At 38.8% G+C, this 141964-nt stretch overlaps 12 protein-coding genes and 1 pseudogene across 14 annotated transcripts in view; 7 read left to right on the plus strand and 6 right to left on the minus strand.

The window, feature by feature from the left end:
* Window positions 1–3480: 3480 nt before the first annotated feature.
* On the minus strand, window positions 3481–7365 carry LOC145464881 (uncharacterized). The gene is made up of 4 exons (XM_081448682.1): window positions 6568–7365; window positions 5169–5390; window positions 4032–4149; window positions 3481–3744 (listed from the first exon to the last, which is right to left on the minus strand). The coding sequence occupies exons 1-4, from the start codon at window positions 7101–7103 to the stop codon at window positions 3487–3489; spliced, it is 1134 nt and encodes a 377-aa protein (XP_081304808.1). The 5' UTR covers window positions 7104–7365; the 3' UTR covers window positions 3481–3486.
* A 1271-nt stretch (window positions 7366–8636) lies between these two features.
* Window positions 8637–23724, plus strand: LOC145465618 (coiled-coil domain-containing protein 102A-like). Of its 2 annotated transcripts, XM_081449398.1 has the most exons (10): window positions 8637–8921; window positions 9094–10203; window positions 14658–14766; window positions 15531–15653; window positions 16187–16297; window positions 17296–17394; window positions 19203–19259; window positions 20952–21065; window positions 22056–22159; window positions 23117–23724. In XM_081449398.1, exons 2-10 carry the CDS (start codon window positions 9437–9439, stop codon window positions 23271–23273), a joined length of 1641 nt encoding a protein of 546 aa, XP_081305524.1. In that variant the 5' UTR covers window positions 8637–8921; window positions 9094–9436; the 3' UTR covers window positions 23274–23724. The 2 variants fall into 2 exon arrangements, with proteins under 2 accessions (XP_081305524.1, XP_081305523.1); XM_081449397.1 differs by having other exon boundaries at window positions 8637–10203.
* A 3496-nt stretch (window positions 23725–27220) lies between these two features.
* LOC145464937 (uncharacterized) lies at window positions 27221–49110 on the plus strand. The gene is made up of 5 exons (XM_081448748.1): window positions 27221–27813; window positions 33485–35037; window positions 42137–42185; window positions 42794–42946; window positions 44745–49110. The coding sequence occupies exons 1-5, from the start codon at window positions 27543–27545 to the stop codon at window positions 44990–44992; spliced, it is 2274 nt and encodes a 757-aa protein (XP_081304874.1). The 5' UTR covers window positions 27221–27542; the 3' UTR covers window positions 44993–49110.
* Window positions 49111–50308: 1198 nt separating this feature from the next.
* LOC145465619 (uncharacterized) lies at window positions 50309–55142 on the plus strand. The gene is made up of 4 exons (XM_081449399.1): window positions 50309–50933; window positions 52527–52707; window positions 53030–53078; window positions 53670–55142. Exons 1-4 carry the CDS (start codon window positions 50384–50386, stop codon window positions 54156–54158), a joined length of 1269 nt encoding a protein of 422 aa, XP_081305525.1. The 5' UTR covers window positions 50309–50383; the 3' UTR covers window positions 54159–55142.
* A 936-nt stretch (window positions 55143–56078) lies between these two features.
* LOC145465622 (NADH dehydrogenase (ubiquinone) complex I, assembly factor 6-like) lies at window positions 56079–64747 on the minus strand. The gene is made up of 10 exons (XM_081449402.1): window positions 63048–64747; window positions 62848–62947; window positions 61529–61609; window positions 61101–61142; window positions 60862–60918; window positions 60639–60741; window positions 59882–60015; window positions 58950–59051; window positions 57094–57150; window positions 56079–56743 (listed from the first exon to the last, which is right to left on the minus strand). The coding sequence occupies exons 1-10, from the start codon at window positions 63170–63172 to the stop codon at window positions 56618–56620; spliced, it is 927 nt and encodes a 308-aa protein (XP_081305528.1). The 5' UTR covers window positions 63173–64747; the 3' UTR covers window positions 56079–56617.
* Window positions 64748–65308: 561 nt separating this feature from the next.
* LOC145465620 (dihydroorotate dehydrogenase (quinone), mitochondrial-like) lies at window positions 65309–72360 on the minus strand. The gene is made up of 8 exons (XM_081449400.1): window positions 71918–72360; window positions 70742–70981; window positions 70094–70293; window positions 68534–68795; window positions 67583–67702; window positions 67138–67291; window positions 66706–66865; window positions 65309–66596 (listed from the first exon to the last, which is right to left on the minus strand). The coding sequence occupies exons 1-8, from the start codon at window positions 71918–71920 to the stop codon at window positions 66536–66538; spliced, it is 1200 nt and encodes a 399-aa protein (XP_081305526.1). The 5' UTR covers window positions 71921–72360; the 3' UTR covers window positions 65309–66535.
* Window positions 72361–72659: 299 nt separating this feature from the next.
* LOC145465614 (ATPase WRNIP1-like) lies at window positions 72660–78569 on the minus strand. The gene is made up of 6 exons (XM_081449393.1): window positions 77811–78569; window positions 76976–77170; window positions 76158–76396; window positions 75316–75782; window positions 74319–74398; window positions 72660–73677 (listed from the first exon to the last, which is right to left on the minus strand). The coding sequence occupies exons 1-6, from the start codon at window positions 78474–78476 to the stop codon at window positions 73381–73383; spliced, it is 1944 nt and encodes a 647-aa protein (XP_081305519.1). The 5' UTR covers window positions 78477–78569; the 3' UTR covers window positions 72660–73380.
* A 53-nt stretch (window positions 78570–78622) lies between these two features.
* LOC145465623 (protein SYS1 homolog) lies at window positions 78623–82971 on the plus strand. Its single transcript, XM_081449403.1, has 4 exons — window positions 78623–78791; window positions 78875–78942; window positions 80589–80628; window positions 81189–82971. The coding sequence occupies exons 1-4, from the start codon at window positions 78630–78632 to the stop codon at window positions 81387–81389; spliced, it is 471 nt and encodes a 156-aa protein (XP_081305529.1). The 5' UTR covers window positions 78623–78629; the 3' UTR covers window positions 81390–82971.
* A 384-nt stretch (window positions 82972–83355) lies between these two features.
* LOC145465613 (uncharacterized) lies at window positions 83356–109546 on the minus strand. 2 transcript variants are annotated; one of them, XM_081449392.1, is made up of 24 exons: window positions 108778–109545; window positions 106124–106210; window positions 105502–105641; window positions 105128–105253; window positions 103815–103937; window positions 102949–103117; window positions 101079–101174; window positions 100813–100925; window positions 99911–99965; window positions 99605–99675; window positions 98809–98910; window positions 96332–96409; window positions 95031–95146; window positions 92824–92898; window positions 92151–92250; window positions 91929–92060; window positions 91014–91382; window positions 90666–90737; window positions 90422–90517; window positions 89792–89854; window positions 89299–89373; window positions 87547–87606; window positions 87084–87141; window positions 83356–85134 (listed from the first exon to the last, which is right to left on the minus strand). In XM_081449392.1, the coding sequence occupies exons 1-24, from the start codon at window positions 109160–109162 to the stop codon at window positions 85112–85114; spliced, it is 2784 nt and encodes a 927-aa protein (XP_081305518.1). In that variant the 5' UTR covers window positions 109163–109545; the 3' UTR covers window positions 83356–85111. The 2 variants fall into 2 exon arrangements, with proteins under 2 accessions (XP_081305518.1, XP_081305517.1); XM_081449391.1 differs by lacking the exon at window positions 83356–85134 and having other exon boundaries at window positions 86829–87141; window positions 108778–109546.
* Window positions 109547–116922: 7376 nt separating this feature from the next.
* Window positions 116923–119899, plus strand: LOC145465591 (protein C19orf12 homolog pseudogene; annotated as a pseudogene).
* A 1592-nt stretch (window positions 119900–121491) lies between these two features.
* Window positions 121492–122677, plus strand: LOC145464879 (protein C19orf12 homolog). The gene has a single exon (XM_081448678.1). It carries the CDS (start codon window positions 121824–121826, stop codon window positions 122244–122246), a length of 423 nt encoding a protein of 140 aa, XP_081304804.1. The 5' UTR covers window positions 121492–121823; the 3' UTR covers window positions 122247–122677.
* Window positions 122678–124325: 1648 nt separating this feature from the next.
* Window positions 124326–133131, minus strand: LOC145464877 (N-acetylglucosamine-1-phosphodiester alpha-N-acetylglucosaminidase-like). The gene is made up of 8 exons (XM_081448677.1): window positions 132276–133131; window positions 130455–130583; window positions 130053–130252; window positions 129856–129903; window positions 129347–129475; window positions 128576–128707; window positions 128010–128115; window positions 124326–127198 (listed from the first exon to the last, which is right to left on the minus strand). The coding sequence occupies exons 1-8, from the start codon at window positions 133085–133087 to the stop codon at window positions 127024–127026; spliced, it is 1731 nt and encodes a 576-aa protein (XP_081304803.1). The 5' UTR covers window positions 133088–133131; the 3' UTR covers window positions 124326–127023.
* Window positions 133132–133175: 44 nt separating this feature from the next.
* LOC145464876 (E3 ubiquitin-protein ligase TRAF7-like) overlaps window positions 133176–141964 on the plus strand; it is a 10079-nt gene continuing 1290 nt past the window's right edge. The window contains exons 1-10 of the mRNA XM_081448676.1: window positions 133176–133740; window positions 134889–134992; window positions 136394–136497; window positions 136983–137255; window positions 138059–138203; window positions 139351–139455; window positions 139547–139624; window positions 140316–140402; window positions 141066–141201; window positions 141721–141869. Coding sequence (XP_081304802.1) covers window positions 133263–133740; window positions 134889–134992; window positions 136394–136497; window positions 136983–137255; window positions 138059–138203; window positions 139351–139455; window positions 139547–139624; window positions 140316–140402; window positions 141066–141201; window positions 141721–141869 — 1659 coding nt within the window. The 5' untranslated portion in view covers window positions 133176–133262. The remainder of the gene's footprint in view (window positions 133741–134888; window positions 134993–136393; window positions 136498–136982; window positions 137256–138058; window positions 138204–139350; window positions 139456–139546; window positions 139625–140315; window positions 140403–141065; window positions 141202–141720; window positions 141870–141964) is intronic.

Raw genomic sequence — 141964 nt, forward strand, 5'->3', positions numbered from 1 at the left:
GTAAGTAGTATAGGGCGATGACACAGGTCTTTACAGCGTCCTTGCGTTTTGTATTGACTCTTTGACACTGTTTTCAGTACTCGTTGTCAAAAAGACGTTTTCACTTACTTATCTAGCATCTGATAACCGAGGTATTGCATAGTACAAGTTACATAAAAGGAAAACTGACTACATGAACTTCAAACCCCAGAGATCCAGAGATATCGCTCCCGTTTTGTGAGGCGTAGGACAGTTGTACCATTCATGGCTTGGCACAGCATAGCTTTTTAATCTGGCATGCCCCCGGTTAGAGGGTCATTCTGTGGGATATCAACCATGCAAAAATTACCATTTGTCATTATAGAGTAGATACCTCCCAGAGAACGAATAAAAATGAATTTAAGGAAAGCTTGGACCTTTAAAGGGTATTATAGCAGCCATAAAGTAGGAGAGGAACTTTTTCTCGTTTTAGGATTTGTTCTCAGCCTATTAATAATTTAAGGAATTAACATTTACAAAGCAAGAGATTCGTTTCCTTTAGAACTTCCTTTCAAACTTTATGAAGATCATTCCTTTCACATTCATTTGGAAGCGTTCCCACGTCATTTAAACTAGGGTAAAACAATTAAATACTACTCGGGCAAATTATATTGCCTTTGGTAAAATGAATAAAAGAAGCATTCATTGATTGAAAATATGTAATAAATTACGTCTTTCACCCTCCCTTTATAGACGTTCAACTCTGAATTTACTCGATGGTACCTTTCCGAGGCTCGTGGCTACATAGTTACATGCTCGCAAACGCGCATTGCAAGTGACCTATGTGCGTACGGCGCCGTGCGGACAATAACATGACAAAAATGAAAAGTTTTTAGCTTTTCGAGGTATGTGGCCCCGCCTTCTGGCACCTTCGGCGAACAAAGCACATTTCCTAAAAGAATTTCTAACACCAGATGCATGCAAATGTTCGCCAGTAAGAACAAAATGGAACAGAATCGCTTGCTTGTTTCCATGAATTTAAAGCTTTGACTGAAGAAATAAATTCTTGAAAAACGCCCATCTTAGCCTGAGAACAGGCTCCGGCTGGAAGCAGATCTCTGGGCTGGAAGGGCCGAGAAGGAAATGGTTTCCTCCCGCTTTCTCATCTGCCCATCCTCAACAAGAGAGCCTGTTTTCGACTAGAGAGAGCCTACCATTGGTTGGGTCAGCTTGCCTGAAATCCTTTATCCCTTTTCAGCCACAAGCTGCTCCATTTTTTTATGTCTTTCCGAGACATTGAGATAATTTGTTTTTTAGCGCAAAGGCGGTCGGGCTGGTCACTTAATTCGCCTTGATTTTGTACTGACTATCACTTTCATCAACTGGATCATGATGTTTGATTACATCTATACGTTGACTGGAATGACTGAAAAACCTTTCTAGGATAGTCATGACATAAATCTCGTAGAGAATGCTTCGGAGTATTTTTTTTCAACGGCTTAAGCAACTGTAAACAACTACAATAACCAGACCGCTACAAGATGTTGCCTTTGTGGAATGTCCCCAGATGATTGTATTTGTGCTAAGCGACCTCGATTGATTTGGTTAAAAAACTGTACTAGTTGATCAATCGGTAGAATAAAACGGCAGGGGCCACGAGCACAAAACGATTACAACCACAGGAAACATGAAAAGAGCTTGAAATTACCACCCACAGGATTTATTGAGTAAGATAATCTACACCACGAAATTGTCTTCTGAATATAATTTTTTTTATTTCCACCATTATATTAAATTTTACTTTATTTTATTAAGATTCCTTGTTGCCATGCGTCTGTTCAGTAATAGATCACAGAAAGACATCATAATGTGGTAAAAGCATCACTATTCAGTGACACAGTCGGCCATCGTCTCGTGTGTCACCATAGTTAACTATGGTGTCACTGATGTTCTTACCACATTTTGATATCATCTCTGATCTTTTACTGAACAGACGCACGGCAACATGGAATCTACTTGTTTTGTAAAATAAAGAAACCAAAAAAGAATGTTACTGATGTCATCTATACGTCTGTCATCCAATTGATCATAAGGCTTACTGGCTTCCTGGGCTTTGTTGCCTTTAACATTGATATTTTGAAAATACATTTATACATGGAGAAAAAAAAAATATAACAAACAAACACACAAACAAACAAACAAACAAAGAAATCACTAAGAACCAATCAAAATGTGAGAAGAACTTGACTTATAAAATTTAATTTAATTTTAATTTAATTTAAAACAGTTTCATGGCTAGTTACAACAGAAATGAAGTGAGATATAAACATACTTGACAACAATAATATAATCTAATAATAATACTGGTAATATAATCTGATTTTTTCAAAGTAAGCTTTTCTGTTATTTCTATGTTATTATTATTATTATTTTTATTATTATTATCATTATTATTATTATTATTATGAGAGTGGTTTTCAATTGAGTGTCGTAAAACTAAAACCAAACCAATTACTTACCAATTAGACTACTCAGTCAATCTCAAACCGTAGTAAAACCAAAACCAAAGCCAAAGTAATTGTCTAATTACTTTTGACACTCAATTGAAAACCGCTCTATTATTATTATTATTATTATTATTATTACTATTATTATTACTATTATTATTATTTTTTGGGGGGGGTTTACAAAATCAGATTCCTATGACACATATCTCTAAGGACATTTGCAATTATATAACAAAAAGATTTCAGCATTAGAGAGGTTTTCAATTGAGTGTCTAAAGTAATTAGGGAATTACTTTGGTCTTGGTTTTACTATGGTTTGAGATTGGAAGTGTAGTCTTATTGGTAAGTAATTGGTTTGGTTTTGGTTTTACGACAATCAATTGATAACCACTTGAAGATATATCAATAAATTCACAGATTCATCAATAAAACCAACAATCAAAACCATTTTTCTCCTCTGAAATTTGATACAAGTTGCCACGTTGGTGAGCTATGATCACAACAATGTGCATCTTTAATAATGAAGGTGGAGATAAATTTGTTACTGCTGACAGTGCAATAAACAGTAAACATCCCAGAAATTTAACACACCAACCACATTTACAATGACACAAAAGACTGAAGTTCTGCTGATGGAGAAAGGAACTTTAAGTCACTGCTGCTTGACGAAGTTGTTAAGTAAGTCAAACTTCTACTAATGGCTCTCATCTCATCCCTCATCATGCTCTGCAGGACAACTAAGGCAATCTACTAATGGCTACCTCCCCACAATGGCAACCTCTCTGCAGCGGCCACATGATTTCGTCCCAGTTTAGAGATCTGCTCTTGACCTGCTAACAGCAGCCACCTCCCCACAATAGGCAGTTAACTTTGTACGTGGGGTGGCCTTTGTACAGAAGTTTGACTGTATAGCCGAAGCCCTGTGCACTGCAACATAAGTTGGCATTAAATGACGACAACCAGCATGCACACCCCACATGGTTGCAACAGAAAATGTACACCCAACTTGCAGAGAGTGTTGTCATGGCAAACTGGCTCGTACAATCCGTAAATGCACACTGTTTTCCCTGTGTTCCTCCAAGTGTGACGTACAGGATACTAAAGATCCCTGCCAGGGCCACGGACCCGACATTAGCCTATTCATGGGCCAGTAGCCAATCAAAGCATTTTTGCCATGTCCAGTTGTTTTTCGTTGGACCAGGTCTATTCTTTGCACATGCATGTTCTGACGCACCTCAGATTCGGACAACAGGCAGGACCAGATGCGAATTTCCCTTACCTTGGCAGAAAAACAAAATAAATTCAATCATACCTCTAGTGAGCCATCTTACTGAATCTTTAAGAAAATTAAAAATAGGAAACTGTGTCTTTCCGAGCTCATTTATTGTTAGCATTCACACATTTATCTTGTCTGTTCCAAAACAATCTTAGAATCTGGGACAGACTGAAGAATCTAAAAATTTATTACACGTTTCATTAGGCCTAAAGGACCCTTTACACAGGTGATTTTTGGAGCAATTTATGTTGTGATTTCCACTACGATGTTTGTCAAAATATAGATCTCACCATGCCATGAAAGGGATACCATCCAGTATGACCACGAGGCATGGCATCATCTCCCCAAGGAGTACATGTCCCATAGCTGATAACACCGTTACCAATTTGACTATACTTCATGTAATATCTGAAAAATATGGACATATTATAAGTTGCATGTTATACACCACATAAAACACTGTCCAGTAGATGAGCTTTGACAAAAGTGACTACATTATCCGTCTGGTCCCGGTTGTTCGAAGGCTGGATAATGTGATCCACTGGATAAATCATTGTTGAGTGGATAAGTGTTAACACACAAAGTGTTGTTCCAGTTTTAGTACACATAGTTAGATATGGACCCAACATATATTTTCTTGTAGCAGTTATATCAAGTTGTTACTAACCACTTATTAACCGAGAGTGAGGTCTTTACGGGAAAATATCAGACTGATACCTTGCTGTATTGACCGAGCAATAACGAGGTCAATACAGCAAGGCTGAGGTTTGAGATTTTCCCGTGAAGACCGAATGTTCAAGGTTAATAAGTTGTTTATTATATGGCTTATTGCTTTGTTTTTGCAAGCCGGTAATCAGCCCATGAGCATTACGGGAGAATAATGCCCTAGAATTAGCCAATCAGAGCCCACGTTATATCGGCTACAAACACAAGCCATATAATAATAAGTAATAATAACATAATAATAATAATAATAATAATAATAAACAAATTACATTGCACCTTTTAGCATGCAATGATCAAAGGCGCATCACATCATAAATTCCAAAACTTATATCAAATTTTTAAAAGGTAGTTTAAAAAGGCATGTTTTGAGTAAGGATTTAAAATGTAGGAGAAGAAAAAGTAAGAAGAAAGGTTAAATCTACAGTTATGCAGTTGTGCTCTGTGGTAGGATTGTCACTCGGAAAACAACAGGAGTAATTTCTACCCCCTCCCAGAAGATAAGCAAAAAAAAGAAAAACCCAACCCACTTTACAAAGTAAAGGTCCAAAATTGTTCAGTGATACATCTTATTCACCTAAAAATGTCCAATCATATAAAATTTAACAGAATATTATCTTGACATTAAACAAGTATGTGGAGGTCACCAGTAAGGAATTTCTTTTATATGCAACCATACTGCACTTAAAAGGTCAAAATCACACCTGTGAAGCTCATGCCCAATTCCAAAATTTATTGAGCAAACAACTCGTCCATCAACAAACATGCATTGCCAATCTGAAGATGCTGTTAATGCAATGTGGTGCCACTGTCCATCATTGATGGAAGGTCCTTTCATGAACTTGTAAGGTTCCAAGGAGCCTCTGATGCAGCCATCAGGACCTACATGAAGTATCTGCCAGTGATAGTTAGGCCACCTGTTTGAACTGAGCAGGAAAACAACAAGGTAAAGACAAAGTCACATTCATTGACCAACTTAAGGTGAAGATGGCTTGATTTATTTGGCCAAATTGTTAATCTGTCTGCTGATGGAGCAAGATGCGATCATGCACTATAATCACAAGCTCTTGGCGGAAAATGACCTCACCACCAGACAATCTACTGGATAGTACCACTATAGCAACGTCTAGACACACAAGAACTGTTATAGGTCTTACAGATCACCTTTCGTCCCATGTACCATCCCAGAATGGGATAATCTAGCCCAGTATATTCAGTATGCTTCACTTTTCAGTTCACTTTTAGCCATAACCACTGGGGATATTGGGCAGGATATTCAGAGTGCTACCCCTGCTTAATGCTTTAAATTCAAAGCCTCTCTTATATGATACCTAAATGTTAAAGATGATTTCCAGTCTGTATTGTGCATTCTCAAGAGTTTGTGTTTGTGTTTTCTGTTTTGTTTCATGTAAGACATTACAAAATGTAGACATCTCGCAACTACTTACATGAAGTAAATTCAAAGTTTCAAAGCAACCACCATTATGGATACGAAGCCGTAGAAGCTTTTTGCTTCGTTCTTTCTTATATCACTTGATGAAGCAACTTCGCAGCTGTAAAAATTAATGAGGCTGTTGGAAGAAAAAAATTTTAAAGGTCTCAAAGATAAGGTATGTGGTTCGTAACGAATAACATTAATTCGCATTCGATCGAGTGAGCTGTTATAATGTTTATAAACATTAGGATTCTGAGACTGTGCAGTACGGACTGGAAATCATCTTTAATGACCTAATTATATTTAAAGGTCACTTCTGCAATTGTGATTAAGAAACTGCTAACTGTGTCCCTGTGCGTAAAATCCCATTTGGGAGTTTCTGCACAGTAGAGATTTAGATTTAGAAGCTTGTTCAGTTGGAGGGCCATGATATGGCATAAAAAGAACTTCTTTTCTTGTGAGACACAGGTAGTTCTTGTGATTTGCTACTCTTGCATGGTTGGTAGCAAATTACAGTGCAGCATTTTTTTCACCTGGGCCACTTGTAGTGCTAGTCATTTAATAAAGTCATTTTATACCTCTATGAAGATGTACAATACTTGACAATACCTGTGTACTTCAAAAATTTCAACAAACCTACCCTACCCCCCTAAGGATGTGACATTTACCTTACTGATTCGCTCTGACATCCAATAATTATCCCGTCGGGTTTTCTCTTGTTCAGTTTGACCCAAATTTCCACACTCTGTTTAGTCGGAGCGCGATCATCAAATCGAACCCCGTTGAAGCTTATCATGACACTTCTAGCCGCTCTTGGATTTGCCACAAACTCCGCACATAATCTTTCTCCTGCAATGCTAGAAAATCCATTGAAATTTCTGTTCTGAAATGAAAGAGCATGACTTGCTTTGAGATACAACTTCTTCCAGAATCCTTGCTCCACATCAAAGTTTTCACTTTCGTCCTTCGAGGCCATGACGTGATGAAAAGCTGAACACTGTGAACCTTGCGGGAGGTGCAAAAGATGGTTGCTGTCGCCCTTAAAACGTCTTCTCCAAATAACATTTTGGTTTGTTACATCATACAGTCTTCTACACGTGCATCCTAAGTTGAGAATATCTTGAATAGCCGCGAGGTATCCAATCGTATGAAGCCAGATTTCCTCGGGAAGGTTGCAAAATTCCTCTACATCACTTTGCGCCATGTTGTGTTTACGTTGCCTCGATTTGATGCGGCCACAAACCGGAAATGAAAGAGAAGGAGATATCCATGTAAAGGAATGACATTATGAAAGTGAAAAGAATGAAATCGTTTAGGTAAGGAAAATTATAGCAACATTCCTTCAAAGTGTTCGGGATCTGTTACAGAGACACTTAAAAGAACAAGAGCTTAACCAATTTTAGAAAGAAATCGTAGGTTTACAAGTGGATTTGAAACCGATCCAAGTTTTATCTTGTCTTTTCTGTCTTAATGGAGTGTTTGGTCTCACTTCCATTCCACAAGAGTCACTGCTGACGAAATCCGATAGGGGATCGAGTAATTTTGGTTTTCTGTGGACAAAAACCTAGAACCAGAATAATTTTAAGTGATAATTTTAAGACAATTTCTCATGGTATCTCGAGAAAATAAATTTTAAAAATCAGAGAAATTGTGCAACACAGGTAAAATTTCATTCTCAGTTTTATTTCAACAGTACTTTCAAGTGTTTCATATAAACTTCAAAATTTGTTTTCGACCTTTGGACTTCTTAAATTTTCATTGGCTATATTTTTAATGCGAAGTTCAGGACAGTGGTCATACATTCATGGAGGTATTTTTCGACAATAATTTTTTCTGATTTTTAAGCTTACCTCAATGGTTGTAAGTCATGTTATAATATGAGTAAATGTCAAGCATGACCCGTCGGCTACTGATATAGACAGTTCCCGCTAATACAACGTCTATAAAATAAGGGGCACCCAACGGCATAATTCGGTAAAATGTCTGCTCGAATGGAATGTTTCTTAAAAATTTCGAAATTATTTGCTGAGCGATGCTCTAGACTTTCCGAAGTTTTTTGGAAACAGGCGTAAGTTTCCTTAAAATTTTCGGAATTGATGTGCTCACTTTTTGTCAGTGTCCCATAATTTTCGGACCTCTTTTTTTGTTAGCTAAAATTTTCGTCTGTCGTAATTATCCTAAAAGCTGCTGAAATTTTCGGTGATTACCAGGGGTCATCAGGAACGCACGTCAACCGAGCACCCCTGTCTGTCTTTCGGTCTGTAAGAGAGAGCGTATAATTTACATCCTCTAACGTTTTCGGATAAATAGGTTTTACACCTATAATATTCGGACGAACATTTATATTGCCTTGTATATTTGCAAAATTTTGATAGGCACCCGTATAAAGAAAACACTTCGCCTAAAATTTCTAGGGAAAATATGGCTTCTTCCTGTCCTCAAACTTTCGACAAGACCCATCAGGATCTATAGCTAAAACTCTCGGATGAACATGACAAAAAAGGACCGTAGAACTTTCGAAACAACCATGCATAGTTCCACTAAAATATTCGAACAGATAAATATTTTTAGAGCAGTTCCAAACAAACTAAACAGGCTTCTAGAACATATAGAAATCTATTTTAGACCCTTCTGACGTAATTGGTAATTTGGAAAGATTCAGTCTCTTTGGGTGCCCCTGTAAAATATGTTTTAAAAATATCAGGTCAGGGGCATAAAAGCTAACTCTTTTGGCTCTTTTCGACACCGGAAGCAACATCATTAAAGATTCAATTAAGCGAACACCTTGAAAAAGCGAATGCTGTGTGCATGTACAGCTGTTTGGGAAGTGGAGTCAATTACTGTAATCATCAGAATCTAATCAAACTGACATGTCTTCGCGCCCAAAGGCCGTCAAAACAGGCACTTCACTTCCGGTGTGTAGTTGCAGTTGATTGACATGTCTCCCAAAAGCCAGTCACAAATTTTGTAAAATGGCGGCTTACGGACCTTACGTGAAACACAGCCGTCTGTGACCTTCTAGGTCAGTTCATGTTTAGTGAAACCGTTAATTACTTTAGTAGTCGCGGCCTTCAAAAACACAGTTATACTGTAAGCTCTGCATGTGAGAAAGTTCAATAAGTTTGAAATTTGTGAGAGAATATCGCAGTGTCCGTCTACAATATGCGTGAAGGTTTGAGATGGTTATCTTGCAGATTCTAACAAGTGACAGGAGAGCAATTTATAGCGGTAACACCGAATGTGATTTAATGCATCTGGATGTGATATGAAGTTAATGATCTGAGGCGATCTGCACTTTGGCTTTTATTGCTGGCTCATTATTGTGACTTGAAATCCGTCAAGTTTGGTAGTCGTTCGATCCACGCTTGTGAATGAAGTTGTCCCTTAAAGTTGAACTTACAGAATATTGGAGATCAATCGATCTGTTTGAATTACAGATTTATCACAGGTGAATCAAGGAGCAGAAGTTTCTTACTTCACTGGAAGCATCTTTGCACTAGAATTCTTCATCTCTTTCGGAGGCGCACTTTACTCAAGATGAATGCAAACCCAAACATCCAAGTTCAGGCTGTAAATCCAACCAGACAAGAGAAAAAATCTTCAAGTGATCTCCCTCTAGATTTCACAGAAACAGAAGATCTGGATGCCAGAGATGAGCTAAGGGAGCGAGAGCTCGAAGAAGCTCGAGCCAGGGCGAGTCAAATGGAGAAGACAATGCGATGGTGGTCGGACTGTACAGCAAACTGGCGTGAAAAATGGGGCAAAGTTCGCGCTGAGAGGAACAAAGCTAGGGAAGAGAACCGACAGCTAAAACTTAAGCTTGAAGCTGCAGTGAAAGAAATTTCAAACTTAAAGCGTGAAAGGATTGCAGCGCAAGAAGTTCAAGTTAAACTGGAAAAGGAAAACGAGAAACTCGAAAGGGAATTGAAGAAAGACAAGCGTTCGATTCCGTCCGCTCGCGTCGAACCTTCGCTGAAAGGGGAGTCGCCCGATTTTGTGGACGGTGGACTTAAAAATTCCAGCGTTTATGAAACTACAGTGCCCAAATTAGGAGCCGAGAAACAGTTTATTGAACAAATACTTCAAAAGAACGAGTATTACGAGGGTCAAGGTGACGATGCAAATTCGTTTGAAAGAAGTCATTCGGTTCCCGCTGACGAACGGAAAGGAAGCCGGCCAAATGCCAGAAAACAGAAATCCCATGATCATGGTGAAAAGCAGGTTGATGTGGAGAGCTCGCAGCAATTTGTTCTAATGCGATTAAAGCTTGAACAAACGGAGAAACTGCTTTCTGAGGAGAGAAGGTGAGTCACAGATATTCCTATTTTGTTATTATTATTACAACAGGAAATTAACAATTTACACATTCCTTTGCAAGGTGTAATCCTCATAAGCCTGTTAAAATTCAGCTTAGAACCAGACTGCATTATTTATAAGAGCAACATACATTTATTATATATCACTAAAAAGTACTTCGGTGTAAGTTCTGGAATATCCTTTGGTAAACAAAATAAATTTTAATAATTTGTTGATTTAGTAATTTAAAATGATTATATTTTTCAATTCTATTGTACATGCTGGGCTAAAGAATGCTCATTATTTTAGAAATTTATTGTTGAAGAAGAAAGCATTTCAGTCTTTTGTAACCTCTGTTATTTGGTCTAGATGTAACAAAAGACAGGAGTTTTTACAGACAAGTAATTACATATAGTCACAACAACCATTTTATTGTGTCATATTCATTTAGCAAAACTTAGCTTCTCTCTGGGAGATATTTGGAATATATATTTTTTCTTATTATAACCAAATAGCAGGTTGAAATCCTCATCGGCTATTAGAGTGTTCAGTAATCGAAGACTAGAGCAATTTATATTTGTTATTTTTTCCATTAAGGTCTAGATAACAGCAGACACGTAAAGATTTTAAGGAAAATGACCAATTTTTTAAGTTTACAAGACATGTTTCGACAGAACTTCTGTCATCTTCAGTTGAATGATTACAAAGCAAGTTGAATAATAAGTAGACAAAAATGCTAATTAAGACAAATAGTAACAAGAGAACGTGAAAAGGTGTACATTAAAAGAATAATTTTAGATTTACATGGTGTAGTTGCTGATTGAGGCAAGGTAGTTCTTTTTGAGTATGGATAGCCTCCTTTATCTTAAGTTGAAAGCTGGTAGTGGTGTGATCTAAAATATGAAAGCAGTCTGTTGAACACAATGAGCGACAATGTTCAGAATTCTGAAGATGTTTGAAAATGTGAGAGGCCTTATCAACAGCTAAGTGCTCACGTACGCGTGTGGAAGAATGTCGGGTGGTTTCGCAGACATAACAGGCATTACAGCCCGCACATGTAAACTATAAACCACATGTGAACGAAGCCCACCGGGGATAGGGTCTTTCACACCAAAAAGGTTACCTATCTTAAAGGAAGAAAAAAAAGAAGAAAAAAAAAAGAAGAAAAAACTCGACATTCTCAAATTTGGATTAACACATTCCATCCGTCCACCAAAAATAAACGAGTCAGATGTCTTCACATGCTTTGAGCTTATCAATCACACCATGGCAAAGAACTTGAGGGACACCAAGCAAGCAGGAAAACTTGTTGCAGACCTTTCTCATTTAGCCCATTCTTATGTCTCTTCATACCGTCCAACAACTGCTGACCTCAAGAAACTCAGAGTTCTTAAGGAGCTAAAGAAGAAAAAAACATTGTCATTTTAAAACCAGACAAAGGTAATGGTGTGGTCGTCTTGGACTGAACAGATTATGACCAAGGTATCCTTAAAATCATCAATGACACTTCCAAATTCTGGCCCATCAAGGAAGATCCAACTTTACTGAGAGAAGGTAGACTGCAGTGACTTCTCCGAAAGTTGAAGAAAGATGGTCACCTTGCCAACGAAGTGTACGAAAACATCTATCCCAAAGGCTCTCAACCAGCAAGAATTTATGGCCTCCCTAAAATGCACAAGGATTTTGCACCTAACTCAACTCCGCCATTTCGCCCAATTGTGTCTTCTATTGGAGCCTACAATTATAACCAGGCCAAATATCTATGCGATCTTTTGGTGCCGCACATTCCAACTGAACACTGTGCTACAGACAATTTTACTTTTGTACAGGACATTCAATCTTTATCTATGTTTGGTAAATTTATGGTTTCCTTTGATGTGGAAAGTCTCTTTACTAACATACCTCTTGAGGAATGTATTGACCTGGCGGTCAATTACATTTCCGAGGGCAATCCCGACCTTAAGTTAAGTAAACCTGAACTTAGAAGCCTTTTCACTGTAGCAACCGCCCAGACCCATTTCTTATTTAACGGTTCTTTCTATGACCAAGTTGACGGTGTGGCCATGGGGTCTCCCCTTGCTCCCGTATTAGCCAATCTTTTTATGGGGCATCATGAAAAACTATGGTTGGAAATTTTCAATGCTCTAAAATTTTATTTTATCGTAGGTATGTTGACGACACGTTTTGTTTGTTTCACTTGGAGCACGATGCTGTTATATTTTTTGACTACATTAACTCGAGGCACCCCAACATAAGGTTTACTATGGAAAAAGAACTTAATCACAAATTACCCTTTCTAGATGTTCTTATTGATAATAGTGACACTAATTCTTTCCTAACTAGGGTTTACCGTAAGAAAACCTTTACTGGGTTATTAACTAATTATTTTAGCTTCACCTCGTACTCGTACAAAGTAGGTCTCATTAGGACTCTTGTTGACAGGGCCTACAAGATCAACAACACTTGGTTGGGGTTACACGAGGATATAACCAAGCTTACTGAAATTCTCAAAAAGAACCTTTTCCCTGCCCATTTAATTGAAAAAGTGGTTAACCGTTACATCACTGGGACCCATAGCAATCATTGTCCCCGTGGCTACCCCCTTACCACCTCGCCCACGTTTTACTTTAAGCTGCCGTACATAGGCCATTTTTCTGTCATCACTCAGAAGAAGATTCGACACTTAATCAAGCGCTATTGTAATGATTTAGACATCAAATTAGTTTTTTCTTCCTTTAAGATAGGTAACCTTTTTGGTGCGAAAGACCCTATCCCCGGCGGGCTTTGTTCACATGTGGTTTATAAGTTTACATGTGCAGGCTGTAATGCCTGTTATGTCGGCGAAACCACCCGACATTTTTCCACACACGTACGTGAGAACTTAGCCGTTGATAAGGCCTCTCACATTTTCAAACATCTTCAGAATTCTGAACATTGTCGTTCATTGTGTTCAACAGACTGCTTTCATATTTTAGATCACGCCACTACCAGCTTTCAACTCAAGATAAAGGAGGCTATCCATATTCAAAAAGAACTACCTTGCCTCAATCAGCAATTACACCATGTAAATCTAAAATTATTCTTTTAATGTACACCTTTTCACGTTCTCTTGTTACTAATTGTCTTAATTAGCATTTTTGTCTACTTATTATTCAACTTGCTTTGTAATCATTCAACTGAAGATGACAGAAGTTCTGTCGAAACATGTCTTGTAAACTTAAAAAATTGGTCGTTTTCCTTAAAATTTTACCATTAAATACAAAGCATACTTTTTCGAAGCAACACCACATGTGCTGTGGTGAAACTAAAAGAAAAGACTGAACATGAACTGTCATACAGAGTTATAGTTTGTATGATTTTTTCCGAGGGGAAGTGGGAAGCGGCAGGTATGTGTGGCTCTGAAGGATATGATTTCTGATTTTGTCTGAAAAAGGGTATAGAGATGGACCAACAAGGTCTGAAATAGCGTATGTTTTTCACTCTGGCTTGGCACTGGGTATTTTGTTAATACAAGCAACTATCTTTTCTTCCGCACCAACATTGGCAAATATGTAGCCCTTTTTCAAATGTTTACACAGATGGAACCTATTTCTGCTTAGTTGTCGTCATTTATTAGAGCCGTGGACTAATTTTGGATCATGTGTATTAAAGGCATCCCTGGTCGAGTGTCGATCGATACCCTCAGTGGATACTCCATAACATCTTGATGGTGTTGTTCAATGTCTCAATCAATACTTAGTCATCACAAGATTGACACTTGATTGACATCTTGATGGACACTTGCTCAACACTCAATTGACAGTTGGTCAATAGTTGGCAGAATGTCGACAGACTCATATATATCGATTGACACTCCATGTCTTATCTGTGAAAATAAGTCCACTGTCAACGGAGTGTTTACTGAGTATCAATGTAGATGTAGATCAAGTATTGATTGAGATGTTAATGACTGTCGATTGAGGGAAGGGGATTTTTTTGTCCTCAAGGAGTACAAAAGCAATTATATTATTGTTAACTTGATGATAACTAGACACTGATGAAAGAGAGCACTGTCATTCCTTTATGGTCAGCCTTAAAATTTTTTGAGCATGGGGATATGGAATTTGGAAGATGAACTTGTGCTACCATCAATCTTAGCAGACCTCTCCAGAAACATTAGTTTACTTCAGTGGGTTCAAAAGGTCACATCTGTGGGTTGTGATTGGTAGATTTTGATCCCCTATGATTTATTTATTTCTTTATTTCAAGGTTATTTAGTTGTCATCATAATTATGATTAATGGCAGCCAAAAATGTATTCATTTGTTAGGTTTTGAAATTTGGGTTTGCATGTTATGTAAAGGGGTGGTAAGAATACAGTAACAATTTTTTTTCTTTGGGTAAATACTGTATACCTGTCACAAGTTGAATAGCCCTAGCCTGCTGCCACATGCTAATTTAGTGTTCCTTTGTTCTCCTAATAGTACCAAACAAAATCTCCTGGAAGAATTAGATGGCATTCAGTCAGACCTCACTGCTTTGAAGCTGAAAAATGAAGAGCTTAAAGTTAATCAACAAGATTATTCCCAGGAGGTTTGTTCAATCTATATGTGTTATTTGCTGGGCAAAATGCTCAGAGAAAAAATGGTTCCTGATGTCTTGAGTATGACCAGAGCCTGAATACAGACGACAGAGTCCTGTATATACAGTGGAACCCTGTCTTACGGTGACCTTGGTATTACTTTGCGGTGGTGTTATCACGTAACATTTCTTGTCTCACAATGTTTTTGCCCTTCTGCCCCCTTGATTTTAGTCTGCAGTAATACTTAGAGTTTGATTGACTAACCATTGCACCCAGAATCATCAAAAGGTCCTGCTTTTAGCACTGGTTGCAGCCATTGTGTTATTTCCTTGGACAACTCAGTTCTTTACCTTGGAGGTTAAATGAGTACCAAGACAAACTTTAAGGGAAGACATGTATTTACAAAATAGGGGTAATCTACTATGACATCCTCCCATCTAGGGGAGCAGTATCTACTCCTAGTCATCCACTACAGAAACTTTGCTATGATAGTGCAGGTCATAAGGTAAAGGTAAAGTCTCTATACAAGCCAAGTGGCCCATCAGGCCGGCGCTTGTTGCAGGTTTTCTGTAGCATGAAGTGACTCGGAGTATTTCTACTCCTCCCTGGATAGGATGCTAGTCCATCGCAGGGTTATCCCAGGCTTCAAATCTGTGGTATCCATTTATACACCTGGGTAGAGAGAGGCACTGTCTTGCCCAAGAACACAACACAATGTCCCCGGCCAGGGTTCAAACTTGGACTGCAAACTTAACCTTCATTACTTAATTTGCAGCTCTCAAGGCTCAGGAGCAGACATGAAAAAGAAGTTGGAGAGCTTAATGCAGACTTAGAAGATGCTTATAATTCGACAAACAGTTCTGCAAACACTCGCAAAATCAATGAACTAAGAGGGGAGGTAAGTGGCAAGACTGGGTATATAGATTTATTTTGTCTATAATTGTGAAAAAATCTGGTTCTTTCTCAAAGTTAAATACCTTTGAACATGCGGCAACAGGAATGGCCATCAACTTCAATATAAACTTTGTGTCATGTAGTAGACACCTGGGTAGCAATGGAAACGTTTCTTAAAATCTTCAGGTCTACATAGTTTTGCTATCCCAAGATTATGATGTGTCACTTAACTATCATTATAGTATTCTGGACATTTTCAGGTGAAAATGTTACAAACAACACCCAAAATGTAGAGAATGTCAATTATTATAATGCCCAAAATGGTCCTTTGCACCTTCCATCAGTTTTAATGTTGAGTACTCCTTGGGGTTTGTGAATTGCAAATTAAAGGTATTGAGCTATTAATACTTTTGATTAACTTGCTCATGTATTCACATGATATCGATCTCTTGTGGCTGAATTTAAGATCCATCAAATGAATACAATTAACACTTAGCATTGATTGCACTCATCTTTCTGCGTCCTGTGATTTTCAAGATTGAAAGATTGCAAGCTGAGAACACACAGGAGTGGAGTAAACGTGATAAGTTGGAAAGTGACAAGTTGGCCTTGGAAAGGGAGAACAAGAAGTTGAGACTGCAAATTGAGGTACTGTGATTCAGTTGCCTGAGAATACAGACATCTTTGTTTACATGCTCAGAGCTTCCATGTAAAAGATGTCTGTAAGTTGACACATTGCAGTATATCCTGGGTTGGCAGCGTCTCAGTTTTGAATTTTCACACAACAAGAGGTGCTATTTGAATCACTGCAGAGCTTCTATGATCAGTATTTCAAGTTGAGTCTTTATCCCTTGAGGTAAGGTACAGTCTGTATATGAGCCAAGTGGCCAATCAGGCAGGTGCTTATCCCAGTTTCAATAATATGAAGTGACTAGGAGTATTTCTACTTCCTCTTTGGATGGGATGCTAGTCTATTACAGGGTTATCCCCAGGATTAAATCTGGCAGTGCCCATTTCTACACCTGGATGGAGAGAGTTAAGCATCTTAGAAAACAGAGAAAGACTTGCAGGCTCAATTTTCATTTTGTCAACTGCTGATGCTATGTACTGCATCTGCATCTGCGAAAACATGTGGCATGATCGCATCAGCTGCTTTGATCAGGATGTCCTTTGATAATGTCAATACTTTGGAAAAACAACCAAATATGAGCAGGAAGAGGGAAATGATTCCTTTCAGCCTTCATGACAGTCGAAGAGGCCTTAGTTTTCATTTGTACTTGGATTTTCTGCATATGCTGACAACCACAACTACAGACATCATGTACTGGGAGACTGGTCACGTGAAAATAATAAAAAAGTAATATTTCCATTTATTTGCTGTTCAGTTGCCATTCTTTCTGATTGAACAGGCAAGCAAAATTTTGCCAGGGCTAATATGTCATCTAGCATACTTGCTTGACTAGGAGAAAAAAACAATATGGATCCCTGTTCTTTGCATCTCAAGTGCCATTGTCACCAAGAAAATAATATTGACTTACATGCAAGCTAGGCCAAGCTGATCTGACTACTGCATAACCTTTATTATCAACAGAATCCCTCTTAAGAGTTAACAAATTATGTTAATTTAGCTGTTGTTTTGTTTGTAGGACTTGTCATCTCAGTTGAGTGACTCAAGCAAATCATCTAAGGGTTTATTAAGTGCTGATGTCAAACAATTACAGACCCAACTCGACGAGAGGAACAGGGTAAGTTAGAGACTGTCAGTCAGTACGCAGGTAGTGGAAGAACATGGCTTTTAACCCAAGTCACAAGTTTCAGCTGAAGATGTAATCCTCAAAAATAGCATGCATGTATTAATTATCATTTGCTTTAATTAGGAACTACCAGACAGTATAACAAGCCTCATCTGAATACTGGCTTATGATACTCTGTCAACTTTGACAACCCTCGATGGTTGAAAAAAAAATGGAGGATCAGTCTTTTAATTTCGTTTCTCCCTATAATGGCCTAACAGTGAGGCTATGCTTGAAAGTGGTACCTTTTTCAGGCTTCAGGTGTATAAAAGGGTAGGGATTTCAGAAGTTTAGGTAAATGAAAGGGTAGGGAAATCTGTCATTTAGTCATTTTCAAGGGCCTTTAAGTAAAATATTTCAAACAGATGCACCTTGTGGTGTATCATTTAATTTATTACGCACTACATGAAAATGACAAGAAGATTTCGTTTTTTGGCGACTTATTCATAATACAGGTCAGTTATGATAGTATCAGTGTGAGAGGGGTTATTTTTTCAATTAAAGATATAAGAAAGGGGTACCTTTTCTGTCAAAATAGTAAGGGGTTGGACCTTGGGGCAGAGCCCTGGGGTGGGGGGGGGGAGGGTACTTTGGGAATTTCTTGGTGGGGATGTGCCGCTGGGACCCTGGAACCCTTAGCCTATACCAGAGCTAGTTCAGCTAAATTTTGCTAACCTATACTAAAGTAAACTCCCCAAATCCCCCCATCTATGGACACTGTTGAGGCTGATTTGCGTAAAGTTAAACTTGCCGATTTGTTTTTTTTTATATTTTTGAGTGGCAATTTCTGGTTTTCTTACTCTAGATAAAATCTTCAACCAACTGGTCAGTTTTGTGAAAAATGATACCCTATTCTAGACCCAAACGCTCTGATTTATATACCCTATCCTAGAGTAAACTGCTTGAAAACCATACCCTTCACAGCGGCACATACCTATATAGCCCATATATGGCAGTCCCCCCCTCCCCCCCGGGGGGGGTGGGTGCAGAGCCTCTCAGTATAAAACTTTATAGAGTAACCCCTGCACCTATTGTAGAGCTGAAGGAGTTCTCAATTTGCTTAGCAAACTGGGGGGTTTTAGTCAGTATTTTAGAGTGGATGTCTAAGTACCATGTCTTCGTGGAAAAAGTTATGATATTATTAATAAATGACTTCAAAGTCTTATAAATCTCAAGTAGATGGAGTGCAAAGACAACCTGTTTTAGAACCTGGCCTTCAGGCAATAATTGACTATCCCAAAAGTCATCTGACTCTCCCTCCCAAATGTCTTTAAAGACATTTTCTTCAAGAAACTCCACTTGCCCTCCAGACAAGCAAAGGACTGCAATATCCACTAGCCCTGGATTTTCTGTGTGCACTGGGGAATTGGTGACTTTTCTTTGTACATACATACCACTCATCAGGTTTCACTTATGATACACTCTGTACTTCTACAAGCTCCTATCACCTCATGATGAAACTAACTGAGCTATCAAGATTGAGTCCCTCTTATGTACATGTAAATTATTTAGAAATATGTTAACTCTGATACACTGAAGGTGTTCAACAACCTTGTTTCAGTGCCTGTATAAATATTCTTCCTGCCTGTACGAACTTGACTGGCCTTGTTTATGTTAGCTGGTGCTGGTTTTCCAAAAGATAGTGTATTTTCTTCTGCCAACACTTATCCTCTGGATAGCAATTTGTGTGGTGGATAGCCTGATCTACATTTTGAACAAACGGGCCCTGCTTTATACCACATGTCATTCATCTTTCACAGGAGCAGCAAGAACTGAAGTATGCCTACAACAAAGTCAGAAAGCAGCTTCAGGAGAAGGTATTTTACACATAGTCTAGAAATTATTTTGACTCTTAAATGGTTGGAGGCTAGGAATTAGGTGATTTTCCCCACCACTGACCAAACATCAAGGGACTTATACTGCATTTTAAAGTACATCAAGTTAAAGAATTATTACATTGTACAAATTGTATTTCAAAATATGTTTTTCATGTGATGGGAAGAAAAAATAGGTAAGAAAAGGTAAAGTACATGTTGGGCCAAGTGGTCGATATTGCTGGAGCTTATCCTGGTTTCCAAAGCGCTAAAAGGCTAGGAGTTTTAAAACTTCTTGGATGGGATGCTAGTCCATCGCAGGGTTACCCACAGCATTAAATTTGCCACTACCCATTTATATACCTGGGTGAAGAGAGACCCTGTGAGAGTGAAGTATATTGCCCAAGAACACAATGCAATGAACCCAGACCACTTGAACTATTTGAACCCAGACTTCTTGATCCAAAGACTAGCACACTGACCATTAGGCGACTGTGGAGAAACGATCTTACTTAAGGCGGAATTGTGTGAGTTGTTAGTTTTGCAAACATTTGATCCAATTGGTTTATCTCATTCCACAATGACAGCCACTGCTTGCTGTTCTAGCATTGTTAGTGTTATACACTATCTTTCCACGCGGTATTTTAAATGTCATGTCATGTGACCAAGGACGGCAGTTATTTTTCAGGTAGCGCCAATTGTCCCTCTTTATTGCAAAAGTGAAACTTTACTGTGGCTGCATAGCTTTTAGAATTACACACAGGTCGGTTCAACAAATATCATCTGCTGTTTTCAATCTACAGTAGTGTGTTTGTCAGGGTTCAGATGTATTGCTTCTCCTTAGCGGCTTGTTTATTTCTTGCCGTAATTGTGTCTGTAAGAGAGACCAGAAAGTTCCCAAGTTAGTGGCTATAATACTCCGCAAATTGTAAATTTGTAACAAAAGAACCAGGAAAGTGCTCAAATATTGCTGCAGACTCCGTGGCACCTAATGAAAAGCGCAAATTAATTTAATCAGTCTTTGAGGAGACTCATTCAGATTGGCCAAGTAGCGCTGTTTATTTTCAATACTTTTCGTTGAAACGCTTCTCAGCCATCAATATCGTTGCGTGTTAATTTTCGAATTGTTTTATTGTTAACAACAAAGGTGGCAACAGAAAAAGAAAGTGGTATTTCGTGACTATCTGATAATTAAATTAGTTCTTGTTCATCGGTAAAAATTTGCATTTTTAGTAAAACAACATCATTTCTGCTCTGTTTCTTCGTCACTACACCAGATATTTAACGTTCTTTCATTTATCTCCAAAAAACAAGCACATCTTCCATGTGTTGGAGAAAACAAGGGTTTCATATTACATGCCTTTGCGAGGAAAACAAAAGTATCAAGTTACAAACTTGGCGTGAAGAGCTAAATTGCCACATTTGCTGCTTCAACATATTATTGAATTTAAAATGAACGAAAATCAACGTAAAACACCAGTAGTAATTAATTTGTTCGTAATTTTTGAACCTTGAATGAAAATACAATCTTGAAACATACACACTGCAAAGGGGAAAAGCCCTAGCAGACTAACAAGGTAGACACAAACCGGAAGTGAACCAAGCATGGGTGAGTACTTATGGGACTACCGTGCCAGAGCTATCAATTGCGCTCTGCGCTATCTGAGATTGTCTCACTAGTTATTTTCTTTCAAGGCTGAGGAACTTAGCCACTCCAGAAAGCGTGTTGAGCAGCATGAAAATGAAGTTAGAAAACTACGAACAAGAGTGGAGGAGCTGAAAGTAGATTTATCAAAAGCTGAAGATGAGGTATGTCTAACATTAACAAGCAAACCTTCTTTGATAGTTTGAAAGAAATGACAATAGATCATGTTTGCTGTAGGTAGTGTTGGCTGACGCTATGGGCCAAGCCGATATATTGACCGACACTCGGCAGATATGTCGGCAGAGTATCAATTAACACTCGTCTGATACATGGCTGATATATTGGCTGGCAGTCGGTTGAGAATCAGTTGAGTATCAGTCGGATGTCAATCAAGTATCAGTCGATATGCTGGCTGTTACCCGACCGACAGTTAACCCACACACACATCAGCTGATGTATCAACGGATTCTGAACAAACACTCAACAAACGCTCAACCAGCACTCAACCAATACTCACTCAAATGACACTTGGTTGGTTGTTGGCTGACCGATTAGATATATCAGCCATGTATTGGTCCATACTTGGCCGATACAAGGCCGGTATAAGGCTGATACTTGGCCGACATATTGACTGAGTGTCTGTCGATATATCAGTTGATAGTGTTGACCGACACTACCTACAGTAAACATGATCCATGATTATTACTAATGACTGAAAGTAAATTATTGTAGCATTCACAACTGAGAGATGGGTATAAATTTGTGTGTTACAAATGTGTTATCACCATTTTGAAGAAGCCAGACTGCAATTAAGTAGCCCTGTTTCCCTGCCTTACTTTACATGCTACACCCTTAGTTTTAGTTTCAGAAATTTGATGACATAAAATGCACAAAAACATAAGTTGTGTGACACAAGTGAAGTAATTAAATGTTCCTTGTGCAAGGTGCAAGTGAGGTTAGACTTCACCATCTTCAAAGGGAAAACTACTATCCCTCAACCATTCCAAGAACTGGACATGACTTGTTCTACAGAAGTTGAAGTCCTGTTTTCTTGAAGATTAGTTTAGTGCAAAACTACCTATGATGAAAGATGCCCTAAGTCCTGACCATTGGTCCAAGTTCATTAACTGAATGATTTATTTTTACCATTCTAGCTGGACTCACAAACAAGCAATTTAAGAAAACTGCAGCGCAATCTGGATGAGCAAACGGAGCGTGCAGATAGCTACAAAGTTCAAATAGAACACTTAAATTCAAGGTAGGTAGAAATGGACCATAAGACGTACAAATGGGTCTAAACACCCCACTTAATTGGAGGCTTACTTAAGACAGTACCTTTTGACAGACAAGATCTCTTAACTCCTGGCATTGCAACTTATTCACAAAAGATTGAGGGGCAGTTATGCTTTTCAGGTGTTAGCGTACCCAAATTCAAATTTAGCCAATCAGAAGCCTTGACTATTACCCTGATTCGTCGTGATGTTAAAGCCACTCATGCAATATCCTAGGTCACTTTCAAGTAATAATGAGCACTTTTTGAATCTAGAAACACTTTACAACCTATGGGGTACTTCTTTTGGAGGACTACTGTTCCCAGAGTTATTTAGGGTGAAGCTTTGCAGTCTTTCAGCTTGCATAAAATGAAGATTACTTAGGTCATGTTCACTGCAGGTAGTGTTGGTCGACACTGTCAAGCGATATATTGACCGACACTCAGTTCATATGTCAGACAAGTATCGGCCTTCTATCGGTCAAGTGTTGACCAATATACAGCTGATATATATCGGCCGACAATATATATCGGCCAGCAGTCAGTCGAGTGTTGGTTGAGTATCAATTGAAGCTAATTGAGGTGTTAGTCGAGTTTTGGTTGGGTATCAATCGAGATGTTGCAGATATGTTTGTCGGTCAAGCGTTGGTCAAGTGACAGTCAACAACAGTTGTTGGTCGAGTGATGGTCAACAACAGTCGGCCGATACTTGATCAACATTCAACTGATACTCAACCAACACTCGACTGACTATCAGCTGATATATCAGCCTTGCATTGGCCGAGTGTCGACCGATGCTTGGGCCAACATATCGACTGAGTATTGTTCAATATATCAGTCCATAGTGTCGGCCAACTCTACCCACAGTAAGCGTGATACGAATGCCTTAGGTGTTTGTAAGATGATGAATAATAAATGGTATACTATTTTTTGGTTATTTGTCAGATTACGAGCTGGAGGAGGTGCAGCCCCCACTCTGAATTCAAGATATAATGGAGGCAGAAAATCCTCCCTGCAACTGTCATCAGATGATAGTGAAGAGGAAACATCATTTCAGTATAAACACCAAAACATCAAGCGAGGTAGCAATGGAGCCTGTTAAACATCCAACTACTTTTAAGCTTGCCAAGAGGATGATATAGTCGTCTGTGACACTGGAAGTCCAAAAGGTTGTGTTGCTTTGAGTAGCTGTCATGTGTGATGATGCAACAGGAACTGAATCGCCACCAGCAGCACTTAATAACTAGTCTTCACAGCTTCATAGCACAGTAGTGGTGTGTTCACACAGACATTACCTTTTTAGCCAAATTCTGTTTTCTGAAGTTTGTTTTCGAATGGTAAAATGCAAGTACAGCCAAGCTAAGGTGACCACCATTAGTTTTTAATTAGTAAAATCTCAAGAGTTGAACATACTAGAGAAATTCTCGGGGAGGGGCCTCCCATATAGCCTGCGAATGCAGACGTATTTCCGGCTGTCACTTGTCTCCGCCAAAAATAACGTCTGTGAACCCGAGCCAGGAAATGATTTCTGTGACGTAATGACTTTGTTTCTCCTTGGCCAATCAGATTCCATGATAGAATGAAACTCAAGTGCTCCTCGCAGCGAATACCTCGCGCAGTAGTTCTGGGGCTACTTGAGCTAAACTGTGATTGGCTTAAAATTCCTACCTCACAGAAATCGTTTCCTGGCTCGGGTTTGCAGACATTATTTTCGCTAGGGACAAGCGACAGCCGGAAATACGTCTGCATTTGCAGGCATCCTCCCATATAAAAAGACGGGATTGCTTGTTGTACCTTTTAGGGGTTAAAAACACAGTTTTGGTACCTCTTAGGGTGTCCAGCCTCAAAAGGTCCACAGTGGCAGCTTTTGCAGTACCTTTCAGGGTATTATAGCCAATTATTATATGGCTAGCTCCGCGAGCGGGCAAGATGAATCAAATCCTGCGTTGTGATTGGCTACCCGAGCGGGCAAGATGGAGCAATCTTGCCCGCTCGGGAGTACCGGCCGTGTCCCGCAAGAAAAATTTCCCCGAAAGCCATATAATAAATCCTTTATTGACCAAGCTTGTTTGGTCAAAATGTCTGGATATTGGCCTCGTTCTGTTTTTTGCGAGTTTATGGACCTCGACTCCGTCTCGGTCCATAAACTCGCAAAAAAAGAACTTGGCCAATATCCAGCCATCTTGACCTCACACTTGGTCAATAACCCATATAACATATATGACAGGAGATGATGTGTTGTTTTGGGAATTGGTACCTCTTAGGCATAAAAAACATTTCAAGCCACACCCAAAAAACAGGATCTTGGTACCTCTTAGGAATTGTTTTCAAAATTTCAGACAAGCACCCCCGCCCTTATTATATGGGAGTCTCCCCCTCGGGGAGGAATTATGCAAGAAAATCAGTTACACATGAAAAGCAACAAACAAAAGCAATTGCCCCTGACAACTTCATCACTGTGCAGACGACCAGGAACTGTCTTTCACAAAGTGTTTAAGTAACTACTGTGTGCGCTTTGATTGTGTAAGTCAGAGTTCATTAACGAGCTAGAAAACATGTTCCTGTCATGCACATGCTACATCTTGAGTTATAATGCATGTGTCCTACATCACAAGTTTGAGCATGCACATTTTCTTGGACATTGCAAAAAGGAAACATTTGACTTGCTCCTTGTGTATTGTTGAGCTAAGCACTTCTTAATTTTTAAGAACATACAATGAGAAATGCAAGAAGCTCTTGGTTGTTCCATGCTTCTCTATGCACTTCTCTTCTCCATGCACTCCTGCATTATCATTTCCTTTCAATTTTTTGGTGTACATATCATTGATAGAGCACTGGCATGACAATTTTACATTAAGGTGCCATGTTTACTTGCCTGCATTTCAAAGGTGACATAGTTTTATATTTGCACCTTACAATTTTAGCGGCCAATAAGAATAATTGTGTTAACATTAACCAGTGGCCAATCTTTTGTACACTACTCTGAGGTAACTGTCTTAGTTGTAGCACAGTTTGCAAAGTCACAGTATCAAATGTAGTACACATAAGTGTTCAGCCTAGTCCAATGATACACGCTCATACTCTTGGCCTGAGCAAGTTCATCAGAATTGTAATTTTCTTGTTGTTTGTTGCTGGCAGATGTAAATTATTTATATGTTTCAGCCCTGTTCGTAGGGACTTCATATGGAGGACAGAAAGTGTCTGTATTGACAAGGTCGGTGTTTTCATAAGCGTCTTAATCTAAGAGAACGTGTAGCAACCGAACCAAAGTTCTAGCAGTCATAATAACAAGGTTTCTGTATGAATTGAGAATCCATAAAGTACCGTAGGTTTTGTCAGTCGTAACCCAGTATCAGCTCTAAAAGTAAGGTTCAGCAAGTATTTATCAATAAATTCTTCTAGAAAGCAAACTATGGCAAATATGTGCAAGACCTGTGAGTAGAAATGTTTTGATTACCTAGGACCAGCTTGGGAAAACTGTTTTAAGTCCTGCTATGCTTTTGGCAAATCTGTGCCAACAATGTGCAGGATGAATGAAACTGATTTGCCACATAAATTTTTCCTGTTTACCTTTTTTATACACATTTCCTTTACAAGTTGGAGCCACAAATTAGGCTGAGAGATCGTGGCATGTAAATTAGCCAAAAAGCATTTTCGGACACCAACACTTAAAGAAACAGCGCTGGTACCGGTAATCCAGAATCTGAGGTTTGCTTCCCATTAGAAGGATGTGTCAAAAAGATAATTTACATTATTTTTCCACTTTTTACACTTGTATATCAGTGATTCACACATACCTGTAATTAGGCAAATGTTGTCCCAAACCTTATCTTTTAATTCCATATTTATATTTTGTACACTAACCCACATACAGTGGCTGAAAACGATCACATGAAATTGTGTTTTGGGTGCAGAAATGAAAGCCATGATTTTCATTTTTATATTTAATACACTAGATTTCTATTGTTATCCTTTTGAGCCACTTTACATATTTTAATCACTATATTTTTTTTAAGTTTGGAAATAAAAGTTATAACAAAAGATCATTAACATTTGTCTCGTTAAAACGTGTGAATAGCCAGTGTAAACAGTGTATCAGTAAATGTTTGGCTAGAACACTCTGCTATAGTTAATTGAAGTTTGTCTTTGGGAAAGCTTAGTAATTCTCGGTACTTGTACTTTGAAATTGTCTACTTGGCAGGTCACAGCTGTCTTTAACTTTCAATATTATTATATGGCCCCCTTTAGCTTAAATCCCAAATTTGAAATATCTGTCCATGGCACTTAATAAACTGGAGGAAATATGGTAGATAACACATTAACCTGTGTTAATTATGAATTTACACATTGTTTATGAGGGTTGAATGATGATTAGAGCGGAAGCCTTAGTTTTCTAACGCTATACACTTCATGAGTGAATGTCATGACAAGGGCAGATGGTGGCTGGTACCTTGGCGTTGCAAAATTAATAGGGCGTGACTTGGGCTTCGCTCTCGGAAAGGGTAACAAGGAGCAGCGAAGTAGACTACCACTCTTAGAAACCAAGGGCAAATAGTGTTAATATTTAGCTAGGCACTACAAAGACATTATGCAGCATTCTGAGCTTGACTTCTTGGGTGATCGCTGATGAACGAGGCCTTATTTACCATGATCTTGTATAAATCGAGAGCTCATAATCCAGGACAATCCAGCTGTCTTTATAACAGAGTTCTGACTAAATTTCCGTCAAATAAAAATATACCCAAATTTTTATCAGCATGAGCAATGACAGAAAAATCACGCGCTTATTGTCACGCTCATCGGTTTATTGAAGAGTCGCTGAACAGGGGTCACATAACAGACATTTAACAGACAATTTCCTTTCTTTAGCAATTCCCCTCGGAAACAACGAAATGATACCAACAGAAAAACTCTTCCCCATATACCACAGAAGAAATCGTTACACCCCTTTCATTTTATGTGTGAACTTGTGAGGGGTTACAAGGGTTACACTGTGCATGTCGCTGTACCAGACGATTTTGGCGCGAAAATTTATATTTGCCAGGGGATTTGCCCGGGAATTCTCTATCGAACGAACGCAGTACAATGGTACCGAAACCAGCACAGAAGCAGAAGAAACTGTTAGTCAGTAAAACGATAAGCGAAAGCGAAAAAAAACGGTGGCGAACAGGGAAAAACTTGGTTAGCTGAAGCTGATAAGCGATCAGTGAAAACGAAAAAGTTTTGACGACGGAGCTGGCGTCCTGGCGCGGTTACCAAGCACGCTAGAGAGCAACGGCTTTTGTTTGATGGAAGCTAATGGCGGACATTTTCTGTAACAGGCCGAAGAGTGAGATCTAGTGGTGTCAAAAGTTGAAATTTATTGTACAAGATGGCTCGGAAAACGTGCACGCCGTTCTGCGACAAGAGGAAGAACTGTCCAAAGCACCATGATCTGCTCCTTGCCGTTGTAAGCTGCTCGGACATGAGAGATAAGCGCGGGAATATGTCTGAGTTCGAAGAGACGGTGAAGTGTTTTCTGAAGAAAGGCTGGAAGCGAGAAGATGAAATCCCTGATCCTGTCAAGAACTATCGGTTTCCTCTGCTACACTGGGCGGGAGTGCTGGGAAAATGCAGAGCCATGGAATGGATGATCAAGAATGGTAGGTGTCAAGCCTGCTAGAAGTGATTGTTTGCTTTTAGTTTTAAGTCTTTAAACTTATTGAAGATATGAAACTTAATCTAAGCTTATAAATGTTTGATATTTAACTTGTGTGGTATTGCTCTTTGGGTGAAGATTAAGGTAAGGTAACATTAAGGTAACACCAAGGTAGCAGGAGTTACAGAGTCTGAAACGTACGCCACCTTGGACCCTCCAATCTTATTTTGAAGTTTGTGTGCCACTTGTGTGGCACACAAATCTCAAAACATGAACTTACTGAAAACACTGCAAACCGAAAGCTACAACACTTCATGCCACAGGACTTTAAGGTGGAACCTTGACCATTTTTGCAAATATCATGAGAGACATTTTTTTCACCCCAGGGACAGTGAGCCGGTAGGCTGGGGGGCTTTAGCCCCCCCCCCCCCAACCCCCAATTTCAAGCTAAGAATACATAAAATAATAATTTCACAAATATTTCCAGACCCCCTACAAGTTAGCACCTCTGGCGCTCCCTTGTAAGCCCCCCCCTCTCAATTCAAAATACGCTCCACCATCCCTGAACCTGTGCAGGCTCGTGTGGGTCAGTAGATGCCAGTTGTTGTCAGGCCCCCCTTTCCCCTTGTAACACATAGGGAATTTCCTGGAAAAATGGAGAAAGAAGGGTTTGATACAGTTACAGCCAGGTGGCACAGAAGATCCCTAGGTTATGAATGTTTTCTGATACTATGAAAGACAATACCAGTAAAATAGCGTCACCTGGTTGGGCCTTAAACAATTATTATCATAAGTGGTTATGATGTTTTGGATCATGTGTACTTTAGGCACCCACTGCCAGTGTCCACTGATGTTGCTAACCACCACTTGATCAACGTGTGGGTTGACAGTTGGTTGAAATGAGGTTAAGAGTCTGTTTTCAGTTGGTCCATATGTTGGTCAGGTCAAATTTATGCTAAACTTGACAGACCTGCTCCCGAGAACTGCTTGACATGAAAAAAATGACAAACAATTGTACTTCATGCATTCATACTACCTGATACTTTGGCCTTTCAAACAACCTTTTATTTGGGGTACAAAGAAAAATAAGCTAAGCATGACAAACAAATTGTTCAAATTGAACATAGTATTGCTAAGAATCCCAAATGGCTGGAGACAAACCAGTTCGCTATTTGCAAGCACTGCCAAGGATTTGAACTCAGGACTACCCTGGTCGGAGTGGAACTTGACCTGGGGACCATTGGATTGTGAGTCCGATGTGCTGACCACTCAGTCACGCTGCATCCTTCTTCACTTACTGTAATTGTAAGGTGGGAAGCTTACGATCAGTTGAAGTTTATACTTTCAATGACAACAGGGTTTCTGCTTGTCCTAGGAGGTGTTCCTGAATAAAAATAGATTAAAGGTTTCTGTGGCGTAGCTTTCTTTGTGTGCAAACCTTGATTTCTTTTTCTCAAGATATTCTTAACATCTTTTTTCCACTTGTGGCAGTCAGGCAGAAAATGACTTTTTCTCACCTCCTCTTACTTAGTTAATCTCAGGGTTTGCTGAAATATCTGTCTGACTGTCTGGAAAAAGCAGACATTTGATTTTGACAAGTAAATCTTTGGCAAGGCTTGTACTAAAAAATCCTTGTTGTGCTGAGTAGCACATAAGGCCATTAAAAAGGAATGTCAGTTCTCTCTGTCAGACGACCACCGCCTTATTTGGCATCAAGTCAGGCCTGCCACTAAGGGCTAAGTAGAAGGAAACCTTAGTGCTCAAGATGTGTTGATAACTGCAGCAACATCTTTTTTCCACTTGTGGCAGTCAGGCAGAAAATGACTTTTTCTCACCTCCTCTTACTTAGTTAATCTCAGGGTTTGCTGAAATATCTGTCTGACTGTCTGGAAAAAGCAGACATTTGATTTTGACAAGTAAATCTTTGGCAAGGCTTGTACTAAAAAATCCTTGTTGTGCTGAGTAGCACATAAGGCCATTAAAAAGGAATGTCAGTTCTCTCTGTCAGACGACCACCGCCTTATTTGGCATCAAGTCAGGCCTGCCACTAAGGGCTAAGTAGAAGGAAACCTTAGTGCTCAAGATGTGTTGATAACTGCAGCAAAGCCAGAAAACAATAATAATGTTATCTGTGATAAGAAGGTACATGTCTTGCAACAGGTTCCGATAAACATTCAGGCATGGCATCACAATATTGTAGACCTTGTCCTTCATTTAGAGTGCTTACTGTGAAATTCAGTGATATATAACCCTATAAAATGTTAAACCTTAATCTTATGTCTCATATGGGAAGCATAAGGTTCATTTGCATTGCAGGGTTGCCTCCAGCATTAAATTTGCCAGTACCCATTTGTACACCTGGGTGGAGAGAGGCACTGTGAGTAAAGTGTCTTGCCCAGGAACAAAACACATTGTTCCTGGCCAGGGCTCAAACCTGGACCGCTGGAACCAGAGTCGTCTACCCTAACCCTGAGGCCACCTCATTTCCACAGTAGGTTAGAAGACTAGTGTTAAACGTAAATGGCAAAATGTACAAATATCACAAACCGGTCCTTGATCAGAGTTCATCATTGGTGTTTCAGTGCAAAGGAAGAACCATCAATAAACATTTTCATGCTTTCTTCTGTCTTGATTGAACACTGTGAACTCCAATTAAGCTATAGAAAACTAATAAAAACAATCCTCAATAACTTTTGGCCATTTTGCATTTTATACTTTTTTGGGACAGTCTTTCTCAAAATAGCTGTAGACCAACTAGCAGCTGCATTTACAGAGTATTGGCCAACATGTATTGGTCGTGTCTTTTGACAGTCTTCTTGCTCCTTCTGGTGCATGGGCCAACAATGGTGTTTTTCAAGCTTCCCCCAGCCTGAGCTAGCCTCTCCAGCTACATCCAGGTATACCTGATTGTCTTCATATCCTATGTGTGATCCTTTTGTCACATGGTTCTTGGCCTGTCTCTCTTATGTTGACCCTGTGTATTCTACTTGTAGGACCTGACATTCAGTTAATGCTAGATGCTGGGTTTTACATTATGTGGCCCAGCCATTGCCATCTCCTCTGGAAAATCTCTTCATCGACTGGAACTTGTTCTGCTCTTTGCAGATAGTCTCTAGCCAGAGGATTCTTTGGATTTTGCACAACCTCTTGTTTATTACATGTAGATTCTGGATCTTTCTGGGTCTTTTTCAGATGCCCAGATTTCCCACGTCTCTGCTCCATGTAGTTATACTGGCTTCGCTTTTGACTGTTGTTGGTCAATATTCAACTTTGTTGTAATTATGGCAAGGTAGTCGTACAGTAAACGCAGGCATTCTGATTGATTTTTCCTTAGTCACAAATTTGCCATATGCACCGTTTCATCATAAGCAGTATATGGCCCATGAGCCATATGATAAACCACTTAAACCTAACTTGCTCAGGCCATACTGGGAAATATTGGCCCTTGGTTAATTTTGTCAGACTGAGTGCAGTGAGGTCCGTACTGCCCCGAGCTTGGGCCAATATTCCTCAGAATGGCCCTCGTGCTCTGTTAGGTTGATATGTCTCAACCAACATATCAACTGACTCTTGACTGCATTTCCACCTGACATGTTGACTGAGTAGCCATCCTTGGTATCTGTCAACACTCTGCTCGGGGGTCTTTTAAGTACACAATTTATTTTTTTTCATTTTGACTGACTTAAATGTGAAGAAATGTTCCTTTCAACACTTACCTTTGCACTTCCCTTTCCCTGTTACTCTTTGGACACTGACATTTCTAGTGTATTCAGAAGAAATAACCAAAGTAAAGGAGAATGAGGAACCAAGTCTCTGTTTCCATTTAATGTGAAAAGGTAACAAAAAGTTGCCAGTTTTCTCTAACTGTGATTAAATTTTCATCCCTTGAATTTTTAGATGTATATAGAATTTCACAAAAGATTAAAAATGCTGTTTACCATTTGCAAATATCTGCATTTGTTCGGGAGATATTTAGCTTTGAAAAAGGTGTAAAATATGCAGGCGAGAAGACTGATGATGTCATACACTTAACCCAATATTCCATCAGGTATATAGATACAAATATCTTGGTCAATTTGTAGCAGAGACCATTGAAACTTGGTAGGCTGAGAGTTCTACAGGCAACACACCTTAGCTATAGCACGTTCTGTTCCCATGGCAACTCACTCTTTTCCAGTCCCCACCAACCAGATTTGGAAATTTAAGTGATTTTCAGCTTGAGAAACAAGGCTACAAACTTGACCTACAATTATGGACAAATTGTGTTGGAAAATGCCAAAAACATAAAATCATAACCATAATACCTACAGAATAAGTGTCAGCACCCCATTCCCCCTTTCAGTGTTGAAAAATGGTAAAATGCAAAATTTGTGTTAGATCAAAGTGTTTTGGCAACATTGTACAGGGGTGGGGAGGGGCAAAAATCTTGTGTATAGAATGAATCTTTTTCCAACCCTTGTGACCAAGGTTGTAGATTATTTGTATGGTTGCTGGATCATGCAGATGAGGCACCACTGGTAAATATCAAAATGGAATGCCAAAGGTGGCCAGAAAAGTCTTTAACATCGGGTAAGTCTGGAACCTGTGTATGTTGCTGTGGTAACAAAACTGTCAACATGGCTCGAAATTGCGACTCACTGGTCGTGAGCAAAAATTGAGTGTTGGCAACCAGACATTAAGAACCGGTCACCAGTGGGCGACTCACCTTTTCTTCTGTCAACCTTTGAACCTCAATGGAAAATCAACCTTACTTGTGGATGAAAGATACAATTTATACAAATAGACACAACTAAACAAACCTGTGATTCTTCAGTCACTGAATAGATTGCCATTTTGTTTCAGCAGCTTCTCAATGAAGAGATATCATGGGTGAATTAGACAATGTGTGCATGGAGCCTGGTACAACTAACAACAATGTGGTAGAGCAGGGGCCTAAATCCAATATGTCAGTCGCCTGCACACGCCAAAAAATTATGTAGACATGAAACTAGATGAGGAAAAGGAGGAAACATGAGATCGTTACTGAAGCTGCTTTTACACTGATTATTATTCCTTATTTTGTTGCTGTGTTCTTCCTTTTAAATTTTACTGTTGGATAAGCTTCTTTCTATGTAAACTTAGAATAATGTCAAAGATTGTTTACTTCAGGAAAATACTGAACAAGGAGAAAATCAGTGAAAAAAATGGCGACCCAAAATTACAATCTGGTGACGAAAATTTTAGGATTAGTCGCCACTTGGCTCATAAACAAAAAAGTTAATTTCGAGCCCTGTCAAGCTCCTGTTGTGGAGCACATTTAGTAGAATCTCACTGCAAAGATTTAAACACTTTTGATGCAAATTGGCTGAAATATCTTTCTTCATCATATTGATCAAAATTTGGTTGAGTTTATGATGTCATTACTTGGCCAATTTGCATATAATCCCTGGAATGAAAAGAGACATTTGAAAACAGTAAACAGCATTTTTCTTCTCAAACATACTACTCATTTATGCTTTAAAATGGCTGAGATAGGAAAGATGTGAATTTCATCATAGTAGGACTTTAAAACTGTTTACAATATTTTAAAAAACACATCAGAAAGCTATAACGGCATGAGCATATCCACAGGACCTAAATAGTACAAGCTGTGGACTGAAAAGGTTAAGATTAATGTCTTTTTATAACTTTTGTAGGTTTCAGTACCACAGTTCGCTCATCAGACACTCAAGAAACTGCTCTGCATCGATGTGTTCTCTGTTTACACTATACTAAAATACGACGTCTTAAGGAAAAGATTAGGCAGATGATAAACTTGCTGCAAGATTGTCTGCCACTCCAGGATAAGGCCTTGCAAACACCTCTTCATGCAGCTGCAACAAAGCTTATAACTGGCAATAAGTCAGACTATTATGAGGAGTGCTTAGGGCAAATGGTGGCAAAAGCAGCACAAATGCCTGCAAAGACGGCAGAAATATTGAATGCCAGGGACTTGCATGGCAACACAGCACTACATTATCTTGCACAAAATGAGATTGGGTTGGTCTCCCTTCGTGCCATAGTTGATGCGGGAGGAGACATATCAGTAAGGAATAAAAAGAAATTGACCCCCCTGAATATAGCAATGAATAATGGTTGCACACGTGTCATTAAGACCCTGTCAACTGCTGAGAAAAACTCCCGGCATTCTTCGCGTTATGACAGTAGCATTTACACCACTGATAGTCCTCCTGAGTCACCAGTGAATCCTGAAAGACTTGAGAATTCCCAGAAGAAGCAGATCCATGTTGAACATTCTTACAGTCTTCCCAAGGGCACTTCCTCACTTGACACAGATGGCTCAGCCCTAGGGTGCACAGAAGACTCTTCTTTTAGTACCACTGAAGAAGAAGCTTCTGATGAGGTACCTTTTGGTGTCACTGAAGATGAGGTGCCTACTGGTTCTTCTGAGGAGGCCCATACAGACAAACCAAGTGATGTTCCCTCTAGTGACATAGATGATCCCTCTTCTTGTGTGACAAGTGATTCTCCTGCTGATGTTACAGGTGATGGCCCATCTGGTGTCAAAGATGATGCCCGATGTGGTGCCACAGATGACACGCCTGGTGTTGCCAACAATTCTCCTTCTAGTGACACAGAAAGTGCCCCTTCTGAGGTTGGAGATGAGTCCTTTTCCAGTGACACAGATAGAGACCCTTTTGGTGTCCCAGATAATGCCCTTGCTTGTGTCCCAGATAATGCCTCGGCTGGAGTCCCAGATACTGCCCCTGGTGGTGTTACAGATAATGCCTCGGTTGGTGTCCCAGATAATGTCCCTGCTGGTGTCCCAGATAATGCCCCTGCTGTTGTTACAGATACTGCCCCTGCTGGTGTTACAGATAATGCACCGTCTGGTGTCCCAGATAATGGCCCAGCTGGTGTTCCAGATAATGCCCCTGCTGATGTCCCAGATGATGCCCCTGCTGGTGCTACAGATGAAGCCTCTTCTGTTATTACAGATAATGGCCTTTCTGGTATTGGGGATGTTCCTTCTGGTAATTTAAACACCATTGTGGAGACCCCACCAGCAGCTTGCCATGACCCATACGAGGAAAGTGATACTGCCTTGTCAGATTATAGAGAGGAGATCCCTTCAGATAATGAAAGTGAACTGGCAGATCACTATCCAGCATGTGCTATTGGTGTTCAGACTCCAGGAATACATCCATACTCTTGTATTGTCCACATCAAGCAAGAGATGGTATCTCCAGTAAGTGGAATTTGTTTCTTTTTTCTATTTAATGCACCTACAGCCATTAAGTGGGCCAATTCCAAGTTGCTTTTGCCTCTGTTTTGAAACAAGTCTTGGTGCACAACCTTTTAAATGAAAATATGATTTTCTTGCATGTTCATTGTCTTACGAATTAAGAGAAAAGAGCAACTTGGAAAGGGTTTATTGGGATGGGAATATGGCTAGATAGGTTTATATCACACAATATACCAGATCCTAGAGATGTCAGATGAAAGGCTGTATGACAGCATTGTATTGTTGCCATGTTGGTCTCCAATGAATGTTCTCCATCATATTTCACATGATGGAAGTATGAATACATGGTACATGTTATTTTCTTGTATTTTGGACAAGCGGTAACTAATATATAGATTTAGGCCAGCCTAAAAGCATAGCTCCTGGGCCGGGTTGTTCAAAGCCGGATTGAGCTAACCCAGAAAAAGGGAGAATTTTGATTTGAGTTTTGTAACTTTGCGGTGGGGTTTCTGTATATTGTTTGGCCTTCTGTTTTGAGTTTTAATAATCACCATATACACAAAACAAAACAGCAAAAAACATTTGTACAGAAGAAAAAGTTATAATTCGATAAACTTTAATCCTGGGTTAGCGTAAACCGGCTTCCGAACAATCCTGCCCTGTTTCCAACAAGCTAACCCAATATGAGCCTGTGATCCAATCGATAACCAGCACTTGGTCAGCGGTCAACTTCAAAAACACACGTGACCTCGAGGAGCTGTAAACTTGAGCCCGCGATATGGTCACGTGATACTGGTCAGCAGATACCTTGATTTGACAGGTGTCAATTGGTCATAACATGGATTTCCAATATCAAGGAAGTACACGGTAAACCAAGGCTGCATGTCTCTGTCAACCTATTATTTTGAGTATGGCCACCATGCTGGGGAACTCCGGCGTTGTCGTCGTCGTCGTGCGTACGCGCCCACGAGCAATACCGCTAGCCACTATAACCATGAGAAAATGAACTCGTGGGTTTCCTTTTCCTTCCTATATGAGTATGGGGCTCCGCTTGGCGGCCCTTTGGGCTGCCGTAGCTCCGCTATGATCAGATGTACTAGCATGAAAGTCATCCTTTCTTGTCCATTCTCAAACTCATTAATAATTCATCAAGTTAAAACAAAAAATCACAACCATGAAGAAGGTTTGGATACCTGGTCTCAATTAGCACAGATTTTGATGGCAATACTTACCCATTTACTCCTTAGTTTTTGTTTAGATATTGAGAAGATATATCAAACACTCAAGACAGTGTTTCATTGGCTATCCCAACACCTCAAATTTTGTGAAAATACTCTGCTGCAGTCTCTTCTCGGTGTCTGGATATCTGGGTGAAACACTGTCTCTCATGCTTCATGTAAATGATTATTATTACTTCCAAATTTCTTAGTAGCAGGATTAATGAGAAATGTTCTCCCAAAAAGCAGGTTTAAACAGAGAGATACATTTGTGTGTGTGTGGGTATCATTTTTCAATAATTTCAATATTTTTCAAGTCGAGAAACTGTAAATGTTCTTTTGTTTAGTCTTCTTTGGAATTTAATTAGCCATTTGCATAACATGTTCCTCCAAAACTTTGGAAAAAGGAAAAAAATTTGCCATTTTGGAGATGATCTCTAGCCACTGCACACTAATGGTTGATAGTGTAGAATTACTCAGCCAATCAGATTGCAGCATTTACATCAGTGTTCAAGAAGAATTCTACTAATAAAAGTGAATTACAGTTGAACCTCAATTATCTGGACTCGTTGGGACTAGACAAAATAGTCCGGACAATTGAGGGTTTGGATAATCAAGAATATAAATATTAGTGAAGAACAAAACAATTTAAATAAAGCAACATTTAATTGTGAAACAACACTTTTACAAATTGCTTGGAAAACAATATGGTCTACTGTACATCTTCAACCACTCAACTCTGAGCTAATCAAAACTCAATCGAGTGTTCTTCATTAGTTACGATGTGTGCGAGTGCTGCTTTTGCTCTTGAAAAGCAAAACAAACTTGCTTTTGACTGCACTTTTCAATGCTATAGTTTTAAAAAGAATATTGCTATGGATCTTGATCGTGAGTAATAAATATTCATGATAAAATTGGGACTAGAGAAAAAGTCCCAATAATCGAGAAATCTGGATAATCGATGTATGGATAATCAAGGTTCGACTGTAGTAGAATTCTACTAGTATAGCAAATCAAATGCTGCAATCTGATTGGCTGAGCTACTTAAATCATAGGCTCACATTTACTTATGAACACACTGAAGTTCTGATACAACAACGGAGGTTGCCAGAAGATAGCATTCTGTCCTAATAGTGTTGAGTAGATAATACTTTTAATTAAGGCAAGATGGCATGGGAACGTAAATTGGCAGCTTTCATGAAAAGGGTCTATGGGCACAAGTTTAAATACCATAATTGTATTTTTTTCAAAATGAGGACATTTATTGGGGCTTCTTTTATACAGATGTATTGGTGTATTTACTAGGGTTGTGTTCTACTGCTGTGCTGATGGATTGGTGATAGACAATAGTATACTTACAGTCTAGTTATAAATGGATTTCCTAAATTCATGTTTGTGAATTTTAGTAAAAGATTCATTCTCTAAATGGGCAGTAAAACTGGAAAGTGATATAGTAAGAGAAAACAACATGACTCTCAGGAGTAAGGCAGTTGTCACTTGTCTTGGCTTTCTGGTTACTCTGTGAAGCTGGTGGGACTTTTTTAATTTCCTTGAGCACAAGTATTTTTTTTTAAATTTCTTTGAGCAGCTCTTTGTCACAGTCTTAGAATGCTGGCTACTTTTAATCACCTTGGTTGACCAAAATTTTGTTAGCCAATAAATGAAGTTATGTATAGCTCTAAAAATCTCTCTATCTCTATTTACCTGGTCCATGCTTCAATAATGTGAGTGAGAGAGAAAGTTCAACAGGTTGTAGATAGTTGTTTCTGCAATGCTGTTGTTCAATTCAAAACATATATAGCTTGATACCAACATTCTTCCCCAGGGGGCATACCCCAGGTATTTTAAACAATTTCTTTACCCTGGGAGTATGGAATTTCATGTCCATGGTTGTTCATGGGCAGCTTTCTTCACAACGTTGTGGCTCAAAAGTGTTGTGCTGTGTTAGAAGGTGAATAAAAAGTTTTGCCTGTGAAAATTTAAGGAACCTTGGTCTATTGAAATGGAGGAGGGAAGGGGTGACTGGTGGGATTTATGAGGGTTTTGCAAAGAAATACGGCTTCAGATAGAGAGTGGAGTCATTATATACCAGAGAGGTTATCAAATTCCACTAGTCACTCTACCCCATAAAAAATGGAAAGGTGCCTGTGTGTTTGAGAGTGAGTTTTTATCTTTTCAATTGCCAAGAGAGACCATTTTTGCCTGGGAATGGGAATTTGACTCAGCAAAAATTCAAAACATCAAATGCTTGGGGGTTGTCCAGCTGGGAGGGGAATGTTGAATTTTAGAATTGACTGGTACATTACTTTCAATTTTGTTGACTTGAACTGGACAACAAATGAGCATACAAGGTATACCTGGTGGCTCAAGTGAACCCATTGAACCTCATTACCAACCCTTGAACCCAACTTGTTGGCCATATCTTCACGACAGGCTCATTAACTAGTTTACAGACCTGCCACACAGTGACACACTCTATGAAACTAGCTAATGCACCCTTGCACTATTAATAGTCTGTTCAGCTATAAACTGGGTCATCTTATGATGTGGCTATACTAGTAACTACAGCGTTGATTATTGAGTGTCTCAGGTAACGAGCATTTGGGGGCATGGCAGTTTGGTCTATTGATTTTAGAAAAATTGGTTTTTGACACGCCATTCACATTCCAGACTCTTTTTTACAGCGACTGGCATGAGGCAAGTCCAAAGATCACATTGAACAGATTAAAAACTAACCTCTATAATGTGCATTTTGTGCGAATAAGCAAATGGGTAAAAATAAATTCAGGTATAAATCAAAAATTAATTGACTTGTATGATGTGATCAATATCTTACCATCAATAAATCATTATGGGTCAGATCAGGTGAGATTGAACTGCATTGACGTACTGATACTGGAATTGTAACGCTTGTATTCTGTTTACTTTACATTTTATTTATAGCATTAGAGCAAATGATCATGTTATTCGAAGGCAAACCAAATAACCCAGAACTGATTCGAGTTGACTGGTTTTAGATTCCTCTGCTATTACCTCACGGGGGGGTTTCTCCCTTATATGGGCTATATATATATATATAGGTGTGTGCGACCCCAAAGGGCTTTTGGTCATAAATAGAGTATCAGTTTTGGCCATTTTGGTCAGAAATAGAGTATGGTTCCCAAAACCCGCTTCCCAAAATCCTTACGCTATTTATGACCAAAATCTGCAATTTTCCCTACTCTATTTATGACCAGACCAAAAACTTGATACCCTATTTATGACCGTTGCGTCTGACACAGTTGCCCTAAACATAATTTTTGAAGGGGTTTTGTTTATGGTTTTATCGATAATGAAGAAAAAGTAGCTTCTCAGCAACATACCCAATTCAAGACTAGAGTACGAAAACCATACCCTATTTAAGATCAAAATGGCCAAAATCAATACCCTATTTATGTACAAAATGGCTGAAAAACCATACCCTTTGGGGCCGCACATACCTATATAGCCCATATAAGGGAGTACCCCCCCCCCCTCCATAGGTTTAATATTGGTCTGAACTGGGGAACTAATTATAAGGCAGGTCTGAAACAGGGTATTGACGTAAGAGTCGGGTCATAAATAGGGTAGGGAAAATCGCAGACTTTGGTCTTAAATAGGGAAAGGGTTTTGGGGGGCGGGCTGTACACCCTCACGCAATTTTTCTGGGAGTACCCACCCCGGATGCTATCACTGTAATTTCAAAACAAGAAATGAGGTAACTATAAACAACAGATCAGTTTAGCTTAAAGCTGGCTTTATTTAACACAGAGCCGCGTAAACGTTCCTGAAATGGTATTATAACTGTGACAGTCTGTTTTAGGAAAGTATTTTTGATAAAGGGTCGTAAATACCTAAGTCCCAAAAAACTAAAATCAAGCCTAACATAAGAAAAATAACAATGCACACTTCCTGAGAATAAGAGAACAGGTATAAATAACAAAACTCAATTGCCAGTCAGGGTCCGAACGGGCCAGATCAAGTCAGATCGAATCGTTTTTGTAAAAATACCGGAAGTGAAATGCGCTCCTGTTTACGTTAGCCATAGTTTAGTGAACTGGAGGTGGACCAAGGTGGGTACAATACAAATCGCTGTTTCGACACGGGTACCCTTTGTGGATCAATGACTTTCATTTTGAAAGGTGATCGAGGAGACAATGCGGTTTATACAAATCAAAGGCCCTTTCGGATAGCGTCGTATCAATTGTGTTAGAGTGCAAAGAAATCCACTGCAGAACCAAAGTGTAACGCCACTTCAACTGTCATACAACTGCCATGACGGTTTCATGTCGCAAAAAACGCGGGAAACTTGTCGTTCCCAGTCCTCGCCCTATACTACAAGATGGTGGACGCACAGCAGTAAGTGTGATGAAGAATGAATATTTATCAGTTTACTATTTACAAAACATTTATTCACGATTGCTTTACCTCAGTTTAGAAGCTTTCTGTCTTGAGAGCCGCCGTGTTTTCTCTACTAGGCAGATTCCGAGCCCTGAGAGGGACAATCTGAAATCGATTTGCTTTGACACGAACTGTCCGTGCAACCGACACCATGAGCCCATCATCATAAAAGTAAGCTTGTAAGATTGCGTTAAAACGACCGTTGAGATAGTGAACGCTCGTTTATAAGCTTACGTTCAAAATCTTTTGTTATGCTTTGTGCAGCGAAGATTGAACCTCTTGCTGCCATGCAACACAGTTTGAAGTTCTCTTTACACGTGAGGGTCCATTCGCTTGTGAACCGAGCGTTTTATATGTGATTGAAAATGCTTCCTCGGCAAGTGTTGGTCGGCGGGTTAATAAAAGCAACCGTTAAACGCCGGTAAACTTTTCATATTTTTGAAGTTCATAAAGTTCGTCGTCCAAGAGCGACTTGTTTTTGACGTGAGATTTTCTACCCATTCAATATTACCGAAGACTGATTTTAATAAGAATGCAGACTTTCAGAATGGCTCGAGCAGAAGTCGAGTCATGCATGGCAGGAAGCCTCACTGGTCAGAAACTGTGAACAAAGTGACACTCAAGCTGTTGCAAGGTCTTTTCAATACTGCAAAATGCAGGATCAGGTTTTAATTGAATTGAATCGAGGGGAGTGTAAATTGAATTGAACTTCATAATATAAAGAGAGTGTAAAATTAATATAAACTTTAAAAATAAATGGGGACAGACCTGGAGTTGATGAAGCCTTCACGTAAGTGATGCATTCTGAATAAAATTGATAAATATATCATAACCAAATGCAAAATACTTGTAATACTTAATAACTTGGGTGACAGACTGATAGAGTCACACAGCTGCCAATCTACAGCTATAGGCTGGAAAATATCAGGAAATAAGTAAGACAAACCAAGAGATCTCTGTTGAAACCCAGAGCCCCAATAAAAACACAGGAATACTATAAAAAGTCACTGTTGTAAATAAAGGAAAAACAGCTGCTAGGTTGTGCTAATTTACCACGATGATACCATCACGATTATCTACTGGGAGATGCTTGGCAGAATCTGAAACCAGCTGACCTGGCAGGTCTGGGGAGGTGACATGTAAGAGATCTTGCTGAAACCTTAGATCAGATATGCTGCTTGTCTTTACTTCTTCAAGAGGGCCAATTTCAGTAGATTAAAATTTCAACTTGGCTCCAAGGCTTAGGTGAATAAATTAAAATGCTGCAATATTATTTTATTATTCATCCCTCAACCTTAATTATGTGATTTCTTTTGTTGTTTCCCTAAGCTCTGGAGCCAAGTTAGAATTTTAACATACTGAAACTGGCCTCTTGAAAATGGGTCCTCAATTTGTGTGATATGTGGCCTAAGCACAGGTTTGTGTGTTTCTGGTCGTCAGTGTAACATTTTTTTTCTCTTCAATAGTGTGAAAAGTGCAGACAGGAATCCATGGGTGAAATCACATCCTCGCGAGGTATATATTGATCTAAAATACCACCCTAACTGTTTGAGCCCTTTTCTATTGATGTAGTCTACTTTCTCATTATGAAACAAGAAGTGTCTACTACCCATAATTTGCCATATAACATTTGGGTGTATGTATCTGACATATTACCCTTGTGAGCAAAATGGTGACTGAAAGGTTTGCATGCTTGAATCCATATCAAAAGCTTGGGTTAATTTCTAATAAGTAAACCCTCCTTGGGGTGGGTCAGTGGATGTTTTTTTGGAACCACAATGTTGCAAGTGTCCATTGAAATGTGAAACAAAGGTTATGTACAATCTGAAGTTGGTACCTTCTGAGACTGAGATTTTGAGATCTATTAGAGGGTGCATTCCTTTGGGGTGATCTGGATCAGGATCAGTGATCAAAGATCACTCAGGTCATGATGTATCAAAAAAGCCAACAAATCCATAATGAGAGTGAATTTATCAGTTCCTTTGATGCACCATGATCTGAGTGATCTTGGATCACTAATTCTGATCCAGATCACCCCAAAGGAATGCACCATAAATGTGCAGCTTGGTGAGATAGGAGTTGATAACACTGTTTAATGCTACCTCACACTTCTATCATTTTAGAACTGCTTCATAATGGAACTACCAATGACTTCGCAAGCTCAGTTGTTAATTTGTTAAAGGGAGCAGGGCTGCTAGGAAACTTAGCAGAGATTGCAGAGAAGAAAAGAGCCCAAGATGAACATGTGCTAACAGATAAGCTGGAAATGGTTAAAGGTATATAGTAATCTGAGTGTGCAATCTTGCTGTCTGGTTTCTTAACTAAAGCAAACAAGGTCTGTAAATTTTCAGCCTTGTTTTGTACAAATTAAATCAAATTACTTAATAATAGACAATATTATGTTTTTGTTTTGGCAATTTTTTGAAGCACCCTGAAACAGATTCCAGTCCTAGGTTAATAGGCCATTTCCGAGTTACCTTTTGCCTCTGTTTCAAAATGAACCATCGTGCAAAATCTTTGATACTGAAATGAGTTTGATTTATGTGAAAATGGTAATTTTACTTGTAAAATGGAGTTAACAACTTAAAGCATTACAAGGATATCACACATGTGTATCATTCCTTTAGTCATGCTATACTGCAACTCAGTGTTTGACTAGGTTTAACAACTGTCAACACTTGTGGTTAAGTCATGAAAGACATTTACATAAGCAGACATTGCTCTTCGATGTGTGTGAGATAAACATTACTCTGTCCTTGGAACTACAATAACAATTACATTCGACAAGAATAATTGTGATCTATTAATTTCTTTGCCCTATATGCTTGATCCCGGTTTGCGTGTCAGAATGCAGGCAGCCTAAACAAAACTCTATTATTATGTGTAATGGATACAAGATAAACGATATGAAGTTATCATTTATAATTACTGCTTGCCTGTTCTCATACCGAACAATGCCTTGTGTTGTCGTGACTCTCACTTGTGCAAGTAGCTAGTTTGTGATTTGTCTGTATTTTCCCCACGGCCATTATCAATAAGCAGCTGGACTACAGGGTTGGGTGCACACCTGCCACTTAGCTTTGCACGTAGCAGACTGGGTGGGACCCTGACCCCACCTCAGGCTTATATCTATCTGGGTGTGGCATGCGCCACACTTGTTGGCTAATCCCTTATTTCCAGGTGTGGCACACGCCACACTTGTTGGCTCATCCATCACATGCGGGGTGTGTTGCTACCACCCCTATTATCATGTACCTATTTACAGGGTGTGTTGCTGCCACCCTTAGATTTGCCAGGGAGTACCCAACAACCTTAGTCCCTTTTACTGCCAAATGGTTGTCAACTTTATTGTGTACTTATGTAAGCGTCTGAAGTTGTTGATGAACATGTATGCAGAACACATTTCCATATGAATGGTTTTGCATGAAGACTTGTTTTTACAAAGAGGCAGAACAGCTGTCAAACTCACCAGAGCCAGCTTTGTTATTTGTGTGGCACTATTAGGATATGTGACTATGGGAGGTCACCTGTGTTTTCATATCACACTATACTTGTGAGCTTATCTATACAAATTAGTTGTGACTTATGACTCTCTGAATCCCTGATTGACTTTGTGTTGTCCTGATTTTTGTCATGAATATCAAAGTAATCCTGAACATCTTGATCCAAGGCAAGTGCAAAATATTGCTGGTTATATGTAAGAATGAACATTTCACAATAAAAACGTGATTTAAATGAGCATAGAAAATGTATGATTCATCATTAATCATTTAAAGTTTTAAACATGTACTTTTTCCTTCAAGGTACAACACAGTTGGTATAATTTTTATCAAGTCTTAACCTTTCCAATGAGAGGAGACAAAAGTTCAAATCAGGGGTTCTGTGGACAAAAGGAACTCAGAACTCCTTTGACAGTTTTATTATTAATTGAATGGCATAATTCAATACCTGATGGCAGAACATGCAACTGCAACCCATTTCAGTAACCCAGCTCAATCTGACGGCAGACTGAAAATGTTGCTCTTGGATAAGCTTGAAAGGATCCTGAAGGAAGGAATTATTTTTACCTTGTAGAAACAAACAATGAACTGGAAAGCAGCGAGAAGGAGATTGAAGAGAAAAAGAGTAAAATCAAGGAAATGCTACTTGAAGTAGAAGAATTAAGGAAGCAGGTGAAGAGAAAAGCAGAAGAAAGAGAAGAACTGTTCACCAAGAGAAAGCGTCTCAATGATGAATGCAATATACTACAGAAAAAGCTTCACTGTTGTGACAGCTTGTTAAAAGTTGTTCCCAAAGTTGATGCAGACACCTCAAACAGCTAACAAGGTGAAAAGACCAGAAACACCTCAAGGTCCTAACTACAGCAAGCACATCACCACTGTTTATAGATCTAGATAGTCCCCAAGTCCCTCTCTTTTTTTTTTTGTTGTTGTTGTTTTTTGCAACATACAATGGCCATTCATTGATTTTTGTATATTTTGTCTTTAAATTGCACAAAGCGCTGTTTAGACTTTAAGGTCATTCCTCACATTTGCATCGCGCATCCTTACTGCGCATAATTTATGGCGTCATTAGCGTGCGCTCGTGCTCGCACACATTGGAAACATGACGGATTTGCCTTGATATTGAGCTCTGTCAGTTGAAAAATGGCTCTGGCTCACCAACGAGCACGGGCACCCCAATTTTTTTCCACGCATTGTAGTCAACTAATCATAAGCTTTGCGTGAGAAAAGACTGATCTAATTTCTATTGCTGAAAATTGAATAAATAAGAAAAATAGCAGATACACGGTGGCCTTTTCTATTTGGCAGTCGGTAACCACGTCAAGAAATTTAGTTCAAATTTTTAACCAAGGATTTAGCTTTCTGTCTGAATCAAACTTAAAACGTTTATTTGTGTCCAAAACAATGTATTGACTGTAGTTTAATGCGCATTCTTATGAGCCCGGGCTCACAAACATGTTACAATTACTGGGAATGCGTTCTTATAATAAGCATTAAACAATGCCAAAATGGGGCATTTTCAATGCCTCACTGCTCCTTAATGAGCATGGGCACCCCCCTTTTTTATTTCAAAATTGAAGTTATCATATGATAAATATTCAGTGGACAAAGTTTGAACAAGAATCTATTGTCACTTTTATTTCAGAGGAATTACCTTAAGGTGACATTGATTAACAATAGTACTCATAGTCACTAGTAAATCCTACTATCTCAAAGGTTCACTTGAATTGTGTTCTTGTAAGAAAGTTTGCAAGTATAAATAAATGAATTTGGTAGTAGGCATTTCAACATTTTAATTCATTAATGAACCCTTTAATTTAAAATTTAGACTAGGAGTGATCAAAGTACACAACAATGAGACAAGTAGCAGAGTATTAATTTTTTACTGTAGAGATCATACTTTAAATAATGTAGAAACAAGTCTTATCTGTTTGACATGTATTTTAATACCTGATTAATGCAAGAAACCAAGAACAGAGACACTTCACCTTGCACCAGGGTGCATTCTGCACGACTCCTACACCGAAGATACACCAAAACTTTTTATATTCCACACCACAGGCCTGGCAAGCGGTCATGCAAAATCCCACTTCAAAGAGTGCTATATCACCACCCAAATGTGGGGTGGTAAAATTTGATCTCAAATCAGGGGTGTAGTGTGCATTTTTGTGGGGTATGCACAGACTAGAAACTTTATCGAGAGCTGGTGCAAGCTGCTAGGGACATTTTTATGTTTAAAGGCTCAGAAATGCCATTTCCAACGTTTTCATGTGAACAATTTCATAATTTAAAACTTGGGAAAACATTACGTGTATACGACTGCACTGTATGCCAAAAACTCCAATCGCACGCTGGTAAGCCGCAAAATATTAAAGGCCACGCCAAAGAACTTCAGTGTAACCTACTCTGAATGCTCCCTGGCAGTTGTGCAGGGCTATTTTGCTTGTTTATAGTTTGGAAAATGTTTTCTTTTAAGTGGTGTTTTTGTTTTTCCTCCTACCATGAGCAAACAGCCTACAGGTAGATGATAAGAAAACCATCTCATCAACTTTTATCAGTTCAAGATTGTTAAGGCCATAATTGGTGACTCAGACTAGAATCAACTTGGGTGTGTAAATAATACAGTTAAAAAGTTGAACATTGTAAAGTTATCAGTAATTTTATCTGCCTGTACTCAATCGTATGTGAGCAGTGTTAAGAGCATTGTACATGTACGTTATAGTCATGTAAGAACATAAGTTTAATAACAAGAGAAAATCATTTTCTTAATATACCAGCTCTCAGAATTTGTTATTGAATGATAAGTATGACAAACAGTATCGGGCTTGGAGGGTGGTTATATTGCGACCAAAGGTGTAACAACAGAGGTCAAGAACCACTTATTTGTTTGTATGTAACATGGAAAATTTCTGTTCATATTTTAAATGAAAGATTTTCATTCCTCAAGGGAGATCAGAAATAATTTGTGTATTTGGAAAGGTAATGATGTACATTTTTATTTTTTTAGCACACGGCGTTATAAGAAGTAGCAGTTTCTGTATGCTGTATTTTTTTAATGCAATAGTACAGGGAGAGATCACTACTAACAGTGCATGAGACACCTCTAGCAAATACATAGTGTATATATATGATATAAAGTTTTATAAAAAGTACAGGTTGTACTCATTTTATGAACTCTACCAGATCATCCTTTTTGAGAATGGCAATTATATATTTATATTTTTGTTTAAAAAGAAAAGACTGAATTGTTTTGTTTGGTTACAGACCAAAATGCTATTGGCAATCTGGAACAACAAGAAAATGATGTTTCCTGTGTTCTTCTAACTTCTCAGAACTCTGCAGTGATATGATCTGGAGAACTTTGTTTTCAACTTCACTGAAAACATGATGCTAAGAAACTCTTTTGATTTAGATTAATACTTATGTTTTGATCTATAGACAAATATGCAGAGCTCTTTTGTAGAAGAAAATGTCAAGATTATGCTCTGTATCCTAGACACTCGTCATGGGATTTTATAAATGAGCATTTGTAAACTAGTTCCTGTAGTCTTGCAAGTTGGAATAAGAGGCTCAAGTCCTGTAACAAATTTGATATTAAGTATTTTTTCTATTTTACATTTAACCCTGTAAATAGAATTGGGACTTGTTTAGAAAATGTACCCTCAAGGAGGCGTAATAGAGCTATCTATTTGACAATAAGTTCAAGAGTTAGCCTTTGCAAATAGGTGCATTATGAAAGTTGAGGATGTTGTGACAAATGAATTTATTATCAGCTGATTGTCACTGATTCTTTCAGTTTATTTAACTATATTGTTTAATATTTTGCTGATGTTACTTGTATTTAATCTTACTATGTGCCTCACAGAAAGTTTATTCAAATAATTATCCCAAAAGATAAGTACAGAAAGTACAGGACGGTGGACCTTGCTAATTTGAACTCGGTTAATTTGAATTCCCCATTATTTCGAACTCGAAACTATTCCCCTTGGATTTGCTCAGCAGTCGCCCCAGAGAGTTTGAAAAAGCAGGATTCAACTGTAGTTTTGTATTCACTAATTATAATAGAATGGTGTAAAATATTGTGAACTACAGTAGTCTTTTAATATTGCTCCCTATTATGTCAGTTATGATATATTCACATCTATATATTAGCATTTGAGGTCTTGTTTTAGTATCTATCATTATAAGAGAGCCTTACAGATAACTGCTTTGTTTTTCATATGCCTTAATACATTGTAAAGGTATTAAAAAAGAATTTACAATTGGTGGCAATTAATGAAAAGGGTCTATTCTTAACTCCATTATCGATGCACCATTCTGGTAGCAAAATTGAACAGAGTTCACTCCACCTGAGAGATATTTTAAATGGGATGATTCACAGGACTTGTTTTGATCTGTTAATTACTAGTGGATGAAACATCACAAATGCTCAGGAAAACAGATTTTCAAGTTCACTTGAAAGACTAGTTGCTCTTTACATGTATGCTTGTGTTATGGCTTTTGTTGCGAGTTGTGTTCAAATTGTACTAATACAATCGCTGTAAGGAGTCTAAGGAAACTTGCAAGTGGAATGAAAAAGTTAGTTTAGAGGTAAAAGTGGTATTAGTAAATATGGTTTTTTTGTTTTGCCCTTTTGAAACCAAAAAAATTGATTGAATAGTGTGGTTTGAGTTTTTCTGTTATTATTCAGGGTAGCACCCAATCAATATGGCCTGATAGCTAGCCTAGCAATGGGCTAGCTATTAGGCCACCCATTCTGGGTTGGAAGGTGAAATTTGAGGTAAACGGCCTTATGGAATCCAGCTGTGGATGAGGCACAGTGTTTTGGGGTGCTTGCATGACTGCAGATCAAGTGATGCAGGTTAGAGCCCAGACCATGGTCATTGTGTTGTATTCTTGGACAAGACCCTGCTTCTCTTTACCCAGGATCAGCTATAAATGAGTTACAGCAAAAATATAAAAGCTGGGTGTAGGAACGTTCTAGAAAAGCGTCCAGTCGGGGTGGCCTATTTAATCATTGGCATGGCAGTTGGGCTGCTAGGATCAACTGCAGACTTTCTGTGCGAGTCCTACCATGCCATTGGACTCCACAGATGGTTGGAAAATAAGCTTATGGTTCACTCAGAAGGTAGAAGGTCACTGTTAAAGCCAGGTACTTTCCACCTCCTTCTCCAGGAGGTGGAAAACTGATGTCAGTTGTTATTGGGGTGGCCCATTGACACCATAAGGGAGGGGTGTATGGGTCATTGACCAAGTGTGAGGTCAAGATGGCTGGATATTGGCCAAGTTCTTTTATTTGCGTGCTTATGGACCGAGATGGAGTCGAGGTCCATAAACTCGCAAAAAAAGAACGAGGCCAATATCCAGCCATCTTGGCTGAACAAGCTTGGTCAATAAAGGATTTATTATATGGCTTTTGGGGAAATTTTTCTTGCGGGACACGGCAGGTAGTCCCAAGCGGGCAAGATAGCCCCATCTTGCCCGCTTGCGTAGCCAATCACAGCGCTGGATTTGATTCATCTTGCCAGCTCACAGAGCTAGCCATATAATAAAGGGGGGGTATTGCCTTGACGTTGTGGTCAACCTAGAAGTCAGCAAGAGACACATCTGGTCTTTATAACATGGCTTGAAAAGTAGCACCCTTGAAAGATTTGTGCTGTGTTTGAGGGTAAATAAAAGTTTTGATCATGAACTTTAACCAATAATATTACATTTTCATGGTATATAAAAATAGTACTTGGGACACAGTGGAGTTAGTTCAAAGTCGGTGTTTGAAAATAAATGTTTTTCTTTTCCACTTCTCATTTTTGCCATGTATGTCCCGGGGGTAGGGGCATTTGATCGGCTAATACGACCCTTCGGTGGGGCATTAATTTGAACACCATTTTGTAAATGTGAGCGACGAAAAATTATGTTAAAAGCCGGAGTTGGGGGAGGGGGTGTCCAGGGGGATGCTGAAGTTTTTAATTGACTAGTTTATATATTAACGTTGCTCCCAGTGATAGAGTTTTGTTTTTGTTGTACTGATAAAACTTATTTTAACCTGTAGTTTTTTTTTCTCAGTGTAAAATTAGTTTTTATTTGTAAAGTAAAATTGAAACCCGGAAAAAGGAACTGTGGCTCAAAGAAAAATACAAATTTCCCCGAAACCCCAAATCCCTTAGCCCCAGCTCCCACTTCTCCTCTACTCCGTTTCCCATTCAAAACAATATGGCGGACGACGACAGTGGAAGTTGTATGCTTGAGCAAGCTTCGTCTGTCTTTGCAGAACAGCGTGATGAAGCTGCCAACAAAGCCGATGAAGGTTGTAAAAAGGTGTTTAACTTCGAACTTTCGCGTGAGACGTGTTTGATGTGTGGACTTGAACATGATAGCCCAGAATTTGGACCATACTGCGCGATATGCCACGACTTTTTGTACCCGAATGTGTTGCTTGTTTGCGAAAGAGAAACCGAAAGCATGGATTTTGCAACGTCTGGAGAAACTACATCGTCAGAATGTACAGTGTCTGAGAGCAAAGAAAGTGCTGTTTGCTGTGAAGGTGTTCCAGAATCAGAAGATAGCGGTTGTGAGAGTGAAAGTGAAACTACTTCAGCAAACGATTCTGCTGACCGGCTTGACTCCACTTCAATGTCAAGATACAAACTTCCGTATTTATCACTTTATGAACGGGTCAGATCCCCGAACTGCATAGCTAAACGGCTCGCAAATGAGCTAAATTTCGTCGAAGAAGATTTGTTTGGGACATTACCTCCAGAAAGTGAGTAACTTTAAAAATCGGTCAGTGTTAAAATTATGCAGACTAAGGACCAGAAAACTGCAGACCGGGGGTGAAATTCAGGCTGAGGGTAAAATGCAGACTGCAGACTTTTTAATATCGGGTAGTTATCGAGTGCTCACCGTATTAGAACAGGATTGTTCAGGCTAATTGTAGTGAAAGTCTGCACTCTGGTTAGCCTGGATAACACTCCAGTTATACTGAAGATCACTCCGGTTAGCCTGAATATGATTCAGGCTAATCTAAGGGCCGATTTACACAATACGACTTTGTCGCATGCGACAAGTTTATGACAGGCCTCCAACATGATTTGCTTTGTGTAAATCAAACCTACAACTGGCTTATGACTGTTGTTTATGTCAAAAAATTGTAGTAGGATTTCAAAACATGTTTTAAAATGCTGCGACAATCGTAGCCGAAATCAATAGAAAATGACGTATATTTTGTGACAAATTTCCACTGAGTGGGGGACGAAGGAGAAGTTTTCTTGCACAAAATGGTAGATGAAGTTGTTGACTGATTCACATGAAGTCGTTTCTCGAAAAGTACTGAATGGATTAAAACGAAAAACATCTTGTTAGAAAGTTTTTTCAAAGCGCAGGACGGCCAGGACAGCTAAAATATTTGTTTATCGTTTGTTAGAACTTTCACTGTGTAAATCCCGGTGCAAACTTTTGCATATTTAATTTTGTAACTGAAAATGTCGTGCGTGTGTAAATGGTCTTAAGCCATGCTGTGTTGTAGGCCTGTCGTAAGCTTGTTGCATGCGTCAAAGTCATACTGTGTAGATTGGCCCCAAATAATGCTTCATTTAGCCTGTTTACAGTTAGCTCTCAATGATAGAAATGGTAGCATGCTTCAGTTAAAAAAACTGTAGTCTGCATTTTACCCTCTGTCTGCATTTTACCCCAGGTCTGTGTTTTACACTAACTGTGTAAAAAATAATGCTGACAAACTATTGGTCTTTGTTATTTTTATATGACCTACTTACTGTACCACCATTCGGCATATACTGGTTCATGAGCGTTTATGTAACCTGTTCCAGGTTTTCAGTTAGTTGGCAGAGGGGTAAGGGTGGGAGCATCAGTGGAAAAAACAGTTTGAGAATTACTTGACATTTTAGAATAAAATAAAAGTTAATGCCACTAAGCAAGACCGAATTGAGCCTGCATCAAGCCTTGTCATCTCCGCAACCCCATACCACATGTGACTCCCGTATTTGGTTTATGTCAATTAGGCATGCTTTTTGCCTTGTGAATCTTCGTGGTCAACCTATTCTTAGAAAGCTGCAAAGTTGGAAAGAGTGGCACCGTACTTGGCCACCAAGTGTGAACATAATCTAACTGCCCTTGGGTCTCTGATGATGGTTCACACTGATTAGCAATGATTTGTAATGAGGTTGGTGGCTTTCAGATGATGTGATGGGGCCATTTTATGCTGTAGTGTAGAATATTGTTGCCAAGCTAAAGTGAAACGTCAAATGCTAAGAGTTTTATCTTTAACAAGTTCCTTTTTGGTTGGTGATCGATGTATCATTATGTTCAGACTTGTTAACTGAAGTTCTTTTTGTTCCAGTACTCCTCATGATATTTTCCTTTTTGGATGATATATCACTGTGTATGGTGGGGCAAGTTTGTCAGTGGTGGCACGAATTAGCAGGCGAAAGTGACGAGTGGAAGAAGCATGTACTTGCCAGGTGGCCTTTGTTTACACCGGACAATTCTATCAAATCATGGCAGAAACTCTACATAAAGATGTAAGTGATCAGAGTTAATTTATCACGGGTAGTATTATTTTACAATGTGTTCTATTTGTGGGGCGTAGTAGAAGAAAACTCTTTTCATGTTTATTTCCTTGTTAAAGGGACACTATCATAAGCTTGACTTTGAAAAGTGAAAACCCAAGTACATTAATTTTGTTCATTCTTGGGAACCTAAAACTAAATGAAGTTTTATTAGAAATCACTAAATAAGGGTACTGAAGCCATGAAGTGACTGTTATAATGGGTTGCATGTGCACTGGGTTGTGATACCAAATAATTTGTTGACAAGCTCATTCTGTTTGTAACAATCTACTAGGTTAGAAGGTGTCACCTGCAGAAGGTGTTTTGAACAAGGATGTGTTCAAGTAAGTACAGTTGTAAACCTTGACAGTATATCTTACTTAGGAAACAAAAAACACCTACATACTGATGCATGCACACTACAGTACAACATGGCACTGCAGCAACTTCTGCCTTCTTGCGGCTTCTTGCAATTAGATTTTCAACTTCTTGCGCCTTCTTGCGGTTGGACTTTCAACTTCTTGCGTTTCGAATGTTCTTGCGGGTAAACCGCAAAAACACAACAATTTTACTTCTTGCAGTGGCTTGCGTGTTCTTGCGGTGCAAGAACTTCTTGCATGTGATTTATTTTTGGGCTGTACTTTTAGTTTGTGTTTATTAGGAAGTGCAGGTATACAGTCACTTTGAAGTTTAACAGGGACATCTAGTTAACAGATGTTTAGTACCAAACAAAATTGTAGTTATATTATTCAAAAATGTTATTTAAAAGGGTGGTTTATATGAATGGACCAGCTCACTAGAAATTCTTTGCATTTTATGCTGTGACATTCAAGTTAAATATACCAACTCCTGCAATACTGTTTTTCTTTTGCATCAAATTTAACATTGGACTCCCTCAACTTAATTTTACTAAAATCACATTGATTTCTTTGCAGCATTCTCCTGAAGACAACCTTGTTAACACATGGAGGAACAAAAGACTAAAAAGTGAACTGAAAGGACTGCTCATGGATCCCCCAGAGGGTATCCGGGCGTGTCCATTAGACAATAGTTTATCCTATTGGCAAGCGTCAATTAAGGGCCCTCCTGAATGTCCTTATGAGGGGGGCTTGTTCTTTCTTCACCTGGAAATTCCTAAAAGTTACCCCATGAGGCCACCCATTCCCAAATTCGTCACAAGAATTTTCCATCCCAATGTCAGTTACCACGGTGATATTGGTATGGATATGCTGAGGCACAACTGGAGTCTGGCGCTTACAATACCCAAGGTGTTGGTCAGCATTCAATCACTGTTGACAGATCCGTATTGTGAAATATCTATGGAACCTGAAATTGCTCAGTTATGTGACAGTGACAGAGAAGAATTTGATAGGATAGCCAGGGAATGGACTGTAAAATATGCACAAATGTATATGACTTGTTGATTTACAAAAATCAATGTCCAGTCACTTAAATAGCCCCTATGCGTGATGACATCAGACTAGTTAAAATCACCACCAAGCCTCGGTTTTAAAAACGCAAATTTTAAATTTTATCACGAACTAATTCACAAAGCAGCAATGATGAAAAGACTACCCACATGAAAACAACACTAGGGCAACAAAGGTTTGAGAAAATGTTGCGCAAACGAGTCTTGGTGGTGAATTTTGAGCATGTTATGTAATCACGCATAAGACCTATTGGCAAATTTCTTTGTTAGTGAAGAGTGAGTCAATTCTTGTCATATTTTTTATGCGGGTATTTGTGATTCCACCTGAATTCAAAGGTGCAATCTGATAATTTTTTTCAAACATGTGATATTGTTAGTCAAACTACAGACTATGAGTAGTCGGTAACTTCTTGCAGGCTAGGAAAAGAAAGAGACTGCTCGCAGTCTAGTCAAACTAGTCAGAGCTTATTTACTGAGCAACAAGGTCAATACTTTCCTTTACTCACTTTCAATCAGGTGGCATGATTTTAATAGAATACCATAACAGAAGATAGCCAGGAAAATAGTTATTTCCATTTGATGTTTACACCTGATTTTACAAGTCGGTATGTGTGAAAAATGTACTTTTAAAATAGTATCAGTTATACTGAACAATATTAAATTTATCTGATCAGAATCTCAACTTACCGGTAGGTAGAACAAGCTTAGAACAAAAGGGAAAAGTACCAAATCAGATCCAATAATAAGGTTTTTTCCCTGGGGAGGAATCCAATGTGAAAATATCAAGGATGCTTGTCGTCTTGCTTAGGGTTGTAAATCACGTATTCTGGTCTCCTTTAGGGGTTTAATACAAATTTTCTGACAAGCACCCGTAACCTTTTCACATGGGGCTCCCCCCTTGTTTTTAGACTATTTTGATAGCAACAAAAATATTGTGTTTAGTTAGATTCCAGAATGAAATGGGCTTGTGAAATGTAATGATTTAATTCAGAAATGCACCAGTTCAATTGAGGAGTTACATGTAACTCACAGGGAAAAATTTGACTGTGTTAACTGACAATATGTTTTCTAAAAAAAATAGCCAGTATTCATTAGCTGCAAATATTTGACTAGCAAAATTCAATTTAGTACAAAGAAATTATGTTCTAATACAGCTTTGTAGACATCTTGTGTGCAGGTAAAGTAGGGGAACTGAGCACAAATCATACAACAAAGTTAATTAAATGTACTTTTTTGAGAGGTTAAGTGAATTTGCCTGAGATACCAGTATTAAAGGGACTAGAGTTTCATGGTTCGGCACATGTCTGTATTATTTATTCGCCTGTACACGCTTTTTGGCACAAGCCCAGTTTTCCATTGTTTATGAACCAATAGTAAACAAGTTACCTAATTTCCAAACAGCCATAAAATCATCAACCATAGAATAAATCATATGGGTCAACACTAAATTCAACAGTTGACAGCATAGGTAAAATCCACTGAAATCTTCTCAGAATTTTGGTCATCAGTCATTCTGCCACATGACTGAACTACATCTGAATGGAGTTTTTAAAGCGATAACACCGATAAGAAGCAAACAAAAGTATTTAGATTTAGAGACATGCGCCGAACAGTGAAACCCTCCCTTAAATGATTGCTCAGGGTCCAGTTAGACAGTACCACTTTCCTACATGTACCAAGTATACAATAGAAGAAATTGTTGTGTGTAAATCAACCATATAACCTGCTTACAATATTATTGTTGTGTGTGACAAGAAAAATGTTGTAGGATGTTCAAACATGGTTTCACGCCCCACAACAATCAAAATGTCATTAAATCTTGTAATTTGAATGAATTGCATGACACAAGCAGCGCACACTACAAAAGTTGTATATGACAACATTTAAATTGGCTAAGGATGAGTTGTCTGTCTGTATCTCCTCATGGAGAATTGGGCATTAATTTTAATTTACTAGGTAAAGGAAGATCTTTTGATATGAAAGGTGAAAATATGATAATAAAAAAGTTCCTGTTCAGATATTGTTGCGAGACATTTTTGTAGTAAATATTCCTGTATATCCTTCTCTACACTTCACTTCTTGCGATTCTGTATCCATACATTTGCACCCAATAACCATGGCAGTGAAGTAGTATCATGTCTTGCTCCCATCCAATTTTGGAGATTTTACAGATTAATGTTAAACAAGTACTTCCTATTTCCACAACACCCACAATAATTGCAGTACTCAGTGATTTCATGTTCCAAAGAATTGATTGAAGACCTTGCAGTCTTTTTTCCAGCTGTGAATAAACTATTGCTCCCATATATTGAATATGATTGGTTTGATGTCAAACTGTGTGCAGTGATTTGACATGCTTCAACCATACCCCTCTTCCTTCTGTCTTTTGCAGCCTTTCATCCTGTGTCTATGTCTCTTGTTCAATAGTGTCACTTATTTCTTAATTTGAAGTTGTTAAAACCCTGTCCATGCATGTTTTAACAAAAGAAATGGCAACAAGTGATTTCGTTCTCTCAGACTGGGATCAAAGATATTGAAGTCTGCTTGTTGAATCTTTGTCAGATATGTCTGACATGAAACCTAAAAAGTAAGAATTATTAAGATGCTGTGAGGGAACGGTAAAATGACAAATGACATCATTTGATACCTACAGCTGTCTAACTCTAGAACCTCTGAAACCTTTACTTGAAGTAACATTTTGGACATTTTTGCAGGGTTTGCTTGGGAAATGTTTTCTTTTAATATATTACATTTCCCTGGTCTTAGCAGTTGTAAGTTAAAAATGTTGCAGTACAAAGCCCTTGTTGGTCAAATGAGAAATGCCCTAAGCAGTGGCCTTAATAAGTTATTATGTAAATGTGCATGGCTGAATTTTCATGCCCCACAAAGTACACACGCTAATTTGTAACTAGTACAGATTGTCAACTCACTATTGGCAAAAATGCTCTTGATGCAGCTTTTGGGGCCTTTGACATCAATGACTGTGCCTTAAAGAAAACAATAATAAAAAAATATAGATTTAGCCAAGCCTAAAAGCGGAGCTCCTGAATGATTAAATAATTAACCATAAATGAAAAGAGGATATTTTCCCCTGGATTAGAAACTCAAAAAATGATCAATGGTGAGCATATGATTGTTCAGTGTGTAGTCTCACTATTTTTTCTAGTTACATCTTAACAAACCATACCTAATGAGTATACCCAAGATTGTAGAAATTATGCATACAACATATCAGGGACCTTCCAAGAGATGACTGTGCAAGGAGTATGTCGGAAGAAAAGTCAACAATGCATCAGGGTTTAATTTACGCCAAAATTTTGCCTTTGCATGTACTTCCTCCCTCTCCCCCAGAGTAATAACTTGGCTTGAGCTCGCAATCCAATCAAAAACCCAGATCCTGGTCAGCTGTGAACTTCAAAACAACACGCAACCTCAATTAACTCTTGACTTGAGCTCACAATATGGTTACGTGATACTGGTCAGTGGAAACCTTGTTTTGACAACTGTCAATTGTAACATGGATGTCCAACATCAAAGATGTACCTATTGTAATGTTACTCTTATTTTTCAAGTTATGGGGCTTGGCATACGGATAGATGGAGGCCAGACGTACATACGGACAGTCATGTGACCAAAATTTTTGAGATCAATTGGTTATCAAATTTTCTAAGGTATGGGGCTCCGCTATGAATTGCAGGTCATTCTTGACCTGTAAAGATCTCTTTAGAAGCAGGAGACAAACACAGAAAACTCAAAAATATTAATGCAACCGCTTGCATACTACTAGCCATTGCATCTCTGTCAGTAAATACCATAATGCCCTCAGTTCAACATGAGCCTCATTTCTAATTCACACTACCCCTTGAGTGCCATTTTTTAATAAACGCCTCCTCCCAATAAGGACCTCCCAGTGAAAGGGATATTTAAGACATCGAGAAAGAATAGACTGATTAGAGGAACAAATTATCATGTCTGCTTGCTCATCTGAACATAGTATTGAACATTATGACTACCAGAGCTTCTATTGTTACTGCAGTTCTCGAGGTAAAATATCGATTGTTTTTCATTTAAGTATTGTGTCACATTAAGATGTGTATGTTCAAAAGAAATACATGTAGGTACCTAACCCTTAAATTAGCACCCCGTCTCCAATAAGTGCCCTACAAAGAGCTACCAATCAATTAGTGCCCTGAGTGCTAAATCGAATTGTTACAGTGGGTGTAACAAAGTGGTACACATACAGAGAACTTTTACAGTTGTTGTACGCATACATGTAAACATGGCCAACAGGCGTTCTTTACTTTGTGTTCCAGAATGTGGTGCACAGCCATAACACTCACCCCTTGCACATGTAGGTGTGGAGGGTTCACTTGAAAACAGTCAACACTGCTGTTATTCAAATCTTGGTAATTGGAAAGTCAAGTCTGCACACAAGCCAAGTGGCCCATCAGGCCAGTGCTTATCTCTGGTTTCTGTAGCATAAAGTGACTAGGAATATTTCCTCTCCCCCTGCCCTGCTCCCGCCCCCCCCCCCCCCCCCAAATGAGCTGCTAGTCCATCACAGGGTTATTCCCCTGCATATTTTACATTTGCCAGTACGTATTTATACACCTGGGTGGAGAGAGGCACTGTGAGAGTGAAGTGTATTGACCAAGAACACAACACAATGACCCCAGCCTGGGCTCTAACCCAGACCACTCAATCCAGAATTGAGTGCACTAATCATGAGGCCACTGTGCCTCCTGCAGATCTTGGTGAATGTTACATGTAAATCTAAAATACGTACTGTTGAGAGATGAGAGTGTGCTAAGCTGGCCAGATCATAAGCAACATCTTTCACTGGCTGAGTTGTCTTTCCTCTGATAATATCCTCCTGAGATACACCATACTAAGCAAAAACAAAACATAATTTATCACCTGAGAACAAATTATGTAGATTTCAGTGTGCACTTAAATGTAAAAAGGTAAAGTCTGCCTTGGACCAAGTGAGCCATACCACAAAGTGGTTTCCATAGCATTGAGCAACCAGGATCACTATCTTTATTCCCCCCTCGATGGGATGCTAGTCCCTCGCAGGATTATTCCCCAGCATTAAATTTGCCAGTACCAATTATAAACAATTATTGGATGAGGTTTTTGTGATATCCAGAATAATCAAGGTCGAGGTAGGGGTTATCAGCCAAAGCTGAAGGCTGAGGCTGTTTTATTATACATTGAACAAAAAAAATGGAAGTTATGTTTTTGCTTCTTCACGGGCGGCAAGCAACACAAAGCATGAACTTGATATGATTACCCGTGACCTTGAGTGTCCTTGACATGATTGTGGTATAATCTGCAGAGATGACGTCACAGGCGCTGATTTCGAAAATTCACTGTACGCTCTCGACCAATCAGAAAAGAGATAGTGAGTTCAATGTATAATAATACACCTTACTGGAGAGAGGCAAAGAGAGTGTGAGAGTAAAGTGTCAATTAATTACCCATCCACCCAAATTAAAGCCAGACTGCCACAACAAAACGTTAGGTGGCGTGGTGGCCTAAATGGATCAACATGCTCATGGTCATGCATCACTGCAGCTCAGTCAAAAAATCAATGATGTCGCTAAGATTTGAAACATGCAGAAATTCTTTGCCCCGGGTGGGTACTAAAACCATATCATATGCACCCAGCTTCCACATTTTAATCTACATCTTATAATTTTAAAACTGATATTTCACCTTGATCATAACGTTATTGGGCATGTAAACTTTTCCTTTGTTACCATGGAAGGGTGTAGCCCTCAGTAATGTTACAACACCTATGGCTTTCCCAAGATGACTTGCAGCATGGTCTGCTTGTACATCTTTAACCCCTGAAGGATAAATATGACAATTTGTGACCACTGAATTACCAAACTACTCTTACACTGCTGGTGTCTCTGTGGTTCATTTTTCTTGGGTAGAAGGTTTGGGTGAATCTGCAATTTGATTGGTCATGGTGGCAAAAATTAATCACACCATTGATCTCAGACATCTGTTGAAATGGCTTTTTTTCAGGCCGTTTCACCTACTGCTGGTTTCATTCACAGGATTTAAAAAAGTGATCACCTGATGGCAAACATCTCTTGGTGCAGATGGCCACAGTTTGCAGCACAGCTGTTGCAAACTCCTCAAAAAATACCAAGTTCTAAGCAAATCTTATCCATGCGATGAATTTTGCATCTGTTGAACTCTTCTCTGAAACATATCTTGGATGTATCTTGCTAGAAAGTACAAAACTCAACAAACTTGTAAGCAAACAGTGAAGCAACTTCTTCAACAGCAGAGATTCACTCATTACACGATCATAACATTTGTCATCAGCGGGGCGTGCAAAAAAAAGTCATTTCAACAGACAAACTTATCATCTCGTATTCCATTCAAATAAAGGAATAACAATCATGTTAAATTTATAAAACTAAATGTATTGATACTTAACAACAAAAAAGATGGTTACCAAGACATTCTAAGATAAGATACAACACAGATGACACTGTGTTTTCACTATGTTCCTCCAAAGCATTTGTTGTTGCATGTGGCCTGTTGTCAAGACTTCTCTCCTGTTCATAAGATACAAAACCCTTTGCTTTTAATCATACTAAATGATTAGTTCAACAAGGCTGTGGGAAGCTGAAGATGATCCCTAACCAAACATTTAAGATGTATGATCAGAAACTTACTCTTGCATCTATAAGTCGTGAAAACCAGCCCTTGGTAAGTTTATGCCTTGCAATGGCCTGAATGAAATAAAAAACTGGCAAATTACAAGCAGTTTAAAATAAAAGAAAGAAACAATTTGTTTGTATTTAGACATACGGCAACATGGAATCCATTTCTAAATTCCACGTGCTCGTTGTACTATTAACAAGAAATCAAAACTAATTAAGATGCAGAAACATATACAAAAAAAAGAGCTAACCTCAGCTAATTCCAGTGCAACAGGCTGTTGAGGGGGATTCCCCTAGAAATACCAGGACATAGCTAGTTAATATTTTAAATAAAAATTCAGTGTCCTACAAATAGTCAAGAGGGTTGTCAAAAAGGGCCATATAACCCTCAACACTTGTTATGGCTCATTTTGTTTGATGGGCCCTTGATGCTATGGGTGAACTTGTTGTAGTTGCTACAGTTCACCCTTAAAGTGACAAGTTTGTTACACAACCTGAGTATCAAGGCTACAGGTAAATCAAAACTTAATGACAGCATTGCAAAAGTGTCCCTTACAAAGAAGACAAGACTATCTGCAAGACACATTATTACGCGCTCTTTTTAATTCTACAAAAAGCAGTTTGAGTCTACTCATGAATGAATTCTATACATCACTATTTTATGAAACTGCTATTTCACCTGGAAAGTGTTTTCCAATGAGTCCCTCCAGAATTGCAGCCTCATTTTTCCTATGGTTGGTTCACTTACAATATCTTGGATCTTGATTTCAGAAAAGCAGGAATCAGCATTCACATAACAGGAGATCAGTGGCAAAAATTTAGATCTGCTTTTAAGGTGGGGGCCTGAACATTTTGGCACTTTAATTTTTGCAGGAACAAAGGAGAGTACATAACAACATTTTTGGCCCTTCTTAGTTCTAGTCTCCAGAATTTGACCACCCTGAGATAGACCCTCATTATGTAAATTTTTTTTTCCTGATGTTTCCTTCCTTGGAGAGTGGAGGGGAGGGGGCACTCCCTTATATGAGCTATAATAATATTATAGATATGTGCAGTCCCAAAGTGTATGGTTTTTGAGTGGTTTTGGTCTGAAAGGAGTAAGGATTTTGACCATTTTGGTTTGAAACTGTGTGAAATAGGGTTTGTTTAACACTCTGGTACAGCCCTTTTTAAATGTTTATGCAAATGGAAGCTATTTCTGGTTAGCTGGGTCATATATTAGAGCCACGTACTAATGTTAGAGGTCTGAAATGGGGTATTGATTTATTGCTTAGGTCTGAAATAGGGTGTGGAAAATCACAGATTTTGGTCTGAAATACAGGTTTCAAGGTTTGGGCCACCCACTCCCTGGCCCCCCCTCCCCACCAAAATCTTTGGGTAGTGTCCGCTTCCAGTTTCCTGACAGTTTATTTTTTATACCATAACTGGATGGGAATATTTATCATCATTTTTTTTCTTTACAATTTTCTGTTTTGCTGATTTTTTGAAAGGGGTTTGATGTGAGCTAAGTACAGTACTACCTCATTTTGGCGGAAAACTTGCCTGGTGGGAAGAAACCAGTGGGAATTGGGTGAGAGGGGTGGGGGGAGGGAGGCATGCAGTTGGGAGGTGACATGAGATCGTAACTGGACTGACACAGCAGCTGCCATACATGACACTGATTAATCTAAAAATTGTCACGTCTGTTGTCTGCAGCTCCTTTTCTTGAAAGCCAGCCGGAGCGGACCTTACATTCATTCGGTGGTGGGTAATTTTTATGCCAGCAGCCAGACAGAAGACCACAGCAAAGATCAAATTTAATGCGCAACTTTCGTGCATAGTAAAGCAAGTTTTGCTACACTTCTATGACCACCGTGAGGCGTAAGCCTACCTCCCAATCGGAAGCCTGTGACTGAACATGAATGTAGTTCGTCAAGTCAATTCATCTTCATTGCCACATATTTATAAGCCGATACCTTATGGAATGAAGACCACGCATGTAAGCTTATTGTTACTCACCCGAGCCAGCTCAACATTGAATGCCCGCACAGCAAATGCTGCTGTTCTGGAACTTTTAGGCAAGAGCAATACACACAGGTAATTCTCGTAATCCAGATTCCTATATTTTCAACATACGAACGAAGAGGTCTATAAGAACCTTGTTCCGTGCGTTTAAATGGACGCATGCTATGAAATAACATGAAATTGAAAATGAATACCTGACCAAGTTGACGCAGTACTGGGAAGCACTTTGCGTTGTATTTGCCAAGTTTCTTGCCCCTGTCCGAAAGATTTTCCGGCGAGTTCGTGCAAAAACCCCTCTTCCATTCGAAATGGCCGCCATATTGCTAGTCACCAGGCTTTTGCGGTTTCCGTCGCAAATTTCGCGGGAGGGAATCGCGGGGGGTTTGGCACTGCTAGGAAATATTAATAATTAGTAGAATTCTAGTAGTATAGTAGTATACTAATGCAAATGCTACAATCCGATTGGCTCAGCTACTCGTATACTATCCAGTCTCGTTTCCAGAGTCTTCATTCCCCTTGACCAGCGGTCGGAAAACGAGAGCTCTGGGAGCAACCTTTTCAGGCATGTGCCGTAGATGCAGACTGCGCAGTGAAACCGGATAGGCAGAATCACCACAATTCGGTTATTTCAAAATGGTTGCTCCCAGAGCTCTCGTTTTCCAACCATCGGTCAAGGGGAACGAAGACTCTTAGAATGAGATTGTATACTATATATCAGCCATTAGAGTACTGTGGCTGTCGACCGTCCACAAAATGCGAAGTTTTTATCGTTTTTCTGAAGTTTTGGAAAAAAGTTTAGATGTAAATGGATAATTAAATTCCTGAGAAGACTAAAAGAAGGACATTAGTGGTTTCTTGACTTTAAAAGCTTGAAATAATTGAAAAAATGGGTTTATTTTGAGCTCATAATCTAATTGTTAATTAGTACATACCACACAAGTGAAAAGTGCTTTTCGCGCACTCTGATTGGTTAACTCCGAGGTGATTAGCAAGTACTATTCACCTCCGAGCAGCCGGCGCGAGAGATTTTAAAATTTCTGACCGCTTGTTACACATAAAATAAAGTTTTGGTCTGCTAATTGTTCAGCTTGTGTGGTATATACTAAAACAATAATTATTATTCACCTCAGTGTCGCTGAAAGTGATGGATATTTACCTCCACGTCAGTGAATGATTGTTGATTCTTCATTGACAGGCTTGGCAGGCACAAAAGAACTGCTTCTGTTGTTTTTAAAAAATTCTGCCTGAGAGGCAGAGATGGAACAGGTGGTGGTTGAAATTAGGATCTACACTCCCCAACATGAAAAATTAATTTTTCACAGCTCAGTGTTCTTTAATGAACGTTCTACTTAATCTGTTAGAAAACTATTGGGCAGCCCTGATGGATTTGTGGGTGGGCAGGCTCTCTTCGTCATTCTGACAGGGATATATGGGCTGTACCTTTTGAGGAGGGAGGTTTTGAAAATTGTTTTCTGATACCACTCGGGGCTGGCTCCAACCTCGTTCCCAGGGTCTCTCATCTTACCGCACCCTGGAGCGAGCGAGGAGAGACTCTCCTCGCTCGCTCCAGGGAACAGTAAGATGAGAGACCCTGGGAAGAAGGTTGGTCTGGCTCCTTATAAGGGTACATTTTACAAAGAAGTAAATAAACAGTATTAGATGATTTGCATGATTAAATTATTACACAACAACTACCAGAATCGTCCACCTTTTCTGTTTCTTACGCTAACAGACCATTTTACAGTTGTCTGCTAAGAGACCTGGCCTTTGGATGGCAGCGAGGCTGGAGTTGACCTTGTTTTGATAGAGACCTCATTGTTTTTGTCATGTAAATGCACCTAGTTAGCATCAGAACAACTTTTTTACACAACAAAGGCAGTGATGTCTGTATCAAAACAAGTGTAAGACGGCCAAAACGGTCGACGTAGTTACGACAGATACGAGTGTACGCTTTACGAGTTTATTGACAAACAGCGAAGACAATAACAAATAAACGGGAACGAGTAACACAAGGGTTATTGAGAATATAGCATTCGAACTAAACCAGTGCTTGACTTGAGAACTTGAGTATAGCTCAGAATAAACCAACTGAATCAACTGAATTTACTGAACAAATGGTTGCCAATTTATAATAGATTTGAGGAAACTGTAGGAATAACTCTAAACCAAATAAGGCTAGGGAGTGTATTTGTTGCCCACGAATACAGGATTTACCTAAGGGAACTAGGAGGTAACTTCTCCTACACAACAGGATTTAGCTAAGAGAAGTGTGTGGGAATGAATCACCAACACATACCAAAATAAGGTGTGTAAGGAAACCAAACTAATGTAGGAAAATAACCCAAATAGTAAGAAGAGAAATAACACAACACTAATAAAAAAAGTTTGAGAATTAGAACTGAAAATGAGCTAAAGTGACCTTGTCACACAAGGTCAACTCCGGCCTTTACTGCCATCCAAAGGCCAGGTCACTGAGCAGACAACTGTAAAATGGTCTATTAGGGTAATCTGCTATTTAGCCCCACTGGCCATGGGCATGACTGGGGCTTCAAAATTTAAATAAATAAAGAAACAACAAAAGGAATTCCCGTAGCTGAAGTCAAATGGCAACAACATGCACATCTGCTATTGGCATAAGATGCCATAAACTCATGGCCCACGGGACTCTCATAGACCTCATATAAAAGGACAGGGACTGCTAGTCAGAAATCTTGAAAAGAAAATTTAAGAGGTACCAAAATCCTGTTGTGGGCATAGCTTGATTTTTTTTCATCCCTAAGAGGTGCCAATTCTAAAGCAACATGTTATCTCCGGTCATATTTTTTTTGACTCAATACCATAAAAGGTACTGCAAAAGCCCCCACTGTGGACCTTTTGAGGCTGAACACTCCAAGAGGTATCAAAACCGCTTTTTTAACCCCTAAAAGGTTCAAGTACGCACTCCCATCATTTTAATGTGGGAGTCCACCAGCCTCGTGGTTTAATTCTACTAGACTCTTCAGGTCGGCCACTGGTAGAGTAAATGTGTTGTGTGTTTGGGTAAGACACTCTCAGTGGCCCCTTCACCCAAGTGTATTATAATCTTTATTAGTACTGGCAAATTAAATGCTGGGGGGTAACCAGGTGATTTCCTAGCATCCAATTCAGGAGAGAAGAAATACTCTTAGTCACTAAAGTCATTGTGCAGATGAGCAAATGTCATGATCACTTGTCATAACCACTCCGAGATTAAAATGAACCTGAGTTGCAAACCCCAAAATGGATTCTTTAACCTACAAATTTCTTGGGAAAAAATTTCCGACAATAATCCCAATAGAAACAACAAGGGTCACTTAAACTAGAAGGAAACAACGACAACAACTAGTTATTTGGTGGGTTTTGCTCTTTTTGTTTTCATCAATATCATTAACTACATTTAACATATTTAAATATTGTCTACTAATAATTAGTAAGTATTAGTATTAATTATTACGTGCAAAAGCCAAACTTTTACTGCCCAATGATTCCATATCTGATGAGGTATTGAATTGTTTGTTACATCTGCTAAAACACAGTTCACTTTAGTCTCTTTTCTTTGACAGTATCAAAAAGAAAAGATAGGACTGCTTTGTGCCAACTGGATGGTGAGACCACTTCCTGAGGAGTTTGTTGGCTGCTCATCAATAAATAATCTGCCAAGTGGTCATCTTTGTTTAACATGATTAATTCCAACAGCCTCTTCAACTGATTTGAAACCATCATTTCTATGAAAAACAACAACAATGGCATAAATTGTGTGAAAATTAGCAGACAAAAAGTGTTACACATATTTTTGTACATGTCTATTTGGGCTTATAATTATGACTTGCTCACCTGACAAGGTCAGCAAGTTCCCGTTTAATTTTCTTCACAATGGGTGGCCCTTCATAAGCCAGGGCTGTGTAAAGCTGCACTAAAGAGGCCCCAGCCTTAATTTTGTCGTAAGCATCTTGACCTGTAGATATTCCCCCCACGCCGATAATAGGTAGCTTTCCTGCAAAACAAATCAAAAACAAAAACAAACAAATCAACATCACAGTAGTAAATGAACTCCGGGCAGTGATTTGAATATTTATCACATAAAAAACAAAGTCGTACCTGGTCACTACTAATTTTGCATGTTGTTGAGCCAATCACAATGCATAAGCGGATTGCATGAGGCAAGTTCCTTAGCTGTCATATCCAGTCTCTCACTGGATAAACACAAAATACAGAGACTAGGTATGACTTTGACAGGTCACAAGAATCACTTACTCCCTTACTTACCTCCTGTAAGTTTATACATGTCACTCACTGTACGAGTGGACATTTCAGTCAATGGTTTTCCACTCAGACCACCGGTTTCTTTCTTGTGTTCACTTCTCAAGGTCTCTGGTCTGGCAACAGTTGTGTTTGTTACTATGATACCATCTACACCACCCTGAAAACAACACAAATATGTAACAAATTATTAATTGGATGAGGTTGAGCAAAATATAGAGATCTGACAATGACAAGCAGGTCAGTAATTTGCCAAAGCCAAAGACTGAGGAATATAATAAATTAATCTATGAGGCACAGACAAGTCGCAATATTTTGCAATATTTTTCCCATGTACTTTAAGGATGTGGAACAAACTACCACAAGACATGAAGGCTCAACAGCACATTAGCAGCACAACAATTACACCAGTAAATAGCTTTGTCTCATGTTTTCTCTAAGAAAAACAAACCTTTTCCCGTGTTACCACAGCTGCAATGTCTTCTTTGTCATCATCAGTGAGATCTGGAGCAATCTTCACTAATAAAGGATTCTGTGCTTTTTTAGGCAAAGAATTACGAACCTCTAATACCTGAAGAAAATTTGACAGCATTAGAAAAAAAATGTCCAGGCAGATGTTATTTTTAATTACCAGATAATTTGAAAGGTTGCCATTACAGTTATGTCACATTCTAAGCCTGATGGATTGGCAATGCTGATTCATCATCAGTCTAGAGTGTTGCATCAAGCAACTACGATAACTGCTCCTCCTAGAAGGGATGCCCCAGTCCAGTGGGGATCAACAATAGTTCCAACAGTTTCCAAAGATGCCAATCAGTTTGAAGTACTAAGTGATAATAATTTGTACAGCCGGCTCATGAGAGGCATTGTGATCTAACAAAGTGGCAGACAAAAAACACAACTTTGGATAATGAGAAGGCCAAATGAACTGTACATAACTGTAATAGTAAAATGCACCAGGCTGTCACAGTAGCGACAGCACTTGTCCCACCAATGTGGCAACGTGTATATGTGGGTTGAATTTGTTACACACATTATAGTCCATTCTTTAACCATTTTCCCAAGGTTTTTCAATTTTCTTCCTTCTACAAAACCAAACCTTAAATTCCAAATATTTGATGATCTGGTGTCTGTGATTAGTGCATGTTAGAAGCTTGTAAGGGGCTAGAAAGATTGACAGGGTTACTTCAGGTCTTCATCTCTACTTGACTTCAAGGCCATATCCATCCATCTTTAGCTATTGCTATAAATTTGCAGATTGTTAACATTTTATGAATATTTGATAACAAAGATTGTTGTTGTTGTTGTTGTTGTAGAATACCCTCAATGTACTGTATTAACTCATCAATTCAACAAAATCTTTTATGTACATTAGAATGTAATAATATTTATTTTCCTGTACCTTATCTATAAGTTTTTCTAATTCTTGTCTGCCTTGTAGTGATCTAAGGCCTGGCGTGTTTGGTGATGAAACGTTGATAACCAAGTAATCACCCAGACCACTGAAGCACTTCACTCCTTTAACATAATCCTCCACAGCATTATCAGAAGTTTTATTTTTACCCAGATTTATTCCCAGGATTCCAGGAGGGTGACCTCTTTCTTGTATCTGCTGTTTTAGACGTGACTGGACAGCCTCGTGTCCATGGCTGTTGAAACCATATCTAGTAAGAAAATGCAAGGGCAGTTGAATGAGAGGCTTATGTAGATAAAGGAAGACACAAGGATGATCATGTGTACTAAAGGCATCTGCGGTCGAGTATTGACTGATATCCGTGATCGATACTCAATTGACTCTCCATCAACACCTTGGTTGACACTCGATTGAATCTTCATTGATATCTTGGTCAACAGTCCACTAGGTTGACAGTCAACTATTTTTTAATTTTTTCAATTCATATGAGTCAGTCGACACTCGACCAACTGTCGACCGACTGTCGATCAAGTTTTAATAGAGTGTCAACAGAGTATTGATTGGGATGTCAATCGAGATGTCAATCGAGGGTATAGACTGAGAGTATCGATCTGAGAAATACATAATAGTGCTAGCACATAATAGCACATAAGGTCTGAGAAATGAGGACAAGCCTTCACATACCCTCCCCTTTTAAACTTTCTAACAAAAGAAGAAATGTTGTAGTATTATCATACTATCACTATATATCTAATATCACTGTTATACTATATGGCCTGACTGGCAAAATCCTACAGAAAAAAAGGCAGGCTGATCTTTGGATAGGTTGGCAGGTGTTAGTAAAAAGTGCCTGAGCTCCGCAACCATGGTTAATTCAATTAGTGCATGCAATTCAGAGCATTCAAAGACATTTTTTACAACAATAATTATTATCAAAGAAGGGAAATGAAGTCATCAATATCCTCACTAGTGAAGATATGGAAAATACGCCACTCAGGTATAGATGAAGTATTACAAGTGGTGTATTTTCCAGTAAAACACTTGTGTCTGTATAATAGATTCCTGGGGGGGGGGGGGGGGGCAAACTCCCATACAAAAAGGACGGGGTGCTCGGCTGAAATTTTGAAATGAACCCCTCAATGGGAAGTACCAAGATCCTGTTTTTGGGGACGTGGCTTGAATTTTTCCCTCCCCTTTGAGGTACCAATTCTTACACATAACATTATCTCCTGCAGCCACATATTTTTGGCTCAATACCCCAAAAGGTATCACAAAAGCTCCTGCTGTGAACCTTTCAAAGATGAACACCCTATGAGGTACCAAAACCATGTTTTTAACCCCCAAAAGGTATGACAAGCAGCCCCGTCCTTTTTAAATGGGAATCCCCCCAGGAATAAATTAGGCTCTTAGTTACCACTGTGCAAGGCCTGTATGCAAGGTCTGCAGGTGAAATATTATTTTAGATTACCACATTTTTCATTAAGCTTAATTAATTTATTCATGTTTATTGCTTATATCAAAGTGCAAGAATATTATGGCATTTCCCACCTATTAATAACAGCTTTATCCTCCTTCAGCCTGAACACTCTTGGTTTAGCATTACCCTGCTGCGGCAATGGTGTTACACTTCCAATTTCTACAAAACCAAATCCTGTTTTTAACATTCCATCTACAGCTTCGCCATGCTTGTCAAAACCTGCTGCCAAGCCAATGGGATTTGGAAATGGGAGGCCAAACACTGTGGTTTCCTGGATAGAAATTGAAAAACAAAGTTTACTTCATCTGTTAAAGGACTAAAAAATGACTAAACAACAGTTCGGTCTGAGCAAGACGTAGGTATTTGCGAAAAAGGTTCATAAATGTTACATTTGTTTAATGTTAAACTTCTAGCCTCTTCCAGGTGCTCAGTTATTTGGGGTGCAGCAAGCGCTGTTTTCTGCGCTGTGCCCCAACTAACTGAATGCCTGGAGGAGACTGTTAAACTCCTCTTATCAAAACCAAAGATCATGATACTAAGATAAGTCTTAGAACCAGCAAATGCACTCAAAAGGGTGTGGACATGCCCCTTCTGGATCCAAAAGCGGGGTAGGAAGAAAAGACTGAAATAGGCCCTGGGAACAACTAAGATAGTATATCTCCAAGGGAGAGCTTACTGAGAACCAGTCTAGACTTCCGTTGTATCAAGTTTTCATTTACCAGTATTTCAGGATCACCAGTTTGGTCCATAGGAACTAGACCTTTAGAAGCCAGCCACACGGCAAATGTGTGAGAACGTTCAGGTTCCAGCACTCTCATAACAACAGGCATGAGAATGGATCTGTAAAATCTCTCATCTCCTTTGGCTGAGAAATGTAATGTACCTAGAACTGTGGTACATCCCACCAGTGCTATGCCATGTTTAACGAGACTTCTTATTATACCCTGTCGAAATGTGGACTGCAGTAGAAAAGGACACAAGTAGTATTAAATATGATGCAATATCTTACATGTCTATTGGTATACTTTCATCTTTAATTCAAGGAAAAAATGGTATTCTTATATATGCCATATTCATGTCTACATCTGTTCATACTGTAGACATGAATTAAATGTATAATCTAATTGGATCATGTGTACTAAAGGCATTGTTGAGTATCAATTGATAGCAGCTAGCCTCAATCAACCAGCCGTCAACATCTTCACCAACACTCAATCAACATCCCAATCGATACTTGGTCGACATTCAATCAACCTTTCATTAACATCTCGACTGACACTTGATCGACACTCAATCAACCGTGGGTCAATAGTTGGGTGAGTGTAGACCGACTCATATGCATCGTTCAGAAATTAGTTGATTATCGATCAACTGCTGACCAAGAAGTCGATCAAGAGTTGATTGATTGTTGAGCAAGTGTCAACTGAGGTGTCCATGGAGTTTTGATCAAGTATCAATTGAGTGCCCATAAAGGGTATCAAATTATCCAGGTGTTGATCAGCACTCGACCAGGGATGCCTTTAGTACACATGGTTCAATTTTAGGTATAAGTATCAAACGTTTCAAAATTTTGAGGCATATTGGTAGTGGTAGTATCACACTAGTCCACACGCACCTCCTCCCCCACCCCCTCCTCCCTGCTGAGGGAGTAGTTTGTCGCCAAGTCACGAAACATTTCACGACTCAAACTTCGTTTTCAAGATTTCTCAGAATACACGCTTCACGGAGTATATTTAAATTACCATTCACAGAAAGGTTTTTACAGTTTGCAGGCCAAAAAAATGGTGAATCAAGGAGTCACGAAAACAAACCTTGTCCTTTAATTTCCCTCGAAGAGTCATCACGTGCGAAAAGCGAACTCCCGGACTACTGACAAACAAATCGGCGAAACTCACCATTTTGATAAATCTTTTAAGAGAGCAGGAAAATTCTACTCAGAGACGGTGAATATGAAGATAGTGCAATTGAAGCTGGTGGAAAATCAAACCCTCAAGTGCTCAAACGTGCAGAACTGTCCGCCATTTGAAACGAATGCTAGTTCCCAAGCTCTTGACGAGCATCTCGACGTCTTCCCGCCAAGCGTGAAACTCGCGCGAGACGCCATTAGCGGGGAGGATGTCTTTCGCGCAGAATGTGGGTCAACAAGATCAGTGAAAGAAATGAATGAAAATTATTTGTTTCCGCTACAGTGTAGCCTAGAATGTTACAGAAGCGGTGTTCTTGACTGGTCATTTTTTCATATGGCAATGAATGGCAGATTTTGCCCATCACTTCTTTGTAAACACTAGCCAGCGAACAACCTCCGGTGACCCTCGATTGCTTCGCTCTCCGAATTCTTCTGTTTACATACATACATATTTCGCGCTCGCCGAATGTGTTTTTTTCCGTCCTAACCGGGAGCCTGTTCGCAGGCTTTGTAAACACAGGAATGAAGCCCAGACCGGTGTAAAACTAATGACGCAATACTACGTTTCTGTGCATGTATATTAGAGGGCGGAGATCAGAGGGGAAGGGAACTCAGAAACAAGGGAGTGTAGACTGCTGGGCTTAAAAGGCAAACAGTGAAGAAAATTGGTCAATGGATGATTTTTCCAACAGTTCCGTGTGGACACAACCCAAAATTCAACAGAGTGCATCTCAGTGTGTGCTGTTCGTCTAGGGAACTTTATTATATTGTCAACAGAACCATCAGCAAAGGGAGAAAGGTAGCACAAAAACTGTGATAATACAACATTGAATCAAATGCAAAATGAACAAATCTGAACAAAGAAAGGAACAACCAAAAAAGTTTACACATTTAGTACACAACATTTATCTTATAGGGAGTATCTATTATAACATATTATGTAAAATATCACATTGACAGTATATAGACTATGACTGCATTCCTATTTGGGGTGATCTGGATAAGGATCAGTGATGCAAGATCTGTCTGGATCATGGTGCATCAAAGAAACCGATGAATCCATGACCAGAGTGGATTCATCGGTTCCTTTGATGCACCATGATCCAGACAGATCTTGGATCACTGATCCTGATCCAGATCATACCAAAGGAACGCACCCTATGATAACAAAACATTATTACAAAATTAACAAGCAATTCATTTCAGACTTTTATATCTTAAAATTACTTGATAAAATACTATTTAATTTTTTTAACTTCTCTATTGTTATGTTCTTATCAATTAATTGAAAAGACTATTAAACACAAGTTTACTCTCTTATTGATTGTTGCTCTATAAATGGACCTTTTCTTTAGCATGTTTATACTTGTCCTACAAAGATCTAAAGACTGTGAATTTAAGAATAATTAATGACAACGCTTTTGTTTGATATGACAAGAGCATAGCAAGTTTCTACAAATCTTTTTTACTGGACTCGTTCCTGCTCCAAGAAAAAAAGTCAACGCCCTGTACTTCTGGAGGCAGATACGTCTGATCAACAGGTTCGTCAAATGCAGGATTGTACTTGTACCCCGCACCATATCCTAAACTTTTCATCAGCTTAGTTGGAGCATTCCTGATATGTAAGGGCACTGCTGGCTGAGGACCCTCCCAGCCGCGCACATACTTCTTAGCCTCACTGTATGCATTATATATCTCAATGGACTTTGGAGCTCTGGCAAGGTAGACTACAGCTTGGGCGAGGATCACCTGTTTAAAGGCAGAGATTATGTTTAGTTTTATTTTCTGTTATTTGTCATTTTATTATCTATAATAGACATAATATTTGGCATTGGATTTTTTATTGTTAAATGTTACTTTATTGCACCTGATTTTACCATGGAACTGTACTTCATCATTTATCAAATACCCATTAACAAAAGCTTACCCCAATCTCACATCCAGTGCGTTTTTAATGGCACCTCAATAAGCAAACAACCAAGCAGCCAAAACAAGATTAGTGGATAAGACCTTAGAATGGAAATGGGCAGGGGTTTCATTAACGTTTTCACTGGCGGGCAAAACTTTTTAACTGAACTTCTTTCTAACAAAAATGTTTCTCTACAAGGGCAAACCAGATGGGTAAAATCATCATCACAGCTGGTCAATTTGCCCAATAGCCGGCCCTTAATTTTTGTTGTCATGGCTATCCCTCTTTTAGGTTGAGGATGACAGTCTTAGTATTGATCAGCAGTGTGTCTGCGGGTGGTTCATGAGTCCAATTTTTGCCTGAAAGGCTCAGCCACATTGCCCGAAAGGTTCCGCCCTTAATATTATGAAAACCCTGAATGGGGCATTTTTTCCTGCTAATAATTATAAAAAATTACCAAACATTGCATGCATGTACTTACATCACACTCTGGCATTCCAATAAAATGGCAAGCTTGGTAAGCTGCGACAGCTTGGTTCAAGGCCTGTGGATCTGCCAAGCCTAAGAGGAGAAAATATTAACAAGAAAGCAATTTGGAATCCCCTGCACAAACCATCTTGCATGTCAGTAATGTACTGCAAAGGCTCCAAATAGTGAATACACAGCATAATATGGTGTGGAGATCCATTTGAATGGGACACCAATATAGACATGCTGTGGGAAAGTGGTTAGTACGTTGACTTCTGGCTAGGAATTAAAAGTCAGAAGGCCTGCTGGTGCTGGTGCTTATGCCTGAGGTCTGTCGCATGAAGCAACCACATGTAGTAATATTACTTTCCCTAGATTGGATGTCAACTAGTATATCACATCCACAATGCAGATTTTTCTGTCAGGTTGCCTTTAGTTAGCAATTTGCCTGTCTCTGTTTACAATCTTGGGCAGAGAAAGATACAGTGAGAGTCAAGTGCCTGGATCATGTGTACTAAAGGCATCCATGAGTTGAGTTGAGTTGAGTGTCAATCAATACCCTCGATCGAGCCTTGATCGACACTCCATTGACATCTTGACTGACATCTTGATTGATACTCAGTTGACACTAGATTGACAATTGATCAACTGTTGGTCAATAGTCAGCAGTGTCGACTGACTCATATGTATCAATTGACACTCAATGGCATGTCTGCAAAAATTAGTCAACTCTCGGCCGACTTTCAACACAGACGTCCACCGAGCGTTTACCAAGTATCGATGGAGATGTCAACTGAGTGTTAATCAAGATGTAGTTGGAGTGTCAATCAAGGGTATCAATCGACACTAGGACCACAAATGCCTTTAGTACACATGATCCAAGTGTTTTGCCCAAGAACACAACAATCAGGCCCAAAACCAGACTTCTCAAGAGTACTATTGCAATATCAATGGCCACAGCACTGCCTACAAACCGTGTGTACCACAACTTAAATCAACCAAGCACATACCAATATCCTCACTGGCAAATCGCACCAGCCTACGAGCTAAATAGAGTGGGTCTTCTCCTCCTACAAGCATTCTGGCAAGCCAGTACAGAGCAGCATTCTCATCACTCCCTCTTATTGACTTGTGTAGTGCAGAAATAATGTTGTAATGTTCTTCGCCATTTCTATCGTAAAGCAAGTGTGTTTTTTGAAGGCCTTCTTTAATATGCGACACATTGACGCAAACAATCTGTTTCTCGTCACATCCTTGAGTATCAGCAGAGCTGAAGTCTAGTAGGTTACATTCTCCATTTTGTTGCAATGAAGATGGGCCATTAAGTTCATTGTCGTGTCCCTTTGTTTTCTGTTTCACTGCAGCTACTTGTGATTGTATTGCAAGCTGAAGACCATTCAGAGCAATCCTGGCATCACCGTCACACAGGTTTGCTAAAGTTGTAATAGCTTTCTCTTCAATGACAACAAGATGATCACTGATAAAAAAAAAAAAAAAAAAAAAAACACAGAGACATGGGTTACTGACAGAGCGTGAGGTCAAGATGGCTGGATATTGGCCTAGTTGTTTTTTGTGTGTGTATGGAACGAGAAGGAGTTGAGGTCCATAAACAAGCAAAAAAAGAACAAGGTCAATATTCAGCCATCTTCACCAAATAAGCTAATGGTCAATACAGGATATACAGTATTATATAGCAAAAAAGCACTATTTCTTGCGGGACACAGCAGGTCATCTAACCCACTCAGGTAGCCAATCACAGTGCAGGATTTGGTTTATCTTGCCCGCTTGCAGAGCTAGCCATATAATAAGTTAGAATATTGCTTATGTCAAGAGAATAGTGGTCTTTTTATACCTGTCCTTAGGTGCAAGATTTCTCTGCTTCTTATCTAGGGAATCCCCTTTACCAACTAACACTCCCATACTGTGCATGGCATTTCGCAGGATTTGCTCAACATGATCCACTGTAAGTTTCTCAAGCACTATGACTCTACAGCGGCTCAACAGAGCATTGTTAAGCTGGAAAGACGGGTTCTCTGTAGTTGCTCCTATCAATGTAATTGTTCCATTTTCAACATGTGGAAGAAAGGTGTCCTATAAAAACCAGAGCAACAATGAGGTAATTTGTAGATTACTTATTAACGGGTAGAATGGGTAGTTAATGATGCTGTTTCGCTGTTATGAAGAAAGAAATCTGACCAATAAAGGGTGTACATTGGTTACCATGTTGCAATGTTCCAGACTGATAGTTTGTGGGAGAAAAAAAAATGGGCAAAAATCCTTACCCAAACTCTGTATCTCAGTCTTTGTGCCAATCCTATCCTTTATGCAGCGCCCAAATATGAACTGAATGCCTGGAGTAGGCTACCATAACGGCTGCCTGTCAGCTATCAGTTGATTGACAGTTGATTTACAGTACAGGGCAGGCTTACCTCCCAGGTGAAGGGGGGACTCATATAAAAAGGTGCTTGTCTGAAAATTTGTACAAAACCTCTAAACGAGACCCATCTAGGCATGGCTGGAGCTTTATTTGACCCAAAAAACTATGCCATCCTGCACTTGTCGTTTGAATTTTTTCTCACTTGATTGATCAAGATGGTATGTCTACTGTCTTTTTGTGACTGTCATGAATAAATGTTGCACTAACACAATCTACATAGTAGCAATATTTACCTGTTGAAGTTTATTGAATCTGTGTATCTCATCCACAAACAAAATTGTTTTGCGTTTAAACATTTGTAGTTCATTTCTCGCCACTTTCACTACCTCCTTGATATCACTTATGCCACTTGTGGTCGCTGACAGCAGTACAAATCGAGCTTTGTTACTGGCTTTGGCAGAGTTGGCTATAATGTGAGCCAGAGTGGTCTGAAATCATAGATAGCAACAGTTCGACATGCAATATTAAAATGATGTTACCACATAAAGGAAACAAAATATTTGTCAAAATAGTATACCTCATATCAGGCTAAACTCATTCAAAAACCATACCCTTTGGTGCTGTAGCCATTGAAATAACTCATAAAAAAGATACCCTGAGTTGCAAGGTTTTTGAAGAAGATATTCAATGGAACTATCTTCATTAAAGAATAAGGAAGTCAGTTTTTCATAACACCACAATTAACCAGTCTGTTTGCATTGACCTTATCCTTAAGAAATAAAGTTCAAATAACTTATAATAAAGGACAGACCATTATGTTTTTGAGGAGGGTGGGTGGGCAGTTTCTGAAAAAAAATTCTGCCACAGCAAAAGTGACTGCGAAAAACTCGTGTAAGGAGAGCCATGGGAAAAAAAATGTAACAAGTGCTTTCTACTATTTAGGTCCTGTGTTTGACTTTAAAAATTTTATAGTGCAAGCTATTGCCCACCTAAAAGAATCATGCACAACCCAGGCGAGAAAAAGGTGAGAAAAAATTTCATGCTCCAGAAATTTTCCCCTTCTCTCGGGCGCTCCTCCCCCCACCCCTGTCCTCCAAAACATAATGGTCTGGCTATGCTTATTTATACCTTGCCACAACCAGGAGGACCCCAGAAGATCATAGAAGGAATTTCATTGGCCTCAAGTAAGGTCCTTAAAAGACTGTTATTTCCTAACACCTGAGACTGACCGACATACTCAGATAAGGTCTTAGGTCGCATTCTTTCAGCCAGAGGAGTAAACTGACTGGTATTTGATTTTTGTGCTTTCCTGTTATCTTTGCTTTTCTTGTCTGGAAAATATGAATTTGAATGTTGACTTAACACTGATTCCTGAGCCCCCGAAGTGAAGAGCGCGTTGTGATCTGTCTTTTTGTTTTCTGGTGATTTGGAGGTGTTTGTCGTTTCTTGTGACTTCAGTTTCTTCAAAGGAGGATTTGTGCTTGATTTTCCCGCCAAATTTGACGAGCTCCTCTTCAAAATATTCAAAGCGCTTGTTGTTTGGGGGCTTCTGGCCAAGTCAGCGTTCCCATTCGATGCTCTTCTTTTGCTTAAGGTACCAGGAGACTTCTCTGGAAAACTAGCAGCTCCTGTTGTTGATTTGTTTCCCGAATCAACCTCGATTTGACCGCCTGCCGATGGAGACAGACTTGCTTGAGTTGCATTCAAACACTTGTTCACATGTTCGTTCACAAAAGCGGCCGAGAACGAGCGTCCACAAATTGGACAATCGACGCGATTTGTAGCTTGTGACATAGTCAATCAATCAAGTGAAATAAGATTGTCTTTCTCAAAGGTCCCAGCCATCTTTGTCTGCCCTATGGTCTGCCTATGGGGGAGGTGGTCGGCAAAGAGCACTCGCTTTGAGGGAAATGACATCATGTTTTCACGTCATATCCATCTTCCAACATGGCGGCAGGTTTTAGAAGTTATGTGTGGGACCCTTGCTTAATCGTTTCGCAAATTGTCGCCGTTCAGTGTGTCTTTTATTTATTCTTAGCGTTTTGGGTTGTCCTAGTTGATGTCTGGACGGGATCTACGCGGTCTCTAGGCCAGTTTTTCCATTACCAGGTAAAATGATCATTGATACATTTGATCTTTTTGCCAACTCTGTCCTTGTCAGAATTTCTGTAACCATGTAGTCTTTTTCGTAGGAACTCCAATTTGTATCGTTTAAAGGAAAGATAACGATGGCAGCCTTCTGTCTAAACACTTTGACTGGGTAAGTATGTTGGACGATCCTTAGAAATAGGCTTAAACGTCCCATTGTCTTTTTTGAATTTTACTCATGAAGCAATTGAGACTCAGTCGTTTGTACAATATTCCTGAATTCAGCTTCGATTCAGAAAATGACAACTGAAACACTGAAGAAGATAACCCTTTATGCTTGGTTGACTGATCGGGTATTTTCGGTCAAGTTCCGTGTATGAATGATTGAGAATGTTCGGTACTGGTCTTCTACTATCCATGCTGATGTTAAGTTAAATATTAGAATTCAGTGACTGACTAGCTAGACTGACTACTGGCAGACTCAGCAGACTAAACAATCAGATTGTGTTTGCAGCTGTGTTCATGTTAAGGTCTTTGAAGTGCATTCAATATATTGTTTTCAGACATAAATGCCAAATAGTATCAAAAATTGTCAACAAATCAGTGTTATTCCTCGTTGATCCAGTCACAGCGTGTGATGTTCATGATTTTGGAGACCCACCTCTGAGTTATGGTGGGATCGATATTTAATGTTGTTGTATAGCTATTGGGGTCATCCACAGAGGGAGTAGTCCTACTTGCTAGTTTACCTCTCTGAGGTCAAGACAGACCAAATCCACTAGCTTCCTGACCAGGTTGTGAAATCTGTTTTGCTTGGTTGCCCTCATATCTGTTTATGTGGCCAAACACAGTTTTTGCCTACGCTTTTGCTGATGCAATTCAGTGCACGCACAAGGATTGGAAAAAACAAATATGCCTTCAATAGAGCAATCCAGCGATCATTTTATTTACTCAAGACCTCCACTGTCTGTGCTATTTTTCTCTATATTTGAATGCAGTATATTGGTGGCTTCAGTCTCTTATTACAAAGATATATTAGAAAAGGTAACAATGCAAAGAACCCAGCAATTCTTAGCTTTTTCTTTGTTAGCGAAAGAACTCAGTTAAATGCAGGGCTTGCGCAGTTGCTCCAAAAACTGAGACCGATTTCTTTCGCAGAAACTTACCGATTTGCAACGATCCAGTCGTTAGAATTTCAAGAAATTTGGCAGAAAAATGGTTCAGAAACCACACAAATGATCTATCACAAAAAATCTGAATTTTGACTAAGGGAATTTTTAATAATACAGAACATGCAGTGAAAACAATTTACGGCAAATTACGAAAATCATCTATGTCAAAATTTTATTAGAAGAGTGTTGACAGAAGGGATTTAATGTCAATTCGTAGTGGGCAAATGATGAAAAAAATCTAACAACTGGATTTTTTTTTAAATAAACAAAACCATTTTTTAAGCCTTGTTTTTAACCAGTGCTGTTGCCATGGCAACAGGACACACCTTAGCCAAAATGCAAGAATAAACGCTTCTGTGGTTATCCTTGACTCTTGCCAAAAATGGGCGCCAAAGCATAAATAATTTAAAAGTAATGGTGAATTAGGCATAGGCACTTCAAAACTGTGTTCAGCCACCTTAAGTACATTGTGCAACTTTGCTGGCAGGTTTGTAGCCTGTGTTGCAAGTGCCCTCCCCAGAATGGAAAAAAACAAACAGAGAGATCATCTGTGAGTTACTTTTGATAATCATCAACTTCCAAGAACCTTCAATAGACCTTTAATTTACAGTACAATATGATAATTGAATTTTTAATTTGATGTTAGGGCTGGTGGATTATGGGTGATTGTCAGAAGAGCAAAACAAGTAAGTTGAATTTCTTAATTACTGCAATGATAAATATTAAACATCTGCACATCATTTCGTACAATTTGCAAATCACAAAACTCGGGCAATCACATGTACTTATTTTGAGCTGTACCTTACTCTGACACAGATGGCAAGCAACCTTACCCAAAACAAACTTTCGATTTGGTTATCAAAGAATTGTGGAGGTTTTGCACCCAACTTTCTAGTTCACACAGAGATGTTGACAGAGTTCACCCCTAGCTTTCACTTTAGTATTCATGCTTAGAAGTGAGAAGTTGTCAGTGTTTTCACCCTCAAGGGTGGTAATAGAACTCACACCAGTTTGTCAGTCAATCAGAAAACGAAACCCAATGGTGACTTGCTCCCACATGCTTTCCTGCATTTTGCATCAGCTACATGTATTTGCCTCCAGTTTTGATTGGTTCATTGAATTGTCTACCTCCTTAGTAATTGGCTAGTGATCAGTTTTGCTTTTATGACACTAATTGAAAACTGTTCTAAAAGTACAATATTTTCTTTACTAATTGATATGAAATGGCTGTATTTTTTGTCATCAGTGTCTTGACTTTGCTGCCACTGCACACCTTATTCATCTGGTATTCTGTAGTATTTATGCTGGTTTTCCAAAATCATGGACATGGTGGCTACTAAATCTAGCATGCATGGCCCTAATGGCTGTGATGGGTGAGTTTGTCTGCATGAGAACAGAACTCAAAGCTATTCCCGTCTCAGTTTCTTCAGTGAAGTCCACAGTTTGACATCAAGATACTTTCAGCTGTCACTCACTGTTCGTGTCTGGGTAGTGACACAGTAAAGGGGAGCAGAAAGGCTGGTGTTTGCGAAGCAAGGGCTCAGAATGGTATTTGAAAGGGTCTGGGATTGTTCACAAGCAAGAAGTGAGATGGAGACTGTGGACAACATATACAGCATCACATGCTGTGCAAGTGCAGTGTGCTATTTCTTCATCTATGAGACAAAGGTGCATTTCAGATCGAGTGTAACTCTCCTAGAACATCTGTCATCTGTCGTATGGACACCTTGATGTTATGGCTAGTTTGCTAGGTATCTCAACTATCTTCCTTCACTATAACTGCAAGCCTGTACTTAAATCAACAGATGACTGTTCTCTTAAATATTATAGGCGAATCTTTGCCAATATCATAGTTTACATTTTTCCTCATAAACATACGACTTCATGCAGTGAAGGCATCATGTTAGACACAAATTGACTTCAAACATTTAAAGAGTTTGTTAAACTTAGTAAGTGTGAACGTTTTGGCTGTTTGGGTGTAGTATTCATGGAGAATTGGGTTTTTAAAAACTGCAGCAAAAGCGCTAATGAGCTCATAACATACATTCTTCGTAAAATTTGAGTCTTTAAGCCCACATTGCACAAAAAGTATTCAATACATAGGGCTCAGATTCTTTGGGACAGTTAATCGTGCTGCATCCTTTCAATATTCAGAACTAATATTTTTGTACCTTGGTCAGAACCGGAATTGTTTATGCTAATGAGACAAAAATGGTAAACAAAGATTCCCCTATTGGATATACTGGTATTTAGATATATAACATTATGGTCGTGTGGTAATGCAAGTGCCAGAAGTTTGAGTACTTGCAGCCAAGTGTAACAGCAATAGTAGAGAACACTGACCTCAGGTCATGAGGGCAGAGAGTAAGGGTAAGAAGGGGGGGGGCTAATATTGGGATTAGTAATTTTGAGTTTTTCAGAAACTTGCTTGAGGGGCTACTGGTTGAAGGCAAATTCTGGTCTTAGACCCTGGACTGAGCTCAAGAATTTAAATCAATCAAATGATTGTTTGACATTTTTTTGTGGGTAAATAGTCAACAAGGTGCAGCCAAGTTGACTAGCACTCACAGAAAACAAGGATTAGTAATAATGATAATTACTGTATAAAATGTTATGCATTCAGGAAGAATGTTACCTGTCAAGAGCTACATGTTCACAATCAGGATCTTTCACTAAATAGTATAAATCTACTGGCCTTCTATCACAAATGCCATTGTCTTATTAGCTATGCCACTTGCATTAATTCTGTTGTAGATAGTAAGTAGCCTAGCAGAGTGCACTTGTTAACAAAATGCGTTTTCGAAGTGTATGTGAAGAGGATAAAGTTGTAAACAACTAGTAGATTTATACTAAAATGATTAGATTATCTGCTTTCAATCTCTATGTATGATAGTTGACTCGGGCTCCACAGGGAGACCACCCTAATCAACTATCACACGACAGAAATCTTGAGCTCACAATAGATTGTGAGCTCAAAATTTCTGTCAATTAAATTATGAACTTGAGATTTCTGTGAGGTGATAGTTGATGAGACCTTCTTCGGCCTCATCAACTATCACTTCATAGAAATTGAGAGCAAATAATTATCCATTTGCATCAAACTTTTCCTCCAAAACTTTGGGAAAATGAAAAAAACAATGCCATTTTGTAGACGACCTCCAGCCACTGCACACTAATGGCTGATAGTGTGCAATGGCTCAGCCAATCAGATTACAGCATTTGCATTAGTATGCTAGTAGAATTCTACTAATAATGAGTAGTCTCAAAAAAGGAAAAAAATATTGAGTAGACTTGCCCCAAGTCAACCACATGTCAGAGTTTCAGGGTAGAATAGCTAAAGGTTTTAAGCTGAGTGTCTACTTGCCACTACAGAAAGTGCCAGAAACAACTTCATGAAACAAATTATTAATATATGTATATCAAAATGGTAATAAAATTTATTTGCATCATCAACATTAAAAAAATAAAGATTAACTTGTTGCACGTAGTATTTAAAATATGAACATCTATTCAATAAATTAAGAATAAATAAACACTATGGTTATAACAATGAAGTCACTTTTTACAGACATTTCCTGACTACTTTAAGCACCCCATTTCAACAGACTCAACATTTATAACTTAAAGGAGCTACGTCACAGTTTGTGCATCTTGAAAAGTTTAGCCTAAATTTTTTCCTGTTCATCATTTTTAATCCATGTTAATCCTTTCTATCCTTACTCATCCTTGTTCCTTTACTATTTTATTATTATCCCTTTGGTGTTTTTCTATTTTAGTAAACTATCATTTTCAGGTTTCCATCAATTTAAAGGTAACTTTGCATGTGGCCAAAATAACTCAAAATACCATGACTGAGCTCCTTTAAAGAGTGTTCCGATGCTTTTAACCAAGAAGGTCTGGACCCATGTTAAAGGAACATGGCTGTTCCCACACTCTGTTATCAGTCAGCTATCAAAGAATAAACAACTGACAATCTGTGAATTTTCAACAGCACAGACAGTAAAATGGTAAAATGTGCTTTCATTTTACAAAAACTTTTTCTGTTAGAACATATTTACCAACTAAAGTTATCCTGTACTTGTCGATGGTATATTTTGGTTTGAAGAGATTTTGAGGAATGCTCAGTCTGCGAGACACTTTACATCACAACGTGGCATAACAAAAGTAACATTTTGCACCCAAAAGGTGTTTAGTGTGGAGGTATCCTCCATTTTATACTAACTAGAACTTCTTGTTTGTGTTTTGAGACTGAATATTAATCCTTAGGTGTACAGAAATACACAAGACACAAGTATACATTGTACAAGCTTGTTCAATGACACAAAACAGTGAATAATACTGGACAGTTACACATGGCACTACTGATGCAAGCGACACAAAATAGCACAACTTATAAGAGAAAAGACTTTTGCCATTTGTCAACTAGCTGATCTTTCAAATGCTTAAATAGCACCACAAATGTACATGACTCAATAGATCAACTGGAGTTTTGATGTCACAAATCCACATTTTGAGATAATTAAATCGCAAGTTTCATTAAGAGCCAGGCATCGTGCAAACTTACTGGCTGTGAGGATGATTTTGCCCACCTGGTTCAACCGTCTAAAGGAAAGCTTTTCTTCTACAGAAGCCCAGTTCAAAAAGTTTTGCTTGCCTGTGAAAACCAGTTGCCCTCCCACTAAAAACATTCATGAAACCCCTGATTAAAGACTGTAAAGTTCCAAAAGTAACAACCCTGGTTACTTTCCATAGATACTTCCAAGGGTTGTTACTTCTGAGCACCTAAATCAAATTACAAATTGAAATTGTTTTCAACACGAAGAGATCTAAGAAGGATTAAGATTTAAAAATTATAATTTACATCAGAACAATACATTCAATTGCCTTAAATTGACAGAAAAGAAAATAAACATATTGTCAATGGGAGCAGCAATCCAAGTTCTGTTTCTGTTTCACAATATCACCAGAATGTCACCATAGGTTTCTGGTAGTTAATGAAGTCAACAGAATGGGCAGAAAGCAGTGTACTCGTTTCAGCATTGATTAGCATGTGAAAAAACATGTTCAGCCTCTGCTTAGCCAAGTTGATCAAACTGTGAGCTTTCCAATGGCCACTGGGATATACTCAACAGTTATAAAAATGCAGCTATAGTACTGTAATATCACTATCTAAACAGCAGGAGTTTCACCATCTGTAAGAAAAGAATAAAAAAATGTATCAATGTTTTTTTCATTATCTGATCTTCATCAAATACACCTTTTGCTGTTCATTTACAGAAAATAAACATTCATTTGTGTCCAAATTTCTTTCTTTATGGTCAATAAACTCATTAACACCAATATGACCTTCATTTGCGCGTAAGGAACGTTCAAGAATAACATTTACATATGCATTAACATTCAAAATCATCAAAAGAAAAACAATACCTTCATTTGACATTCATTGAGTGTAAATGTATTTTCATTTTGGTCAAAAAAAAATTCGTTGTCGCAAAACAACAATCATTTACACTTTAGGACATTCAGTTTTCAACAAAAGACTTTCAATAACACAATTTGCATGAGAACTAACATTCAATTGCATTATTATGCAACCATATCCATGAAGGTAACAATCTTTAATGCGGCAAGACAAACATTACACCCATAATAACATTTATTTTTGAAAGATAGAATATCAAATTCGCTGAACAATTTATCCTTCAATTGCCTCACTATTGAGGCATCATAGCAAATATGTTTGCATGAAACGAAACCACTGTCCACATTTAGCTGCCGTAATGGTACCAATATTTCGTTGTAGAGCTTGCTGCAACAGCTGCGTGCGATACATTAATTTCACAGAGCAATTCCCTGGCGTCTTGCTTCGTCTCTTTTGACATCTTCAAAGGCCCTGACTATCCTTTTGCGGTGTTCAAATGGGATTCTATTTCTTCGTGGCATTTCTGGAGAAATCTAACTGTCACTATGACACACGTATCCTTCAATTGCCTCACTATTGAGGCATCATAGCAAATATGTTTGCATGAAACGAAACCACTGTCCACATTTAGCTGCCGTAATGGTACCAATATTTCGTTGTAGAGCTTGCTGCAACAGCTGCGTGCGATACATTAATTTCACAGAGCAATTCCCTGGCGTCTTGCTTCGTCTCTTTTGACATCTTCAAAGGCCCTGACTATCCTTTTGCGGTGTTCAAATGGGATTCTATTTCTTCGTGGCATTTCTGGAGAAATCTAACTGTCACTATGACACACGTATACACGTACTGTAGTGCGCCCTCTGAGTTGTACGCAAAAAGTTTCGTAAGTGGCCGAATTTACATATATCTGGAAGGGGAGGATTGTGACAATATGTTTCAAAAAAAGTACATATGGTCCCTTGTTCTATAATCAAAATTTCGAGGAAAATTGGGCGAGATATCTCTGTTCAAAAGAACTATGCAAATGAGCGATTGTTTTCTCTTAACGTTTGGTGAAAACACGGTAATGTTTGTCTTACCGCACTAAAGATTGTTACCTTCATGGATATGGTTGCATAATAATGCAATTGATTGAGTTCTCATGCAAATTGCGTTATTGAAAGTCTTTTGTTGAAAACTGATTGTCCTAAAGTGTAAATGATTGTCGTTTCACGACAACAAATTTTTTTTCGACCAAAATGAAAATACATTTACACTCAATGAATGTCAAATGAAGGTATTGTTTTTCTTTTGATGATTTTGAATGTTAATGCATATGTAAATGTTATTCTTGGACGTTCCTTATGTGCAAATGAAGGTCATATTGGTGTTAATGAGAGTTTATTGACCATAAAGAAAGAAATTTGGACACAAATGAATGTTTATTTTCTGTAAATGAACAGCAAAAGGTGTAATTGAAAAAAAAGTTGTAAAAAATATTCAGTGTAGATCAAGATGAAGATATACTTGAAATGGATGATCTCCTAAATAATTTAAAAATTGATATCTTGAACCAAGAACACTGAATGTACAGAGTAAGGATATATCAAGTGGGGAACATTAAAGCAAGGGATATATTCAAAGGATTTTTTGGCCCAGTTATTCCATAATATTATATTGTTAAGAATTATTTAAAAATTTAATCAAACCAAAGAAGAAAGTGCAGACTCATTACACTACCTGAGTTCACTACAGTTGTATCTGCTCCTTGATCAACAAGGAATATTTTCATTTTACCCTACGAAAACAAGCATTTAATAATTGAAAATTCAAAAAAAATAAATAAATAATAGCTACTATATCATATTTGAAAAAGCTGAATTCTTGAGTACCAGCCCAAACCTCCAAGAACAATAGCCTGAGCATGAATAACATGATCAGGGCCGGCCATGGGGGTTGGTGGTATACCATTAAACCCGAAAAGAAAAACCCATTATACCCAAAATTTCCCCTATAATTCACACAGAATAACAACATTTGGAAAAACCATGTAAACTTTATACTCATAAAAGGCCCAATTTTGGCATCAACATATCGTATACCTGTATTGATTTGAAATCCCCCTGTAAACCATATAAACCCTGGCCAATGCTGAACCTTGACATGTGTACCACATACTGTTTCATTCAGTGCATTTGTTTACCTGATCATGTTCACAAGCAATATGCAAGGCTGTGTTTCCAATAAGGTCTTGCTTGTTGATCTACAGTTGGGTTAAAATTAGATTTTGAATGAGAGGCTTTTTTAAAAAAAATAACTGTTTTTGAACAGATGAGATGATCTTTGATCTTGGCAACGTTTAAGCAATTAAGGACGTTCGAGTGAAAATTTTCCAGTCGATGGATCCTTTTTAATTTTATTCTGCAGTCAGATAATGAGTTACTTGTGTCAGAAATGTAAAACAAATTGGAGGTCACCAACTTTGTTTCAGAGATAAAGCGTGTGGAAAACTACCCTGATTTTGAAAAATTGGCGCACATAATTGAGCATGGTCTACTGTACAGGGGTTTATAGTTAAAAATACTGAACGTGGGTCAATGGAGGCAAACAATCTTAGTCATATTTTGTAGAAGTGAGTCTGTTGTGTAAATAATTCCAAGTTTTGCCATCCTTTTTGTAGGTCTTAACCCTGGAAGAGACATTTGAAACCTCTGCAAAGATAAACAAAGAGCTAAAAAGAATGGAATTCAATGGTGCATTTTTCAAAAAATTCAAACTTCTAATTGATAGATTTTCTTTATTTTTTCGCTGAACATAGAAAATCGGTAGAGAAAATGATCCATCAAAAGGGGTCGCCAAATGCCCAGGATCGTTAAGGTCATTCCCCAGTATTGCATTGCGCATCCTTACTGTGCATAATTTATGGCGTCATTAGCGTGCGTTCGTGTACGCGCACATTGAAAACATTTGCCTTGATATTGAGTTCTGTCAGTTGAAAAATGGCTATAGCTTACTAACGAGCTTGGGCACTCCAAATTTTTTTCCAGTCATTTTAACCAACTAATCATTAGCTTTGCATGAGAAAAGACTGATCTGATTTCTATGTTTGAAAATTGAATAAATAAGGAAAATAACAGCTTCACTGTACTTTTTTCTATTTTGCAGTTTGAGAGCTGTGGCAAGCAATTTGGTTCCAATATTTTAACAAGGATTCAGTTGTCTGTCAAAATCAAACTTAAAAAGTTTACTTGTGTCCGACACAAGTATTGACTGTAGTTTGAGGCGTGTTTCCATGAGTCTGGGCTCACAAAGAGTTTACAGTAACTTGGAATGCATTCTTGTAATAAGCATTAAATAACGCTAAAATGGGACATTTTCAACGCCTCACTGCTCCTTAACGAGCATGGGCACCCCCCTTTTTTATTTCATAATTAAAGTTCTCATATGATAAATATTCATTGGACAAAGTTGAACAAAAATCTATGTGCAGTTTTATTTCAGGGGAATTATCATAAATCCGGGCAAAGCTATAGCAGTGGCCATCTGCCCTATCATTGATCATGTTATTACTTGGCATGTGCATCGATGCATGACGTGGTGCGTAAATTTGCATGCGCAGTAAGGATGCGCAGAGACAATTAGCACGAACGTCCTTAAGCCAATTAAATGCTAATTTAGCCTGAAAAAAAATATACATTTCAACACTAAAATGGGATTCAAGCCCAGAATTGTCCTACAAGGTGAGCTATCAAATCTTGATACATTGAAAGCAGGTCGAGCGTGAGTTCTAATATCCTGCATAGGGACCTGAAGACTGTTGGTAGGTACCAGCTGCCAACTAAAACAAAGGTGATCACCAGTAGGATTCTTACTTGTCTCTTCAATATCAACTAACAAGTAATACATGATACAGAAGATATGATCAAGATGAGATATTGTACAATGGGTTATTTACCTCCGCTCCATGTCCTAAAAGAATTTTAGCAGCATCCACTGATCCATATTCAGCTGCACTGTGAAGAGGAACACCCTAAATATACAATATACATTATAGCATGTAGAACACTGTTAAATTAATTGTAACCTGAAAACAGAACTAGCACTTAGAGTAACATTCTTTTACTTATACTAAAGCAATCATTTTTTTTTGGAGGGGGGGAGGGCAACACTGACCTTTTTAAACTTCTTCAGATTTTGGTTTTTCAAAATATGTTTACAAAGGTATAACAAAATTTATTTGATAGACTTCTGAAATATACAAATTAAAAGGATTAACATTACTTAAACTTCCTATATTGTAGCATCGCTAATGAATATAGGTAGGGCCTTTCTTGGCCAATCTCCCATGAGCTGTATTTTGTGGGAAATAAGGTCAGCAACTGATAGTTTTCATAGCAAGGGTATTTTGATACTCCAAACAAATGAAGAACCTTATCAATAACCTATACCTGTAATATTTCATCCTTGACATTAGGATCCAGTCTGCCATCAGTCAGCAAGTACTTCACAACCTTTTAAAATGACATTTAAGTTCAAATTACAAACAAAGGCAGTTGGAGAAGAAACTGACACAATTAAGGTACACAAACAGAAATCATCCAGTTACTCCCAAGAAGAGTCAAACCTATTTCCTTCTCCGCATTATTTTGATGCCCTGCCACTGAGCTACAGGAGACTTGTGTGTAGAATAACTTAGTGGCAGTGTCTTGATAGAGTGGAAAGGTGATAGGTTTGAATCCAGTTGGGAGACCTCCAAATACTCTTTCCAAGTAGTTTGTGTCACTGATGATCATCATCACTGCTTATATATCGAGTGAATCTGAGGACACTTCTGTGAGGTTTCTTTAAAGCCACCCAGATATTTTGATGTCAACAATTACTACACATAGCTTGTGGCAGAAAGTATTTGTGGAGACCCTTTCACTAACCAAAACACATCTTCCTTAAGGTAATCAACAATCAATTGAAATTTATGACGATGAATGGCTGAAGAGCCATAATTTCAATCACAGACACTGTTGTGAGCAATGTGTAACTACTTGTCAAAGCGTAAATACAAATTATCAATCAGTCACTACCTTCACAGCATTTCTTTCTGCTGCAAGATGAAGAATTGTCTTATTGTCCTGAAATCGTGTAAATCTGATGTTCTTATCCTGGCGAAGATTTTGTACCTGAAATTAGCAAAAGTTAACCATTCAAAAATGGTAATACAGCTTTTTCCCTCTTGACTGACAATCCCCAATTACAAACCTGGGGATTAATGGCAATACACTAGTAAAAGAATCAAGTTTTATCACATATTTGATTTGTTGCAGTTACCACATCAATGTTATCAACTTTTACTGCCTCCCACAAATTCCAGTACTCATCTTCACTTGCCAGGTCTGGTCCCTGAAGAAAAAGTTCACTAATTTAAATAACATCAATAAAATGTGTAAATACTAATAGTAACAAAGGGTCTGAGTAGACTCTTATTTAGGTCACCTTTGGGCATAATCAGTTTTCAGAGTGCAACCAAAATCTGTGAACAAAACTTTACTGGAAATTATATGATATTAAGGCAATCTCCTATAATTCATCTCTCAATGACAATTTGTAATGTTAAATTCATTACAAATTGATTCAGTCTCCTGACATGCCTTTCCAAATGTGACAGACAAGACTTACTAACTGCAACGAATCGTCAATTTCTTGTCCAAGTGAAACACCACTGTCCTCAGTTGTAGGAGGGAGGTCCTTACTGCCATCTTCCTGTGACTCTTGGTTGCCTTGTATATTTTCTTTGATTTGTTCATCAGCTATACTTTCATGGTTCTCTTTTGTAGTATCCTCTGTTTGATCTACTCTCACTTCACAACCTGGTTTGTCAGGTGAAGAGGAATCTTCCTCACCTGCTGTCTCTTCCAGATTGTTGTTTTCATCCTTTTTGTCAACCTGACTAGTTGAGTTATCCTCATTATTTCCTTTTGAGGGTTCAGACTCATTAGGAAGTGATTTAATTTGTTCTGAGTGATCACTTCCCATACTGGGTTCATTCTAAAGCATGGAAAAAAGACAATGAGAATGACATTCACCACCATCATGATGTTAAAAGAAACATAAAATAGCATTACAGACGGTTTCCAACCTAAAACCAAACGAACCCAACCAAATGTGAAAGGTGCAGTCCATGGAACAAAAGTACACTTGTGAGTAATCGTCTAGTGGAAGGCCCAAAAGTTGTGGCCCCAGGGAAAAAGATCACTCACAGAATAAAGTGGGTAAGATTTATATAACGCCTTTAAAAAAAAATGGGTGAGGCCTCTAGCATGGCTGTGCAATACACAGTGTTGGGCTGTTGAGCTTGTTTAATGTACCAAGTGATGCCATTTGGCTTATGTAATGTACCAGCTACATTCTAACTCCTCTCACACTGGAGACTGTCTCAGTGAATTTCAACAGCATGGAAATGAAGTTGAAGACACAAGCTGTTTAGTTAGGAAGAAATGAACTTCACTAAGATGTGTCTACACAATAGGGCCTTATCACTAAATAAACCTGGCAAATATTTTAGAAAAAAAGGGATATACAACTGAAACATACCATTCTGGATTCACCTTGACTCTCTGTTGGATTCACTTGTACAGTTTGAAGCACAGTTTCATTGTCTAAATTAGAAGCAGCCGAATTCCCACCCATATCTGCATCTGTGACCATTACAATTCTTCCCTCCACCTAACAAGGAATTGATATTATTCAGTGTGTCATTACAGCCTCAACTAACACAAGAACTATACAGTACTGCCTTAACCCTGCAATACCAACCCGAGGTGAAATCCTTATATGCTCTCTTTCCAAGTTAAGAAACATTTCCTGTGATGACCTTATGGCCCCATCATCAATAACGTTAGATGATTTATGCCGCCTGTAAAAAAGAGCAAAGATAACATTTTTTTAAGTTTAAGAGAAAACTGGAAGGGTAGTCCATTCTTTTAAACCATAAAGGGCCATGGATAGCCCCCAGGGACTGCAGTGGGTAAAACATCATAGATTAGATACATGTTTTCCCTGCTCAAATTAATCAAACCAGAGGGGAAATTAGTTTTATCCCCTACAATTAATCAAACCCCAAGTTTAACACCATTCCCTTCTCTTGAAATACCCAACATTTTCACAGAACAAATTGTATTTTCCTGTCATTTGCCAGACTTCAATTGAGTTGTTACTGTAGCAATGCAATTTACAGCACTTAACAACCTTTTTATTAGCCTCATTTGAAGAGCAAAACATAAAATTTTAGCCATGCTGGCATCAACTTTGTGTGTCAGTTGTGGGTCAATATTTAATGACATGGTTATTATATTTTCAATTGACAGCTATGAGATGGACAGTGTTCTACATTTTTTTCACTTCAACATTTCAAAAGACTGTAAGGCTCTCATTACAAATGTTATCAATTCAGATCTTTCCATGCTGTCTACACAACATATGTTCTCACCAACTGACATGTTGAGTTGTATCACAGCCATTTTCCTTCACATCTTGACCGCTGGTTAAGCATTCTTTAGATCTCCTGTTATTATAGTCACAGGTTATGTTTTCTTAGTCTTAAAACAAATTATGCAACAGTTACTGAAAGATTCTAAAAATGCAATATTCTTATTTCAGAATATACCACTTTCAGTTAAAGAATTTGTATTACGTTAATTAACTCATTTTATTGTTAATAACATACTTTGAAGTGCACTGCTTGGTGACAGTTTGGTTAGCATGGTTGTCAGACTAAATTTAGTTAGTACTTTCTTTTCTCAACAGCGTTATTTTAGGGCTGATTTTGTAGTTATTGGCTGTCAGGTCAACTTTAGTTTTGTTTCTGTTGAAGGACACAATAATTGCATATTAGCTCACAAAGAAATCACTCCCCTCTTTACTGTTAGTGTTGTTAAGTTAAGCATAGCCAGAGTTGTTGCTAAGCGCCGGCTGTTGGGGAAATTTGCCAGCTGGGAAAGGGGTCATCGCCGGCTGAATTTTGGCTGGCGAACACTCGGTTAAAAGGGCATTGAACAGTTCTTTGGTTACACACTTGTTTGATTTAGAATCATATATTCTGAGTGAAAAGGTTGAATAAACTCCTGACTACCTTGAGTATCGATGCCACAAAGTAATTGAAATAAAGTCTTGTTTTGAGAACTTGTTTACCGTGTCCTCTTTCCGTTTTCTGCGTCCGCCATCTTGTCAACACGAAGCTTGGTAGCCTGCCGCATTCAAGGCGTTGTGAAAGATGGGAACGAGTTTGTTACCAGGTCTCCCGGATCTCGTGGGACAAGGTAGTTTGTTCGATCCACGAGTGAATATTGTAAAGTCATCCGACAGTTGTTCGAAAGTTGTTAATTTACAATCTATCCATCGATGGAATCAGCAAATGTAAGCTTATAATAAAATGATATGATATAAAATACCAATATCAGGGGATGGTAGGTAACAAAATGCCTACGCATGTACAATTTTTTCTCTTTAATGGTTGTTTCTTTTTGCATAAAAGAGCCCCTAGATTTCACCAGAGTGCCCCAAATTGAATTAAAATTTTCAAAATTTCCTGGGGGACCCCCTCCCATACCTACCCCCACGTCGGCTCCACCGACAACAGAAGGCGCTTTGCACCTTCTTTAGCCGGCTCAATTTCCAAGACAACCAGCAGACAAATTTCTTAGCTACAACCCTGCATAGCATGACAAACCAGTTTTAGAATAGCTTTGACTACATCATTAAAACCAGAAATATGATCTTTGTATGAGCCTTTGTTGTTAGAGTATTTGTGAGAATATTCCTACTTTACATGTGGCATGGAATATCAAATATAGCGCATGCTTTCCATCTCAAAACATGTAGCAAGACTAATTCCTCTCAGGCACAAGCTTAGCATAGGATTCTGCTCTGATTAATGTCTGGATTTGCATTAAGTTTTTACCCATATGTGTGACATTGCATGTCATAATTAACATGTTTATCCCAAAGGGAACTCTACTTGCCCTCTGTATTTATGTTTATATCCATTATTAGCCGGCTACCATCATGTATATAAGAACATTGATTCAAGCAATAAAGAAGATTCAGTTTGATTGTACGGCAGACTAGTGTGCTTCACTCTGTGAGTGTGCTCGTGATAAACCGAATGTTAGCCCAAGCATCACCATGACAACAGTTTAATTCTAACTGACCCTCGGCCATGATTCTTCTACATTAGGAATTAGCACATGTTAAATTGTTACAGGAATGCGCAATAGTTGCTTACTTGCTAAAACCAATTATTGTGCTGATAGTTGCACCAGCAGTTACAAATTTCAAGGTTATATTACATGAAGAGGAAAGTCAAAATGTTACCCTAAACAGCCATCAATCAGATGGCTATAGTTACTGTAGAACAAAAAACTCACAATTCAGTAGTTACGCAAATTTATTCACCAAAACAAGAGTTCACCATCATGTACATCACGTGTTAATAATGCATGGGGAACTAAGATGCACAACACCTAATCCAATGGAACATGACCCACCCACCCATGCTGGTAACAGTCTCAGATTACATGTGACGAGCACAGCAAGAAAGCTGTCTTGATCTGGTGTATAAATGAGCTATTGTATTGCACGCTTTGCTAAATTCACCAATATAAAAGTAACTAGTGTTAACAGAAATGCAATACTTACATTATTAGGCTCTGTCTGTGGGAAGATTTTGATTTTGTTACACCTCTCACAATGTTGATTGAGCGAAAATGGTTCCTAACAATTGTGTTTAAAATAGAGCCATCCTCTTCATCCACCTAGATGTAATAGATTTGACTATCAACAAGTAAATACTCAATGAATTTTTGATAGCTTCATCAAGCCAAATATATGAGATCATGAACACATACCCACCTACCAGCATGGAAGTAGAATGCCTAGTGAGGCTGGTCAAGAGAAGGCCAGGCATGATTGACAATCATTATGATCACATCATGCAAGACCAGCTAGCAGAATGGACAGTCAAAAGAGTTGTTGACTGGCCAAACAAGAGAATAGTTTACAACCTGCATAAACCTTTGAAAAAGGAAATGGGCATTGTCATTACAAACTTCAGAATTGTAAATGAACAATCAGCTATGCAAGGTAAGAGTGAATGAATGAGTGTTCAGAGATTTGCCTCCCTTTGCAGAACCTGTTATGGCATGTACTTGTGCATAATCACATGGAACCAGAAGCCTGAAGCCAGAAGCCCAAAGACCTGAAGACCGGGATGCACCACTAGGTCTCCCCCTGAATCAAGAACAACAACCCATTACTGAAGTCTTGAGATGTAACAGGTTTGCAAGAGAGCTATTTGAGTGGCTTTGTTAGTTATACCTATAATGAAATCTAACAGTGAAAGAAGTACCCAGTAGAAGTACACAATATTTTGAGAAGTCTACATGTTGATGGCATCATGCCAGGTGGCACCAGAGACAAAGTACACGACCCAAACAGGACGATTATATGAGTGTTTGAAGAGGCCAAGTTTCTATGTAAAACTGGGACTCCAACAAGTCCACAAGAGAGTGAGAATGTCACTTCCGTTAATAAGCAGTAGTGCTACAAGAAACAACAGTATCAAGTCAAGGAAAACAAATTCAAGATGGTAGGACACCCAGAGAACAAAAGCGAGAACACCATTTCTGTGGCCTTTCCTGAGGAGCCATCACAAAGGAGCAGAATACTAGCATTCTCAACTGCAGAGTACCACCCACTGGGCATAGCGTAGCCCACAGTGTGTCTATATCACAAAGTATGTGACAGTCATCTACAATAGCATGAGAATGTATCATAAAGAATCTGACAAGAGTGGCTAAGTCTCTTGAAAAACCTTCAAGATCACACAACTCCACAATCATTACTTCTCTACATTAACAGTCTTGTAAGTGACTTAGAAATCTATAATCTTGGTGGCATATTAACAAAGGACAAACACACAAACTATAAATGGTACTTACCAAAACTTTGGCCTTTGCAAAGACCTGATAACCATCTTTTCCTCTTGCAAGATATGACTTTGTACAAACTTTGTACTTCTGGAAAATTACAAATAAGATCTTGGATATTGTAAAGTATTCTTTCAATTCAGTATGGCTTCTTTTACCTATTCTGTAGCATGACTCAAGAACTAAACATTCAAAATGGTGGTCCAGTAGACACACACCAAAACGAGGCGCACAATCATTGAAGGTGGGAACCAAAACGCATACATTACATCTCTCTTCTTACAGAATGAATGGAATAAACAGTTAACACAACTAATTGTGCCTTAGAGTGTTTTTTGCAATTAGTTCATAAGTCAAGTCTCACAGGTGGCTTTACAACTTGACCGGATCAGGTGACGTATGGTTCATTGCAAGGATCCTGGGTCTGTGGGTAGGCTGTGGGTTTCTGGTTAAGCATCGCTTCTGATTCGGTGTCTTCAATACTTTGGTGACCTTCCAAAGTGGTTGTGGATGTTTCTGGTTTGTCACCTTGTTCCCCAGGATTTTCTTTTGTGCATAGGGATCTTGTTGTCAATAAGATTAGTGATGTCTGTTCCTACGATACTCATTTCCATTGCTGGTACGCAGTGTAAGACCTTGGGGTGCTATGTTGGCCCAGAACGGTGGCAGGCTTCCAATTTCCTGACTTGGTTTGAACATGATCTTGTTCACCGCTTGCAAGGGGTTTCAGCTCTCTAGCACCCTGATTATAGTAATGCCTTTGAGTGGCCTGTTTTTGCTCCATTCTCTCTCTGACAAGATCAGGATGGACAACGCTTGGTCTGAGGTGGTTGCTCGTGGTGGGGAGTATAGAGCACAGATTTCTGCTCATCAAGAGTTGGGCTGGTGTAGTTAATGCATCTAATGGGGCATTTCTGTATTCTAATAGACTCAGGTATGGATCTCTTTTCTCCAACTTGGCCTTCTTGAGGAGCTGTTCTGCAGTGTGGATGGCCTTCTTGGCCAGACCATTTGATTGAGGGTACGTGGGTCTGCTTGTGACATGGCTGAAATCCCACTCACTGGCGAACCGCGCAAATTCCTGTGCGGAAAATTGGGGGCTGTTGTCAGACACCACTTTCTCAGGGATCCCGTGTCATGCGAAGATGGCTTTCATCTTGTTGATTACTGCTGAGCTAGTCATGGTGGGCATCCTTTCTGGGCTTCTGTCGTCTGGCCACCCCTGTTTGATGATTGCAATTAACCGTTACATGTCAGGGTCAGATGCTGTACTAGCTTGTAGGTCTGACATCTTTTGGTCAGAGACTGGTAGGTTCGCCACAACTAGATGGACTTGAGCATCGAAAGCCTCATGTGTGTGATCGGTTTCTTTAAGGTGCAGACATGACAATGTGTCAGCTACCAGAATTTCTTTACCTGGCTTGTGGCAAACAGTTAAATCATATTTCTGAAGGTGTAGCATCATTCTTTGCAGGCAGGCTGGGGCTGCAGAAAGGGGTTTCCTCAGAATGGCCTCTAGGGGCTTGTGATCTGTGGTTACTACAACATATCTGCCATAAATGTATTGATGGAAGCGCTCAGTGCTGAATACTATTGCATACATCTCCTTTTCCATTTGAGCATAGTCCTGTTCTGTGGGACTTAGGGACTTTGATGCGTAAGCAATTGGCTTTCCCTCCTGCAAGAGCACAGCACCGAGACCGTGTCTGGACACGTCCACTTCTAGTGTGACCTCCTTGTTTACATCGTAGTATGCTAGAGTTCCAGCAGAGGTAATCAACTGTTTCATGTGATTGAGTGCAGTGTCCTGTACACAATCCCATACAAACTCGGAGTCTTTCTTTAGCACATGATTCGCAAATCTCTCAAAATATGACTTTTTTCCCTCAAAATATGACATTGCTCCATGCGTTGGCAATGTCTCAACCTTTTTCTCCACACCATATCAGCAAATAACTGCATATTTCTTCCTCTTTCTTTGACGTGAGCGGACCACTGAACATGAGTTCCACATTTTGTCGGAAATGCTTCCAGCATTCTGGTAAGTTTTCGGATTCCCAGTCCATCTGAGGACTCTGCACTCCAGCTAAATCCATGCTTGAGGGTTTATCTCAATTCTGACACCATGTAAAGTATTCTTTCAATTTAGTATGGCTTCTTTTATCTATTCTGTAGCGTGACTCAAGAACTAAACATTCAAAATGGCGGTCCCGTAAACACACACCAAAACGAGGCGCACATAATTATTGAAGGCGGGAACCGAAACGCATACATTACAGATATAAAACAGATTACCTCATTTGAACGCTAAAGACTTTATTAAGCAAACAAAGTTGTCAATCACACAAACAGAAGAAAAAAACAACAGTGGTAATTACACTGCTGACAGTTGATGCAAATGAGTATTTTTAAAAAAATTCAAAATAACATGTTTGTGTCTATCGATCAGATAAAAGAATGTACATGGTCAAATATTAAACAATGCCAACCTTATTCTTGTCAAGTGGCTCATCATCAATGTACACAGTGTTTTCAAGGATTCTACAACCAGGATCTCGATGAGGGTTAAAACAAAATCTCATACCTGAAACCTGAATGAAAATTGTAAAAAATAACAGCAATAACAAATTAATATTTATAATGTTTGTTTCACGTTAAAATGTACATAGTTCTAACTTTAAAACAATAAATTAAACAACACTCTCCAACATTAACGATCATTTCAACTACCGTCAATTCTAAATAGTTGAAGAACATAAGCCAAGCAGGGTCCTTGACAATACCGTAAACTTCCGAAATTAGTGACCCTCCTTACTTTCGGAATTAGCAGCCTTTATGGCTCGCTACTTTCAGAGGGTCATTACTTTTGGGGGGTCTTTATGGTACTGCACAACAAAAGCTTGTGACATGTTACCTGCCATGATAGTAAGGCGGGACAAAAGTTTGGTCACCAAGTTTTAACGCAAAAATCGTACTGTTGTCACGAGCAACTGGCTCTGTATCCATTGGCAACTTGTGGGCCTTTGATGTCATTGGCAGCAAAGCGCGCGAAAGTCCCTAATGTAGGCGACGTGACAGGTGACCAACGGCTGTTGATATTGTTACCAAACGAAACAAGGTAAGTTGCCCATGACAACACCATAATTTTAAGGCCAAAACTTTGTAACCAAACTTCCCTCGTGCCTTACTCAACTGATAATCATAGTAACAGTAAGTCATACACTGTATGTCAAACCGCAGAATCTGTTTCATTCGGTAACAGCTACATTTTTTTATTTCAATCACCTGAGGAAATCTTCCCTCAAGTTTAGGCCACTGACTCACTCCATTTTCTAGTGCCTGTAAAATCTCACCACCTGACAGAAAAAAACAGTGTCAGAATAATTTTAAGAAGCAGGCAGTCTAAAGTATCAAACGATAGACTGCAACATTTTGTGCATTTGAAGCACTGTCAGTTGGTGATTTGCTCAAGAAACTGCTAAACTAATAATTTAACTTCATCCATAGGATGCAAGTGGCATATTAGGGGCTCTAAATATGTATAAAATGCATATCACAAATTAAAAAGAATTTTTCTTTTCTTAGTTGTACCTGTCATTTCCAACACCACTAGGACATCTGGCATAGGTAAGATAGAATAGAGATCCTAAAAACAAGAACTTGCCATTTAGTGGGTAAATTTAATACAGTATGGATGTACTTCTTTTCTTAAAAACTGCACATAACAAGCAGGCCTGACCATTACTTTTTTTTTTAATGGGGGGGGGGGGGGAGTGAACAATTCCCCCCTCCCAAAAAAGAAAAAAATTACACAGAGCAAAAACTGTTGAAAAGTAAAATTGTGCAAGGGGAACCATGGGGAAAAAAAATCAAGCAAAAGCAAGCTTTCTACTATCCAGGTCCTGTGTTTGACATTAAATACACTATTGCACAAGTTGCATTGGGTTCGTACTTTTTGAAGCTTTTAAAATTCCATGACTTTCCATGACCTTTTCCATGACCCTTTGGAGTTTTCCATGACCAAAGTTAAGCAGTTGTTCTCCCAGCAGTATCAGAAAACAATCATTTATTTAACGTATTTTCCAGCCTTATAATGCATAAAATGTGTGCTTGTGTCTATTTCTACTGAAATTAAAGCCTGTTTCTGACTCGTGTGTTATTTTTTCAATTTTTAAAATATCTTTTTGCCAAGCATATCGCTTTTCCATGACTTTCCATGACTTTCCATGACCTTCACTTAAATTCAATAACTTTCCAGGCCTAGAAATTGAAATAACAAATTCCATGACTTTCCAGGTTTTCCATGACCTGTACGAACCCTGTTGCAGGTGACCACACAATTATATACCCCAGAAAATTGCCCAACCCCCTCCCTCAAAAAAATAATGGTCCATTCCTAAACAAATTCTACCTACACATGTATTTCAATGGTTCACTTGACACTTTTGACCAGTTCTCAAAAACTCATAACTAATGGTATATCTGCACTGTACCTTCATCTTAAACTTTCCAGGAGGATGAATAGTATCTGATCGTAACGTTCCAGAGTTTAGGATAACACAATCCACTTCAGTCACATTGTGTATGATATCTGTTACAAAGTTTCCTGTACCAAAAGTAAAGAATGAACAAAATTTTATTTCATAGAGTAAAACTCTGGGATAATGATACTAATCCCACCTTGGCTCTTAGTCAAACAAAACCATAAATCTCATTCACTGACTTTCCAAGGAATGACAAAAACTAACCAACAACTCACCAAGATTAGTTTCCTTTGTTCTTATACTAGAAAACCTTCCATCAAGTTCAACTTCCACTTCCCCAATAACTTCGTCCATCATGTCATTCATAACACCTTGCAAAATTGAAGACATTTAGTGACTTTGCTACTGAACAATCAAGTAAGAGATGGGTTATTGTAGGTCATTTCCCCCATGTGGAGACAGGGCCAAAAATGACTTGCCTCCACTTGCCCTTGTTCGTGGTCACAATTGCCGCTGCAGCCTGTGATGTTATACCCATCTCAGTGTGTTCTCTTTCCACTACTAAGGAAAGATTCTCAAAGTTCACAGATACAGCATGCAAAGAAAGCCATGCGGCATAGCCCAGGGCTAGTGGACTTTGCTCTCAGGCCAGTGTATTCTGTCCTTCACTTGCCTGTCGGGCAGGTGAGGTTTCCTGGGAACATTTTTGAGGGAATTTAAACTACAGACTAAACTACCGCAAGAGATGAAATTTTGGGGGCTTAGCTAGAATTACTTTCAGACTGGTACATCATAGTTTTTCTCAAAGCAGTAGACTGTTCACAGTCCCCTATTTTTCCGTGAGATCGTTGATGTCGGTCGTTGAGTTCGATGGGCGGCCATCTTGGTCTCTTGATACGAGCGAAACTGGGGAGAGTACAAAATGCCCGTGGGTAGTGGCGGTGGGGTTAATAGCGTAGGGGTGACGGGGCGGAAAAAATAGGTAGACTGTAACAGCTTCACTCTCTCTGGTGTTCGCTGCATTAGTTGCTCCAGCAACAGCAACACCTGATTGGTCAAAGGGACAATAGAGTTCATCAGAGCGTAGCAGAGCGTTGACAACTTGAGTGACAGAAGGTGACATTCATCACTTCGCAGCTCAGGCCAAAATGGCATCGATTTCAAGAGAATTTTCTGGAGAATGTTTTGATTTCAATCGTTTTTCTGCTTCTTGTCTTGGAGGATTGGTGTTAAAGCGCAAGCAAAAGGAGGCCGTTTCTCGTTTACTCGAAGGAAAAGATGTTTTGGCAGTTCTTCCAACTGGTTTTGGCAAGAGTTTAATTTATCAAAGTTTCGTTTTGGCGAAGGAAATGGCTGAAAGCTCCGTTGGTAGTTCTTATTTCCGACTGAAATTTTACAGTTAATGCCACAAAGATGGTATGTATCTGAATAATTGGAATTCTCTGCGGGCTTTGCCGCTTTTTTTGGAGTTAGAGAAGAGTTCTTCCGTCCCGCATTCATTCGACGCAACTTAGTAAACCTTCAAAATGTTTCAAAATTCACAACACAGTAACATGTATTCATATCATCATCCCTGATTTGACAGGTTTTTTCTCAGGAGAGGAGATTGTTAATAGATTTGATTAACGGAGGCGCCAAACTGGCGGCCACGCCCCTTGAACACGAGACAGAGTAAAGCTGTTACAGTCTCCCTATTTTTTCCGCCGGCCATGTCCTCCACCACCCCTACCCACGGGCATTTTGTACTCTCTCCAGTTTCGCTTGCATCAAGAGATCAAGATGGTGGCCCGTCGAGCTCAACGATCGACATCTACCATCTCACGGAAAAATAGGGGACTGTGAACAGTCTACGAAGCAGGGGTTTCACTAACGTTTTCAAAGGGAGAGCAACTGGTTTTCACAGGCTGGCCAAACTTTTTGAACTGGACTTCTTTATAAGAAAAACTTTCCGTTAGATGGTCAGACCAGGTGGGCAAAATCATCCTCACAGTCAGTCAATTTGCCTGGTTCCCAGCCTGTTGAAAGGTAAGCCCAAAAATGTGTTTCCTTTCCACCTTAAGATAGGATCCTGTATACATCTATATATCACATTTACCTGTGCTGAACCAAGCACTAAATCTGATTTGACGAAAAATTGAAACTCACCAACATATTTATCAACAGTGGATTTCACTTCTGGATCTTCTGGGATATCACTTGTTATTTCAATCCTTTGCACATCCAACATAAAAGAGTTATCTGTGTTGAAGTTGACAGTAATGCAGCTGAACTCTCTGAAGTCTGTACCACTCTTGATAACCTGGACACCATTAATCTTAAAAGAGCCAAGCACGAGAATTAAGTTTGACAGAACATCTATCTAATAATTGCTGTGTTCTTTTGCTGAAATTTAGTTACTTTGGGTCACCTGCTCAGTTCTATAAACTATTCAAATGTCCCAAACTCCAGACAACCTGGTATTTAAACTAGTTTTCTTACTTCTTCCCCTTTTCTCCTATATGATTCTACATCTTGTAACAAAATTATTGCATTTTTTGTCATAAATATCATTCCATACACTGAATGCATAATTTAAATTGCAAATAATCTTTATACTCCCTTAACATACATCGAGTTTGAATAATATTGACTTGACCTGACTTGGCTAGATGTTAAAATGTCAGTTAGATGACCTGCCTTCTCACTCCTGACACAGAACCCTCAACATGTTCAACCTACATTACTAGTCCTTAATGGACTCAAGAGTTAAGTTGTGACATGTGCCAGTTACCTTCAAAAAAAAAAAAGAAGAGGGACTCTTCCTGGCCATGTGAAAGACACAACATGCAGCTGTGTGTATTTAGTTCTTGACACCCTATGGCCATGAAAATTCTCCTGGCCAACAAGTCACACACAACTGGAGTACAGACTTACTCTGTTGCACTGGGTAAAATGGACAGTCCCTCCAAATTATTATTTTCTTGATGATTCAAAAACAGCTGTCTATGAAAATATTGTAAAGTTATGCATACCTTCTGAGAAAAGTAGTCATGATCATGACCACCTAGTATGAGATCGATTCCAGTTGCTTGTTCCGCAAGACGGCGATCATTCGGTCCTCGCATGTGAGTCAAGGCCACCACAAACTCTGCTCCCTGGAGTAACACAAGTTAAGAGGTGGAGAATTTTATAACTGTAAGTTTCTAATCTAATATTGAGAATGACGAACATGTCCAGAAAATGGGTAGCATGACAATTAGAACTTTCCATCATCATCATCATCATCACCACCATTCTCTTTATCCTCATTTTATGCATAATGATTATCAACACCACCACAGCGTCCGAAATTGCGCTTTCCTGGTCACCAATGCAACTAAAAATTTTGCACTGGTGACCAGAATTTCACAGCTGGTCGCCAGCGGGCGATTAACTATTTCATGCCACGATAATTACACAAACAATAACTTTGACTTTCAGCCAAATCGATTGAAATAAAATTCAAAGCCACCCGCCAATTGATCACTTCCTTTTTACCTTTCCGCTGCTTTTGAAGTATAAAACCAATTTTCCTGTTATTATAAATTTACCACGTCTCACAGCGACGATCAGTACGAAGCTTCGCTGCCATGTTTTTTCAGCGGTTTCCCATAACATATGCATTGCGGGCGCAAGAGGCCATGTGCGTTCTTTCGCCATGAATACTTATCCAGGCGATGTGGTGTCCAAAGATGTTCTGAAATCTTTTCGTAATTTATTACAAGGTGGAGACGGAACATCCGCGAAGAAATTAGATGAAGATTTAGATGTTCTCTGGGCGTCAAAAGGTGGAAATGTAGATCTGTCAAAGTGGTCAAAAGATGATTTCAGCACTGGTTTGATTCCTGATTACATCGATTGCAAATATTTTACCGGCAAGCCCGTGGTGACCAAAAATTTTGGCTTGTGTTTCGCTGCAAAAGAAAAATTTTACTGACACTTTTTGGCGACCACATTTTTCCATTTGGCAACTGAAAAAAAATTTTCAGTTGCCAGTTGGCACCTGCCAAAAAAAGTTAATTTCGGACCCTGCACCACCAACACCACTGTCACTGATACCCTCGATCATCATTAACATAATGAAAAGTATCATTCAATGATGAGAAAATGGTGATCAAAAATAGTGTTATTATCATTAAGCTATGGTAATCATTATTTTTTTAATTAACAAATATCCAAACTGCTCAATCTTAGGTATTTTATAACATGTTCGTGCAAGATCAAGGCATCTCACAAGGACTATCATTCCTGTGTATCTAAACCATTAATTAAAAGACTGAAAGAAAACTGCAAAGGAAATAGTCACCTCATCTCTTAATTCTTTTGCGAGCTTTGTCCCTTCTGTTACAAAATCCAGGTATGTAACTTCCTCCCTGTCAACTGTTGCTAAGGTAACAAGCCACTCCTCTTCAACCAGACCGATGAAACCAACCTGGATAAATGAAAGATATATTTCATACAGCTGTAAAGGCTGTTGTTAAACATTATATGCTATCTCTCTTGGATTATCCAGGGGTCTCCAAATGCAATCGTAGAATCTTTTCTCTATCGTGTCAACTCAAACCTTGCTTTTACAGTATACACAGGCTTGCTTCTAGTTCGCTTCAGAATTCATAAATGACCTAAACGCAGAAGGTGGCAATAAGGGGTTTTTACTTTATAGATCAAAGAACAACCAACCTTTCTCTCTCCCCACTCTATTATCCGCTTGATCTCACCATCAGCCAGTTGTTTTTCTGTCACATTGTCAATAACGTTACTTAGAAGCCATGGACAATTAGTAGCTACACTAAACTCCATTAGCTCATCAACACCAAAGTCTACCAGAAAAAATGAGAACAAAAGTTACCAAAATGTTTCTGAGATGTTTGAACATGGTCTGGAACTGGTCCTCAACTTAACTGGTACTGTAACTTGTCCATAATCAGCAAAACTATGGACTATGGTTCTGTGTAAGATCCGAGTCCAAGTCAAAGGCAAAGTTGTTTGCTTGTTTTACTATTTAGAAGATGGTGACCTGGATATTTAGGAGACGTTTAAATCAAAATAATTACATAGATGTACAAGTAGTTAAGTAGAGAAAAATGCCTTGACATTTATATGTGGTTAGGCAGAGAAAAGCAACCTGATTTGAGACAGGTTAGGGTTTATTTTAATTCACATAAAAAAGATGGATTTGAGGGCTCACAGAATTTGGCTTCCCTTTAATGGTGACCTGGATGTTGGTAATCCAACCATGATCAATACCAACTGAACCAAATGAAATGAAAAAGACAGTAAAACAATCTTTTAAGTAACTCACCAAAATCATGATTTCCAAACACAGCAATGTTCACATTCAAAGCATTCAGAATTGGAATCATTTGTTTGCCTCCAGTCACACTACTCACTGCAAGAAAAAACACATGTCAATTATCTGCTATTACCTGACTCTCAGTGGAGGATTCCCAATAGGGTTCTTCAATCCCATCACCCCAACCAAAATTTTTCCTTGATCCCATAATCCCTACAGTTTCTGTCGGCTAATGCCAATCCCAGTCATATTTTCTTATAATAAGTCCCTTACCGAAACAGAAATTATATGGTCACAGCAAACCCAAACACTATTAGGTTCTACTACCGTCAGTCATTTCTTTTTGAAAGTTTGTTCTTTTTTTCTGTTTTAACTCTATTGTGTGGCCTCCTAGCCTGCCTTCCCAATCATTTTAATGACTGCAAAACATATCAGATAGAGATGATAGCAATCAAAGAAGGTTATTAAGCCTGATTTCCATATAAAAAATAGTACATGTAGTGATCACAGTAATTATGTGCAAGCCACCCTTTACAAGTACATATACTAACACTTGCCCCAGAAATTTGACAGATCAGTACACATAACAGCTGAAAAGTCATCCTCTAGAGATACGTTTTATAAGTGGACTACTACCAAAAACCTACTGGGGACTGTCTCAGTGGACTAAAGTAGAAAACAACAAGGATTTTACAAATCAGTATGTTTATGCAAGGGGAATTTACTCAGATCTAAAAAGACAGTGAAGGAACCAGTAAAAATTTCCCTTGCTTGCTACATGTACAGCCTAAGCTCCGCAACATCACAAATGAAAAAGATGCATAGTCTTTTTGCAAAACGCGTCCTTGTGATGCAGGAAAAAAGTTCCGAAAATTTTAGTGATAGGCAAAGGACCCCTGAAAAGCGAAAAGGAACACCCAACTCTTTGGAACCGGGGATCCCAAGGACCCTTAACTATCAAAATTAGTGGGAACTCTGCATCACAACTGGTATTAAATCTCTTATATGAGTCAAATTTGTACCAAGTGAACAGGTTACTGTGAGGTATGGATCTAAGATAAATGGTGACCAACTTCTGAAACAAGCTCTGAAGATGCTCTGGGGCTGTACGCTCCCAGGAAATGTTTTGGATTTTTAAAAATTCCCTTAAGTCCCCTTTCCTGGGTTTCTGAGTCATTCTGAAAAGTCTGACCAATTTTTGTAAAACAGTAGAAACCAATATGGATCAACTGGGTTCAATACCAAGCTTCTTTGAAAAATTATAGTTACTTGAGGCAAAGATAATTTTTCTTGCAACTTGTCTTGCAATTTTGTTACAACCCAAGTTGCACTGAAAACTGGCTACTGTCACAATCCCTGACACAAACCTATCTCACATGTTTTGGCTGCAGCAACTGTTTGATGGGGTATTGGGGCCTACTAGAAAGTGAAAAATCACTCAGATTTACTTTGAAAATTGAAAAACCTGCCACAAAAATCACAAGAAAGCTAAAAGCTGTTGAACGTAAGCGTTATCAATAATTAAAAGTACACAATCACAAACTTGAATCCCCCAAGCTGAACACAGCAGTAAAAGAAGTGTACTTTTCCTTTTCTGAGGGATCAAGACATTTTATTACCACTCCTTTTTGGCTGATAATTAGCAAATTTTCAACAAAAATGGCAATTAAATGCCACAAATTCCTGTTTCTAGGCAAAAGCCACATGTAAACTAACAATCCCTTCCAGTTTGAGGTTTAAAGGAGATGATTGACCACTGATGCAAGTAGAACACATACGGAGTAAATTTGAGTAAATCTTCTTTATATAGACCACTTGTCAACTTTCACACATTGACCAAGGTGAAATAATGAGGCCTAGGAACTAGGCAAGAGAATAATCAAGGATGAAAAACCGTTTTTCTCTTCACCAAAAACCGAAAACCAAATCTCAGCTAAAAAAGGAAAAAAAACTTGCAACAAAAAACAAAACTGAAAAACGGAATATTTTTTACTCCAAAAACCAAAAAAGAAAGACAAATGATCTAAAAAGAGGCCAAACAAAAACCATAAACCTGAAAACTCCAACATCCCCCTCTTGTTTCCTGGATGGAGGGTACACTGAATTTCAAGTGACAGGGATGATTGAATGGTGGCAAAACGAAAAGAACAAAAACTTTTCTAGGCCTTCTGGCCTGGAAAACCCACAAAAAACCCTGGACCAAAAATTTAACCCCAAATTATGTAGAACGTCATCGTTTCATATTAAAACAACCATAAAAAGTTTGGTACTTTATTACCAGAACTACACAGTCCAGTCATTACCACGAATCTTCAAATTATTTTGAATACCCAGCCAAAACGGTGAAAAAGGCATTGTGTGCAGAACTGTAAAGCTTCCCGTGTACTGCATGTGTACATTGACATCACATGGGATAATGTGCCAATTAACAGTGGACATTGACCACAGACGGTCATCTGAGTGGGAAAATCACTGCAGCTGTCAGTTAAACTCTGTTTGCCATTTTCCGTTTAATATAGGTTAAATCGTGCAGGCCGACATGACTCAAACGAACTTGATTTGTGAACAGAAAAAAGCACACTGTAAATATTTTTTTTTCCCGAGCGACGAAAATAATTAAGTTTAGTGATCAAGTTTTAGTGAATGATGAATACGGCACTCACTTGTTGAAGGATTTAAGCAGTCCCCGCTGAATACAATCAAAGGATTCAGATGTTTCAAGCTTGCTAGTTTGGTAGCAAATCTCGCAGCTCCTCCGACCGGCTCTTTTTCTCGAGGTTCAATGTTGTAAACATCATTGAAGTGCACAATGGTCATTTGTGGTGATTTGGTTACTGTTTTTGTCTCAGCAAAGCTCACTCGCCGCTCAGCTGTTCTTTTGTCAGTGCCAATTGTTGCTGTTCCTTCAGGGGTAGGATGAAACTGTCTGTCAGATGAATTCTTATTTTGAACAGTCTGAAGAGTGGAAGCATCGCCATTGACCGGTAACGGTTTGGCATCACCGCTCTCTGTTGCGCTGTCGGGAGTTTTACTCGAGCCGCAACCCATTTGTTCACTTTGACAAAAATACGAGGGAGTAAAATGCTGCACTGTGTGTCAAAAAACACATCCCGCTAGTAAAGACTCCATTAATAGGCCTTCCATGCTCTCAAAAACAAAATTCGCTGCGCCGGACGGTCGAATTTAGATCTGTTGCAGTTTACGTATCTGGGGACGATTCCCTCTTGCGCGCGCGGGGTTCAAAGCTGCCAGTCATGGCTATGTTTCCATAGTAACAACCTGTTGAACTGCCAGTCTATCATATATTTAACTCTTATTAACCGAGCTGGAGGTCTGTATGGGAGAATCTTGACCGAGGTCGTGAGTACAGACCGAACGCAGTGAGGTCTGTACACGCGACCGAAGTCAAGTTTCTCCCATACAGACCGACTTAGCTCGGTTAATAAGATGTTTATTATAAAAGAAGAAAACTTTAATTCTTTTAATTTAACTGATGGTTTGCTGACATTTTGCTTGCGAACGGCGATGAGCTTAACTTAAACCTGCCGAAATTTGCTCGTCCTCTTTACTTTTTTTTTGTCATCAGGCTTTTTGGCACTTCCATAAATGATTGAGAAGAAAATAAAATAACATTTGGTGAACATTTTTGTATTTTAGTTTGCTACTTTGTCAACGCAAAATGAAACCGGTCTAGATGGGAAAATCTAGACCGCGGTTAATATCGATTTCAGCCAATCAAATTCGTGAATTCGGTAGTTCCCAGTCCTTGTGAGACACAGCCATATAATAAATATGGATTATTGACCAAGTGTAAGGTCAAGATGGCTGGATATTGGTCAAGTTCTTTTTTTTTTTGCGTGTTTATGGACCGAGACGGAGTCGAGGTCCATAAACTCGCAAAAAAAGAAAATTTATATTTATTTTAAAAAAATTTTTCATATATTTATAATGCACAACTAGATTTCAGAGTTATAAATTCTTGTATTTTTGGTTGTTTTACGGACCATCCTTGTGGCATTTCTGTACAGTTAGGTGTCATTAAACTGAAAAAAAAAAATAAATAAATATGGGTTGCCATTTGGAGGTGGTGCTCACTATCGGAAGGATTTTTGTGTCGTGAGACACAAAAAGATAAAGATGTTTATCATCGGAATTTTTACACATTTGGGTTGCGCGATAGTCAACTTCGATTCTTGTAGAGTAATTTTCTGGAGATAGCAGGTCAAGTAAAACGAGATGGATCTTTGTATGACTGGTATATTTATGTTTGTGATAAACTTTAACTTTTCTTAGCTCCATCATTAAATTCTAGAGATCATGATCTTATTCAATGATTCGAAAACTTTGAAATTAGGTACAGCCTTGAGCCTGTCCCTCTAAAAGCAGTATAGCTTGGCAATTTTGTTCCGTTTTAAAGGAAAAAACAACTGGGCAATGAATAACGGCAGCGAATTTTCTTCCTTTTTCTTTTTGGTATCGAGTGAAAAATGTTCTTTCTATGTTTTTTTTTTTCCTTTTTTTTTTTTATTGCAATATCTTACATTACATTACATACAAAAATTACCTACTACTTACAATGTCAACGTAACTTACAATTTAACGATAATAACAAAACTTACAATACTAACATTATTTACGATTTTAATAACTTACATTACAATAATATCTTACATTACAATTTGTTAATATCTCAGTTTCATGTAACTGAGGGGTTAGCTACAATAGGAGGCTTTCTCACATATTAATTTGTGACTTAGATTTATGTTTCTCAATTTTAATTTTGTTTGTCAACATCGCCAAGAAAGCATCGAAATAAAACTCTTCTTCTTTTCTTGAGGCAGTATATAAATAATATTTGGCTATAATAATGCAGAGGTTTAAACCAAGACGACGAGCGAAGTTATCTGTCACGCCATATGTTATTTCATTTTTATCGAGAGTGATCCTATCCCCGTCTTTGGAGCTCCGCCAATTAGTAAAGAGAGACCAAAAATGCTGAGCTTCAGAACAGGTAACAAAAAGGTGGGTTAACGTTTGTCTTTCTCCACAGAGGTGACATTTATCATGTTCCTTTAGTGAATCTCTAAAAAGTGTCGAAATTGTGGGTAGAATGTGATGAATTATTTTGTATTGGAAAATGGCGAGTCTAGTGTCTTTTGTAAAATTAAAGGGAAGGCTATAAATGAGTTGTATTGTATGTTCTTTTAGACTGGCTTCTTTCATCCTTCGTTCAGCTGTAGGCGTAACGAATTTACTCTTAACAAAGAATTTAGTTGCTGATCTGCAAGAGAGTTTATCTAAAGATATCTTATCCTTCTCAGAACGTTTTTCCAAGGGTTCAGTAACATTTCCTTTGAGAATATTGATCCATTTTTGAGGGACTGCGTGGCATAGACCGAAATAGTTTAAGAAGTTTGTGTTAATTTTGAACTTGCTACGGAATTCCTCAAAAGTTAGGAATCTGTTACCTTGAAAAAAGTCTTCAATTTTAGTTAATCCAGCATCGTGCCATTTTTTGTAATAAATGGAATATCCTTCTATCTTTATGTGATGATTGTTCCAAACTATTTCATTCAGTACCTGCTTTTTGGTATTAGGAGTACTGCAGTTAATTTTTTGCCAGGCGCACAGAGCTTCTTTGTAGAAATCAATAGGCTCTTTGCAGCTGGGGTCACGTGACCACATTTTTTCTTTCAAAAATTTCTATTATGGGCTATAACTTAAAGAATGCCAGAAATGGAAAGAGCATATTAAAAATACTAAAATGGCCAAGTTTGAGGTCCCTTGCATTAAAGAGTAAGTTTATACGACAGTTTGAATTTTCAGAAAATTTAGAGGATTTGTATGGAAATTGTTGCTGGAGAGCAAGGCCTTGCTCTCCAACAACTTTTTCCATACAAATCTTCTTATTTTTTAAAAATTCAGACCGTCGTAAAAATCTCATTCTTTATAGACGGGGGCCTCAAACTTGGCCATTTTGGTATTTTCAGTATGCTCTTTCCATTTCGGGCATTCTTTAAGTTATAGCCCATAATAGAAATTTTTTAAGAAAAAATGTGGTCACGTGACCCCAGCTGCAAAGAGCCTATTGGTATATCAACTTTAAGGTGGCCGAACACAGTTTTCGCGCGCGCTTTTGCTGATGCAATTGAGCGCGCGCACAAGGATTGCAAAGAGCGATCATTTTATTTACTTAACACCCGCACTATCTGTGCTATTTTTCTCTATTATTGAACGCAGTGTATTGATGGCTTTAGTCTTTTATTACAAAGATATGTTAGAAAAGGTAACGACGCAAAGAAACCAGCAATTCTCAGCTTTCTCTTTGTTACCGAAAGAACCCAGTTAAATGCAGCGCATGCGCAGTTGCTCGAAAAATTGAGACCGATTGCTTTTGCAGAAACTTGCGGATTTCTGACGATCCAGTCGTTAGAATTTCAAGAAATTTGGCAAAAAAATAGTTCACAAACCACGTAAATGATCTATCGCAAAAAATCTGAATTTTGACATAGGGAATTTTTAATAATACGGAACATGCGGTGAAAACGATTTACGGCGAATTATGAAAATCGCCTATGTCAAAACTTTATTAGAACAGTGTTGACAGAAGGGATTTAATGTCAATTCGTAGTGGGCAAAAAATGAAAAAAAATCTAACGACTGGATTTTTTTTAAATAAACAAAAACCATTTTTTAAGCCTTGTTTTTAACCAGCCCCGTTGCCATGGCAACAGTACACACCTTAGCCAAAATACGAGAATAAACTTTTCTGTGGTTAACCTTGACTCTTGCAAAAAAACGAGCGCCAAAGCATAAATAGCTTAAAAGTAATGGTGAATTAGGCATAGGCTCTTGAAAACTGTGTTCGGCCACCTTAGTAACTTTAAGGGGGTCTTATACTCTCAGATATAAATTTTTCTCCAGAAAACCATTTTTTTGGAAAATGGAGATTCAACATCCCTGTCCATTTGTAAATCGTATTTTGAAACGATTTTCCTCTAATTACTCCTGAATTTACGTGTAAATTAAGAAATTTGAACACTTCTAGCTATATTTCAACATAGCAACACCCATAGCAACCATTGTTTACAGTCTAAAAGTACTCACAAAACGGATTCAATTCAATACATTTTAATGATACTTTACACAAACGCTTTAAAGATGTGTAGTTATGAGAATTTTGCATCATGGTCCTGAACATTATTTCTTCTACCATCTTATACGCTCCTTATACTTGGAAAAAATTTCTATGACTGGTGTGTATTCGGGTGTTCAATGAAACATTTATGTAAAATCTTTAAATATACCCCTCCCCCTGCCCCTAACCTCCCCCCCCCCCGCTAGTTCACAGGGCTAATTTGGGCTCTCGGAGACCGAAGTAAAACTTTAAAGCCTTATTTCTCAAAATGACCAAATAGACGAATCATCAATATCTCGCACACGATATCTCCACTGGGTTTTAACCGAATGTTGTCAAATTTTCAACATTGATGAAGGACACAATTATCTAGGTCTTAAACCTCCAAAATTTGCAATTTATGAAATTTTTTCCTGTTATTTAGTTAATATAGTTAATATTAGTTAATATTAATACACTTTTTCAACATTTCACAAGAAAACCCCCCTCAAAACACTGTTTTCTGAGGTTTGTCTCCTGGACAACTTGCTTATGGACAGGATGAACTTAATTCCATACTTCTCGAACCATTCATTATTACGTTATCGTGTTTATAATGAACACCACTTTTTAACACTAAGGAGCTAGTTATTCATTAACTATCGTGGCACGTGAGCTGGAAAAGCTCATTTTTGAAGTCAGAGTGCAAAGTCCTTTAACGTGATACCAAAACTGTCCCACAGAGTTGTTTTGCAAAAAAAAAAAATTTTAGGTATAAGACCACCTTAAGTCAAAATTACACTGCAGAAGAAACAGACCACCAATTGGTTGTAGATAGGAAAGAGGGATATGACTCCAACTTGCGGTTCCATTGCTGTTACTACGATTATCAGTTGAGTAAGGCGGACGAAAGTTTGGTCACCAAGTTTTAACGTAAAAATCGTGTTGTTGTCACGAGCAACTGGCTCCGTATCCATTGGCAACTTGTCGGCCTTTGACGTCAATTGACAGCAAAGCGCGCGAAATTGTAGGCGACGCGACAGGCGACCAACGGCTGTTGATATTGTTACCAACGGAAACGAGGTAAGTTGCCCGTGACAACAACACGATTTTACGTTAAAACTTCGTGACCAAACTTTCGTCCCGCCTTACTCAACTGATAATCGTAGTACTTAATCTTCTTACCCAAACAACTTTAAGCGCTTCATTGATTATTTGAAAATCCGGCATGTCTGGCCCTCCCTGCTCTTTCGGCCCTATCATTGTTCTGTATTTAATTTTAGCTTTCTTATTCCATACAAATTGCATAATTGCTTGATTTACCATGGCGATGAATTTTGTTGGAAAAGTTAGGACAGATGTATTATAAACGAGTTTGGAAATCGCTAAGGATTTTAGAATCGTTATGCGACCATAAAGTGTAAGGTTTCTAGGATACCACAAGTTAAGCAGGCTTTTCATTTTGATTAGTTTCTGTTCAAAATTCTTATTGTAAACAATTTCATCATTATACGAGAAATTAATTCCCAGTGCGAGTATAGAGTTAGCTGGCCAAGCAATTCCTAGGGGTTTTGCTGTGTTTTTGCGGCTTGCGCCTAACCACATTCCTTCAGTTTTACTTTTATTTATTTCTAGGCCAGAACATTCTTGAAAGTTTGACAAAAGTTTGAATAAATTTGTTGCAGATTTCGTGTCAGAAACAAAGGCAGTTGTATCATCAGCGTACTGGGACAATTTAAATTCTTTGTCATGAATTTTTATTCCTTTGATGGTGTTGTCATTTCTAATGGCGTTAGCTAAAATTTCCGCGCATAGAACAAAGAAAGAGCCTGAGAGCGGACAACCTTGACGGACACCCCTTTCGAGTTTGAAAAACTCAGATGCGAATCCATTGTTAATAAAACAGCTGGAGCAATCGGTGTAAAAAGTTCTAATCCACTTTTGAATGCATGGGCCAAAGTTAAAAACTTGCAGCGCCCTGAAGAGGAAGTTCCAATCCACCGTATCGAATGCTTTTTTAAAATCAATAAAAATGGCCAAACCAGGTATACTTTCTAGTTCTGTTACCTTCATGATGTCTGTGATTAGCCTTATATTTTGACCGATGTACCGGCCTTTGACATATCCGGTTTGGTCTTCATTGACAATGATTGGAAGAACACTTGAAATCCTGTGTGCTATAACTTTGGTAGCGATTTTGTAATCAACACTGAGTAAGCTCAAGGGTCTCCAGTTTTCAAGGAATGACTTGTCTTTCCTTTTTTTTGGTATCACCTTGATAATGCCCTGTTTTTGCGTTATGTTCAGTTGTCCGTGTTCATATGCGTAGTTGAGACTTTGTACCATTTCTTCTCCTAGCAAAGACCAGAACCGCAAATAAAATTCTACAGAAACGCCATCTGTTCCTGGGGTTTTATTTTTGGAACACTGTTTTAATATGAGAAAGCACTCCTCGTTGAGAAGCGGACGCTCAAGTTCCTGTTGTTGAGTTGCATCGAGTTTAGCAATATTTGAATTTTCAAAGAATAGTTCATAATTCGAGTCGTTACCGTGCGCTGCAGTATATAGGTTTTTATAGAACAGTTTTCCTTGTTCTAAGATTGTTTTAGGATCGTTGATCTCCTTATCGTCGTTTGTTTTAAGCTTTGAAATGTGAGATTTACAATGTTGTCTTTTTTCCATATTCAGAAAATATTTAGTGTTTTTTTCGCCATTTTCATGCCAACGTGTCCTGCTTCTTATTATAGCACCTTTTGTTCTGAATTCAGCTATCGCATTATATTCTGCTCTGAGACGGTAAAATTTTGATATGTTTTCTTTTGTTCTGTCAGTCTTAAGCTGGTTCATCAAATGATCAATTTGTTGTTGGAGGTGCTTTTCGGTATTGCGGCGTTCCCTGTTTTTTCGTTTTGTATATTGAACACAGAAACCTCTCACCTCCATTTTAATCATGTCCCAGTAAAGGCCTTTGTCATCCAAATAATCGTGTTTTGTTTTGAACTCCGGTATCTTACTCGATAGATCCTGTACAAACCTTTCATCACTTAAAAGAGAGTTATTTATCTTCCAAAAACCTGGACCTCGTTGAACATACTCTTTTGATTGTAGGTGAAGAGTTATTGCAGAATGATGTGATCATATTGTTGAGGTGACGATTCCGGAATCTGTCGCAAGCGCTGACAATTCTTTTGAAACCAGCCAATAATCTAGCCTGCATTGCACTTTCAACGAGTTATTGCGCCATGTGTATTGTGATGTTCTGGGGTGTTGTGATCTCCACACATCTTGGAGGTCAAAATTCGTGCACAAGTTTTTGATTTTGCTAATTACTGTCTTTTTTTCTCTCAGTTGAAGTTCCGCCAATTTTATCCAAAGGTGCTAGAGCGCAATTGAAATCGCCTCCTGGAACAATTTGCATATCAGCGTGCCTCCTGAGACTGTCACTGAGCTTCGAGAAGAATGTAATTTGACTGTTATTGTCATTTGGGCTGTAAATGTTACAAAACAAGAATGTGGACTCATTATCGCGTTCTCTTTCTATGTGTTTAGTGCAGAGATTTGATTCCAAACTAATCGAACAGAACGAGTGTCTACCGATATACATGACATATAAAAAAACCAAGAGAAGCGAGTTTGTCAAGTTTGCACAAATTGCCGAAACAGAGGCCTGGTGTCACGTGATAAGGGGTTTCCCATCAGTCCTTACAAAGTATTTGTGTTGTTATTGCCCATGTAGTCACGACTCAGTGTTTTGAAAGAGAAAGGATCCAGGCGTTATTAATTCTGCATGTTTTTACTTTTCTCATCCACTTACCTATCGCCGGTTTTGCTGTAAATCCTTCAGTTATTTACTTCCTAGACATCCAGCATGCCCGTATCACCAGAAGACCTCATCGGTCTTCTGGCTATAATCACAAGCGAACAGAAATATCAAGTCACAGACACTCATCGCCTGAAAGGAGGTCTGATCACCGGGATCAGTGCGACTGTTGGTGGTGTGTGCGGCGGGCCTGTTGGTCTTGTTGTGGGAGGGCTTGTCGGCGGATCATTGGCCGCTTGGAAGGGAAAATCCACCGCAATACCACTCGATCAATACTTGATGGATATTAACAAGGAACAAAGGCAAGCCATGTTCGAGTACATGAAATACCTGATAGAGGAAAGCAAAGTGCAAAATTTCGTTGCTTTGAACGCCAAGGTTGCGACAGACGCGGATTTGAAACGGCGATTTCTAGAGGTGCTGTTGTGTTACTTGAAGGTAGAGCTTAGACTGAACGTGGTCGAGTGAGTAAAAAGATATGGCAGCGCTGAAGATTTACACTGATTATCGTAAGACAAGACACCAGCTTATAATGGAGAACTGGATTTGAAGAGAATAAAGACGCTAAAGAGAAGCAAGCAGCTATAGCGAGGAAACTGGTGATGAAACATTTTCCAGAGCAATTTAATATTTTCCACCATTTTAAAATTTGTTAATTAAGTATGTTTAAAAACCTCACCCATTGCAGAATTTACACAGAGTAGAACAGTGCACGAAAAAAGCGTATCAATAGTTTTTATGCAACCAGTTGGATCGAATAATACTTCAAAATGGAGTGCCTCGTTCTGCCTAAGTCTGTTCTAGTTTTTTCTCTCGGAAATACTAAAAATCTTGTCATATTTTGTAGAAAATTAAATAGCTCGACCCTCTTTTATTTGAATGGAAAATAATATTCAGGTTTTTGAAATGTATTCTACTGAAAAACATTTTTGCTAGAAATCTACAGTTTCCATGGCACGCTTCAGACTGAATAGATGCTAATTGATTCTAGGAAAACAACAGGTTTCAGAGAACATAACGCAGAGCAGTCACAGAGAACAGAATTACCGGTAGGTGAACTAAAGTAGTAACTATTTTGACATTTAAAAAATACTTTTAATTTCGATAACTTTTGAACTCTTGCTCCCGTTTGAACGGGAGTCAGTTGACGGCAATTCGAAACCGGTCCGTCCAGTTTATTCGGATATACAACTGAAAATTTCAAAATCCACGCTTGTAACCGTAGAAAGGAAAATAGGGAGCTTAAAGGTTCGGTAATACGGGCAATATTTTTCTTCAACTTGTCTCGCAACATTGTTGCATTGTAGATTGAAACACATTGTTGCGCGTATTACCACGTTTGTGACCAACTGACTTGTCTCGCAGCAAAATACAGTGTTGCAAGTGTGCAGAATTCTACAGTTATAATTGGTTAATCGTGTGTAAATAAAGATGGCGCCTTGTTTAATATAATTTAGAATTTCGACGAAGTTCCACCTCGACTACTGACCGTCATTTTCTTCTTAATTTTCCGTGCCAGCGAAGTTCTCTCAGTGAACCCCTGATAGGGACCTTACGGAAAACACGACGGCAACGGCAACGAGAACATCACCAAACAAAAGGTCTAATGAGCAAAACAATGACTGTGCACGTGCGTTATAATTCTTGGTACATTTCTTAACCGTTCTCTACAAAACAACGACGTGAAATGACTAAATTCCACGTTGTCTGGAGAACATGAACCAAGACGGCTAATTTTTCGTATTTCTACTTGGAATTGAACGCATTCGTAGCATATTCAGCAGGAGCAAGTTTTAATACCGACAAACACACTGGAAAGTACAAAATAAATGCGAAATTTCAAAGTAAAATAGTAACACATTTTTTGGTAGGCGTCGTTCTCGTCGTCGCTCTCGTATATGCGTAAGGTCCCTAATGTTAAGATTATACGGTAAATGAAAGGAAGTCAGTTTTTTAAAAGTTTAGAATTACATGTAAAACTTATATGTGGGTTAGCCTTATCCTCTAGTCTTCTTCTGCTGCGCACGCCTTGATTCGCGGACGTTTAGCAAAATACAAGAGATAGCTATAAGCAAAGCGTTGGATCATTTATAGTGTTGTAACTAAGCGTTGGAATTTTTTTGGTATTGAGTGTATGAAGTCTATGAAACACGTGTGCAGGATTTAACGGAAGGACTTGCTTTACGTAGAAAAGCCAGTGTCAAACACACCGTGCTTCAACAAGAAACTCATCTTTGAACCCGAAAGAGAGAAACCTGGCAATAAAAATTGTAGTCATACTTGGTTTTCCCGACAGTGTACAGAAAAAGCCTGACTACATGTAAACTCAATGTCGTGGTTTAGGATACAGCCGATGCTATCACGACGTCAACGCGAGAACAATTGCGATGAATAATAAAAAATACTTTATTTTACTCAATGATGAACATATTCGAAATGCAGAGGTCGAACAGCCTAATCCACGATTACACGTTCTTCAAGCTTAAGGTTTTAAATTCTCCAGTATAAATAAAAGTAGTTTTCAGTGGAAGTGACTTGTGAAGTTTGACGAAAGTCACAATGGCAAAACTGACGACTATGCAGTCCCCCCGGACTTCCCTGGCGAGGCCTTTTTCATCACAGGCTTGTCGAAGGAAGTCGTTATGAGGTGGGGGAGGTGAAATTGAAAGCGAAACACCAGCAGGTTATCAGTTCAGCACTCAGTTAGTATAGGCAATGGTATGAATGCGAGCTGGGTTCAACTGAGTGGTTATTTGAAAATGATCTTAAAATTACACGAGCCTTTGGCCTTTGATTTGTCGTGTAATCCTTTACGACTTAGCTTTCTAACTTTCATCATCATTAATATAATACAGACAATTCAGTCCAGCAACAACGTTTACTTCATTTGAGATCAGTCAAGGCGCATTTGTCGAGAAAGGAGACGAATCTGAATGAGTTAAGTAGTGTCTTAACAAGCTTAATGGCACGTCGCGCCAATGGAAAAAATTCTTCTTAGTTTTGTAAGTTTAAGCACACTTACTAATACTAATAAGAAATGTGCTAAAAGTATGGGCTGCAGACCTGCAGACTTGCAGCTAACCTGAGCGTTACTCAGCTGGAGTGGCAGTTATCTACAGTGGAACCCAGATAATCCGGTCAACAACGGGCCAGAAAAATCTGACCGTATTAACGGGATGGCCGTGTTAAAGGGGTTCTTTAAATAAGAAAATGACCAACTGGGCTTTTGCTCGGACCAAAATAAAGTGGCCACGTAATAACGAGGTGGCCGTATTAACGGTCTTGAGGGGTTCCACTCTATTACGTTTGCTAACAATGACGAGGTACATCATACTCGTTGATCAGATTTCTGGTTAATTTTGATGTTATGTCCCAGAGTAATCGAGTTTTATAAACCTGCGAGCCAGCGAGCCATGCGAGCCAAAGGGCGAGCCATGCGAGCCATGCGAGTCATGCGAGTCATGCGAGCCCTAGTAAAAATGTTAAGATTTTTTATTTGTTACATTTACATTCACATGAGAACAAGAACAAGAGCAACGGAACAAGATGAATAAGATCGCAATATTAAATTCTTGCAATATTAAATTCTAAGGGAAGGGACAACCACATGCAGCAGTCAGCCAACCGACAAAGTTTTGGTAACTCTGATTCACTAAAGAGCGAACCTGTTAAAATTACGCGATTCACTCACCATTCTTGACGCCAATACACGGAGTTGCCTTGAAGTACTGTTCTCTTTTTTTCTTGAATGATTTTCAGCGTGGATATCAATGAATGACAGGTGCCAATGGATACCATTCACTTACCAATTTGAGTAGCGGTGGGGCGGTGGAGCCGTACGTTTCTCTCAGAAAATTTCTTTACTTTAGTCCTGAACCTTAATAAATTTTTGACGCATCGTTTTTATTTTTTGCGGATCCTGGACGATTTGAATACACAAAATTTTCTCCAAACAACAAAAATATGAAACAAAGAAAAAAATTCATCACACTCAGGGTAGCCATTACTATGACGCAAGACTTGGCACGATGTGCAGATGTTTAGAGCATTTTTCATATTTGCCGCACCAGCAATAGTTCTGGTAACTGAAGCGAGATTAGGATTTTCTTTTGGGAATATTTCAATTGTAGGCACTTTTGTAGCTAAATTTTTATTTAAAATTAATTTCCCAGGCCCGGAAAGAGAGAGTACCCTAGGAGCGAGGTTGTACCGTTTATACTCGTCCCCAGGTTCATCTCCGCTTTCAAGATGGCGGGCGAGCGGTTTATAGCGATAGTTTAGTGATAGTCGGGCGCGAGATCTATGTTTCTTGGCGAAAAGTCGACGACCTCCCAGACCAGTTGAAGAAAAAAAAAAATACTCGCATAAATGGCTCGCATGACTCGCATGACTCGCATGACTCGCATGACTCGCATGACTCGCATGACTCGCATGACTCGCATGACTCGCATGACTCGCATGACTCGCATGGCTCACACCGTGGCTCGCATGGCTCGCTGGCTCGCAGATTTAGCAGACCCAGAGTAATCGACCTCAAAAATGCATTCCTTCTCCAGTTTTTTGTGCTTATTATTATGATGCCGACATTGCCGAGGATGGCGTGGCGCCATGTCTTCTTGGCACGCCTTGCATGCCTATGAACTGCAGAGGAACCAGGTCTCCTTGAAATCGAGGCTGCGCCATGCGGGGGAATAGGGGAAATACCCACATGTCTAGTTTCAGTTTCCGCGAAATGTTACTTTCGCTTTACAGTCCTTGCACGAGAAACAACCATGCCAATTTCACCAACTGATTTGCAGCGTGTTATGGCCATTTTGGCTGATGAAGACCAACTCAAAGCCACTGTAAAAAGCAGTGGTTATGGTGGTGTGATTGCAGGGATAACTACAACAGTCGGAGGCCTCATTGCGGGTCCACCTGGGCTTCTCGTCGGAGGAGCAGTCGGGGGAGCGCTGGCTTACTCGAGCGCGGGGTCTTTCAAGCCTGTTTCGCAGATTATCAAAGACATGAACGCTCACGACAGACAGCTGCTGTACGACACTATGAAAGATATCATTGACAATTTGGCAGTCGACGACTATTTAGCGTTGATGGCTTTTCTAACTGCCGGCCCTGGCTTGTTAATTCGACAACAACTTGTGGATAGAATGGTTTCGTTTTTGAGGGATCAGATGCGTCTTCAAATGCCTCATTGATTGCGTGTTGTTCTCCTCAAACGTTTGGAAGAACTGCTGCCTTTCGGTGATAAATGAGGTGACATTTATAATTATCGTTTTTTCCCGACGTCGCTCTGTCAACAACGAGCTATAATGGACCAGGAGACAATTTAAAACTTGGCATTGTAGTGAAATAATTCGTAGAACATTGTCGGGTTTTTTAGACAAACTACATATGCTATGAATAAATGTAATGGGGAAATTTCTTGTAACTTCATGAGGATGTGGTGAAGGGTTTTGTGAGCCAATCGGATCTTGTGTAACATCCTAGTTGGTAATAATCTATTAAGTTTTAGCTGCTTGAAAGAGAAATTACTGATCTTCATCTTATCTGTGGCTTTCTCTGAAGCCTATTGTATTGTGAAAGTTTTGTATTGTCATAAAATAGACATTAAATTTATTTATAGTAACTTAAGTGTGGTATATCCAGAACTCCCCAGGGGCTGGCATTGCCCCAACATATCTCTACATCCTGGGGGAGGGGGAGACTCCCCTATAAATAGGATGGGGGTACTTGTCGTATCTTTTAGGGGTTGAAAAAGTGGTTTCAGTGCCTCTTAGGGTGTTTAGCCTCAAGAGGACCATAGTGGGAGCCTTATGACAGGAAATAATGTGTAGTTTTAGAATTGGTACCTCTTAGGGTCGAAAAAAAATTCAAGCCAGGCCCATAAAGCAGGATCTTGGTACCTCTTAAGGGTTATTTTCAAAATTTCTAACAAGCACTCCCGTCCTTTTAATGTTGGAATCCCCTCCCCGGGCTATACTAACTACTTAATAACCGAGAGTGAGGTCGTTATGGGAAAATCTCAAACTGAGGCCTTGCCGTATTGACTGAGCGATAGTGAGGTCAATGCGGTAGGCCGAGGTTTGAGATTTTCCCGTAACGACCGAATGGTCGAGGTTATTAAGTTGTATCTGCCGATGGTGTTTTTCACTTAGCGATTTTAGCTTTACTTAAGACTCTGCAAACTTTGATTGTTTTTCACTAGTGCCCGCCCAGGTTACCGGCTGGTAAGTCATCTATATAAATTTTATTAAAGAAATTTCTCTAAACTTTTAGTTACTTACCTTCTTGTACTGATTTTAATCGGCTTTCATCGCTTCAATGCGATTAAATTTTCAGAACCGGGCTCTTCCTAATTTGCATAATCCATAATCAGCCCGTGGGCATTACGGCTGCATAATGACCACTCAGATCTCGCTCTTAGCCAATCAGAGCGAGCATTATATCGGCCACAAGCCAAAGCCATATAATAAATATGGGTTATTGACCAAGCTTGTTTGGTCAAGATGGCTGGATATCCATCAAGGGCAATGTCCAGCAATCTTGACTGAAAGGAGCGGGTAGCCAATCACATTGCAGGATTCTGTTCATCTTGCCTGCTCACGGAGCTAGCCTTATTATAAAGGTGATTACAGTCTAATGAGGTTGCAATGAGAGAACTCCTGATCAAAAATAGCATATCCATATTCGAAACATTTTCTAGAACAGGGAATAATATTCCCAATGCACAAAAACTTTAAATTGGCAGCAGGGAATTGACATATTTCACAGAGAACTTGTGTAACTGAATTGATATTTGTTGGGTCAGTAACACCACAAAAAACTTGTAATTTACTAAATTTGCAGGAGAGGGCATTAAAATTGACCTGTTTCTAGAACAGCATGTCAGTTTAATACTGGAGCATCTCCAGGAAAACTCTCACTTAAACTTACCCAGAAGCACCTCGTTAAAATAGCAGCTCAATAGAAAGGGAAGGAACTGGTAGAGAAGGGGGAAAGATCTCGGGTAAAAAAAAAAAAAAAAACAGCAGGAAAGAATGAAAGTGCCATTTGTCGCCAAGTAAGGGAGTGTAAAAACAGTGACGGGTAATGAAGTGTGAAATTCAGACTCCACCTGACTCGCATCCTTGGAAAGGGAGGCAAAGGGTATACATGTGACATGAGCTGAGGCTCAAATGTAATGTGTGACACATGAAAAGCAAGCTAAAATTATATGTGATGCATGTATTTTGTCAATGTTCGTATGTGAAAGAGGATGAGACCCCCCCCCCCCTCAACCCCCCAACCCATTTTCTACCCTCCTTGGAGACCTCATGGTGGAAGGTGTGAGCAAGGCAAGACAAACAGTCATTGGTAAAGTAATTGGTTATGATGAAATGCACTTAAAGTGTTTGTTTGTAGGGCCCATTAGTGTTAAGGGCCTGTTGGTGCAGGGCCTGTTAGTATAGGGCCTTTTATTGTAGGGTCTGTCAATGTAGGGCCTGCTGGTGTAGGTCCTGTTAGTGGCTACCTTAACTGTTCCAGCATTGTTATGTTACTGTGTGAAGAGTACAGTGTAGTATACTATCAAACATCCTGATCTCCTGGGTTAGTCGTCACATTGCCAAAAATCTCGTAAATGTTTTGCCAAATTGTCCAATACAAAGTATTCATTTTTGCACTTTGGTTAAATTGGAGGTAGGGAGAGTTTGGATCTTTGCTGCATTGTTATGGATGAACATCTCCCCTCAATAGTGACAACTTGTGGATTTGTTTAGCCTGGCATCCTTGAGAGTAGCCATATCGGTCTACATGTCCAAGCTACCTCAAAGGGGTTTGGCATTTAAGCTGTGTTGGTCTTAAAATGGGTGATAGTCCTTATCATTTTGGTCATAAATTGAGCATGGTTTTTAAGGAAACCACCAGTATATTTACATTGTCATGGAGGATGTTTCTTCTTCAACAGAACAAAGAGAAATGGAAACAATCAAGCCTTACAAGTTATACAAGTATATAATGAGGTATGATTTACTGTCACTTGTGCAGCAAGCTTTCACTTAGCAATGAAGAGTTTTCCAGATTTTGCAGAGCAAAAAATGGTGCGAGGACAAAAATTAAGAAGAAAGGCAGGAGTAGGAAAAACAAGAAAATGCTTTTTAACCAGCAGTCCCAAAGATTTTGAAACACTTATTTGTGGTTGCTGTGAGACCTCAATTTTCACGCTGGTAGGAGGTGTTGTGACCTCATGATTTTTGTCAAGTTAGGACCTTGGATTACAGGTAAGCCAGAGATCTCTGACAAATGCATGGGGCATGACATGCAATACACCAGCATTTGTTACCGTACATAACAATATTTTAGCCACAATTTAACAAACAGATTGCATGTTGCTGAGCATCTGTTCAGTAATAGATCACAGATGATGTCAAAAATGTGGTAAGAATAAAAAAGTGGCACACATCACGGTGATAGCTAAGTGTGTCACTGATGTTCTTACCATATGTTTTAGTCATCCGTGATCTATTACTGAACAGACGCACAGCAACATGGAATCTACATAATGTGCCATACAATAAAAGAACAAAAAAGAATGTTAATGATATCATAGATGCATCTGTCCTTCATGCAATAGATCATAAGTAAGGACCAATTGAAAAGGGAGAATAATGTGGCTTATAATACAAAATAGTATTGATCACACTTGGGTTTCAAATCACATTTTTATTTAAAAAAATGGTGTCTAATTGTTCTGTTTAAATACACAGTTAAATACATACACTAACTATAATTATATTTTAATAACACTTTGGTACCTCTAATGCATTGTATCCTCAGATTTGATAATTTTACACTATACCCTTATTACAAAGAATTTACTTGAAAGTAGAACATTTAATGTTCTAATCTTTACATTAGTCCTGACCAAAGGTAAACCTGTACAATCTTAGAAAAGTTACAAATATATATTACATTTCTTGTTAAGTTATACAGGACTAGTATTAGTTTCACATCTGTTAGTAAAGTATGTAGAACCTCACTATTGTGAATTTGGTTAACTTCCACCAACTCCAACCCCAATCACTTTCCCCTGGATGTGCTTTTTCAGTCACTTACTAATGCCGCGGTGGCCTCATGGTCAGTGCGCTCGTCCCTGGATCAAGCGGTCCGGGTTCGAGTCCTGGCTGGGGGCACTGTGTTGTCGTCTTGGGCAAGACACTTAACTCTCACAGTGCCTCTCTCCACCCAGGAGTAGAAACGGGTACCAGCGAATTGTTGGGGAAACCTAACAAATTGTGGGGGAGTGACCTGCGATGGACTAGCATCCCATCCAGGGGGAGTAGAAATACTCCTAGCCGCTTGATGCTACAGAAACCGGGATAAGCTTCAGCAACTATGAGCCAGTCGGTTCCAAGGCTTCACTTTTCTATTACCTATCTTGCACCCCCAACATCTCAAACTTTTTCTTGTTTCTCTAAGAGTTTGACAAGGTATGAGTTGACTGTACTATTGACTAACACTATAAAGATAGGAATTAGCTCCAACATCTGGAACTAACGTTAGGAGGGGTTACTGGGCCATTAATGGGTCTCCCAAAATTTTTCGTTGCATTTCACAGGTCTCACAATCTTTCTTTTTTAGTGGTTATGTGCCTCTCACAGTCAAGATTTTTTCACAAAGCATCTCACCTTCTCGATTTTTAGCAAGGCTGAGAAAGTCTCAGCGTACCAGTTTTGTTTTTTATTTTACAAATGATGTCTGAATGTCTTGGGTTTACATTTAAAACACTTTAAAGTCTCGGTAAGGTCTAGTCTTACCTTCTTGCAAAGTCTTGCATTAACCATTCACCACCCTCATTCCCTTAAGAGTTCAAGATAGCAGGACTGTACTACTGGTTAAAAGTAATTGTATCAAGTAAAGATAGGAATTGGCAGCACATTTTAACTGCTACCATAATTGACATATTGTAACATTAATAATGTTATTGGCACTTTATCACAAAGCGTCATCATCATCATCGCCACTAAAAAGAAGCTCTTGTTCTCCTCTCCTGTATTTCCAGACAGCCCTCCTTGTGGCTTGATTACATGCCAGGTATATCAGAAAGAGATTAGCTAATAAGCTGATCCCACAGAGACTGATCACTGCCACAAACCAAACAAACAGCTTACTGAAAAGGGAAAGAGAAAATAGACAAAGTTACCATCTGATGATTGATAGTTTGGTCACAGGAACAAATCACACCAACACCTCATACAGTCCAACTCATATTAAGCAGTCACCCTTGGGGAAATGGGAGGTGGCTGGGGCTGCTTAATAGGGATTCATCAGGAATTCACATGAGGCTTAGTACAAATACATGTCAATTTAGTTAAATACAAATAATCATTCTTGAAAGCTTGTGACTACTGTTGCACAGAATAAAGCCTATCACTGTTTTCCTGATGCAATTGTCACAAAAATACCATCTCTTTTAAAAGTTACCACCACAATCTTTTTTACCATCAGGTAAATTGCTGAGTGAGCATGGAATCACATCCAGAAAATTATTATAAATGGAACTGAATTTTTTTTATCACTTGTCATTTTCTATTTGACTCTCTGTCATCCCCTTCCCAAAACAAAGCCAAACTGCTATGTGTATTAAATTTTGGGTGGTTAAAAGGGGTATGTACGATAAAAAACCCTCATCAGAACGACCAAAAGGTGGCTGCAGCCACTTAATAGAGGTGGCTAGTTATTGTGAGTATTTTACTGAAAAAAATTTTGGGACTTTGATGACTGGCTGCTTTTTATGAGGTGGCGTGGCAGAGGCTGACTAGCGTCCTCTAATGTTGAGTGAATAATTTGTACGACCAATTCTTTCTGATCTCTTCTACTACTTACAAAAAACACATACAACCTGGAAATGGCATCTTATCGCACAACCTGAAACTTACTTAACGCATGTGTAATGTACACATTCAAGTTGTTGAAATTACCTGAATTCTTTTTCGGCCACATCTGATGCTTTTGCATTGTTGGTTTGCCTTACATTGGCCTTCAGTGAGATTACTTTCATCTTTGAATCTAACTTGCATTGCAGCCCTTAAAGAAAAAAAAAAATTAATATTCTTAATACACATTCTTAGATATTTTATAGTAGTAATATATTCTTAGATAGTTTAGTTTAATATTTATAACCAATTGTACGTACATTTTTACTTTGTTATTTGTTTTCTTGGCGCACCTATAAACTAGCTGGTGCATCATGTAGACTCAAGTTTACGGGACACACCATTGTTATAGCTAAGTGTGTTGTCCAAGTAAAATAAACTGTCTATATTTATGTCTATGTCTACATCTTATTCCTTTTTGAATATGTTTATACCATAAACTTCTAAAAAATCAATTCTTGGCTTTCACACGAGATAACTTGTCTTGACTAAATACCAAATTCACAAAGCTGGCATTATAAGAAAAGTATGGTGGTTGGTAAGGAGAATCCATGTTTTGCACTTCAAACCAAAAGAGGTAAAATGCATTACGTTGAATTTTGCTGACTTACATCTCTGAGTAGTATTCAGCATAGTGTCGTTGTTGTCTGTGGGACACTCGCCAGTTTCTGGATCACAGTCACAGGTATTAGGACACTTGCAAATGTTTGAACAGTTCTGTCCATAAGAACCATGGAAACACCCTGTAACAATGGCAGTAGAAGCAATGAAATATATACTGACTGTATGTTATTAAAAGGTAAAGAACAAGGTTCCATGTTAAGTGATGAATTCAAAATGTCAAAACCACAAAAGCTTATTTTCATTGACTGAAAGCTAAAAATAATTGCTTTAGTCACTAGTTTTGTCTCAAATTAATATGTAAGTCCACTAAAGCTATAAAAGGGATGTAAAATGAATTATGCATGTAGAAGACAGTTAATGATGTAATGGTAGATGTTTTTTAATTCTGTTGGGTGTATTGAAAAAGAAAAAAACACTAAAGCTAATAAATAAAATTACAGTTTGCTCACACCTCCAACAATTCACTTATTACAATATCTTGATCTTAATGCTCTTGATTCAGTGTTTTTGAAGAAGCAAAGATAGTGTTGTCACCTAAACATAACCCTCTGTTCTGTTTGACTTAAAATGCAGCAAAATGTTATGGTAACAAGCAAAATTTAATTTAATTAGTCACTTTACTTAATTTTTTTGTGGCTCTGTTAGAGAACACAAACCTATAACAAGAGCTAAGACTATGCTTACAGGCTTCCGTTATTACATGCAGTTAGTGTCAGTAGTACAAAGTCACAGTTGTATAAATGAAGAAAAACACTTACGCTGCTGACAGAATGTTCCCATCCATCCTGGAGTGCAAATACAATGTCCATCCAGTGGGTCACACACTCCACCATTCTCACAGTGACACTCCCTGCTGCAGTTCAATCCAAAGAATCCCAAAGGACAAGCTGTTGCAAAGTGGAAACATGAACAATGTGATATCAAAGTCAATATTGCTGTGGTTCTCTAACCTTCAAAGTATCTGCAGAAGTTTTTCAGTTCAAGTGGAAACCTTCAAAAAGTTTATCAAACACATTCCGTTGGTGATTGAAAACAATCGGTATCAAACAGCTATGGAGAAATTTTTTTTCTCTAATTTGTTACAGAGTGACAAACAAATTTAACTTAAAGAACTAAAAAAAAGTCAACTTCAGTCGGTAAATTAATAAGCAAATTAAACCAAAGTAAACACATTTCACCAAATCTCTAAGTACAAAGTTCTTGCAAGTGAACTGCACTAAACTTTCAATTTTTCCCCTTATTTTTTGACTCCATCTTTGAAACTCACCTTCACTACAATTCTCTCCTTTCCAACCAGGAAAACACAAGCAACCATCTGTAAAAAGAGCAAAGAATTTACCAAAAAATCACTCATTCAGTTGACAAAATATTGCCATCACAATCTTCTATTATACAAGTTGCCCCCTTCTAAAATCGTTAATGAAACCCCTTCATACACCAGACAAACTTTTACATATGTCTCACCTTCTGCAGAGCATTGTCCATTTGAAGAGCAATTATGCTGTTGACATTTTAAAACATCGCAAGAATCTCCTGTCCAGTGACTGTCACAGAGACATTGGCCCATCACACACTGTCCATGACCATTACAATCCTTAGACACACAGTCAGGTTCATGAGCACACACAATTGTGGACACATCTCTTGAGCATGTGAACTCCCCACTGAAAATAACAAGAGAGAACAGTGACGAATAATCTCCAGTACTTGCATTTACCATGATTCATTCTTAACCTGTTACTACAGTGAGTACAGTACCCAAGAACTTGATCTAAAAATTTGTAAATTTCTAATTTCTCAAATACAAGCTACCTAACTACAGCAGCTTCAATTATATTGCGATGAGGTATTGAAGAACTGACTCACCATTCGTCAGATGGGTAGTTAATAACAGTGTTATTTACTACCATTGTTGCTGAACCTCCACCATCAAGGTTAATAGCATTCACTAAGCCAAGCTTCAACAGGAAGTTGGCAAAATTGTAAAGATCAATCCTTTGAACCAGTGAAAATAAAGGCAGACAAATCAGTTAATGCTATTATGAAATACTACTAAAAATGATCTCACAAATAAAATTGCTTTTCCATGTATTTTGCCATGGCTCTAATGGGTACAGTGGAAGCCCTCATAAGCGGACACCCTTGGGACGGGAAAAAGCTGTCCGTAGCTAGAGCTGACCGCTTACGAGAATACCGTAAATCTTCGAATTAGTGCCTGGGGCACTTATTTCAAATTTAGGAGTAGACGGGGGGCGCTTATTCGAGGGGGGGGGGGGGGGGCTTATTTAATTTTTCCCAAATCGTACCCTGACATTATCATTTTTTAAATATATCATCTGCACATAAACAACAGCATAAGCTGTTTATAGACATAAAGACCTGATCCTAAAGTTTAAATTGCGGCACCATTAGAAATTCACGAGGGGGGCGCTTATTTTAAATTTTGGCCAATAGGAGGGACGCTTATTCGAAGGGGGCAATTATTCGAGGGGGGGCGCTAATTCGAAGATTTACGGTTCTTGTAAGCAGCCACTAGAGTTGTAAGGTAAAGATGGCTGCCTACGGGAACTTGCCCAGCTTACAATGAACACTGGGAATGCAAAAATACCACCAAATTATTTATTATTTTTTTGATTTATTGCCTTATGCAAGGCCGTGATAATGGAAATAACTGCATGTACACAGTACTGTATACTGCAGTACTAGGATATCTATTAGTTATTAAAGAACAAATCATAATTACAGTCAGCAGTAATATTAGTACCGAAGCAAAAAGTTGTAAATGTTTCAAAGTATTTCTCCTAAGTGTCTGTTTACAGGAGCTTAAAAACAAAGGGACAGTCTAGATTGTAAGTCCTCCAAGTGTCCACGGCCGCTTATGAGAATGTCCCTTTGCTGGAATGAGTACATGTAACAGAGTTTGTAGGGGAGTTCAAACAGAGTTTTTTGAACGTGGTCATTAGTATAGCTGTCCACCGCAGTTCCAGAAATAGTCCATACCCTCCCCATGGAAGGGATTTTTCTAAGACCCACCACTGGAAATTTCAATCAAGCTTCATGCATTTCTTACGGATTCCCTCCCCTCCTCCCCCCCACCCACCCTCCAGGTTGTTCAAATCCCTTCTGTGGAGGAGTATGGATATTTGCTGGAACTGCCCAGTTTGGGCTATTACCCTTAACACCCTTTTTTTCCGTTTCCTTCTTCCTTTTCCAGTGGTGACTTGTCGGCCTTTGACGTCATTGGCAGCAAAGTGTGCGAAATTTAAGGTCACACAACAAGTGATGCACAACTGTTGATATTGCTACCAATGGAAACGAGGTAAGTTGCTCGTGACAACATCATAATTTAAGACCAAAACTTCTTCGCCAAACTTCCATCATGCCTTACTCGACTGATAATCGTAGTTTTTCATTCTTATTTCATTTTTCTTGCATTTTATGTATTTAATCTTTGTGTCATGATCAATAAAATTAGTCACACTTGCAATAATAATTAACTAAAGGTGATCTGAAGCTCCATGGCAACTGAGCCAAGCGAGGGGAATTTGGATCATATGATAATCACAAGACCGTTCGATGCAATTATAATTTCTCGGCTTTTATCTCCAAACTTTAATCAATTATTAGAGCGGTTGACATGTCATAATTGGTTGAGAATAAAAGTAGTCATGGACTTATAAAACTCACCCTCTGTGGTGGGTTTTCCCATCAATTTGAACAATCATCACTCGCCCATGTTTATCGTGTCCTAATGCGGTTCTCGCGGACACAACATCTGCAAACAAGTCCATCGAGCCTGTTTCCTCCACGTCACGACATTCTGCTTTCTTGCTTTCGTCCACATAACTCGAGCCATTCCGTAATAACCAAATCACTCCCGAGACGAGCTGAGTGAATGGATTCTCTTTCTGGTCGACCATTTCCTTGGACAAATATCCCACAACAAGTGTACCATCCTGTCGAATACCGAAATTTGCATTTTGGACACCGCCTGAATCCATAACCTTTCGTCCATCGCTGAAGACATTTCCATAACACTTACCGTCTCGAGTTCTAAAATACCCTGCATTTGTAGATACCCAACATTTCCGCTGTCTAGCAGATTCTGAGACTGTTGATCTTGTTGATGTATTGCAACCTCCAATTAGCTTCGGTTCTAGAACCGAAAACGTTCGGAAAGGGTCCTCTATTGTTACAACGTGTCCAACAACGTTCAAAGTCTGGAAATTTTTCGTAAATTCATGATATAAATTATGCACCTGTACAAAAGGTTGTCCCGATGTTAGACGGGTGGATACCTTGAAAGTTTCATGAGTAGTATTTCCAAATTCCACTGGCTGGCAGTCTCGAACATATCTGTGATTGCGTTTGGTTCTGAGGTGATCTCCATATGGCGTAAGGATATCGTCCGGGAAGTAGTCGTCTCTTTCTTCACGTGATGTATATGTCAAAGCTAGAATTGGGAGAAAAGTAGTAGAAAAATAAATTAGCACCTTCATTTCTTAGTGCACTAGTTTGTTCAAGTTTCGAAGTTTGCACAATATCTTCTGCGCCTACAGTTGTCTACTTGCAGTCAGCGTTGTAACACAGTAATAAATACATCGTCATGTCCATTATCATGAGATTTGTGCGATAAGTCAAAGTTGTACTGGCGTTCCGATATCGTATCCGAACATGTTGCCTACAAAGTTTGTTGTTCAGCCCTCCGAATCACTTAAATGTCCTATTTGCAGGGAACTTTTCAAAGATCCGGTTATTTCAACTCAATGTGGACATACATTTTGCAGAACCTGCATTCGAAATGGCGTTTCAATCACCGGAAATGCTGCGACGAAATGTCCCCAGGACGGAACTATCTTACAACGACTGCATTTAGTGTCGAATTTAGCTGTGAGAGGACAGGTAGAGGATTTGCTGATCCACTGTAGGCATGGACTAACGAGATCGGATTCCGAGGAAGACTTTGAAATAGACACTACGGGTTGCCAAGAAAAAATCTCATTCGGTCGACGAAGCGAGCATGAAGAGGTCTGCGGCTTTGCGTTAGTGCCCTGTCCAAACAGCTCAAATCAATGTGGAAAATTTCGTCGACAGTGTCTGCAAGATCATCTTACGGTTTGTGCCCAGTACCGTTGTCACTACAGCGTTAAGGGTATGTTACTTTGTTTCGGCTTTTTAATATTATGCTCTGATGTTTAATACAAACTGGATTAAAATTTTATAATGGAGTTCTTTGGTTCTGGTCTGTTTATTATAAGTTAATTGAAGGGATATTAAATATTCATGACAAAAGGCTTCTTTTTTCTTTTATCACGTACCCAGAGATTTTGAATAAAAAACATATTTGCTCTCTGGATATGGTTTATTTGTTTTGTAAAATCAAAACAGAATCTGAAACTTTTCCACCTGCTTAGACTGCTTAGTAACCATCCCCACGGGAATTTCTCTGGATTTGTCAAAGGTGAAAACGGCGGGGAATTAGAATACCCTAAATGCCTACCGACCTGAATACCTTAAAAAATGATAAATGTTAAAAACTTATAATATTATGATAGCATTTTCTTAGTGGGAACACTGAAATGAAATCTTTAGCTTCTTTGTAGGTATATGGCAAACAATTTGATGTCAGTTTTTCATGCATCAATCCTGTTATTGATCATGAATCTTTGTCATAATGTTGTCAAAGTAGCTGTGAATCCACGAGGCGATTTAGCTGAGTGGAGTTGCAGACTACTTTGACAATGTTATGATGAAATTCATTGTCCGAATAAAAGGACAGATGCTTGAAAAACACCAATTTATTGGTAATGAAAATTACCCAATGAGTGTGCAAGAATTACTGCAGTTATTGTAACATTTATTAGTTAGTGGAGATGCTATATGAACTTTGAATAAGTTACATGTTAAAGTCCAATGTATAATGAAGAGCTGTTGAAGACAGCCAGCCAAGTATATCCTCCTTCGTAGATGTTCTTTTAAATACATCTTGTGACTGGGTGATGTGCCTAAAGGACATCTGTCAAGAGGACTAGCCAGCTAATCTTTGATGTAAATTAATGGCTTTTTTTTGTAATCAAAGGCATCTTTTCTGAGGTAATACTATTAATAGAGGAACTTTTTCTTCCTGAAGTTTTGTTGTCAGGTAATGTCAAACTTATTAATAGATATTATTTTCTACATGTGGTTTTGTAGCCTTTGAACATGGCCACCTCTCATTGGTCCTAAGTGAAGGGTTTGACTGCCATTGATGCTTTTAAAGTACTGCTGTACATGAATTATCAGCATCATGTTTTCTTTTAGGTTGTGAATTTGTCGGTACAAAGCTTAATGTAGAAGACCATGATGACACATGCAAGTACAAAAACAGTGTTGAGTGTCCAAAGTGTCAAGCTCTCCATTCTGGGGTATAAAAATGTTTAGGTTATTAGTATCACTTTGTAGTCCTAATTGGAGAGCTTAAACTCCAGGAGGGGGGAATCCCATAGAAAAATGACAGGAGTGCTCAATGAAAATTTTGAAAATAATTCCTAAGAGGTACCAAGGTCCTGTTTTGTGACACCTGTGGCTGGAAATTTTCTTCACCCCTAAGAGGTACCAAGGTCCTGTTTTGTGACACCTGTGGCTGGAAATTTTCTTCACCCCTAAGAGGTACCAATTCTAAAACAAAACATTATCTCCCTGGTCATATTTTCTTGGGCTAAATACCCTAAAAGGTACTGCAAAATCTCCCGCTGTGGACCCTCAAAGGATGAATACCCTAAAAGGCACCAAAACCACTTTTTTAACTCCTAACAGGTCTAATGAGCACCCCTCTCCTTTTCATGTGGGAGTCGCACCCTTCACGGGGCTTAAAACATTTGCCAGATAGTAAATATTACACGTTACTGGCAGACAGTCAGGGACTGACTATGGACAAGTTAATAATGGGTGATTCCAGAAAATATCTATACCCCACTACTGGCAGTATCTTTGTCTAAACCCCCCTTGCCTTGAGCAATTCCAAAATGCTCAACTTCCCCCTGCACTTTTAACTCCAAACTGTTCTATCCTCCATGCCTTCAGAATTCTGTAATCATTCAAACCCCTTCAGGAATTTCTGCTTTTTGTTTCCAACTGATTTGAAAAACCTTCTTTAACTTCCAAACACCTTTATAAATTAGAAATTCATCCTCACTCCCTCCAAAAGACATATGTTGATTTTCAAACAAGCAATGCAAAGAGGAAAAAATCCAGAAAACTCTAAAAACAAGCTCTGACAGTGAGAGATTGGCCTGAGTCTTTACTCCCACTTTTAAAATACTTTCTTAGCCTGGTGAGACTACAAAGTCAGAAAAATGTGGCTTATTCTCTGGAAACAGCAGTTTTCTTCAGTGGGTTTATAAGGTCACACCTGTGCGTTTTGATTGGTAGAATTTGATCCACTGTGTCCATTTCTTTATTTCAAGGTTTATGGTTGTCTTCAATGATTATTATTATTATCAATGATTAACAGCAGCCAAAAGTACAATCATTTGTTAGGTTTTGAACTTCAGAGTTCTTGTGTCATTGAGAGCCACTGTAAATCTCATTGTAATATATATGTATAAAAATCCCACAGTTTTTTGGATGCTTATTTTCAGCGTCATTCCCAGGGTCTTTGTTCTTTCTCGGAGTAGAAGAAGTGAATGCTGGGGATGAGGTTGGCTTGTCTACACTTTGGAAGGCCAAATGTCTTCATTCTTCAATATGTAGACACACCAAAATAGCAGAGATTTTGCAAATGTCAGAATAATATTCTAAAACTCTCTTTATCTTTGTTGTCCCAGTCTTCTGAAGAGCTAAGATCTTCCGTGAAGGTTCTTTCAGAGAGGGTTTCATGGCTAGAAAACAACCAAGATGCTTTGGTGACACAAGTTGAGCAATGCAACAGGTAACGTGCTGAAAACATATGTTTATATCTTCAGTTATTTTCCTGGGATATTAGTAACTGTTAACTGGGAGAAATAAAGGTGTGTGGCACTGGATTTACTGGTATTGTTGAACCATCTGGCTTAATTTGGATCTGTAGAGCTGAACGGACATTGACACATTTATCCTGTCACTACTTAAAACTAGTAAATAATAAAATGAAGATGTTTGTACATGTATAACTGATTTAAAATACAGCTTATTATATAGGGTAATATTGTTTTTTTAATTATGTTAGGTGAACCTCTCCCTACAAACACCTCAGTCTATAATTTGGACACCTTTATATTACAAACAGTTCTCTTGGTCCCAGAGAAATATACATGTCAATAATACAGACGCTCACCTCTCACCCCTTTGGTGTCTGTTTGAAGGAGGTTTGACTGTTATTATAAATAAATTTTTATTGACCAATCCAAACATTAATGAACCCCTATTTTCTAACAGTACTATTTCCAGATTGTCTGAGACAGTAGAAGACCTAGTATTCCAGGTGGAACAGCTTACTGTCATACTGAAGCGATCATCGCTGTATCGTGAAATGTCAGTGACGTCCATTCCTGAAACAATTAACAGCTCTCAAAGCACAAGCCCTGATGATACAATGTCTCATTCACATGCACATAAATCACTAGTCAGACTAAAGAATTCCCCTGTGGTGTCATCACAGCAAGATATATGGAGTATACCTTGTGTCTTTAAGTGCATTGGCACCTTGAGGTATAGTACAGTGTTTATTTTATGATTTATGTGAATGGAATCTGATGACAGTGTATAAGCTAACAATAGACAGCAGAGTTAATTATTATAACTATTTCATACACAAGTTTGAAAATATATCGAAATAAATTACTGCTTACTGATTCAGGGGTTTCTTTAATTGCCAGTCACTGGGCAAATTGACTGACTGTGTGGAGTCTGTGAATGATTATTTTGCCTGCCTGGTTGGACCATCTAGAGGAAAGTTTTTCTTATAAAGAAGTTCAATTCTAAACAGTTTTTGCCCGTCTGTAAAAACCAGTTAGCCTCCTGGTGAAAATGTTTATGAAACCCCTGACTGATTGCCATTCTTTTTGCTTAAGGACTTGATGATTTAGCCATGATGATTCTTTGTTTATTGGGCAGACCCAGGCATTGCAGATTTTTGCCTCTAATTGTTGTATTCGAAGTGCTTGTGACATATTGGGTGCCATTTACACCAGCACAGCTTTTTAGCGGCAATCATCCAGGAAGTTTGTAGCCTTGATTATAATCAAACAATATTTGTGTTGTAGATATGTCACAACCCTATATATCAAAAGGGACAATTGTAAGCACAATTATTCTGTCAAAATCAATCCTCAGATTTGAGACACCTGGATGAGAGAGTCACTGTAAGAATGAAATGTCTTGTCCAACTAAGATTTATTGTAACACAACAATGCATTGGGACTTCAGTCTGATGTCTAATTACTTTCTATCCCTTTAGGCCAAGAGACTGATAGTACAATAGAAATTTTGCATGTCAATTCACTATCTTTCAGGGGTCATCGTGGAACCATCTGGTCAATGGTCTCCAAAAGTCATCGGCTTTTCAGTGCAGGAGGAGATAAAGTCATCAAAGTCTGGAACATGGAGAATGTGCGGCTGGCTAGATGCACCGAGGTCCTTGAGGGTCACACTAATGATGTGAGTGTGCAGGGCTAAAGTAATTCATGACAGGCATCATTGATCCTTTTACTTCAAAGAGGGAATTGACAATGAGCGATATTAGTTACTTATTTACTGCATGGGGGTGGGCGAAGCCATTGGAATATCTTAAGTTTGTACTCTGAGTATAATGAAGGGAGTGGAGGTGGGCAAATAAATTTGAATTCATTTGGTACTCAAATGGGTTTCTGTCAAACTTTCGGATGAGAATAGACATTTATTATATAAATAAACCTGGGTTATTGGCCAAGTGTAAAGTCAAGATAACTGGATATAAGCCAAGTCATTTTTTTCATGTTCATCTTGCCTGCTCGGTTAGTCGATTGCATTGGAGGATTTGGTTCATCTTGCCCACCCTCAGTGTTAGCCATGAAATAAATGAAACTACAGTCAAATCTGTATTAGGTGGACACCCTCGGGACCCATGCTAGTGTCTGCTTAATACGGGGTGTCTGTTGAAAACAGGCTCTCTCAGAATTCGTCTTAAAAGGGTCATATTGATATTCATCAGTATTAAAAGACTTGAAAGGGTCAAATAGCATTCTCTTGAATGGTCGAGAACTCTGAAATACCGTAACCATAAACAATGACAAGAACTCTGAAATACCGTATTTCCATAAACAATGACAAGTACAGTGTATATGAGGTAAAGCGATTTAAGTATACAGTAACAGTATCTATATTGATCGAATCATGTTAAGGTTTACTAAATCAAGCAAGAACAAATGTTCTGTAAAACCAAAACCGAATCACAAAATATTGCATTTCTGTGACAGCTCAGTTTGTTGGCAAACCGGTCTACTAAAACGTGGACAGAAAAATCATGCATTCTTTTTGCAGTGTCCGTTTGATATAGGTTTCTAACAATAGAAATGACCATAAAAGTCAAGTTTAAGGTGTCCGTGTCTGCTTAATAGAGGTGTCCGTTGAATACAGGTATTTTTTACAGTGAATGTGGAAAAGAAAAATGGGACTCACACTGCTGTCCGCTTAACATGGGGTCCACTCAACACACGTTTGACTGTATTGCCTACCCCCATTATGTGCTCTTGGCAATCTCCATCCTGTCATGAAATTTTTAACATAATTGTAAATACGTTTCTATTTTCTTCTTCATTTTCTCAAGATTCACACTATGTGTGTTGGAGGTGGAAAACTATACAGTGCAGGATCAGATCAAGCAATTATCTCTTGGAACTTGGAAAATTTGACCCTGCACAAAAAAATTGAGGTTTGTTGTACCATAATAGCAAGCAGCTTTCTCTGGCAAGTCGAATGCAACTCTTATTTACTTGCCTGAAAAATCTTTCTTGTTTCCTCAGAATGCCCATGACAATATCATATGTGCCATAGTTTACAACGGAAAGTACCTTTTCACCTCGTCTCATTCATGTATTAAGGTGAGACAGTCCACTAAGACTTTGTCATGTCATATCGTCCTGTACTTTGTCTCAGTTAGGAGTTTCAACAAGTCACTAACTAGGTGTAGATCAAGCTTGCATTTATCCCAACGAATTTGTTTTCCAAAACTGAAAAACACATTTTGAGGTGTCTTAAGAAACTGAGGATTTTCTTGTACATTTTTCGGCTATTTTCAAGATGGTTTTTTTCTCACTCTTTAAAAAACGAGAATCACGCATTTCTCAGATGAGAGTGACATCACCCGGGAGGGTGGTAACTTAACGCTAAGGCACATGGTGTAATGTTACATGTATGTACAATACAGACTTGATAATCATCACCCTTAAGTGAAGCGAGAGGTTTATCTTCTAGCGACCTAAACCAACAGGCCAAGGAAATATTATTGGAAAGGACTTTTAAAAGTCTATGCACAATGTTGCACCGTGTGCCTTTACCTTGAACGGTGGCATGTGATTTCTTTCGTTCACCTGGATCAAGTTGGATATCAAGTCCCATTTGGATTCCACCCCCCTCTACTTATTCCCATTCAAGATCTTCCGAGTACATTCCCATTTTGCACCCCTCTCCAGTACTCTGCCATTCTTAGGTGATGGTTTTGGTCACATGATTGAACTGTTATCAGAAATGACGTTTTTCTCATAACTGGATTATCAACTGACTCTAACGAAGGTATGGGATGCTTCTACTCTTCAAGAGGTACATGAGATGCAGGATCTTCATCACTGGGTCAGAGCACTGGCTTTAGACATAAAAAGAGTGAGTGTTCTCTCTTAACAGAGGTCCTCAATGCATTATATACATAATACGTACGTTCCATGTACGTAGAGTGAGTCACATTATTATATCTTTTACAAAGTCGTTGGACTCCTTAATTAACGTACTGGCAAGTCGGAAAGTCACTGTCCTTTATCTGCAGAGAGCAAATTTGCGACAGATTTCGTACTTTCGTTCTGTTATTTCGTTCTCTCTCTTATTATAGATGCACGAGCAAAAAGTCAGACAAAACCTTTTTGCCGTGCATATTTGACTATGGTAACAAGGAATATAGGCCCTTCGGGCCTTGGCATCCCCCGTAAACAACAAAACCTTTTCTTCACGTGTTTATTTGTTGCACACTAGCAACATTTGTTAGGAAGCAAAATTTGTTTCAAGAGAAAAAGAGTGAGTGACGTTTGTTCTTCTGTAGCGTATGTCTCGAGGAGACTTATGTTACACATCAAGGATTAAATAATTTTGGGAAACGATGTATGCACAACAACGTCAGTGTTGTCGTGTGTTGGACCGTTACGTGTTTTCCAGCTGTTTTCAATTCTATTGTGAATTGTTTTAGAGGGAAAAAGCTTGTATCAAAGTTCAGCTTCACTGGTTTGGTCTGTCATTCCTACATCATTGCAATGCTTGTCTTGTCTTATCTTGTAGGAAAAGCTTTTTAGTGGCTCACACAATGTGGTTCACATCTGGGATGCTACAGGCTCGTTTGGCCTCCGAGGAACAATCGATCACTCGCTTGGATCTGTGTACTCTTTAGCTGTCACTAGGCATTTTATTATTGTGGGTAGGTTTTTTCACTTTACCTACAGTTACAGTGTAAATACGCCACACCTTTGATAAAAGGTAAATTTAAGTTTGTGTACGAGCCGAGTGGCCCATGAAGCTTATCTCCGGTTTCTTTGTAGCATGAAGCGACTAGGAGTATTTCTACTCCCCCTGGATGGGATGCTAGTCCGCTGGGGGGTTACCCCCTGTAGGAGGTGCGGTGGCCTCATGGTTTCTGCTCTCGACTCCGGATCGAGTTGGCCAGGTTCGAGCCCTGGTCGGGGACATTGTGCTGTGTTCTTGGGCAAGACACCCTATTCTCGCGGTGCAACACACCTTTGATGCCCAAGAACTAAAACAGCTGCCATGTCGACCTGACGCCTCTAGAGGGGATATCTCATGTTGCTTAAAAATTTCTTGCAAATTGCTATTCTTTTTGTCTTTCTTTTTTCTAAAGACGCGATTTTCCTTTCGTCCGCACGATAAAAGCTATTCAGTTTTCTGCATCTAAATACTCTACCTCGCCTCCCTCTCACAGGCACGTACAATCAGAACATTCACGTGTATGACGTAAACTCGTACCAGTCCATCAAGGCGCTTGTTGGTCACATTGGTACAGTCACGGCACTTGCCCCTGCAGTGACAGGAAAACTGCTGTTCTCGGCCTCCTACGATACGACTGTGCAGGTACAGTCACGCGTTAATACTTTTATTGTCATAGCAAAATAATTGGATGAGTCCACTGTAGCAGTCGACTGACCAGTCATTTGAATCAAGCTTAT

The sequence above is a fragment of the Orbicella franksi genome, chromosome 13 (assembly GCF_964199315.1).
Source record: "Orbicella franksi chromosome 13, jaOrbFran1.1, whole genome shotgun sequence".
Taxonomy (NCBI): Eukaryota; Metazoa; Cnidaria; class Anthozoa; order Scleractinia; family Merulinidae; genus Orbicella; species Orbicella franksi.

Bases quoted from the DNA above. Each gene is read 5' to 3' on its own strand.
- LOC145464881 (XM_081448682.1), bottom strand. From the start codon at position 7,103: ATGGCGCAAAGTGATGTAGAGGAATTTTGCAACCTTCCCGAGGAAATC. The intron at 4,150-5,168 runs GTGTGATTTTGA...CATATTTTTCAG, and splicing joins ATTGGGCATGAGCTTCACAG to ATATTACATGAAGTATAGTC. The intron at 3,745-4,031 runs GTGAGATCTATA...TTTTCTGCCAAG, and splicing joins GGTATCCCTTTCATGGCATG to GTAAGGGAAATTCGCATCTG.
- LOC145465618 (XM_081449397.1), top strand. From the start codon at position 9,437: ATGAATGCAAACCCAAACATCCAAGTTCAGGCTGTAAATCCAACCAGA. The intron at 10,204-14,657 runs GTGAGTCACAGA...TTCTCCTAATAG, and splicing joins CTGCTTTCTGAGGAGAGAAG to TACCAAACAAAATCTCCTGG. The intron at 19,260-20,951 runs GTATTTTACACA...TTTTCTTTCAAG, and splicing joins GAAAGCAGCTTCAGGAGAAG to GCTGAGGAACTTAGCCACTC.
- LOC145464937 (XM_081448748.1), top strand. From the start codon at position 27,543: ATGGCTCGGAAAACGTGCACGCCGTTCTGCGACAAGAGGAAGAACTGT. The intron at 27,814-33,484 runs GTAGGTGTCAAG...TAACTTTTGTAG, and splicing joins GGAATGGATGATCAAGAATG to GTTTCAGTACCACAGTTCGC. The intron at 42,947-44,744 runs GTATATAGTAAT...TTTACCTTGTAG, and splicing joins TAAGCTGGAAATGGTTAAAG to AAACAAACAATGAACTGGAA.
- LOC145465619 (XM_081449399.1), top strand. From the start codon at position 50,384: ATGGCGGACGACGACAGTGGAAGTTGTATGCTTGAGCAAGCTTCGTCT. The intron at 52,708-53,029 runs GTAAGTGATCAG...ACAATCTACTAG, and splicing joins CAGAAACTCTACATAAAGAT to GTTAGAAGGTGTCACCTGCA. The intron at 53,079-53,669 runs GTAAGTACAGTT...ATTTCTTTGCAG, and splicing joins TTGAACAAGGATGTGTTCAA to CATTCTCCTGAAGACAACCT.
- LOC145465622 (XM_081449402.1), bottom strand. From the start codon at position 63,172: ATGGCGGCCATTTCGAATGGAAGAGGGGTTTTTGCACGAACTCGCCGG. The intron at 62,948-63,047 runs GTATTCATTTTC...TTGAAAATATAG, and splicing joins TACTGCGTCAACTTGGTCAG to GAATCTGGATTACGAGAATT. The intron at 56,744-57,093 runs GTGAGTTGACAA...CTTACTTTTTAG, and splicing joins CAAGAGCATTTTTGCCAATA to GTTTCATGTCAGACATATCT.
- LOC145465620 (XM_081449400.1), bottom strand. The intron at 67,292-67,582 runs GTTTGTTTTTCT...TGTTGTTTTCAG, and splicing joins CTGTGGTAACACGGGAAAAG to GGTGGTGTAGATGGTATCAT. The intron at 66,866-67,137 runs GTAAGTAAGGGA...TTTGTTTTGCAG, and splicing joins CATGTATAAACTTACAGGAG to GAAAGCTACCTATTATCGGC.
- LOC145465614 (XM_081449393.1), bottom strand. From the start codon at position 78,476: ATGTCACAAGCTACAAATCGCGTCGATTGTCCAATTTGTGGACGCTCG. The intron at 77,171-77,810 runs GTATAAATAAGC...CTATGATTTCAG, and splicing joins GTCCTCCTGGTTGTGGCAAG to ACCACTCTGGCTCACATTAT. The intron at 74,399-75,315 runs GTATGTGCTTGG...TTCTCCTCTTAG, and splicing joins ATTTGCCAGTGAGGATATTG to GCTTGGCAGATCCACAGGCC.
- LOC145465623 (XM_081449403.1), top strand. From the start codon at position 78,630: ATGGCGGCAGGTTTTAGAAGTTATGTGTGGGACCCTTGCTTAATCGTT. The intron at 78,792-78,874 runs GTAAAATGATCA...TCTTTTTCGTAG, and splicing joins GCCAGTTTTTCCATTACCAG to GAACTCCAATTTGTATCGTT. The intron at 80,629-81,188 runs GTAAGTTGAATT...TTTTGTCATCAG, and splicing joins TTGTCAGAAGAGCAAAACAA to TGTCTTGACTTTGCTGCCAC.
- LOC145465613 (XM_081449391.1), bottom strand. From the start codon at position 109,162: ATGGGTTGCGGCTCGAGTAAAACTCCCGACAGCGCAACAGAGAGCGGT. The intron at 101,175-102,948 runs GTGAGTTTCAAT...CAATTTTGCAAG, and splicing joins CACTGTTGATAAATATGTTG to GTGTTATGAATGACATGATG. The intron at 87,142-87,546 runs GTAAACAAATGC...TTGTTTTCGTAG, and splicing joins TTGCTTGTGAACATGATCAG to GGTAAAATGAAAATATTCCT.
- LOC145464879 (XM_081448678.1), top strand. From the start codon at position 121,824: ATGCCAATTTCACCAACTGATTTGCAGCGTGTTATGGCCATTTTGGCT.
- LOC145464877 (XM_081448677.1), bottom strand. From the start codon at position 133,087: ATGAAGGTGCTAATTTATTTTTCTACTACTTTTCTCCCAATTCTAGCT. The intron at 130,584-132,275 runs GTGAGTTTTATA...ACTGGTTCAAAG, and splicing joins GGGAAAACCCACCACAGAGG to GATTGATCTTTACAATTTTG. The intron at 128,708-129,346 runs GTAAGTGTTTTT...CCATTGTTACAG, and splicing joins GGGAACATTCTGTCAGCAGC to GGTGTTTCCATGGTTCTTAT.